We start from the raw sequence: 107,102 nt of genomic DNA, 5'->3' as shown, positions 1-107,102 counted from the left end.
CGCACCGGGGTGGCCTCTCCGGCATCCCACAGCGCCCAGCACGCTGTCCTCAGGGCTCCCCGTGCCCGGCCGGCCCAGGTGAGCGGGGCAGAGGGGGGCAAGCAGCTCGGGCTGGGGTCCTTGGATAGAGACGGAGGGGATGGGGCAGCTCGGGGGGGACTGGCAGCGCTGGAGGGGCAGCAGGCTGCTCTGTGCCTGGCTCTCCCAGCGAGGGGCGGCTGGGGAGCCCACATGGGGTCGCTCCCATTTCGGGGAGGACATGCCTGGTTGCTTTTCTGAGTAGCTTTGTCTTGCTCCTTCGGTTCAGTTCAGTCTTTTTCTTCAGTTCAGAGGAGCCTCAGCTTCTTTTTAGTATTTCGGAAGACAGCGCTGGTGAAGGCTGGCTGTAAGAGCACCCATCTGTTAACTCGGCAGGGAAAGGGCTCCGTCAGTGGGAGCAGTTTGTGTGGGGCAGGACCTCCTGGGTAGGACATTTTGGCAGGTTCTGGATCCAGGGCAATGCCTGGAAGCCCCTCACCTTCAGTCCCCTCCTGTCCTCCGTCCTGGGGCTTCCCGTGCCTGCAGCAAATTGGAGCCTCTCCTTGGGGCTGTGGTGGCCAGGGACTGTGGGTTGTGCTCCCACTCCCCAAATCTGCGTGGGGAGGCAGCAGCTCAGGTGCTGGAAGGCTTAGCCAAGCTGAGGGCTCACTGGCAGCTCTGAGTCTGTGGGGAATCCATTGCCCTGGGTTCCCGGGGCTGGAGAGCTTCAGAGTAAGGAGCTGGCAAGGTCCCTGACCCTGCTTTTGAACACAAAAGAGATGAGGAGTCGTGACAGAGCAAGTGCCAAAAGGTGTTTCTGTAACAAAGATGCATCAAAAAGCGAGGCTGCAGGACGAGCTCTCTTGTGCCCATGGCACGTGGAAAGACTTACGAGTGGATGAAAAATATGAATACATACATTTGCTGTGTGCCTTTGCTGAAGGCAGCTGGTAGACCAAGGAGCAGCACACAGTGATCCTGAGAGCTGCCAGCACCCCAGCCTCGTGCAGAGCAAGCAGTCAGACCGCTAGGAAAATGAAATCCTAATGGCTGGGAGGGAGCGGAGACAACACGGGAGAGCAACAAACTTTGTCAGATAACCCAGAAAATGCTTGGTTTGTCAAGACTGGAGCTGGCTGAAGGGACACGGACGAGCCCTGTGGCAGAGAGGCTTAAAGACCTCTTGAGCCAAAGGCTGGTGGTGAGCATTGGCAGGGGTGGGTGCCCTCGGTGCTGGGCGTTGCTGGGAGGGTGCAGCGGCGCTGAGCTCAAAGCTGGCTGCAGGGCTCGGGGCAGCGGGATTTAAGTCAACAGTTCCCTCTGCGCAGAGAGCTGCCTCTCCAAAGGATGGAGCAGCAGCAGGGAGAATTCAGAGGGGAGTGACAGAGGAGGTGAGCCGTGTGTCTGCGTGGTACTGAGATGACAGGACGGTGTGATTTACAGGGGAGGCAAGCCTGAGGACCCACACTGGGGTGATGAGTCGTGATGTGCAGTTTACAAAAGGTAGAGCTACTCTCCCAAACACCGGCCTGGACTAAAGGGCCGTTCAAAGAAAGGCAACCTGCTATAAAACAGTGAGTAGAAACATTTTCTACACTGCTCGGTAGCCTGGGGGACTTGCTGTAGAGAGAACAGTCATGGGACAGGAGATTAATGGGATTGAAAATGATCAGACATTTCTGGGCATAGGAAAAAGAATCTCTGGCACTTTAAAGATGCTTGGAAAAGACATAAACCATCCTACCTCAGGTATGGAAAGCTACTGCTAATTAACGTGGTTGATGAGGAAACATCCCACAGGGATTTTTACTCCGTAATGGCCCAGGATGTGAGCTTTCGCTCCTCCTTTTGCAAAGCTGTCAGAACAAGCGAGTGGAGGAGGTGGCTGCCCGTCTGCACTCAACATGACAATTTTAAGCCTGGGGCTGCTGGCTCAGGAGTTTCCTTCTTCCCCGGTAATCCCCATCCTCACCCCTTTTATTCTGTGTTTTAACAAGCCCTTGGCAGCACCGTGCCGTGGTAGCCTCACCATCCCAGCGGTCACACCGCGCTGTCCCTGTCCCCAGCCCCTTGCCGCGCCCCTTCCCACCAGCCCAGCCCCGTGGGAGGCAGATGCTGCCCATCTCCGCGCCCTTGGGGCTCTGGGAGCTATGTTCCATGAATGCCTCCACCGGGGCTGCTGTCCCTGTGCCCGGGCACCCTGCCAGTGCCCGGGAGCACCTGAAACCACCTTTGCCCAGGCGCACCTGGAGGAGGGCTCTGTCTGGTGCTCACTGCCCTCGTACCGGAGTCCACCAGCCCAAAGGGGAGTTTGCCAGCGGTGAGCTCCCTTTCTGCTTATCTGCCTGAGCCCGTGCCTTGCACGTACTCCCGAGGCTCCCGTTTCCTTGGGGACAAGGGAGATGTTTTGTATTTAAAGCCATTGCAGTGTTGATGGAGAAGCTGAAGTCTAGGCACGGTGAGACAGATCCCCAACCCCTCCCAGGGACATGGCTGTGGTGCAGGAAATCCTTGCTGTCGGGCACATCCAGGGCCAAAATGTTTGAAGTGGGCTTCAGGCACCGTAAATGCTTGCTGTCAGCAGCCAGCAGCCTGCTCATGTGTTTTACAGCACCTGGAGATTTTTGCATGTCTCATTCCCCTGGGTTTTGCAGGGGATTTGGGATGCACTGGGAATCTGGGAGGAAAATCTCTGTCCACGTGCATGGAGGGCGGCTGTGTCCAGTCCTGCCGAGTGATGTTTCTTGCTCTTTCTTCAGCTCTGCGCCTCTAGCTGGCCGAAACCTCGAACGCCTGGGACGCCTGCCAGCCCGTCACTGGAAATGATCCCTTACCAGCTGCAGGGCAGCCCTCCGGTGTCCAGGCGGAAAGATGACCCAACGGATGGCAGGAGGGCCCCTGAGCAGGGCAGAGACCCTGCTGCCTCAGGGCACGGCCAGGGGCTGAAAACAGAGCCCTGTTTCCAGAGGGACTCTCTGTTGTCTTCCCCTGGCGTGTCCCTTGTGTCACAGCTCCTCAGCCACACGGTGGTTAGCAGGAGCCTGGACCCGTGCACCCTTTTCCCTTCCTCGCAGCCAGTGGGGCTGCCCCAGGGCTACGAGCTCGGTGCACCTCCTGGAGAAGGAGCACAAGCCCTGGCTCTCACCAGGACCCGTGCCCTGGCTCCTGTGCCCTGTGCTGGTGACAGGGAGCCGCTCGCAGACGAGCACCTCCGAGCCAAGCGGGCCAGGGTGGAGAGCATCATCCAAGGCATGAGCCTCCCTACAACCCCACAAGCCCCCGATACCGGCATGGAGGGAGGTGTGGGGCAGGACAGGGAGAAGGGCGGCGAGGTGTCCTGGGAGGGCAAGAGGAAGCCGAGGGTGCCCCAGCAGCAGCGGGGTGCGGGGGTGGCTGGGCAAGGGGCACCCAGAGGGGGCAGCCCCCATGCTGCGGGGTGCCAGCAGCTGAAGGAGCAGCTCTGCTTTCTGGAGCAGCAGCTGAGGTGGCTTCAGGAGAGGTTCTCCCAGGTGTGTGACCCAGGGGACGCTGCCCAGACCCAGGGAGGTGCTGAGAAGGCACAGCCGCTGGCTGGGAAGGCTGGGGACAGACCGGACAGGGACGGTGCTGCTGCTGCCCGCCATCCGCACAAAGCTGCTCCCTGGGGGAGCACCCCAGAGGAGGATGGGCCTGACGGGACGCAGGAGGGTGAGGGGAGAGGCGATGCAGGCGGCCTGCCCTCGGCAGCCAGGGTCCTCTCACAGGCGCTGAAGCGCGAGCTGGCCGGGGTGACGTCCCGCGTGGTGGACTCTGTCCTCACCAGCGTGTGGCCGAAGGCAGCCGGCCACCTCCTGCAGCAGCACCCGGGGCCAGGGGCGGGTGCCAGGGGAGAGCATTTTCCTGCTGGGAAATGCAGAAAACCCCTGACTAAGTCATCCCCCATGGGCACGCTGGGCTCACCCCCACCTGAGGCACCACCACTACCCTCAGGGAAGAGCCTGGGCCCTCACGCCAGCTCCTTCAGCCCCAAGGCAGCCAGAAACCCCCACCAGGCACCCAGTGTGGGTTACACGCTGGGCTCAGCCATCCCGTCAGCACAGGAGAGCCGGCTGCTGGGCCAGCTGCTGGGCTACGGCCACTGGGGGAGCCCCCCTGCCCCACAGAGGCATCTCCCCGAGGCCCCGGACCCTCACTGGGGTGCCACCAGGCTGCGGCCATCGGCGGTGAGGCAGCAGCGGTGCCCCCTGCCCCTGGGCCCCAGCGAGGCGGAGGGGGACGGGATGCCCTTCGCCCCCACCCACGTATCCTTTGGGGCCTGCCCATGGCCTCCCTCGTCCCTGCACGCTGGGGTGGGCTGGCTGGGGGCTGCTGGAGGGCAAACACTGGGACAGGCTGCCTAGTGAGGTGGTTGACGCCCCACTCCTGTCAGTATTCAAGGGAATGCCCTCAGTAATCTGCTTTAACTTCTGGTCAGCCCTGAAGCGGTCAGGCAGCTGGAGGAGATGATTCTGGAGGTCCTTTCCAACTGGACTGCCCTGTTCTGTGCTAAATGCCAGCAGCACTTTGTTACGGTGCGGGCGAGGAGCCCTGGCACAGGCTGCCCAGAGGCTGTGGGGTCTCCTCCTTGGAGACCTTCAAGAGCCGCCTGGAGGTGGGCCTGGGCGCCCTGCTCTGGGTGGCCCTGCTGGAGCGGGGGGTCGGACCTGGTGACCTCCAGAGGTCCCTGCCAGCCTCAGCCATCCCGTGATGCCAGGCGTGGGGATGGGTTTTGGCAGGCGAGCCCGGGGCTGCTGCATGTTGGCTTTCCTTGACCCCAAGACACATCCAGGAGGCGCTGACCCCTGGCCACCTGAAGAAGGCCAAGCTGATGTTCTTCTTCACCCGCTACCCCAGCTCCGCTCTGCTGAGGTCCTACTTCCTCGATGTGCAGGTAGATCTGCTGCGGGACGCGGGGTGCCGGGAGGGACCCGTGGCGGGTGGGATTTTGGTGCTGGTTTTGCTGAGACGCCGGTTTTCCCACTCTGCCCCCGGCAGTTCAGCCGCTGCATCACCTCCCAGCTCATCAAATGGTTCAGCAACTTCCGCGAGTTTTACTACATCCAGGTGGAGAAGTTCGCCCGGCAGGCCCTGCTGGAGGGCGTCACGGACGCCGGAGCCCTGCGGGTCTCGTGGGACTCGGAGCTCTTCCGCGCCCTCAACACGCACTACAACAAGGGGAACGACTTCCAGGTGAGGGGTGCGGGCTGGGACACGGGGCCGTAGGAGCCCACCCGCCCCGGTACCCCCCTGCCCGTCTCTCCACAGGTGCCCGGGCGCTTCCTGGAGGTGGCCAGCCTGACGCTGCAGGAGTTCTTCAGCGCCGTCAGGGCGGGCAAGGACGCTGACCCCTCCTGGAAGAAACCCATTTACAAAATCATCTCCAAACTGGACAGCCACATCCCTGACGTGTTTAAAGCCGTGGGGTGCTCCCAGGAGCTGCTCCGCAGTTGATCCACCATGCAAGGGGACTGAGAAGTTTTTGGGTAACCGCTGGTGGGGTGGGGGAGAGGCTGGCTGTGCTGGACATCTCCCGGGCACAGCTTCTGGCATCCATTATTCCATTTTCTCTCCGTCCTAAAAGACAGTCTCCTAGGGCGAGGTCTGCTGCTCACCCCAGGCACCAGGATTTTATGCTGTGTGTTTTATTTGGCTGCTCAAGCCTGGTGCCAGAGAGCCACGGAGGGGACAGAGGGAGAGGAAGCCAATAGCTTGGAGCCTGGGAAATGGCTGGTCTCCAGGCCCAGCTCCAGCTTCCCCTGGGACCTGGGACAAGCCACCTTCCTCCTCATTTCCAGAGGGCTGCAAATCAGGGCCGACAGCCTGTTTTTGTTTATAAAGCAGGCTGAGGTCCCAACAGTGGGCAAAGTTTTCTTGGCACGGCAGCCCAGCACGCTGTGCCCGCCCCGGCAGCACTCCTCGGGCCCGGTCCAGATACAACACAACAGCGTCCAAAGAAAACATCTGGTGAATTCCAGCGTTTCAAGCAGCCCATGAGAATGGCTGGCCGTGCCTTGGGGATGTAAAACTGTGTGTCATAGCTGGCACAAACAGCCCCCTCCCCTGCCACCCCTGCGGAGGAGCTGAAGCTGGGCAGCGTGACTTCTGGTGGAACTGCCCAGGAGCGATCACCCACCACTACCACGTAAGCTCTTCCTGATGGGCTGGCAGGTTGCAGTCCTGTTCCTGCAGAAGTGTAAGCCAAAGGACATCGCTGTTCGCTGTGGCTGGGACCAAGTGGCTGCTTTTCCACCAGGCGAGGTGTTTTGCTCTCCCGTCCTAGCAGAGGAAGCGGTGGGGGAAGGCAACACACCTGGTGGAAAGGCTGTGAAGAGGAGCAGGAGGAAGGCTCTGAGAGGGGAGCAACCGTGCAACTGTATATGAGCAACAACATCCCTGAGCAAAAGGCTTGGGGAGAACAGGACTGAGAAGGGGTCAGGACAGTGCTGGACGTGCTGCAGGGTGCGAGGAAAATCCGGGTGGCAGCATCAGAGGAGTGCACAGGGAGACCTGCAGGCAGGGTGCCTGTGGCTGTAAGGAAGCCACAGCAGGGCGGGATGGGTTCTCCTAAACAGGGGCAGTTTTACTGTGGCCTTTCGCCATCAGAAGTGGGACTAGCCACATTTCCTGACTGTGTTTGTATGTTAATTGCTTGAGGTTTGTATGTTTTACCACCTCAACTCTAAATATACTCAATCCACTTTTAAATAAATGCATAGTTGAGACTTTACATCCCCAGAGACCTATCTGATAACTTTTCATCTAATATTTTACCTTGGGAATTTCATACATTTTGTTGGGGAAAAAAATAACACCACGACAGAAGGGCTTACTCCTGCTGCCAGCATTCCTGTGGGGCCGAGCCACCCTGGCTAACAACTGTGCTCATGTAAACCCACAACCTCACCCCAGAGCCTCAGGTCAATCTGCTGCAAACTCAGCAGCCAGCGGGAGGATGAGAAACCATGGGCTGGAAGCAGAGAAACTCATCCCAAAGCTGACAGGTGCCGGATTCAAATGTCCATCACCTGAGAAGTGCTGCTGGTGACTCCACGAATGACCTGGCCGTGACATTCCTGCAGGCAGCGAGCACTGCAGAGCTGCAGTAGTGCATCAGGTAGGCAAAACGGGCACTGCTGGAACATGAAATGACGGCCTGGCTCAGGGAAGGCACTAATGCATTTTTTTGGCTGTAGCTAAACCATTAGGGGATGTAAGATAGAGATTTAGTGGAGACATGCTATTGGAACAGATTGCTTTGGCACGTACTCCCTGGAGGAAGCAGGTTCTTGCCCAGACGAGTTGCTTCCCTGCTAATACGTGAGTTCGTGGGTGCCAGTGAAGCTGCAGAGGTACTGCTGCAAACCACAGAGTGGCTGAGGTTGGCAGGGACTCCTGGAGGCCATCTGGTCCAACCCCTGCTCAAGCAGGGCCGCCCAGGACCATGTCCAGGTGGCTTCTGAAGATGTTCAAGAAGAGGAGACACCACAGCCTCTCTGGGCTACCTGTGCCAGTGCTCCATCACCTGCATAGTAAAGAAGTGTCCTGCATCAGTTGCCCTTTGGCTGCGATGAGTATCTTGTACCCATGTGTTGAGTTTTACCCAGGCAGAAAAGGGAAAAAAAAAACAAAACCAACAGGCTAGACTGACTCTGTGAAGAAATGTGGGTTTCGGCGGCTGCTCCGTTGATGATACGGTATGTATCTTCATACAGTCCAGTGTGCCCAAAACATAGCAGGCAGTTTTTAAATGAAGACAAATAGGTGCCTGCCACATGGAGATTTCTATTAGCAAAGTGTGCGTACTTACAAGGCTAGGGAGAAAAGGAAGAGAGGTTGCCCACCGTGATGATCGTAGTGACCCCTGCGCTTGGGGGGGCTGTGCAAGCTCCACAATTATCCACTGAAACAATGGGGGTAGCGCACTCACCTCCTGCTGACTCAGTTTCAACTTTTTAAAAAGAAGAGTCCGTTCTTTCCACCTATCCAAATGCCCATGGTATACGCAAAAAAATCCCCACCCAGAGCCACCAGTAACTGTCTGCTCTGGGAACAGGTCCTCAAGGCTGTCCTACATTTCTAATTGCATTCGTAATCCATCCACAGCAACGTGCCCAGCCCAAACAGCTAACAATAGCAGCGACCACCGAGAGCTAAACGTTGCTATTGCTTTGCCTCTGGGCTCCTGAGTGTCCTGTAGCAGCTGAAAGAGGGAGATGTGACCACATTCACATCTCGAGAGCCCTTAGTACTCGTGTATGTTATTACTTATCACAAAAGCTTTCATTACGCACGTACAACTAATTAGAGCTTGAGGAAGTCCCTGCTGAACATTCAGCCCATGTGCCATAATAGCTTGGGGAGGAAAATCTGACAAGCAATGAAACACCTCAGGTTTTTCTTTACTGCTGCTAGTGGCTTGGACCTGTTTGCTGTGACTGAACCAGCCCTAGAGGTTCCCAGCTCAAGCGGAGGTTCTTGAAAAGGCCCTGCCCTCAAATACCCATCGTGGACGGTGCAGCTTGTTCCAGGTGAACATCCCCCGGTAAGCCAGCAGCTCAGGCTCGTGAAACCTCAGCCACAGTTGCTGTCCTGCGATGCGCACTGGAAGGACAGATGAATCCAGCCGGTGGAGCAGCACCCAAGGCTTGGTACAAGCAGAGGCCCACCTCGCGATCAACTTCTCTATCATTTTTGTAACTTACGAACATTACACTGATCTAAGGAACGAGCGTTGTTTTCTCCCTTTGAGACCCCTGTCATCATATTCACAGTCAGCAATCACACCTACCGGCGGTCTCTGCAGTATTTCCATACGCTTCCCAAATTTAGCCATTTGTTTTTTAGCACTCCTGAGCAGCGGTTCAGAGGGTGATTTTCACTTTGTACGTTAGCATAAAACACCATTCCTGGGTTTGCTATTCCAATAAAATCTGCACCACAAATGCTTTCTGGGGCTACTTCTCGTTATGTACTAAGCAACTGCAACCACACAGCAGTAAGCCTAATTGGCATGAGCCAAACCCGGCAGCCTCCCCGCTGGTGTTTATTGCCCAGGCTCTTATAGCTGTCTTTGTAGTTGTTCTGCTAGATTAAGAAGGATCAGTCTTAAAAGTGTCAGCCTGTAACGAACAGGTTCAATCTTTTTGTCTTACCACAACTGTAGAAAATAAGAACCTAAAAGCAAGCGGTGAAGTTAAAAGTTTGAAGTAAAGCACGAAAAACACAAGATCAAGAAAAAAAATGAAACGTGAAGAAAAGTTTTTACTGTATTTCCCAAAACACGTCATGTATCGTCCACAGCTTCACACAAAGTACAGAAATTATAAAAAAATACTTTGTATTACTTTAATAAACTAGTTAAGGCAAATATCTGAAAACATATATGCATATATACATATATATACTCCTCTCTCTCTTTAAAAAGTCCTCTCTGGGGTCTCAGAACATAATACTCTACAGCCTAAGTAATCATTATCCCTTTCCAGTTGCCAAGCCTGTAAGTAACAGGAAAAAATACGGACAACCTTTTGCAGACAAGGTGAACTGATGGCCAAGGGAGAAGTGTGCCAGCCCTACGCATCTGTGCATCTACTGAGCCTCCAACCTATGCTCAAACAGAAACAATTACAAAGGCTCTTTTTCAATAAAACACCTTAGGAATAGTAGCTACAGTTACAAAAAGATAATGCCTTACAAACCGTATATTTAAAAGCCACAGCACTCTCCTACCCTGAGCAACCCTTATAAAGCAGAATTTAATCTGTCCATTTTCGGAAGTGTTGCAGGCTGTGATCTTGAGGCCAAACAGCAGCAAAACCAGATCTTCTCAGCTTTGACAATCCATGGCCCAACTGAGGCTTCTCAATTTGTTGCATTTCTTCTGTGGAAGGCCACGTCCCAAGCACAGCATGGCGAAGCTGGCACTGAACTCCGTGTGCCTGTTACTTGTGCTCTTCACACACCCCTTGGGCAAGGTGCAAGTGCCCCAGAAGAACCATCAGAAAATGCATTTTGTACTCAGGGCTGGCCAGCGCAATCGAGCCACGTGAATCTGCCACAAACAGCTGCCGGAACTGAGAACAGACGTTTCTGGTGAGAACAGGACCTAGCAGAGCAGCACGTGGGAGCTGGAAACACCACCACGGTGAGCACAGTCCGTTCGCTGAGCGGCCTCTAGTCACAACATGGGGTCCTGGCTTCCCAAGTCAAAGCAGGAGTGTTTGATTGGTGACAAAAGTTCTGTTTTGGGAACTTCACGGAGCTTTGATTAGTAATTGATAGTAAAGGAGTGACAACACGGTACTCACCCATATGTCAGCACTTAGCTGGAGACACGATTTGCTTGTGTAAGCATCTTCTGTCCCACAATGTGATTAGGATGCTGGCAGCAGTGCTCTCTGTATTTGAACTGGCGTGCAAATCAGGGAAACAAAATCCTTGCAGATGGTGGGTCCACTCATAAAGATGCCTGCATTTCATTTTTAGAAGGGTTGCGTTTACTCTGGAAGGAATTGTCCCTGAACATTGTTCTTGAGCAGCTACTATGGGGAAGACTGTGGCAGCACAGCACGTGTTTGGTGCTGAAGAAATTGGTGCCACGTGAACTCTCCAGTAACCGAGACAAAAAATGCAGGATCCTCTTTCTCCCGAGCTGGTGTCAGCTTGTTTCCATATAACCATGCTGAGTAATTCAAACAAGACGACAGCAATTTCTTCCCTTACACGCTCAAACACCAGTAACCATCCTCCTGCCTTCTAACAGCCTACAGTCTGTCTGCATCACTGCTCAACATACAGCAACCTACTAACGGTACTGAGTTACTGAGATCACCACAATTTCATGGCCATTTGTTCCAGTTTTACTGGTTAAGCAAAAACAAGTTTTGCTTTCAACTGCGTCATGAATCACAGGCCAGCACTGATGTAGGTATATCCCAACCGCAATGCTCAAGACCTGTTTCTTAACAGATGTTGACTATTAAGGCCTCAGTCAGTCGGTAGGCTGGCTGTTACCATCAGGTCTTACTGCCCTTAGTGCTTCTGTACGGCCTGCTACAGAACCCACAGCCAGCCACCAGCCTCAGAGCCCCCCAAGCTGCTCTCCCCGCAGAAGATGCTCTCTGGAAAGCAGCGGCAGCAGCAGTCTTTGCAGAGCAGCTCCTCTCTTTGCAAATAATGCTGGAGCCAGTGGGAAAAGTGTTCCTCGGGAGCATGGCACTGACACCACCTGAAAGCAGTCTGTAATGTCCCAGAAGTCTTTTTTTTGAGTATTTACAGGCGCTTGCGCAGTCCCTACAACATGCTCCAGCGATCCAAGGGTTTTGATAGTTGGAGAGTTTGCACAACTCTGTTCACCACCTCCCAGACCTTTTCCTATGAGCATTTTGGTGCCAGTTCAATTGTCTTTAGTCAGTACACTACTGAACGCTCACGTCTTTGCAAGCAGTAAGTGGTTTCTTCCACTGGAAAAAGACCATAGAGTTAAGAGCCCCACACCCAAAGCACAACAACGCACACTGGAAGCTAAAGGTGAGAAAGGATCCTCAGACATACAGAATAACAACAGCTAAGAGAGCTGGGGGAGAGGAAGGTGGAGAGGATGGATAAACACAAATACTGTAGATGTAACTCATATCTTGCAGGCGTAAATCAGAAATCAGCAGAAGTAATGGAGTTATGACAAGGTAAACATGGTGTTAAAAAAAAATCAAGCCCTACATACAGAAGACCTACAAACACAAGTCCTAAATTCAAATAAGAATAAAAGAGCACTGAGATTAATAGGGAGGAAGGTTTTACACAGAAACCTCTTTTTTTTTTAAAACCAAACTCAAACTTACTTTTAAAGCCTATTTTCACCAAACCCAGTGACATAAAAAACAAACAAACAAAAAAACCACAACCAAGCAACAAAAAAAATCTCAGCTGGCAACAGTACAAGTGAAAAAATGGAGGCCAACTACTACTAAACATATTTCTTTCCAAGATCACCAAAAGCAGCATTTTAAATGCTATGCTCTTTTCAAAGCCTTTGTCTTTCATCAGAGAAAGTCAGCAAAAAAAGTAATCTGAATTTCAGTTCTTACTTTTTCACAGCATACTTCTACACTTCCGTAATTTCCAGAATTCCCTAGAATACCGTTCAGTCTTGATTGTGTTAACTGATATAATCTTTGCCAGGGAAGATGATTGTTTGTAGAGTATGTTAATAATTTTAACTACTTTAAACTCAATTGCAATTAAAGCACCAGAGACCTTCCTTTTCCACAACTGGTGTATCAAAAATAGGGAACAATGAAACCAGCAATAATTATAAAGAAGAAAGCAATCGATACATTGCAGAAAGTTAACAATTTTTCTATGATACGTGGACTCCATCTGTCCATTCAGATATACTGAACTCTATACTGTTTCAGGTCTATAGGACTTGACACAAATGGGGTGGGGAGTGGATAAATCATACAGACTGAAACTTGAAAAGTGACAGAAGGGAAGGTGCTGGAGGCCAATCCCAGCTGGACTGGGCTTATCCAGCTGGAGAACTGAACATAAAGACAACTGATTTCAGCATCACACATTTATTTAAGTTTGATACGACATACACAAGGTGGATCATACATTTGTTCATGACTGGTAGAAAAATGCAGAAAGCACAGAAAATAGATAATTAACCTAACTGGACATCAGGAGAGAGGTACATCATTTCTATCTCCTGTACATCTACACTTACAAGTAGCTCCTGCTGTTGAAAAGAAACTTTCCTCATCTTGATGTATGTAGACAAGGACAGATTAAGATAAAAGAAATGTCAAAATAGTCCAGAGAAGGAAAATTAGTGACTACTGTAAGAGAGAAACCACACATCTTTATCTCAGAAAAAATAAAACTCCTTAACTGGAGGAATTAATACACCAAAGTCCCCACCTAAATGATTCATCTAAACAAGAGGCTGATTCAGAACAGCTGCACAAATCATATTTTCCAAAGGAATGGCATTTGGAATCAAGCCCTCTGTGAATAAAAACACCCAGATGAAGCACATCCATAAACTGCACTCCTGCACAAGTGCAGTCACCTCGTCACCAACCCTGGACTAAATGTCAATTGTGCAGATTTATAAATAACGTGTATTTCTGAAGCTCTGTTTCATTAGGCATGGTAAACAACCATCCATGACAAGAACACAGCACGCCTATTTGCTGTTTACAGAACTTATCACCAAGAAGGTCAGATATGGAGAAGAAATGTCTGAATAGAGAGAAATTTTGCACTATTCCTTGAGAAAAGGCAATCTCTAGGAGACTGCTCAGCTGTAGCAGACCCTGCTGAGGAACGTCTCTGCACCTGGATGCTACTGCATTGGGGTATGCAGTGCGTGGAGGGCAGCCTTTGAGAAAGAAATTCTCAGTGGCTTTTAAAATTAAATACGAGACTAGGATTTAGATGCAGAATCCAATAAACCATCAAAGCAGAACACAAAACAACAATACGAAGTGGTCAGTGTTTTCAGGTTTAGTAAAAACGTTAATCACGCCAATTTTACTGGTTTTCTTCTGGTTTTACTGAGGCAAATCTAGCACTTTAGTCAGACTTTTATTTTGCGCCGGGTTAATCTTCAAGTAGGAGATAGTCGTGGACTACTAGCGTACCATCACCAGCGCAGCATACTCACCGGGCTAAGTGTCTTGCCCCAACAGATCTGCAGACGCACTGATTAAAGGTACCTGAATATTCTTCTTGAGCTGCATTTGAGCCACATACACTGCAGTGAGGCGACAGCAGACAGACTTCTAAGTAAGACTGAGGAATTTTATACCCAAGTTTCCTTAGGGCCATCCCTTCAGCCTCGCAGCAGATTCTCGCTGCCTGTTGGGAGAAGGGAAGGGAGATACAAACCTTTATATTCCCAGCAGAGGAATATGCAGATTGTAAACTCCTCAGAAAAGGGTATTGACATTCCTCAACTGCAAAGTACCTGCTCCAAAACGTACACTAATCATATCATACAATGTTCATTTGAACCAAAGTTGTTCAAATTGTTTGTGTTAGTGTTTCAAGGATTCCTTGGGACAGATCTTGGTAGTATATCCGATCATGTTGAAGTTCTGTGGTTTCTTAGCTACACTGGAGCGAGCAGGGCTCTTCTTCACGTACCCCACAGAAACAGCTTGCTCTTGTCCACAGCTGAGCTTCCTGTGTTGATGATTTTAAAAATTAATATCCTGATATGCGACTGTTACAGGTGATATAACGCTCTTCTATCCTCCACAGAATCTGCAGTTGCTAATCCACGTGCTTCTGTGTGGAGTAACTACAGGTGAATTCAGGTGAGTTTGGTCGTCCAGCTCTCATAAAGAAAGTAAGGTGTTGTCTCAAGCATAAAATAACAACATAAAATTTCATTCATTATGGTTACTTAGTATTTTATCTTGAAATTAGATCAGAAGTAATGTTAGAGCTTTGGTTTGAACATTCATCCTTATTTTTTCTTCATTCCAAGGGAAAAAATGTGAAAGATTCACTAAGAAACCTTGGAAGATTTCAAAAGAAATCATTTCTTGCTACAATATACTTAGATTCTAAAATCCTAGAATCCTAAAGCAGCTACCAGCAAGTTAAATCCTGTTATCCATTAGATGTCAGCAGTTGTCAAGCACTTTAGCAAGACATAAAGAAACCATTTAAATTCGATACGTCTCCTTAAGGCAGAATGAAGATCTCACTCCATATTTATGCAGCATGTAGGTTCAATGAAATGTAAAATCTTGACAGCAGACTGCAAGTGATACTCTACACAACAGTGCAACGTTAACCCACTGATTTTTTTTTTTTTCCATGGAAAAATGGTGGCTTTTTCATGAAGTAGAAGTTAATGGCTTAGAAGTGCACTGGGCAATAGGAAACCACAAAAATGTAATGATAGTGGAAACAATTTCAAACTGTTGGTTTTTCTCCAATTTAATCCTGACATGAAAACAGAGCTTTAGTGCCATCTGGTTGTCATTACCTGAAAATCTTGATTTCTGTGTGACTCAGTCTGAGGAGTATATGATGAGGTTTTCCAGACAAGTTAATCTGTCCACGTCTTCTTCAAAGAAAATAATTTGGCAACTTCAGTTCAAAGGGAATAGAAAAACAAACACCTCAAAGAACACCAGTAAAGACTGATCACTTGCACAAGAGTTCTCAGCATCCACAGATGAATAATAAATTGAGACACCGTAGGTGTTTGTCAGTACAGCTGTTTTCTGTGCTCCAAACAGTAATACAGTATTTTTTAGAAAAAAGCAGCTACGTGTACGAAAGCTTACACCTGGATCAGCAACAGCAGTCAAACTCCATTTTTACAATGTCACACTTACCAAAACAGAATAAAAAGATAATTTTTAAATGCTGCTTAAGATACCTTACCTTGCCTTCCACAGAGCACGTAGTGACAAATTAAAGTCAATGCCTGTATTACCTACCTGTCAAAACAGATACCTCGAGTTTTGTGCTTTACTCATAAGGTAAGGTCATTTGCGTTCTGAGGCAGGGCAGAACTGCAGCACTGCTCGCCTTTTGTGTGTTACACCCTAGAGGAGGAAAGTAACATCCTACAAGACTTCAGCAGAAGGAATCTTAAGTTTTTGGAAAACGTTTCTATTTTTCGTACAATGTTTCAGTTTACACACTATCTGTTAATGGCTTGTGGTTCTAAAGAGAATTAAAAAGTACTTTCAAACCACCCTTGATAGGCTTTTTCAATACAAATTCCTTTCAAAATCAGCTTGCTCAACTATACTTTGACCTGTAAACAAAAAATTGTATGTATTATTTTAGATTTTCCTCCAGAATTATATATCTACTCAGTTACTATGGCAGATGCCTCAGATGGTAGAGTTGCTAGCACGTTCTAGCCACATTAGACAGATTGCAGCTCAGATAATTAGAGTACAACTGACAAAATTCCCATTTTTTTCCCCTTGCCTCCTCCACTTAGATGCATTTTTTTTGCTTCTCCAAGGAACAATGCAGTTACAATTTCCCTCCAAATGCAGCAACGTTTCAAGATCTAGTAAGCAAGGGTCTTCACATATTCCCTTGAGATTACTGTGTGTTCAAACACAGCGACATCATGTATGAATACAGGGCTTACAGCAGACAGTCCAGATGCCATTCAAAGTTTGCCAAAAATTCCTGTGTAAAACTGAACATCCATTCATATGCTCTTGTGCATAAATACAAGGGAAGAAATAAGAAGAAATATTTGAATGATTCACATTCTAGAACACAAGCACTAGAGATAGGTCTAGATATTCCACACGAGATTCCGAAAGTTAGAAAAATACAAGGAAAAAAAAAAAGAAACTGTGCCATTTCCATCCAGGCAGCTTTAAAGTTTTTCATATTAAGTTTCAAATGCTAAAATTCAAAGAGATCAGAGACTCCTGACTAGAAACCCAAAACAAAATGGAAAACACCAACTACTTCAAAAACACTTGCAGTTGTCTACTTCCAGTAACTTGCTGTATTTTTCGTTTGCTAACAATACTTGAGCTTACCTGGTTTAACCGAAAGCGTGAACAGAAGAGTACATTCTTCTTCCAAACAGTATTAATCAACTACAAAGTGATAATCCATCTCAAATACTGTCATTACCAATTTTCCACCCTACATGCATCAGGGAGATTTAAGGCTCCAGGCTGCAGATCCGGTACTATGGAAATTTGGAAGTGGTAGAAAGAGACATCATAATCGCTGGAAGACTCCACTGGTAAGAACGAAACAACAGAATTTCAGCATGAAAGGGATTAATCTTGAGCACAAATCAGAAAATTTACTCTGTGTTCCTTTAGTCAGTGGAAGCATTCTGACTCTCACCTGTAGGAATGGATGAGTAGAAGAGAAAACTACTTTGGGTCAAGCTTTATGAGACGGTAATGAAGATTGCCTTAGGAAACTCAAAATTGTATCACTCATTTTAAATTCTAGGAAATTTCTCTCTTCTCATTTCTACAATAAGAAAACTAAGTATAATCAGTCTTGCACGAGGCTGTAAGAACTGGAATTTCCTTTTACCCACTTACAATTCACGCTGCAAATGCACAGATCTCAACTGAGATGGCCGTCTCTGTTCCTCAAGTACTTTATGTCATGGTACATAGGTTGCATTGGCGCAGTTTGATCTCAGATTGTCTGTGGATCTCCAGTGCAGTATTGCAACCTTGCTTCCCAGGAGTAGTGTGGGAAACAATAAATAACGAAGAGGAGCATAATAAAAAGGAACAACATACCCATCAGCATTTGACTTCCAGAGGCCGCAGACCACGTGAACATTCCCCACACCAAAACTCTCAGCACTGCTTCCCCTGTCCAGGCCATGTACACCGAATTACAGTAATCCAAGAGAGTTCCTGGGGTGCAGGTGAGTTAACTCCCAATTAGGTAGCTGGCAGGCTCATTAGGAACTTCAGAAGAAAAAGTTCAATTTGTTTCCATCCCAGATCAACCATGTTTTCTTCAAGTCCTGAGGTTTGTCCAGTGTTTTGTGTTTCCATAATTCCACGGCAGTAACATTAATAATAAAATTGTGCAATTTGCTATAGGAAATTGTGTCCAAAGGGCATGAAACACCTCAACTTAAATAAGTGGATTTATATCAGGCAAAGACCTTTCTTCTTCTGTTAACGACAAAGTAGTTTAGGTGGTAACAAGCTGACCCACAGGTCAAATTACTTAATTCGTTTGAAAAGAAATCTCAGAGTGTTCCAGTAATGTTGAAATCTCAATTTGGGAAAAACAGACTTGGGCTCAAGAGGTCTTGTTCTAATTTAAAAGCACGTTAATGAATGAGTCTGCTTCTGCAGGAAGCATACTTTCCAGTGTGACTTACAGATCACGATCCGTCATAACAATTTTAACTATTCAAAGCAACTGGACCAGATGTGGGATTTTCGGGGGGTAGGCTAATCAATTTGTTTCAGTGTAATAATACAACTATTGTTTTCAATTCAATCCTTTCATAAAAAAACATTATTGGAATGGTACTCAGTATCTAAATGGTCATTCAGCAATTAAAGTGCTTCAGAAAATAGTTAAGGCCGTGCCTTAAAAGCAGATAATAACAGCAACGTAATGTTTACAAGCAGACAGGCAAGGAACATAGTTAATGGACAAGGATCATAGAGATGACTGGATCAAGTCCAAAAAATACCAAATCCAAACTGACAGGTGAAAAGTGAAAAATCTAACTTGTACCAACTGCCAACTTTTCTCTTGTAAAGATGGGAAACTAATAATGCAAGGTAAGTTGTTCATCTATGTTGATGTGAACGTTTAAGAAAAAGCAAACCATGACATTTCCAGGTGATGTAATACTATATGCTGGATTTTTAATCTTGCATACCATAGTCAGGCCATAAAGCTTAATGAGCAATTCTAGAGTAAAACACACAAGACAACTGATGGCGACACCTAAGCTCTATTCACGTATCCATACATTGCCTTAGGTTACGTTTCCTTGCAAAAAGCATGTGTATTTCTTACATGAGGTAGGTAGTTTCAGTATTCTTAACAAAGCAGACCGTCTTAAGCAACTGAAGTGCCATTAAAAATTGTAATTCAGAGAAAATAGTCTTAACAGTCAACTTTGCTCAAGAGGTAGCAGCAGCTCCATTCTGCAGCAGCTGATGATTTTTTTTTCTAGGTTGTATTTTTAAATGTGATGCACTACACAAAAACAGTCCAATCTAGAGTTAACGTAATTGCATGCATAGAAAAAGATGGATCTTAAAGTGCTGGATGCATAATTTCCTATTTTTCCTATTACAAAATGGACATTTTTTCTGTTCATTGCTGTAAGAGATTCTAGAGCCAATATCGGTGAGCAGACGGGTTAAGAACTAAATCAGGATCAAGCCTTACTGGGTTCTATAGCAAAAGATTCTCCAGACAAAACAGAAATCACTCATCACCAAACTCTGACTGTAAGCCAAGTATTGGACTACCCAGCCATTCTCAGTTCTGTGCCAGCAGCAATGATGAATTTCTCATTTTTGCTTGATTTCTTCACTCAATGAAGGACTAGAGTATGAGGAATCTGTTACATGCTGTAGCTCTGGCAAAATGTTATTTTCTTTGAGAGCCACTTCCCATCAGGCAGATGAAAACTAACCTGCAAAGCTTTCAAACCAACTGAAACAGACAGCAATACCATAGAAATGGAAAAGGTGGAATTTTAGGGAGCCAGAAAAAGAGAACAACCACTGCTAGCACCCCCAACGTGTTTTCATAACAGAAGTTTTGCCCTAAATTTGAAAACTGATACATTTTCTCTCTCTTATTAGAATTGAGTATAACTATGTGTATTCTCTGTCCATCTCTTTAACTCTGTGTTAACCACACAATGAATTTGATGTAACCTGAGTGTTACCTGCTGAAAAAGTTTTCAAAACTGTTAAAAGTAGTAAACAATACAATCAGTTCTGTCACATGCTATCCCTTTGCATGCTCCAGAAATATTATTTAGCCTGGAAAGGAAATGTTAGAAAAGGTCCTGGTTTAGGTTTATCACCAAAAATACAGACAAAACAATTAACAAGTCAAGAAGCTTCTTAAAAGTCAAGCAACAGCATCAAATCGTAACAGTGGCATGCGTGTCACAAGAACTCCAGTTCTGTTAGGGACAACTTATGGTAGACTGAAAGCCATTTTACACACACCTGAGAGAGCAGCTTCTCTGAAGTGAAGCTTGCCTGATTTCCACAACAATATACAAGGGCTATTATTTCTTAACTATTATTTTCCCTTTGTGAACAACTCTCTGCCAGAGAGTTCAGAGAATTCAAAGAACACTTGGCAACATTTAAAAAAGAAAGTATATGTGCTATATAATAGCATGCATACACAGAAAATGCATATTCATTACCTTCCATTTTAAGAACATTGCATTCAGGGACCTTGGTTTTCTTGTATTAAACACATTCAGGGCATAACACAAGTTCATATATTCATATATTTTCCAGAGAGCTTTCAATCATGCACCACAGACAAAGCTGAGAAACATCCAAAAAAACCAAGCCATTAGAATGGCAAACAAAACCATCCATTAGCACCATTAGCTCTCCTCAACAACATAAACCATAACCACATCAGAACCAGCTCATTTCCCAACCTAAAAGAAAACCACAACGTAATCACTCAGCAGAGCAACGAAGAGTAGCAGAGAAGGAAATTCAGAACTTCATTCGCTTCCCTCAGGAAGATCAGGAGAAAAATTTCAGTTCACCACTAAAACAATTATTTTAGGATTTAAATACCTTGCCTGGTCACAACATTGTTAACACAAGGTATTTGCTTCAAAACCTGAGAGGACAAAAGAAAGTTTTCACCAGCAAACCTGTGATACTGTGCAGAAATGGTATGTCAGCGTCTATGAAGAATTTGCACCACTTTTTATAGTGTGGACTATTATTTTTCAGCAAGTTAAACGTATTTATTAAAGGAATAGAAGGGTATAACTACTGGTGTTTGTTGCTTCTTTTTATGATGTTTCTCTACAAGACAGTAGACTTACAAATGGAATGAAATGTCCTGATAGGGACCAGTGTTGTCTAAAAGACATAGTAAGACCCAAATGAATTTTCTATGCTGCCCTCCAGAGAATGCTGTAGTGGAATGCCATAGCTTTCAAGTTCAGCATTAAAGAAACATTTTTCTTACATTACTACCCTGAGTATTTCAGAGGCATCCAAAAGAATTTATACTCACGTAGTAATGGAAATTTGACATAACTGAGAAACTAGGATCCAGAAAATGATCATTTTTGCTCTCCCAGAAGAAAGAGAATGATAATGGCTCCTAAAGGCCAGCAAAACCTGGGGCCTTAATGGAGCTGTCTCTGAGCGGAAGAGCAGGTGATAAACCTAGAAGACAGGACACATTCCAGAGTATGAGCACCTCTTCCAGGTAAGGATGGCTCTGAGCACTGTCAACATGTGAACACACAGACCACAATTAAAATGTGAAACAAAAACCATGCTATATGGTCCACCAAGAATACAGAGTTTATAGTGAAATTTATTGTTCTGCTTCCTAATACAATAAGCTACAAGGTACATACAGTATAAAACGAGAACGGCCACAAAGCAAAGGTGATAAACATTCTGTGACAGTACAGTGGAGGTAACATCTGTCTAATCCTTCCACTTCATCCCACAAACAGCAGCTAAAACTACTGGCCCTCCCCTTCCCCCCCCCCCCCCCCCTCCAAAAATATTAAAAAGTAAACTGTCTCTCTCACTTAGGAGCAGCGGGATTTTTTTTTCTTTTTTTGAGGGCACTGGTTATTTGCCAATATCTCAAAAAAATTGCTGAAACTAAAATAACAAAAGAAAAACTGTGAAGGTGGGAGTGACATGACCCATGCAAGATGCTCATGACACCTTGGTTCACATCTCCTCAGAGCGAATGGCCTGTAAAGAAAGGAAAAGTTTGTTACATCAAGTAAAACAGCAGTTAAAATGGTCAGAGTTAAGATACGTATAGTAAGCAAAACCTGAACTAGACAGGACCAAGCATACAGCTAAGCTATTCTTATAACGAAAACACTTTTCCTTTTAGCAGGGTTTGGAGACTTTGATAGCTGACAATTTTTCTTCTTTAATTTTTAGATGCTGTACAGGGGAACGCGCACTGAAAAGTGCACAGCTGACACCTACTATACAGGGTTCCAAATCATATAATCTTGTCTGGGAGAACTCTAACTGCAATCTCAACACTAAAAAACCCAACACCCAACCCTAAAAAAAACCAACAAACTAAACAAACAAATAAAACAATACCGAGGCCAGAAACATGCAAAACCACCGTATACTTACCTTAAAGGCACAAAATTCCCATTAACCACTTTTTCATATATACTTGGTACGGTTGAGGGCTCTCTCAGCAAGATGACCACTTTCATCTGTTATCTTCTCCCAATCTGTTTGTCCAACAACAAAACCAATGGCCCTTTTCCTGTCTGCATCTTTTTTTTCTTCTAGATCTGCCCACCGCACCTATGGAGAACATACTATCAGTAGGACAATCCCTTATGAACTTCTGAGACACATCTAAGCTTCCCACTGCAGATGAGAGTATAAGAATTCTAATTTGTACTCATTTTAATTCCAACAGGTAATCACTAATTTGTTCTCTGATGAGTAAAGATGGAAATTGCAGCGGTTACATTATTTTTAATTGAATGTCCCGAATGTTCAATGAAGTAGAAAAAAAGGTATGTATGATTAGCATTTTCCATTTCAATGCTATAGTTCTGAGAGATGAAGAATCACTACAGTTACTTTCCTATGCAAAGCAATGCTTCCTGCAGGAAGAATTATCAAAGATTCATTTAGCGTCTTCATTTCTGTAGAACCTGTCTTTCAATTGCACAATGGAATCACCTAGGAGAAGACTATGAAATACAGGAAGAGCGTGTAAAGAGCAACTCAGCAGTGAATGACTGAATGAGGGTCAGTTTTCTTTATCTTCTGTGACAGATTTTTATTTAAAGCTTTTTACTGATTCTTTCCACTAAATAACGTCTGTGCACTGGTTGCCTCCCATCTTTACAGCTGAATCCGTTTCCTCTATGGCTCTTCACTGTCATGCAGATCACTTGCACCCATCCTGTTCAAACACACACAGTCACTTCCTCACCCACAAACCCAGACACGATGTGGGGGCATGGGGAGGGGAGTGTAACTGCGGGGAGGGAGGAAGGTGGTGATGAATGGCCACTGTCCAGGAACTCAACAGCAACACACAACTGCAGGACAAGAAAAACAGTAAGTGAAGGAGCTCTTCCCTGACATCCTGCTGACTCCCATTCAAACTGATCCGTTACTTTTGGACATACCCATACCACCTTTCTTCCAGCACCCCCCTAATTCCACATCCTAGCTGACCTTCCTCAGATATTCATACTGATATGCAATGCCTGCTTTCTTCCACCATCACTTCCTCTGAAAACGCCTCAGTAACTCCTTTTCTCTCACACACTGTTCAGTACTACCCATGTTTTCTACTTCACTTTACAAAGCAAACCAACAAACCCAAACACAGACAGTCAACTCAAACTACTTTTAGCGGCAAAGTTGAATGAATTGCATTGCTGATCAACTCGTTCATTAAAAAATAAGTATGAAAAATAACTTAGCTGCAAAATCAGCTGTAGTCTGTACAAGACCCACAGCTCCTTATCAGCTTTAATACAGAGCTAGCTGTAACAGGTATTTCTAGGAGATTTGTATACATATACACACATCATTCTCTCCTCCCTCCCTGGTTCCTTACATTTTCCTTGAAGCTAACACACTTTTAACCTCATGTTTTGTTTTAAACTGATTACTACTACATATATTCACAGTGGATAGAGATGGAAATCCAGACAGTTGAGTATCTGCTTGGGTACAAAGCTTATGGCAGAAGCGATGAATTAGAAAGCATGTCCAAGTATCTTTATCTGGTAGTAAATATGCTTCTTCACATACTGTATTGTTTGCACAGATGCAAATGATGTTCCTTTTTTGTTTGTTGTTCTTTCATCTTTATGTAAAGGTTCATGGGACATATAGAAAAGCAAACTACAAAAAATTAGTCTATAGTTATTAATGTTGGCTACGCTCTGAATGTAAGCTTGTATATTCTTTTCCACCACATAGTGGTATTTGTGATAATCGTAACATTTAAGAATACAGAAGAATACCAATGTGCTATCCATGTCAAATGGTAAATTTTAGCATGTTGTACCAGTCAGATTTGAAGATGTAATTCTGAAAGCAAAAGCTTGTCTTTCTGTTTTGGAAAAAATAAGCATCCTACCTATTACCTCTTTCATCTTCCTCCATGATTTTTGTTTTTTTCAGTGGTATTTGAAAATGTACCAGTTTATGCTCAGAACAGAAGTACATATAGAGTGGTTGAAGCCACCTTCTTAAACACCCTCTCCCAAGCTATACGAAAGGTATATGCAGGAGGTAACTTCAAGGTTTTACTCATAATGGACCTACATAGTTGATGCTTTCCTCAGCTGAATCTTTTTTAAAGTTAAGAACAGTGAATTGTTTCTCTGCCTACTTATTACAAAACCTAACACAAAAAATTAGTTTAATAAAGTCATCATCATCTTGTCTTAGAATATACACTGTGTATCACACCATTTCATCACACAATGTAAAGCCTAAAAAAAGGACTCTACGCGCATCTTCTTCCTCAGCACGAACTGGGATATGACTCCATTCTCAATCTCAAAAGCCATGCTATGCATAGTTATCTTTCATTATCTACAACTCCTCACTTCATTATACTTAATCTGTTTACCTCTGGAAGACTATTCTCCAAAATATTCTCCTACAGAATCTAATGGAAAATAAAAAGCAAGTCAAGGAAATTCCCGTATTCATGTACACTGACTGACTTGATACAAACTCTTTATCACAGAAACCTTTCAACGGTCATTTACAGAAAGTCATTTGAAAGTTTATTACCCTTTTCTTTCCAGGTTCAGAAGCACGAGTATCATAGTCATCTGGAAGCTGTAGATAATCTTCCATTCTGCTGGCAATGGCTTCCCAGTCACGTTTCCTTTTAGTGCCAGTCCGCAAACCATCCAGCTTGTCTGAGAACAAACACAGAGCCTCAGAGTTAAAGGAGATTTTTTTCCTATTATTCACACAAACAAGATGTGAGAGGAAATATTTTCAAAAGAATGATCAGCAGAACTTGTACATCCAGCTTATCTTGATAGACAGTATGATGAGAGTTGAAATAAACTAGAAGACTCAGCACCATTTTCAAGTTTTATTGATCTTTCACATTAACTGCGTGGCAACAACACTCAGTTTTGTTATTTGTATGAGAAAAGCTTGCTTTTCTGGATGCTCATACCATATAGAGTCTGTACTTACAAGTACAATACAGCCACCCATAGCTCTTTAAGGAACTACAGATCCACCTGTTCTATATTAGAACACAAGACCAAAGCTGTAGCATCTCTCCCAGATTTGGGGTTTAATACCGTGTCAACCATTACACACATGCAATATCAGGGAATAAGTGACGATCGTATAATTTTACGCATCGAAAACAAGTTTTTGAGGTTCTGTTTCTGCTGAACAAAACCGTCCCCTGAAACCCTGACCTCCCATTTTTCTTCTCCCTGCAAGGAAGAACCACCCCAAAAAATCCTCCAGGACTGGAAAAAAAAATCTCGGATTTTTTTGTTTCATGGTGCAAGAAGTCAGTCACAAATATTTGAGAAGTATGCTTGTCCAACAGCCATCATTTTCTTCTTTTTCTTATTGAACAAATAAATGCATGAAGAGAAACAGTTCCATTCCTAGGTTCTAAAATTTTGTTCCTCTTTAGACACTTATTTTCAGTGAAAAAATAACACCTTCTTGAAATTATGTGGTCAATTGCTTTTGGAAAGGAGATGAAAGAATTACTCATTTTAAGATTATGAACAATAAGACATGAAAATGAAAACAGGCTTCACAAGTCAAAGTAAATCCTAGTACTAATTCTGTTGCTGTATGCTACCATTTCATAAGCCAAAAACTAGGCGTATGCAGAAGGAACACTAAGCTTGGTAGTTACGTTCTGTAAGCCGTTTCCAGTGATGTCAGTAACAGTGCTTCAAAACTCACCGCTGTAATTAAATTTACCCACCAAAGGTCTCTGAAATAAACCAAGTACAAAACAACATATTTTCTGGCGAGCAGAAGAGGATGTTCAAGAGTATGTATTTAAAGAAGATCAGTTCAGAGATGAGTTTTTTTTTACTTAATATTGGAGAGAGAAGAGCAACAACAGAGAGGATGTGAGGCAATGGTGATGTAGACATGATACTAAAGTTTCAGTACCATAACCTGGTGAAGTAATTTCTCTCTCACAGAACTCTAAAGTTTTTAAGAATCCACTTCTGCCCCATTTCTCTAGAACAGATACAGAACTTCTTCCAAGAAAACATTTTAATCCCTCTCTGAAAACAAATCAGAAAAGCAGAAAAACAAAACCCAAACCAAACAAATCAAAGAACACTTAATAAAACTGTGTGCAGAATATTTGTATCTGTTACATGATATCTTGTGACATGATTCACTTAAGGTTCTTCTTTGCTCTAAGTTAAATCTGCCAAGTTTGAAGCTCAATCTCCACAGAAAGCTGGTACTCCCTCTAGAAGACAAAATTAATTTACAAAATATTCCTCCATTACTCCAGCACACGACATACTCACACTATTCCTCAGTATTACTCTCAGATCAATCAGTGTAAAACATTCACAGAACAAGGGTTACAAGAAAAAGAAAAGGTATTTAAAGGGATAGCAACAAACAGATCGAGGAGCATTTAGGAACATAAAGAAGTGGAAGTTCAGGAGCTCTGCTGACAGTAATGTATAACACAGACGTATTCCTGTTGGAAGGCAATCTGCTATGATGCAAGCATATCTTATTTCCAGCGTCCCACTCCCTGCTGCACACAGACCAACTGAACACAGTCCCCAGAAATGTGTAACTCGTAACCAGGGGAGTTCAGGAGGCATTCAGCCCATCAGTTTCCCTCCGTCCCTTTTTGTTAGTGCTATACAGAATTTATTTTACAATGTTATCTCCTTCCATTTTTGAAGTTGGAATGCCTTCCTTTCCAGAGAGACCTGCTTCCACGCATACTATCATGGTTCACATGCAGCAGACACACTCTAAGGAAATGTCAAAAGCCTACCACAAAATGTTTTTTTTTTTTTTTCCTGAAAACAAGACAAGGTGTCATTTTGTAACAACGGTGCTTGTGAATATTTATGGCAGATGATTACTAAGCGTTAAACTATCAAACGAATCACTTCACCATTTCAATTTTAAAAACAACGAAACAGCAGCGTTTTTGAAAACCTGTAGAATGAAAAACTCACCTTTAGAATTTTAATAATAGCTTCTGAAAGTAAATTACTTACTTTGCTCAAAGTAAATCAATCAATTGGCTACTTTTTTGCCTTTCTTGTACAAAAGCTACAAAGTTTTAAGTGAAATGTTATTTGCATTCCAGAGCAAATTTTACAACGGTATCAGAACCTCACCTATGGTAGAAGTCATTTCTCCTTTTGCAGAAGTTTGTCCAACTCACGACTAAGCCGCATTTTGAAACAGAGTACAGTACTAAACACTTAACATAGTCAAATTTTAAAAACATTAGTCCATTTCTGTAAGTTTAAGAGCCTGAGTGTATGATGCACTGAGACAGACTGAAACAGTAGTGACTAGATTTTAAAATAAAAACGTGGTTTGCAGTCACAACACATAAGGAAACGCTATACCAGCATACATAGTCAGAGGAATGCATCAACCCTGCCAAAGTAAATTTGAACTAAAGCAAGTGCTCTGGGGCAAACAGCATGGTGACTGGCACAAGTCAGCACTGCAGCTAGAAGAGCTCACGCTTTTCAGACCTTTTCGAAGGCTTTCTGTGATTAGTAAGATCTTCTGTCCTCCTGTAACAATATCTATTCAGAAAGAAATCCAAAAGGCAGAAGAGGACTTACAGAATTGTTTTCGGATTCTGCACTTCGACAACCTCTGCAAATGCTTGCCCTCTGGGACTAATGCAATGAACCTAATGGGCAGGCCAGGTCCCAGGAAATAACCCAACTTGGGAATGACAAATGCATACCACAGTCTACATGCCTTTCAGGAAATAATTTTGATATGTCATCTACTGAAATGGGCCTGTGAATAACCAAAAAAATCTTACTGCGAATTAAATATAATTATTACTCACAGACTGCAAGTGCTTATAAAGCACACCCTCGGCTAAAAGCTGTCTGCCCTCACAAAGTAGTTTTTCAAAAATAAACAAATAAAACAGCATTTGTTACGTAGGAATGCCAGGCTTTTTATAACGTACGTTCTGTCAGAATTTACTTTTAATCTGTAGTTCTATATAGTTATAAATATGAATCTAGAGGGTAGTTATGAAAGTAAAATTGTGAATACAGATTTAATAGAAAGACCTTCTCAGCACCTGTGACTTACAGTCTGCTAAGATCCAGTCTGTTACCTGATTGTTATTATTCCCACAGTCCTGTAAGTAATTTATTTTAGAGTAAAATCGCCTCTGCTGCTCTCTCCCAGTTTTACGTTTATGTTAACTGGAGACCATATAAAAATCCTCTTGCGTTTTCTATTACGGATTTTCCACATAGAAAGAAAGTCAGCACAATTCTGTTGTTAGCAGTATTTGATCATGAATGAGGTAGACTTTGACAGCTATCTGTAACTTTCTGATGCAACCACAGTCCCCACATTACTACAAACTACCACCCATAAAAACTTTTACAACATACTCTGGACTCCTGCCATATTTATAAAAGGCATGGGATGACTTAAAAGTTCTCTCTGTGCAGTGCAACACATCTGTTCCTACTTAGTACATGGAGTCTATATTATTTAGAATAACACACAACACATCAGAGCCTTGCATTCTTCAACAATGCAGAGTTGGAAAAAATCATTACAAATTTAAGAAATAATCATTAGATACGAAAAGCAATTAACTTGTATACCAAGAATGCAGAAAAATCTTTGTCTTGAACTGCCTTGCTGTTCGACATGCTGCAAGCATTGAGTATGAATCTCCTTCAGTTTTACTGCAGGTGCCACAAAGCCAATATATTCCACAAATATTTAAATGACTTAAAAGAGAGCACAGCAGCAGAAGACATGGTGCAGCTAAGCAGTTAGCAGCAAGAGATGAAAATCTGCTTTATGTAAGCCACAACTTCTGATGCTATTTCTGTTGTACAAATGTGATTTTGGTTATTGGAAAGTAATCATACACAGGGCTGTACCACATGCAGAAGACCTCAAAAAATGCTAAGACATACTGTATCCCACTCAGGTGTTTGTTACTTCTCAGAGATGTGATAGAAAATCATAGTTTTATGCACCTCCCACTCATAAGATCTTGGCTTAGTACCACTACTGTTCACTGGGGAAAAAAAATAAAACAAAAAATCCCACAAAAAAATAATGCCTAAAAACTTATTTCCACACGTCCATATTGCATCATATCCATGGTGCCTGCATTTCAACCTGAAGGTCTCTTTTGACTTTGATAGAATTGTAATATTAGCACTTATATACAATGCAGCCAGCAGCACTAATCAGAACAGGAGTGCAGCAAACATCATGCCCTTGTAAGTCCTGGAAAGTCCATTCTGCATCCTACTAAGAAAAATTCTAGTACCCCCCTGGAATTTGAAATGCTTAACAAACTTTAACTTATTAATACATAACTTGTTGAAAAGACGACGCCGATTCATTCAGAACCAATTTCAACATATGGTACTTCTCTGTCCTCACACATGCCAGTTTTGGAAAGTAAGATGCATCATCAATACAATTTTACCTACTATGCAAGTCTCCAAGAAAGTGAGTAGTTACTGACGACATTTATGCTTGAGAAACACATATGCAGTATGAACAAGAATGCAGTGCAATGTAAGTTGACTCTTCACTTTTTATAATACGGAGGAGATGAATAAAGAATAGGAATACCGCTTTAAATATATTTTTGCAACACAATACCTTCCTTGAACAGATGGAAGAACAATTAATGAGTATATAAAACAGCAATGGTTAGAAAGTCATAATTCCAATGCCTCTGGTGGCAGAGAGAAATTCCTTTTCTGTATTGAAGCTTTTGCAGTTTCAGATGTGTATGAGACCAGTACATTTATTTGTCTTTGGTAGGGAGGCACAGTGAAAATGGAAATTAAAGTTTTGCAAATATCATCAGATACCAACTATAAGAAACAGGAAAAAATAAATACCCACCTAGCTTTGCCTCAGAAGTGTCCATCTCCCATTTGCTTTTCGGAATGTAACCCTAAATCATACACAGAGAGAAGCTCGGAGGATTAGAGAGAGCAACACATGCATATCACTTTTGAACTGGAAACAGCATTATAATGGGAGCTTAAGGTATTTCTTTTTGTAAGGCACAATTCTTGTTATCAGATGAAGGAAACAAGTTACTCAGTATTTCAGAACTTCTGCATCCACTTACTTCCCTTTCAGTAAGTGATTTCAGCAGCCCTTGCACATCATTACAAGAACGCTGCTCTGCCAACACAGAACTCCAGAATGAGTCTAACAGATAGCAATGGTGCTGTGTGCAGTTACTAGATTATAATATCCCAAGAGGCAAAGTTATAGCGACACAATTTATCAGGCATTAAGAATATACAAGGCTTTACAAATGCAAAAGTTACCTTAGTCAAATGCAAAATATACCTTAGTCAAATGTTTTTAATATATTTCCAGATTTACTACACACAAGCTTCACTTAATAATCCTTTCAGATGAACATACTAAATTCTTGTATGAGTAGTCGGTTCACACTTTTTTTCTAGTTTAAATGAGGTAGTATCTGCTAAAACTGAGATTTAATTATTTTTTCATTTAAAAATAACCCTCATCATGGTTCAAAGATTATTTCCAAACACTTTTTCCCTACACGTCATCATATATTTTACATATAATAAACCTTAGCCAGTTCATTCCTTGCAAATGAAAATACTATTAAATTTGGCAAAAAGGTATTTATTTTAGGTATTTTCTTGTAGTCTTTTCATTTTATACTCTTACACAAATAAATCCTTGCTAAGCAATTCTTTATAACTCATATAAGTAGTTTTATTCCTAATCTGAACAGCTGAAATTTTCTCTGCAATCACATAAAAAGCTCACTGTGGTGAAATGGAACCCTTGTGAGAGTTTCATTGTTTTAATGATATTTAATATGGAGGGAAAAGAACTACTCTAAAAGATTTCAACAAGAAACCAAAAAATCCAGACCAGTTTTAATATACTAATTCCTTTCCTGCTCTATTTATAGGTCGCCTCCACTGTGAACACCTGTGTATTTGTTAATGCTGAGTTATTAAATCAGTGTACCATGACAGAGAGCTACACTGCTTTTGTTTACGTTCAGCATTGCTCTTCCAAAGTCTTTTACAGACCTTTTTTTTCCTTTTCCTCAAGCATGTATCAGTGATTTGAGATTATCAGATTTATCTATTTTAATATTTTTAATCAAGTCTGTAGTTAATACAAACTAAAACAGTTTGCACTGCAATATTTCATTGTGATAAATAAATAAATTTCAGGTATATATATATATTTATACTTTTCAAACGTTGCACATTAAAATATGCTCAGAAAAGTTACACCACAGCTAGGAGCATGTATTAAACAAAGCAATGTGTGATACATTGGTGAGAACACTAAGTTAAATGCATCAATAATTCATACCATCAAGCACAGAAAAGCAAGAATTGTCTGAACGCTTCAAACAACCCTGTGAGAGTTGACAATAGCAACAGAAGAGTGACTTTGATGGTGTGAAATGCCCTAATGTGTGCTGAATCTGTATAATATCCCAGTCTTCGGATAGGGTAAGAAAAGATTCAGACTTCATCCTTTGGTACAAGACAGTTGGATATTTCAAGGACATTTGCCAGATGGAGCTTGAGACCTCTCTTTTTCCCCAGGATTAAGAGAAGTACAGGAGAATGAAATGAAGAACCTTTACCAACTGTTCTCAAGAAGGCGACAGATACCAAATACTTTTCTGTCTGACATACCTCTCTGAAATCAGCCATGTGACTGAATGGCAAAGATTACATACGGCAGATTATTCTTTGCTGCTTTTCACCTCTTGTGAATTGGAATAGAAAACATTCTTTTATGTAGTTTACTTTTAGATACTAATAATTTGCATAGTTTCCACCACCATGCTTTCTCCTTGTCTTATAAAGAAAAGGCCTGTTCTTATGATGTGCTGTGCAACAGGACACTCCCCAGAGCCCATAAACACACACACACAGAGTTATGCACAGATTTCTCTCAAATGCTAAAAGACAACTTTCTATTCTAGATATAACTCATTTTCAAGAAATGAGAAGCTAGCAGCCATATTCTTGTAAACATGGATGCATCTTTAAAGAGTTCTAATCCCACTTTATGCAGTCTCATACTCTGTGCCAGAGAATAATTTAGTAGAGAATGAGTCATATTGCTAAAAAAAACCTGAAGACCAACCAAAAAAACAAACCAAAAAAACCAACAAGCAAACCCCAAAACCAGATGTTTATTAAAATCCATTCTTCTTAAATTTCATTTTTGTTATTCTGTATTTCATCCGGTTTCTATACTGCCACTCATGAGGAAGAGTAATTTTCCATCAAGAGAACAGACCTTGCTCATCCCAGACGTTTTTGGTTACTTCCTGTTTATAGGAATTTAACTGCTTGGTTGTGGGAACCAGGGTTTGACACATTCAACTCTTCAAGCACTGATCAGTTGTAGCTCCAACACATACCAAGAAGTTACATTCAGAGGCCTTCTGCAGCCTTTTAAATACATACCCAAAAAAGCCAGCCCATAGAACTAATCTCTAACCTTCATTCATCCAAGAGATCTAATCCCTCAACTTGGAAATACCTACTGACAAAGTCAGAAAGCCTCGGCAGAGAAAATATTCTTCGTAACTGTTGTCATATACTATGACTGTTGAGACGAGTTCTTTAGACGTGTGAAAGAAAATAAGCTAAATGAAACTTTGCCCATTCTTCCCATCCCTCCACTTGGTATGATACTTAGACAATCTGGAAGAGAGAGCTATAGTGTACCGTAACTTATAAATAAATGTCTGCAAGAGGCATGTTGCCATGATACTCTGATAATGCTGTTTGTGTCATACACTCACAGATTATTTAAGAAAATCAGATAGAAATAACACGATTTGACATTAAAGTTCTCTTAGAAATGTTTAAGGAACAAATGACTATAGACGTGTGTATTAAAATCGCACTGCTAAGAATGGCAATGGGTTGGCATTTACAAGATCGAGACTCTCCCTCAGACATATTAAAAAGCATTTTGTTAGAGATGGCTGATGTGTCTCCTACCAGTTCACTTTCTTCTTCCTCTGCTGCATCCTTCTTGGCTTCTTCTTTCTGGTCTTCAATATTTGCATCAAAATCCTCCATCTCCACCTGTTACAAAGCACAAGCACAGACTTGCAATGCACTGCTTGACTTCTAAGTCCCATTTTTTTAGTAGGTTAAGCAGAAGATTCCAAGCTCAAATAGAAGAGGAAAGATGGAATTAATTTTGGCAAGCACTATGTTGCAGTTTCTATGAATACTGGATCTACTTCTGCTTCCTTCAAAGCAGGTTCCCTTCTTCCTGGAGCAAGAAACTGTGTGGGGAAAGTAGCAATAGTTTGTGATCCTCCTTCACATGAATTCTTCATGCTAACGTATTTGTAACAGTTAAATACCTCCCTTGCTTCATACACAATCATGTTTCAAAACTTGAAATTTCGTAAGAAGATCTTAAACTTCTCACTTACGAATCACTTGAATGGCACTCTCTGTATAGAATGTATCTTTATCAAGCCTCTATCTTAAGTATTTAATTATCACAGTGGAGATTATTAATCACAGAGATTAACGTAATGAACAAAAATGGATGCTTTAAAACACATCTAACCCTGCCAATCTAATGGAATACTTTCTGGGGCCCATACCTCTAATGGAAATTCATGTGTATACTCTGAAATGCCAGATACTCTCATACACATGCAGTTATGAAAACCATTAGTAAAACCTTGATAAACGTATCAGAGTAAACCCCTAATATGTCCTTCTCTGGGTCTACTTGAGAGCTGAAACTTTTGCTCTCCTCTTGAAAATGACTATTTTACAATAAAAAGTATCTGTAGAGTAGAAAATAACCTGCTGAGATCATGACAAGCTGCAAAGAGTAAACACCCTTCCTGTTTCAGCAGGTCAACAGTTTCTATGGCCACAGCAAGAGCTGTTCCGACAGCAACAGCTCTGGTACATTCAATACAACCATTAACACAGTAGTTTATTTCCAGAGTTCCTGAAATATATGTCAAAGAAGAATGCAACAATACAGAAGGATAACGTATCCAAGATGCGTGTCATGGTAGAATGTAAATGGAATAAAAGGTAACATTCCTCTATATTAAGTGTAATCTTCTGCTAAACGTGTTTTATTTACTACTACTCTGTACAGGTCTCGATTTCACAAAGCAGGGATCCAGAGGAGTTAATGTTTATTTACTTATTTTATCGACTATTTCTCAAATTATGAACAACTAAGCTGAAAAGGTGCCAAGGTTTGTCTGAGAGAGCAAAAATACTCTTTAATTGGTACTAAACAGTTGCTAAAGAACAAAGTAGCTTCAATTCTTCCTCAAAGATGCGTAAGTCAGGGCTCCAAACAAAAATGCCTTAAAAAGTAGCATGTGCCTTTGTATTTAGGTAGTCGATAAGAATAATGGAATACTTATCTGACAGCAATTCCATCTTTCTATAGTGTCAAGTATACGGCAGTCCTGTTTGCCATCATATCTTCACCTGCTTTATATTTTCAGTATAGACATATTTCCATAACTTGTCATTTTAACAGGCAGAGATACTCTTACCTCTTCGATAGCAGCATCTTGCAATAGAGAACGAATGTCCAGGCGCATCATGTGACGTGGCGCTGCCTCCCAGTGATCAGACATCTAAAAAAAAATACACCAAAAAAACCCAAAACATAAAAATGAAGCACCTCCAAAACCATAAGAGATTGAACAGAAAATTGGGCTTCTTATCACAAGAAAAGATCTATCTGCACTTAAGTCATTTCAGTCGATCCTGTGAAATAACCACCAGCTCCTCTTCGAAGAAAAGCGTAGGCATTATGTAGACTAAAACAAGCCAAGTTTTCCAACAACAGCAGGAGTGAAAACACAAGGAAACTTGCAATTAATCCTATGACTCCATACGTATACAGTTACCCTGCTGATTTCTTTTAGCTTGCGTCCATGTATATTCCTCTTGGAACACGTCTGGTTATCTGCGCTCATTTCTGCTAAGTACACCTAGAAAGAGAAAGACAATATTAAATGTTTTAAATTAGTTTTTAGAGTTTTTCTATCTGGTCATACACTCCACAGTTGTACATTCCAAGAAAGGTAAACTTACAGATCTAGACCATAGCACTCTTCCTTAACATGGGAATGACTTTGCATTCAAAAGTTTAGAAATACTGGTATACAGGTGCTAGGAAATTCAAATGCCTTCTAGGTATTCACCTCAAAACCCTTGGTTTTTGCTGCACTCCAAAACTGCTCAAAATGTCGCACTCTATCATTGATAGCATCAAGGATAATGAAGGGGAAGAAGCCATCATCCAATGTCTTTTTGAAAGTTTTAAACATGCTGGTGCGATAGGTCTCTTCCATATCAGCTTCATATTCATATTCCATCACCTGGGTCAATGACAAAAGCATTTAAGCAAGAGGACACCTATTAAGCTGTTAACATTCAACTGCTGAATGTCCTGATCACAAAGTACATTAGCATGAGAAAGCCATCTTCCAAAATCAACTTTCAATCATTTGCCCATTCTGCCCCTATGTTAGATTGACTTGTCTTGAAAAACAATCCCCCACGCCGCTGCATTCTTCCAAAGCAACAGACTGAAATTCTGATTGTCACTATGTTGTTTCACAGTATCTTGTTTCTTTGTCAAAATAAGCAACTGAATTAGAAGTACCTTCTTTTTTACTTTTTTTCCTGTATCTGGGTCTCTCTCTTCCTTTTCTACTTCAGTGATGAAATAGTCATCCAGGCTGAGCACTCTTGGTGCAGGTCCTCCACACTCTACTTCCTTATCCTGGGAAGAAAGCAAAACAGAAATACTTTTGGGTACCTGTAAAAATTCCATTCTGTTACAGAAGACCCTCAGAATGGTTTTGGCAAATGGCAATTCCCTGCTCTATATTCAAAGCAGGAAGAAAGCGGTATTCCTCATGGTTACTAAGAGTGGACAGGATTCACATGCCACATGAGGACATGGAACATTAAGTAACAACAGACTGAAATTCCAGGTCTTGATCTCATCTCTTCCAGGTCTTCCTACTTCTTCCAGTAAGTCTGACTTAATTTTTTGTCTTAGTATACTGTACAAACAGAAAGAAAACAGCAGAGGAAGTACACAAAAGAGATGAGCAGCACTACACAGTGAGCAGTCCTTTACGTACCCTGATGAGTTTTGCTACATGTGTCTTTCCACTGCCAGGCAATCCTCTCATTATGATTACAATCTGAAACAAAGATAATGTAAAATAAGGTAGGAGACTGTACTAAATTTAACAGATCTCTTATACAAAGAAATTCTAGAAAATTACATGCCCTGGGCTCACAACTTTGTCTATCATGAAGCAAAGCCAGTACCATGCCTCACTCCCAGGTTTTACAAACCATGTTGTAATGCATGGCGGTAGTTCCACGGGACTAATAATAAGATTATGTGATGTTAATCATCTCAGCAGCTCACACTGCACAAGATATTATGAAACTGTTTACAATAAAGTTAATTGAATGAGTCTTGTCTAAACGTTTTATTGCCTAGATCTTATTCTTTCTGACTTTTACATGGCATACTGCCAACTCTCTGACGGGATAAAGCCAAGTCTTTCCTCCGATACATCAAAAACACAAGTAAAGATCTCAGAAGAATCTAAAACACATTAATATTACCAACTAGTAGGAATTTCATATTAGCTTTCCTAAGAGGTTTACATCTCCTGTGGACTCCTCAGGCCTAGGCTACAACATTCTGAGTATTAGCAACGGAACCAACAGAATTTAAAGCGCTTCCCTGAATGTAAGCTTCTTCCCCAACGTGTTACACTCATGAGCATTTTATCTGAATACAGACTTCATAGAAACTGATTGTTGCTGTTGCAATGCATACTCACCCTCTCTGGCCTGCTATCCCGTCCTGGTGGCTTCAAAATATCATCTACATTTTTAGATTCTGGCTTTCTTTCCACTCGTGGAGCAGGTGGTGGCTGACGAGGCATCGATGGAGCAGAAATAGGAATCCTTTCCTCAGGGTAATTTCTACGATCACCTTCAAATTCCAATGATTGGACAGAAGAATTTTCTTAGTTTGGTGAAATTATAAATTTTAACAGACACTCATTACTTTAGGATAAATTCATGGATGTCTCCCCAAAACAATTCAAAGTTCTAATCTTGAAACTACTACAATCAAAGACATTTTTTAGCAGAATATGTAACTGTCTTTTCCTGATCTCATCACTACTGAGAAACCAAACTATAACATTATCCAAATAAATTTTCCTGAATTCTATATTCTTAACAAAGAAATAATTTTTCATAATATTTTAGCAGGTATTCAGGACTGAGAAACCATACCTCCAAACATAGAAGGCCCATGATCATATGCTGGACGATCTGTCTTTCGTTCATACGGTGGTCTTTCAAAACCACCCCGCCTGGAGGAGGGATGCTCTTTTTTGTCACGGTAAGACTGAGTCCTTGAAGGTGCAGTAGGAATAACCCTGCCAAAATAGTATTCTGTGTATTCGTAGAATTTTTTACTATGGATTCCAATGAGAAATTACTATGTACCTCAGTCAAAACAGACAGCCTGATACACAATCTAGCTTGAATCAAATTGATTTCAAAAATGTTCCAAAACTACATACCTATCATCTCGGGGATGACGCTCTTTTTCAAATCTCTCTCGTTCATAGTCCACAGAACCACGGTCTCTGTGCAATTCCCGCTCTCTCTTGAAATCCCGGTGATCTGTATTTGAATTACCTTGACGCTCAAAATACGGTTCACGATCTCTTTCTCTGTTGTAACGACCAGGGTGCTCTGAAAGGAGAAACCCATGGAAATCCAAACTATTAAAACATATCCTGAATTTATTATTTTTGAAGGATAAACAACAAAAGTACAAGAAAAATATATAGAAATTCATGATGTGAGGGCTAAAACAAACTCAGCCACTGAATCTCTTTCCCAAACTGTAAGAGACAACCATAACATGCAATCCTAGTTAAAGCTACTGAATTGAGTCTTTAACATGGCTTGGTCAATGACCGTATTACTCCTCTTGACAATATAAACTCTTATTTTTATGGGCCCTGGAAGGCAAGAAAGTGGTTCTTATTTAAATCAGGAGTTATTTAGTTTAAAACACACTTGTAGTGCCTTACAACTTTTCTTATGGGCTAACTAATGGCCTGTGAGCTAACCAAGGGCTCCCTACCTTTTTGAAATGTTTGTCTCTCCGGCAAAGGTTCTGGACGCAGAGTTACCCTCTCCCCATATGGAATCTGTTCCACTTTACTGGTGGTTATATCTGGTTAAAAATAATCAAAAAACTAAGTAATGTCTTAACATACCCCTCTTCCATTTCCTTCCCAATGTCGTGAAAAGCACTCAGTCAACGACATTAGAAGTGACTGAAATAACTTACCAAAATATACATAAATACAGAACACCAGGGTTTTTAAAGTCTTAAGTATATTTGTGCGTGCATAAATATGCATACCACTTTACCTTAACAATGGGACTTTATTTCTTGGGCTGAGTTCAGGAAGCTTGCACAGTTACATTATATACACTGATGCTATGAAAGTTTCAGTAACTCATCGAACTACTATAACATTGAGAATATTAACTGAAATGCTCTCTTAAGACTCTCAACAGTCAGTTTTTCTAACTGCTTTTAGAGAAACATCCGCTTAATGGAATTGATATGGCTTCAGTTATAGAGAAAAACCTCTCTTTAATGGCAACGCACAATTTATGTACAACTTTACAACACAATTCCACTTTTGCAAAAAAGAAAACATGAGAGAAGTCTATTCAATTAAAAGAATAGCATTGAATTTTAGCTTTGATAAACTCAGTGCTAAAAATCAGAGGCTCTCACTGCTTAGGTGTTAAATGCCTGTTTAGCATGCCAGCTACTCAGAACCAGGACACTGGTTCTAGAGGGCTCTAGGCACTGTCTAGTATGTACCTCATACCTATTAGTATAGCAGTATATAAATATTATATACTATTATACTATTAGCAGTATATAAATAATGCAAACATTACCCACATTCTGCTTTAAGTCACTTCTCAGAACTGTAACAAACCAAAGTACTTTCTAACACAGTTACACTCCCCATACTCAGTTATAAAGGGATTAAGGGAAAGTCTCACTATCAATCTAAATATAACGTTGATGTGACCGTATCAGTTGGTGTTTATTAGAAGCAGATGTGGATATATACCATTCAATTCACGTGACATAGCTTTTCAGCATTAGAGAAAACATCAAACTCAAGACTGAAGATTACTGACTCCTTAAAATTGCACTGTTAAGTATTAGATCACAATGTACACAGCCTAAACATCAGCTGCAAAATATATGTGGCATATTTTGTGTGCCACACTCCTTTAGAATGGAGCTAACTATCCCTCCATTACAGAACGGACAAATACATTCACTGTAATACCCACCTCGCCCATGGCCATAATCCACAGTTTGCTGAATTATAGGTGCCTTAGGAACGGGTGGAATAACTGGAGGAAGTGACACTGGTACAGCTGACGGAACAGAGGTGTGAACAGCAGGTACTTTCACTGGCGAGGATACTGGTGGAGGCATCATTGACTCCTGTTTACATAATTCGTACTCCATATTTGCTCCTTTATCCTCATTTGTGTCCCAGAGTCCGTGGAAAGAATCCTCATCCCAGCGTTCCTGTTCCACAGCAGAAGGTGATGGTTTTAAAGACTGACCATGACTTGGGGCTGTAGTTGGAGTAGGAACTGGAGCATGTGGCCTTGTCATAGGTGTAGCAGGCCTTGCCAGTGGGGCAGTTGGTCTTGTCACAGGGGTGGGCTGTCTGAACAACACGGGAGGCTTTATAATAACAGCAGGAGAAGGTTTAATAGCTTGGGCTTCTACTGGTGCCTCTGAAGATAGCTGAGAAGAGACCTAGATGCAGAAAGCACTTTAAATAGAGATCTGTAATCTAACCTTCTCTCATCCTCTGCAAGTCAGTAAGCACAACGGCAATCTGTAATTAAATTATAAGCATTTTCTAGTACCTCCATCAAGGTGCTACAGGTAGGAGGACAAAATTTCAAGAGCTGGTGGCCCGAATTAATTTGGCGTTTGCTCACTATGCAAAGGCTTGGATATTATCTATTTTCTCCTTCAAAATAATATTAATTTAAGCTCCAGTGGGCCTATCTCATATCAAAGGTGTCTACTGTTTCATTCCCAAAGATTCTTTTGTTGTCTGTGAGGAGGCTGAAATAGTGTGGAAGTAGGGCAGCTAGCTGAGGCACAAAAGGATTGATAAGGCCAGCTTCTTTCTGGAAGTCACTGGAAAAATTCCCAGAGAACAGTATCACCCAGAAAACCCTTAACGGAATCAACATCAGATCGATATCAGAAATGGGGAGGTGTTGCCCAGTGAAAAAATCCAGTCTCGAACCAAACATCCCCATGTACTGTGTCAAAAGGGTCTTTTCAGAATCCCAGCAGATGCCAAGTTAGAGGCAGCCTTACTAGCAGCATGCAAACGAACTCAGAGAATGGCTGTAGATACAGGCTGAGATTTGTAGTAAGTTCAAAGACATGGCAGAAATCCAAAGAAAGATAAGTTGTTTGAATACCTCTGGGCAGATGGATGAAGTAGGAAATACCAAAGTTAGGAAGTAAAGTCACTTCCTAAAGATGCCAACACATCTGCAGCTCTTGGTAGCAAATCTGTTCCATTACTTTACTTTATAGACACTGTAAACAATGAAGAGGTCAGCTAGGCAAAAAGAAAACTTGCAGTGTATCATTCACAGCACAATGCTTCTCTGGAGGGAGGGACAAAGAAAACTTGGTCTGGCTAAACATCAGGCTCGCAGGTCAGTACGGCCAAATTTATTGGTACCGGTAACTTTTAGGTTATGATCTAATGAAGAATGAAGTCTGTGCATCAACTCAGCATCGACTTCAACATACATTTAACAACACTGTTGTATTCATTCTAGGAAGGATTTATAAACCTGAGTAAACATGACTGGAGAAGTTAAGCTGTCTTCTGACCTGGTATGAACTTGAACTATCAAAAAAAAAATTAAAGAATCTGAGAAGAGTTCCCAGAACCAACCAGGAGACTGGACAGCAGAGGAGTAAACTGTATCACAACAGGAGATGAAGGCACAGAGATACACAAATGTGTGCTTCCACACGCTTCACGATATTCCAGTAATGAGTATTCCTAACAAAGACAGCCAACAGAAAGCTAATATCCACTTTATCTGAGTTTCTGATGGAACTATCCTCAAATTTCTTTTTTAACCTCTTCAAAGAGGAAGGAACACTTAAAGCAGGAAAAGCAAAACAATCTGGGATTCAAAGATAATATCAGAACCTAGTTAGGTGGTGAAAAGGAGGGTCTTCTCATGAGCCTTACAATCTTTTTTCATAAGAGCTGAACTCTTCTTGCACGTTGTCTTATAGCAGTCTAGGCTGTTAAACCTCATGAGCTACTGTCCCCAGCGGGTTATGTTCAGAAGACACAGTGGACTGAACGAATAAGACAGACTTTGAAAAATCTAAAGAAACCACAGTTTCTTTGCCTCAACAAAAGACTGAAGAAGTTGTAAGGATTGCTGGGGAGGCATTCCACAGAGAAGTATGACCATCAGAGCGCAGAAAAGATCTGAAAAACACAGAATTACTACCCACGTTACTACGTGGGCTTGAGATGAATTTACCTGAAAGGCACCTCCTGGCCTCGTGCTGGTGTTCTGTGATCTTGGAGAGTCCTGTGCGGAAATGTCGGATTTAAACTCTTTCAACTTTTGCATCTGTTCTTTTTGCTCTCTGCACATGAATCACAAGAAAATGTTATTAGTCTGTAGCTCAAATGAAAACTTGAGAAATTAAAGACGTATTACACTACCATTAGCAGCCAAGTCCAAAGTAGAAAAGGACATAAACAGGCTTTATGTGGTCAACACTGATTCAGAAATCCCTGTTTGGCATCCACCTAACCATGGAGGTATATAATATATTATCTGCCTCCTTTTTTGACCACAGATTTCCTCTGTGGCATACAGTTATGCTTTAGTACTTGGCCAGAACCACTCTGCTTTGATAGTAAAGAGCAGAGCTAGACTTCTAGGTTCTGCAAAGACCTGCAAACGTGAAGCCCAGGGGAGATGCGTGCTTAAATGCTTTCAGTGACTCGCTCTGGGATGCACACTAACAAGACTGAGGCCAACTCAAAGCACAACAAAGGTTCCAACATTTAAACACAAAGTGGTGATGTTAGCTTTCCTTGCTTTATATATCTAAATGCTATTTAAGACACAACCCATACACAGTCTGCAACAGAAACCAGGACCAGCAGTGAAAGCTATGACCACCAGGCTACAAAATTCTATTCAATGTGATTTTGTTTCCTTTCAGTTTTTATTAACATCTTTTTATCTTTTTTTTCTTTAATTGTAGTAACTCTTTGTTGATATTTAATTGCATGTATTATTAAAGTAGCGCCCAAAAAACAACTAAGGAATCCCCTCTGTACTACTAGACACAACATAAGCCATCCTGATTAGCAATGCATCTGTTCAGCATCCAGGGCAAGGGGAACATGGCACACAGAAAGGGATCCCAAGTGCTGCATTAGTGCAAAGAGCATGAGCAATTGCCAGCACTTATAAGGTCTTCTTTATGCCTGGCTTAGGAAAAATAAACCACACGGTAAATATAGAACAGCATGCAGCTCTGAGTATGCTGTAACGTACATGATAAAAGCAAAGCCAGATGAAGGCTTTATCTTTGGAGATGAAAGTGATTATACTACTGGTGTGACTCCTGGTTAAAAAAATAAATAAAAAAAATCATAAGCAGTCTCCTTAAAGTTGTTTTTACCATTCAGACTGGGGTCACCTGCTCAGAAACACCTGATGTGAAGTACCAGTGTAATTAATTTTAATAATATCCTCAAATGAAATTTAAAAACAACAGTATCACATTTATATTTCCCCTTTTTAGTGAATTAGAAAGTTGTATAAATCTACTTCCTTACATAAAAGGTTTTAGTTTCTATGCTCAAGCATCTCAGCTCTAATAAATTATTCACTTAGGCACTGATTCCCAAACTATGGTCCTTAAATTAAGTCCACTGGCTTGTAGCCATTCACATTAAACAGCTCAACTGGCCTCCTGAGGCTATAAGAAAGCCAGGAAGCTGAAAACAAGCTGTTGCTCCAAAACTTTTGGCAAATGTTGCTTTGTAACACAGATTTCACAGTTACTAACACCTGTTGAATTAATCTAATTGCAGTGAAATATTAATTTATTCATAATAACAGTTCTCCCTTCCCTTTTTGAAATGGCTTTTCTTGCAATTTCTGCATGTAACTAAGACCTTCCCTCCATATGGGACAGATGCTTAGCGATCAGACAGATGCTCAGCAATCTTACGAGTTTGGAAACAATACAACTTCAAGAAAAGTGCAAAAATGTCTCTATCTTTCAACATGGTTTAACGATAATGTAACAGTAATAACTGATTTTCATTTTAACTATTCATTATTTTAGCAAAATACCTTCCTTGTGAAGTTAAGTCCTTGTCTTTGCTACGTACCAATCATAAGCTATCTCACAACAACTCATGAATAAGATGAACCATGTGAACCTCTAGTAAATTTCTTCTTTACAATCTCCCCCAAAAGATCTCACTCCTCACTTACTGGACATAGTAAAAGAAATTTATCTTTCCAGTTTTCTCATGAATGCATGTAATGAACCAAAACTCAGGCATCAAATCACAAAGAAAACATTTGGATAGAGGGTATGCACTCTCTTCTTATATTACTAAATTTACTGAGCCCTATCCTACTAGATATTTCTGATGTTTAAGAGGTTATTATTCTGTCACTTCTTTTAAAACCTTAAGGAGTCATGTCCTCCTAATTTGACAACACTGTTGTGTTGATCCTCAGAATTAAGATCAACTAAGCTTAACCAAATTACTCATCGAGGATGCTAGAGTTCAAATGAGAGAATATTGTAAAAAGGAAAAAAGCACCTACGCTTTAATTAAGAAGCAGTATCCAAAATTTTAATAGGTCCCACTATGTGAATTAGGAACCACCTTAATGCAGATCTTGACATGTATTTAAAAGTAATTATCAACAAAGTCATCTGAGGACAACAGAAAGATTAAGAAGCAATTATCAACAAGCTCCTTTGAGGATAACAAAAATGTTGGTCAGGTGATGTGGACAGATCTATTCTTGGAAAGTAACAAATGGAGATGCCCTACTCATGGGGAAATGGGTGACCATTTATTTAAGGAAAAAAGCCCATCCACAAAAGCTGGGATGGAGATAGTCCAAATAACTAGTTCCACACAAGCTTCCATTATCACGCTGTAGAGAAAGGAAATGAAGTCATTACTGTGCAAATGGAGGAAGAAATCAGGAAAGGGGTACCATCTCCACAGAAAAACCAAACTATTCTCATAGCTTGGCTTTAAATGCTTTGTTGGACAGCTGTAGAGAGAAAAATAACATCCTTAAGGAGCATCAATATAAGAAACACCATGCAACAGGTTCTCACGGCACCTGTTCTCATGGCGGGGGAAGTTTAGGCTGGACATCAGGAAGAGGTTCTTCACCGAGAGGGTGGTCGCACACTGGAACAGGCTCCCCAGGGAAGTAGTCACTGCACCGAGCCTGTCTGAATTTAAAAAGCGATTGGACTGTGCACTTAGTCACATGGTCTAAACTTTGGGCAGACCTGTGCGGTGCCAGGAGTTGGACTTGATGATCCTTATGGGTCCCTTCCAACTCGGGATATTCTATGATTCTATCTTGCAACTCCATTAGCAAATAAGCGTCCAAAAAAGAGGTTCCAAAAGTTTGCCAAGGTCATGAATTTTACAAAATTACATCAGAACAATGTTTTCTTCCAGTAAAACAGTGAACATTATTGTTAGGCTTGGAAAAGTATCTGAGTAATTGAGACAACTCCTGGAACTGGAAACAGAGTAAGAAGGCTTGTCTGACACCAGTCATTCACTCTACAAATACATAAAGTGCACTCCCCTATACAGAGACCCAGTCTTAAAATTAGTACTTCTCTTGTGTGAAGTAAAATGAGAGAATACTTTTAAACGTATATTTTGTTCTGAGAAAGACACGAAGAGAGGAGGGAGTCAGTAAGTTTTGTTTTGTTCTATAAAAAGCTCTGAATCTCAGAGGCAGCCCATTAGTGTTTAAGATTTTGAAAATTTCATCCACATCCAAACTGCCCATATGGCTGGTTAGAGCTACAATAGGACTGACTTGTCTATTTATCAGCCGAAACTGGAGGAGGATTCACAAGTAAAGCTTGGGACATCAAAATCTGGCTGCTTCTAGTCAAACCCAGAGTATTTGATTTGCATTGGAAAGAGCGAGGAAGATAGGTCAGAAATACAAGAGTCAGGTCATCACAACATACTAATGCAGGACAACTAACATTTAGCACGAAGATGTCCAAAAGGAAATTAACATCCTTCACACAACACCATACAACTGGAGTGTAACAGCTCAGAAGTTCAAAAATCTAGAAAACACGCAATAATATCACAATGTGTAAGAAAATCTAATAAGCCTACTTAGTCATTTCTCTTTCCGCAAAAGTGACAGAATCAAGCAACTCACCGAAGCATTTTGAGCTCCTGGGCAGCTTTCAGAATTATCTCGTGCTGTCTTTGGCTAAGGACCATCACTCCCCCCAAGGACTGTTCCGAGTCCAGGTTTGAATCTGCTCCCAGCATATCAGAGGAATGTGAAGGTGGAAGAAGGGATGAATCTAGCTGATCACCCATAGGTCGCAGTCTGTCTCCATCATCTGGATACCACCTATCCGTCAAGCGTTCCCTCTCCCAGTCAGTCCTTTCAGGAAGGTAGTCCTGCTTCTCCCGCCACGTGTCGTATCTCTCTGGATACTCTCGAATCCTCAGCTCCCCCCTGTCTCGGAGGTCTCTGTCATAGTGATCTCTGTTCCTATCGTCCCTCCACCTATCTTCACGGTATCTGTCCAGAGGTGGGAGAGGTGGTAATGGTGGGAGAGGGGGGATATCTAGGTCACGATTCCCCATTTCTCTATCATCCATAGGCCTCATGTCCCAGTCTCTATTATCCCATTCTCTGTCCACATCTTGATCATAAATATCTGTGGATCTTCCTGTCCTATCTAGATCTCTGTCTAGTTCCCTCTCCCTTGGCCTTTTCCAGTCATCCCACCATGAATCTCGTCTGTCGTGATCAGATGATAAAGGAGGTAGTGGTGGTAGGGGAGATAACGGAGGCAATGAATGGTGAGATTGCAACCTGTCATCTCTATCATATGGATCTACAGAATCATCCTGATAATCAGAGTTGTGATCTCCCCAGTATCGTTCTCTTTCCCAGTCATCCAACCGCTCATGCTCCAGAGGAAGGTCATCCCTACTATCTAAAGGAAACTCCTCCTGCATTCCCTCGTCTTCATGACTCCAAGAACCCCTGAGTGCATCATCTCGATGGTACGGAGGCAATTTGTCAGGATCGTCTCCTAGGTGAATTGGTTTATCTATACTGCCCGCGTCAGACCTCCCTGCTTCCCTCTCCCGGCTATCCGGCCTCCTGACATGTCCCCTCTCGTGGCTACCTGCCCTCCGGACAGGACCCCTCTCCCGGCTACCTGCCCTCCTGACAGGGACCCTCTCCCTGCTGCCCGCCCGCCTCACAGGGACCCTCTCCCTGCTCCCTGCCCGCCGCATGGGGTCCCTCTCCCTGCTGCCCGCCCGCCTCATGGGCTCCCTTTCCCTACTGCCCGCCCGCCTGACGGGTCCCCTCTCCCTGCTGCCCGCCCGCTGTGCCCTGTCCCGGCTGCCTGTCCGCCCGGCGAGCTCCCTGTCTCGGCTAGACATCACCCTCTCCCTGCTGTCTGACCGGCCACCCAGCGTCCTCTCCCGGCTACCAGACCGCCCGTCGGGCATCCTCTCCCTGCTGCCCGACCGCCTGTCTGCCATCCTCTCCCTGCTGCCCGCTCTCCTGAACATCCCCCTGCCACGGACAGATGCCTGCCTAGCCTGCCCCCTGCCCCTGTACACGTATCCTCTGCCACGGCCCTCGTCCATCCTGCCCATTCCCCGGCCGTGGCCATCATCCATCCTGCCCATTCCCCAGCCACCGTCCATCCTGCCCATTCCCCGGCCACCGTCCATCCTGCCCATTCCTCGCCCGTCCATCCTGCCCATGCCCCTGCCACGGCCCATTCCCCAGCCACGGCCATCCCCCTGCCCCCTGCCCCGGCCATCATCCATCCTGCCCTGCCCCCTTCCTCTGTTTCCTGGTCCCTTGCCTCTGTCTTCATGCATAAATGGCCCTTTCCCTCTGCCTTCCGGCCCAGGCAGGCCCTGCGTACTGTCCGAACCAAGCAGCTGGCTCTCTGAGGAATTCAAATCCTGGTTTCCTGTTACAGGGGTCACCGCACCTCCCGGCCTTGCAACACCTGACTGCAAAGCTCCAGAGTTACTAGAAAGGGATGTCGAAGTCTGGTTCTGGATAGGTGGAGTAGTTGCTTTGGAGTCTTCTACTTGCTGGTTGGGATCGTGTGAACTCCACGTCCACTTCTTAGGAGGATCTGAAATAGTTTCTTTGACTTCACCTTTGGATGGTTCCTGTTGAGTGCTTGTGAGGTCCTCACTCGGCTCAACGGAGCCCGTACTTGTCACGTCAGTAGACTGCGTTCTACTTCCAGCCTGCTGATTGCCACCCATGTCTGTAAAAGGCTCTTTGTTTTCTGATCGTGAGTCTGTTTGTGACTGCTGCTGTCCTAGAGGAGGCCTGGGCCCCCTCCACCGTGGACCACTCGGTCGGGAACCATGTGCATGTGATGTATTTTGGGAAGTATAAAATTGTGCTGCTGGTCCACGTGGGATAGTTCCCCATCGACTCGTGTGCTGTCCATCAGTGTTCTGTCGGTCAAAACGCGACCTGTGTCCTTCTGAGCGCTGAGAGTCAAAACGGGGCCCTCTTGGTCTCGAGCCTTCAAATTTGTCGTATCCTCTTCCTCGAGGTCCATCAAACCTGCGCATGAAATAACAGCAGTTTTATTCAAATGAACACGTCAAATAAAACTTGTCTAAAAACCAGTTTCACACTCCCTCTGTTTAACTGATGCGTCCTAGTGTGCCTTAGGATCAGATCCGTTTGAACCAGTGCAGAAGCACAGAGACCTCCTTCTCCACCACAACACTGCCCAGTGAAGACCAGTCTAAGCCACCTGCAAACAACGTAACCCTAAAAAGGAAACTTGGCTTAAGTATCTCAGGATTGAAACTCACCTTGAAAAAAACTTGCAAACTCAATGGAGAAAAGCTTTGACCTTTTGTTTAAAGACAGTTTTGTTGAAAACAACAACTGCTGTTGAACTTTTGTTTTAAAACTTCGCAACAAGCTTACCTAACTGTGATGACAAAGGCCTTATAGACATATCTATAAATATATATCCTCACAGAAAGTGCAGCGAGCTGTGATATTGTCCAGTTCTACGCAAGACAATATGCCTAAAACACACACATTTTTATTGCATCACTTTTATCCTTTTCTACTCTTGCTTGAAGACAAGGAAATAGGTCTGGCAAACCAGCATAAAGAATAATTTATGCAATCGTATTTAGCAAGGCTGATCTAGTCAAAAAAACAACCTTTAGGCACATGCTCAAATATTGATTTACATAACAGACTACAACACATCAAATTCATTTTACACAAAATGTAGAACTTGTTCCTGAACCAGTGCAGAAGCACTGTTCCTGAAGTTAAATGGCTTGGGTATCTGGGATTCACAGTTGTCTCTCACTGGATATTAATTCATTATTGCCTAGTTACCAGCAGCAGTTGACTTTTTGCAGAATTTAATGTTTCAGTGAGCAATATACCAAATGAGCTCATTTACACAACCTCAAAGAATTTTAATAATCCTATTAAGATAACACTTCAGTAGAAAAAGTAGAAAGTACGTTTTCTGTTGGAACAAAACTGCCTTTTGTTTGGGGTGTGTGTGGTCGAGATGAACAGAATGAAAAAAATATAAAATGCAGTAGCAAGATATCTTAGATTTGAAGGACCAACTTCTACATATAAGATATAGCAAGAAGAAAAGGTTGGATACTGTAAGACATACTTCATCCCCAAGATTCTGAAAATTAGTTTAAGGGAATTCTTCAGAGTTTCTTGATAAATGTTAATTGCTAAAAAGTGGTGGGTGGGAGTGTGTCTTTTTGTATGTCTAATCGTTACCTGGGACTTTGGAATAGCACCAGGTAACACACAATATTTTAAATTTATCACAGTTTCAATTAAAAATTTATTACAGCTCTGTTTTCTATTGCCTATATTGAGAACAAACAGTAAACAGATTTTTGGAAAAGCTTTGATAAAACCATAGAATAGTCACGCAATTACAATATAGGAATGCACAAAGGTTACAGTGTTATTTTAAAAAATCCTTTTTTAAAAATTTTAAAATATTTTAATGTAAGTGGGCTCAAAAATAAAGCCATTGTACATACTTTCTAGAAATTTCTCATTATCCATAGTCTATGGTCACACAGCACTGAGCTCTAAACTAACGCACATATAAAAGACACGCGCTAGCAAATCACTGAAAACAGTCTGCAGAACTGCACATCCAAAAAACCCCCAGGACCAGAAATGACGCTTTTTTTAAACCCATGGGGAGACAGAAAATTATTCAAAGTTATAAAAATTCAAGTATGATGCTTGTACTTCATGAATTACTATTCACGAATGATCACTTCGGAATCAAAAAGAAGGGAAATGAACACGAAGATATGACTGTAAAAATCTAGTGAGTATGCGAGGATAGAAACAATTCAACGGAATAACGCTGCTTTTTGGTTCACTAGGCATCACAGCAATCAGTCTCGAACTAATGACCAGACAGAACAGATGTTTTTGCAACCTGATATCATGTCAACCATGGAAAAACAAACAATAAAAAAAAAGTCCAAAAGGAACATCAAACCATATCGCAGATATAAAACCACATAAAAGACATAGAACACTGGTTTTTAAAGTAACTTTACATTGAGACAGTAGGTCATCCATCCGACAAAACGCAGACTTAAATTTGAATAAAAGTACACCTCACAAGAAGATAAAGACCAAGACCATCAGATGTTAGGCAAAACAACAAGAATCCTACCATTAGACTAAGGCGCTAAATCTTCACCTCTCCTTCTTTTTCTTGTTTATAATTGTTTGAATGCTAAGTAACGCTGCACATGTAGAAAAACACTGATTTGGATGCAAGACAAACAACACCTCTCTCTCATCAGAAAGCCATTTTGAAATGTGCAGCAAATAGGGCAATCGTCTAGTTACAGAACTCTCCCACGCTAGAAATTAAAGTACTGGTGAAGAGCTCTGAATCTTTAATTTCTTTCTGCTGTAAATGGATTTGGGTTGCAAACAAAGAATAAATTTTGTTGTTTAAAAAAAAAAAATCTAAATTTCTGGTAATTCGATTATCATAGCATGTTCAACTGAATATGTATTTGAACACTATCCTGAATTCCTTTCAGAAGGTCCACACCGAAGTGCTATTGCATATAGCAGTGACTTAAAAACATTCCCTCAACACTTTTGCTTTGTATATTCCTAAACTGCATTCCAAGTACCACAAATCAAACACTGGGAATTTATACGGCTTCTCATGAAAGGTCATTCTTTCAAATGTGATTTATCGTTAACCTAAAGACAGTAAAGATTTCTCAAATATTTACAGCATCTTTCCTGTTTTCAAAAAATGGATATTACATTTCTGAAAAAGAAAAGGGAGCAGTGTGCCTAAGCATTTCACTAGAGAAAAGTATTTGACTCTAGGTAACGCTCAGGTGAACAGCATTTACCTGTTTTTGCTTTAATCAGATAAATACAGAACATGGTGTACACCCATTAAGAGCAAAACTCCATCAAACGCACAATTTACACAACCTCAGGAAAATTTGAGAATAAGGCATAATGCTTCATTTCTTGATATACCGCTAAAAGGGTGCTAGCCTTGAATGTGTATAAATCGATAAAAATATCCTTACCTAGGACCTCTGGGGCCTTCAAAACGTGCTGATCTGGGAGGATCTGGAAGCAATCCACCTGATCTCACTGGTTTATCCTGCATGGTAGGGGTATGCGTTGAAGACAGTGCAGAAGGGCCTTTCAGTTCCCCACATCCTTGCTCAGATGAAATAGAGACATTTTGTTTATTATGGTGAACTTGAGACTTTCCGTGGTCTGAAGAGCTGAAGGATGAACTTACTTGAGAATGGTAAGTTGAATATACAGGTGAGCTAGCTATTTTTGATGCATAGGTACCAGGGGTGGGAAGCAGAGCTGGCCTTGGTGTTTCAGTGGACTGATTGCTTTGCGAACTAGATCCTGAAGGGACAGAGGAGTTAGATAACTGAGATACAGAAGACAGAGGTGGAGGGACCAGTGGGGGTGTAGCTGAAGGTAAAGTTGGAGGCATAACAGGAATGCCACCTGGAGCCGTTTGAGAATACGGAACAAATGGAGGCGGAAGTGAAACATTTGCAGGGTACTGGTTCTTCAAATTTTGGAGTGAGCTCACTTTCTCCTGCAGATGGGACTGAGTGACCTTCATCTGTTCATCCCATGCTTTCCACTGTTTCTCATACTCTTGCAGCTGGTCTTTGTGAGGATAGGTTTGAAGCTGATGCTGCCACTGTTGGTTCATTGACCGCTCCCAGTCTTTATGAAGCTGCTGGAACTGTTTTTGCTGTGTCTCATAATGTCGCAGCTGCATCTCCACTGACATAGTCTGCAAGGAGAATATGAGAATAACTTCAAAAGAGCATCTTAGTTATCTTCAAGGCCACGTATTTTAGTATCACTTGTAACATCACAACTTCTGACTTGTGCAGAAACCTGAGGAAGAACTACAGCGAAACAAAAGCAAACACTGAGATGTCTGAAGTCAATTTACACATTGCATGACTGGAGGGCAAACATTTAGTATAAAAGACTATTTTTTTTTAAAGGAGAAAGCTAAAGAAAAATATAACCAAAGGCCTCCACGCTCTATTATTACTGCATGCTTACGACAGCTATGAAAGCCCAAATCAATCTTCACACTTTCAATACACGCAGCATGTGACTATTTCTCAAGGTTTCAGTTTCTAACTCTATTAATCTACACAGAGTTGCTTCAGCTGTCAGCAATGATTTTTCTCTAACCTTTTACTAGATCATAATTTACACAGTGCAGCTTCTATCAGCAGTTAGTGTTTCCTTATGTGTACACACAGGTCCTACTATCCATGGGCTTGATCTGTTCTGAGATTTTTGGGTTTACACTTCAAGATTTTTTTTAAACAAACCCGACAGCCCAAACCACTTAAGGAATGCTTAAACCATAAAAAGCTGACTCAACTAATAAAGCAATCAGCTTCTACTTTAAAGGCTGCAACAGTGATATAATTATCTGAATCTGTTATTAAGACACCATCACCGTACACATTTTTGTACTGTGATATTGTAAAAAAAAAAAGGGGGGGGGGGAAACACAGCTACCAAATTACCTCACACCATCATCTGTGTAACTGACCTTTCTCCTGAAGAATTTCTCCAGCAGTAAAATGTTCAAAACTGAGTAAATTCAACATTGTGTTCAGCTTTGCTCCTGTATCATTCAGGTATGTCTGAAAATCGTTTGACAAGCATACAGTCTTATATTTCTCATCCTACTAAAGCTTCATCACCACCTCTCAATTTTTTTTTCATTCTGAAGTTGAGTGACAGTAGGAAAAGGGGATATAGACTTCTGCACATGCAGAAAGAGAAGCTAGACAAATGGACCAACCACAGCAAAGTATCCAACTACTTATTTTGCAGCAAACCACGAATGTTAGGTCACTCACAAAGTATATCAAATACCATCTCCTTAGTGTTTCACCTGTAAATGTGGAGGCTGTTGCATGATCTGTTGATACTGCTGTACTATCTGCTGCAGCTGGGCATGCTTCTGCATTATCCTCTGGTACTGAAATCCAACTCGGTGATGGGGATGCTGCTGCCATTGAGCTGCTGCTGCTTGCAACTGTTGCAATCTCAAATCTTCCTCTGGGTCATCAGGAGGATCAATATTGAGCTAGGGAAATAGGCAAATATTATAAATAAAGGGAGACTTCTGTCAGAAGAGAACATTGGGTCGCTACCCAGTTTACAGGAACTTTCCCAGCACTCCTTATTTTACCACCCTGTATTTCAGTGTTCTGGCCACCCCTAACTGCTGGAAGATATTTCCTTTATTCTTGTACAATCTGATCTAAAGTTTAGGCTGAGGGGGATTAGGGTGTTCATACATACAGAAACTTACCTGTAGGTAAGAGATTAAAGCAGATCTGTTCTGTGCTGCTCACAGCAAATGCAATGAGACAGCAATGCTTTTTCATGATGAGGTAAAGGAATTCCAAATGCATCATTTTGCCACTTTGTAGGAACCTGCACACCATAAATTTAAAGCAAAGCATATCCTGCAGGGTAATCTACCACCTTACAGTAACCTGTTCAAACATCAAAGCCGTGACCTCCATCCATTATGGAGCAACTATCATTACACACTCCGACTAAATATTCTGCACAAAGCTCTTGGCTTTCAGACAAACTATAATACACAGGGAGAAGGGGAGACAGAACCGAAACTGACAGAGAAGAATAAAATATCGTGTCTAAAAGCATCTACCAAGTACTTGATTTTGCACTTAGGTATCACAATGTGATTCTCATAGACAAAGATGACAACGTTGGGGAAAGCATGAGTGAGCCAAGCTTGGTGCATGTGTGGGTGACTATGTAAATCTGCACGAGAGGTTTGTTTTTTTTTAACTGGTGCAGCCTTAACAAATGTTCTTTTAATGTTGTTTTACCATATTTAGTTATTGTTACACAGTATGCATGAGAATTTAATGGCAATATTTTCCTGTTTTGTCCCATGTAGCACAGCACAACACAGCAGCACCTCTCTGCAAAGCCTACCTGAGTTTCAGTGGAGGTAAGAGAAGACTCGTCTTCTTTGGAAGCTGGAGGCAGGGATTCATTCAGCGGAGGAGGTTCAGACTGCTGCGTTGAAGCACTCATTTTCCCTTCTTCAGACTTTGCTCTCTGTTCAGATGTATCCTTCCCTACTCCCGGACCTTTCATTTGCTGCTGCCCCTGAGCATGGGCTTTTGCCCTTTGCTGCAGGCTAAGCAGGTGTTGCTGGTACCAGTATTGCTGCTGTTCCTACAACAGATAGAAATTTTCTAAGAAAAACAGCTTTCACTGGAAAAAAAACATGAAATTCATGATAGTTGCTAGAATCATGAAGAAGAAACATACACTAGAAAGATGTTTAAATCTGTTTTGAGGGAAAACTCACTTCATTATCAACAGCACTGCAGTGCAGGTCAAAAGAGTTAATCAAAATTCAGACACCACTGTGGTGTGTAGCATGCCTCACTTAATTTCCTGCTCCAAAGAGCTTACAATTAAAGAAAACAATTAAAAGCAGAAAAATGACAAATAAGTCAAAGTACTACAGGCACGTAATAGGTACCACGCTTACTAAGTTTAGTAACTTTTTATTCCTAACAAATATACGTACTTGTTTTGAGACTAACTTAGGTAAAATGAGGGACAAAAAATGCGAGCAAGGGAGCAGTAAAAAGAAAGAGTTTGAAACATTCAAAAAGGATGACAAGCGTGAACAGAGAACAGAATTAGAGTGAAAATGATGGCAGAGTAACTGGGGTGGAGAGATTTGAATAAAGGTTTGGAAAGGAAAAAGAATAATCAGAGCCAAAGAACAGTGAGGATTATTTATTATCTGAATCCTGATTAACATTCAACAGCTGAAAAGGTAAACAGATACGGCTGCACCCGAAGAACTACCCATCTCAGAAGCAGTTCAGCTTTCAGTTTTAAATACTTCAGGCTAGAATTAGGAGACTCCCAGAGCATGAAAATAGATTCAAACCACCGCGTGCTGCCACCAGCATAAAGAACAAATGACTAATGAGGAGCATCTCAACACTTACAGGACAGCGCATCTTAAAGAAAGCCAAGCAGGAACCAACTAATCTCCCTCTTCTAATACGAGAGGTATCAGGCATCAGATCGGACTAGCAGGACACAGACTAAGAACTGGCAGGAGGCAGCTCTTCACCTGACACGGCCTTGTGCTACGCAAGTCCCTGCCAGAGAATACCGCAAGTGATGAAATCTTACGGATTCAAGACACAGCTCCATAAGCTCATAGAATAAAATTCTCCAGATTTTAAAAATAAAGACACTGGTCACCATTAGGGCAGCTCCTGTACTTTAGGGTAGAATACACTTGATTTTTAAACTCTTCTCTTAGCTTCTGCTTTTAGCCACTGTCAAGGAGAACAGTAAAACACTGTACTTTTAGTCTGACCTAGTGCAACCATTCCTATGTTCTCGTGTCAGCTCTACCACCTTTGAGGATCTGTGACCATCTACTTCTTTTTTCATATTCTTCTGTCCTTCCTTTCCATCCAAGCATGCACTGTTGAGAAAAGAAATCTCTAAAGAGCCCACTCACAAACAGAAAAGAATATTTTAAGATGTCCTTGCCTTTTGGGTAAGTGTGATAACAGCAGTCGTAGGTGTTGTCTGATGTGATTGCTCAAAACTGAACTGTTCGATTTATCTTTAAGCGGGTTTAAAAGAAGCACAAGCTTCCTCCAAAAGCCTGCCTCACACTCAAAACGGGAGTGATGGTGTCTACTGCTAACAGCCTAGCAGACGCAAACACACAGATGTATCTTTTAAAAACACTTCTGTAAAACTGCAACTTGGAGATGAGGTCAGTGAAAGGAGAGGCTTCTTGGACTTCATGGTGATCCTGCAGTGACTTCGGCCAAGGGTCTTTTTAACAAGAACGTGACTCAGAAGAGCTCTCACGGGTGGAAGACGTGCATTCACGCTGCAGCACGGAACCTCTCAGGCATCTTCAACAACAAGCCGTAATGAGGGTAAGTTTCAACAGCAGGGAGGAGCATACGTCCCTCCCCGGTTACACAAAAGATGATTAAATTTATCCCTTTCAAACGGCATTGTAAGGGTAAGGAGATTTAACACGACAGGGCTGGATGCTACGCTTCCAGAGGAATGACGGACAAGCAACTGTTTGACTGCCATGAAGCCCTCTTCATCCGGAGATCCACCTCATTTTCTCCTCATTCTAATGAATCAGATAAGGGCTAAAAGTCCCAATAGGACCAGCGATTCACAGAAAGAGCTTTAAAGGACAATATCCTGCCACATACTTTTCACAGCAAGGTCAGAAACACACGCACTGCAGGCTCTAACTGAAAAGTGAGAGAAAAGTGAAACGCAGGTTTCTATAGCTCAGTCTGAAGAAAACAGAAGTATTCACGTAGAAAAAACGTCGAGTTATTTGAGCACTTATCTCTTCAAGATAACTTCAAGTTCTTCATAATTCTTCAAGTTCAACGACAAGCCCTATATCTAAGGCAGACAGCAGCATTGACATGAGCCTTTTCCCATCTCCGGCTGACCAAGAGCTACCTACGGCATCACACAACCACCGCCGAGACCAGCACTGCCAGCCCCGGCCACCTAAAGCACAACCCCGAGCAACACAAATCTGCTCTGCGGAGGAGTTTCAATGCAGCCAGTTCTCCGCATGTTACAGTGGCTATGAACGCAAGCTTGACAAAGGCTGGGAAATGACAGTAACATGTCGTGTTCGCTGCTACCTCTCCGCTTGGCTCCGTAAGTCCTCACAGTCCCCAGCTGGCGATATCGGCCCAGCCATGCCAGAAGACTAGCTCAAAATAATAGAGGAGGGACTTCAGAGAGCGCAGCAGGCTGCTGAAAGGTGACACGGTGAAGCTGCGGTAGCTTTACCAGAAGTATATAAATACATATTTATGGGTACAGCTGCACCCGCTCAGATTTGCTTCCGACTGTAAATAAACAGCAGCATACGGCGCGCAAACATCAGATGGAGCATTAACGAAATGCCACGAGCATTTGAACAGACCTTGTCAGAAGCCGTATCTAACCGTAGAGAAACACAAGAAGCCAGAAACCTAACCTGACTGTATACTTGGGAAAAGCGACACTGAACTCTCAATGCTGTCCCAGCAAAGAGAATTACCTTATTTCACACATGAAAGGGAAATAGCAGAGTACTCCGTAATGGCAAATTGCATAGCGTTTCCTTTGTTAAGAGAAAAACACCGATCTGTTTTGGCTGCAGCCACTGCTACTGCTGGATGAGAACTGAAAGAATTGCTTTCAATTACCATTAAAAAAAAAAGAGCTTAACAGGATTTTATAAATGATGAGTTACGGTCCCTGCTAAGCTTTTAAAATCGCTAGCAAGAAAGCCTCGCTCTGCTTTGCTTTCGCTATTCCTATTGCGTAAGGATTTGTTGCCCCAAATCCTGTCTTGTATTACAGCCAGCCAGTCAAAATTTTATCAAATGTATGGCCAGCAAAGTACCATATTCCTTTTGAATTAACGCTGAATTGTGAAAGAGACTAAGAACTAGGTAAGATACAAATTGTTTATACAAATACTCATGAAACAGACAACGTAAACTTTGGAGATGCTTTTCAGCAGCATTCTGCTCCATCTACTTGTGCTTAAATAACACATTAATTGTCATTGTTCCGGGAAGGACAGAATTGCTGAGGAAGAATTGAAAAAAATCTTAGCAGTTATGAAATTTCTGGCTTCACAATGGGGGAGGAATTACTTCAGTGCTTGATCTGGAGTTTAATAATTTAAGAACTCAGCAGCAGCCTCAATACCAAATTATCATCCCTTTCAACGTCTGATTTTCCAAACTTTTGGCATTAAAAGAGTCCCATTCCTACCACTGTAAGACATGAACTAATACTGTTCAAAACCCTCATAAAACTAAATCTGTGAATCACTTTGCTAGGCAGGGACCAGCTATATTGTACAAACTTAAAAATGGTACATTCCCAAATGCATCTATGTACAGGTATGAAATTTGAATGGATACAAATTAAAAGGTGTCCCAACGATTGACAAATTTAAAACGTCAGCAACTTCAACATGACGCAACAGGATTTTTGCAGGCTTAGCTCCAAATCAGAATCCTAAAATCCATTTGCCAAAAGTACATGTATTTTGAACTTAAATAAAATCAATCAAATCAGTCAAACTCCTGAGAGCACGTATGTAGGCTTTGTTCTTGCAGCTGGATCTCTACAAGCCGACCCTAAAACCCTGCAAAAGCCTCTGAATCCGAAGGAACTGTATAGCTGAGGACCTCAACTTGCATGCCTCTTTGTCCACACTCGGCCTTCAACAAGTGAACTGTCCCTAACTTAATGTGTAAGGACAGGCACATCACCTGCAGAGGAAGTGCTCCCATCTACGATGTTAAGCACATGTGCACTTTGTGGTCATCTTGGCCCTAGCGTACACATAAAAGTAGGCAGCCTTAGCCATAAAAGTATTTTTTTGCCAAAAAAAGCATTTCAGAACACTTCTCTCTGTTGCGGTTTAAGCCGAAACCAGGACACTCTCACATGCCCTATGCGATCTCATACTGGAGGACCAAACGCACAGCACAAAACTTATTTCCAGAGAGTGAAAGGCAACGAGGTACCACAGCAGAAAAACTTTTGCAGCTTTATCTGTAGCTGGTAAGGGTGAATAGCCACAACTCTGTACCTGTCAGAGCAACCAAACACGGTCCCCAAAGGACAGCCAAGCGCAGAGATTACTGAAAACAAGAGCAGAACAGGGCGCTGCAACACGCCACAAGCAAGCAGCCCGCAGCATCCTACAGAGGACCAGATGAAGTCAGCAAAGGCTCGGTGCGTTTCACCCCCGTGCTGTGCTTTGGGAAACAATTCTCCAGAGACCGCCGGACCCACTGGAGGAATTACATCCAGCGGGGAGCCGGGCTGCTTCCCCGGGGCGGCCGGGCGATGCCTTCCTCACCTGGGGGGTCATGGTGGCCGGGTCGGGCTGCGGGGCGCCGTGCTGCTCGGGGGGGGCACCGCTCTCCTGGCCGCCCCCCTGGGGACCCTCGGGCAGGGCCAGGGCCGCCGGCGGGGGGGTGAAGTGCTGCTGGGCCGCCTTGGGGGCGGGCAGGGAGGGCGCCAGGCCGGGCTGCGCCGCCTGGGAAGGGGACGCCTGCGAGGGGAGCAGGTAGGGCTGGGGGGGCGCCAGGTACGCCGGCCCGGGGGGCAGGTAGGGCTGGGCGGCGCTGGACGGCGGCGGCGGCTCCAGGTAGGAGGGGGGCGGCTCGGAGAAGGAGGGCGGCGGCTGCGAGGCCTGCGGCCGGGGCAGGTAGGGCTGGAGCGGCGGGGACTGCCCGGGGGGCGGCTGCCCGGGGGGCAGGTAGGGCTCCGCCTGCGGAGGCGGCAGGTAGGGCTGCCCGGGGGGCAGGTAGGGCTGGGCGGCGGCGGGCTGCGGGGACTGCGGCGGCGACGACAGCTCCATGTCCATGGGCACCGGCGACGAGGGCAGGGGCTCGCCCCACTCCCCGTGGCCGCCGGGCGGCTCCTGCCCGTCGCGCTTGCGGCTCGGCGGCGGCGGGGCGGCGGCGGCCGTCGGCGGCGGCTCGCGGTGCGCGAACTGCTTCTGGTAGCTGCGCACCGGCGGCACGGCCACGGGCGGCGGCGGCTGCTGCTGCTGCCAGTCCCCGAAGGAGCCCGGCAGCGGCGGCGGCGGCAGCCCCGGGGGGGGCGGCCCCGGGGGCGGCGGCGGCGGCCCGAGCAGCACGGACTGCAGCTGCTTCTGGTGCATCTGCTGCAGCTGCTGCAGCTGCGCCAGGTGCTGCTCCTGCAGGCTCAGGAACCCCGACGTCCCGCCCGGCGGCGGCGGCGGGGCGGCGGCGGAGGCGGCGGCGGGGGGCGCGGGGCCCGGCGGCGGGTAGCTGGGCAGCGGCATCGGCGGCACGGCGGGCGGCGGCACGCTGGGGGGAGGCATGGGCAGCGGCGGCGGCGGGATGGAGGTGGGCGGCGGCGGGTAGTGCCCCGCCGCGCCGTACAAGCCCCAGGCCGGGTACATGGCGGGGCGGCCGGAGCGCGGCGCGGTGCTTCCTTCCCCAGGCCGCGGCGGCGGCGGCGGCGGCGGCGGGGCGGGCGGCCCCAGGGCGCCTGCGCGGGGAGGCGCGCCGTCCTCCCGGGCAGTAGAGAGGGAGCGCCGCGCTAGAGCGGCCGCGGGCGCCGCCTGGCGGGGGGGCGCCGCGCCTGCGGGAGGCGGGCGGCGGGGCACGGTGAGAGGGCGGGAGGCGAGTGCAGAGCGCCGCGCCGCCCGGGGGGGGGGGGGGGAGCGGGGAGCGGAGAGCGGCCTCCATTTTGTGTGCGCGGGGAGGGAGCGGGGGTGGGGGAGACCCGGCCCTGGCGGTTCGGGGGGATGTGCGGAAATAACGAACGGTTTTGTTTCGCTTCAGAGGGACGTGATGGCGATAAGCCTGAGCGGCGATAATGAGGATGGAGCGCCGGACGTGTAAAATCACCTCATACATCACAGCAGCAAATCCGTTGTGTTCCCTTGCTGCCCGCTGTCCTTCCAAAACCCGAGCAGCTGTCCTGATGTTTCAGCTCTAGTTCACGGCTGGAGCACTGAGCATCCCTGCCCGCTCAGAAAACACAGGTGCACCATACAAATGAGAATCTCCCAGGAAAACTTCAGTTTGAACTTGATTATGAGACACAAATCTTTGGGAAAACCACCTCAGTTCAACACACACAACTTTCTCCTTTTGTCTAGAGGTGGCTATTGATCATTTTCTATTTGTGGTGCTCCTTTATATGATTTCTCTTACCGTGAATATGACCTCCTGATAGCATTTGCACTTCTTACCCATGTCTCTTCCAAATCCTACCTGTAACATTTATATCCCCAAGCCCTTTAGCCTAGTTTACTCACTGACTAAGCTTTGAAAGCCTGTCATTTCAAAATAGAAAACTTCTGTGGCAAAGATCCTTTGATTTATCCTCCTGAGTTCTCTCATCATCAGTTTATTCAAGGTTACTTCATGCAGGCAGGTCTCTTCCAATATTCTTGCCATTTGTTGTGGTTACTCAATGCCATGAAGAAATCCGTTACTTCCTCTTACAAAGAAATACACGTACTCAACCACTTGCCGTAGCAAGCATTTTCTGAGCTACATCTGGGAGGCTGAATTTAAGTGTAGCTTCCAAATAGCCTGAGAGATGTTTTTGTCAATACTCAAATCTATTTTAGGCTGCACTAGAATTGGCTCCTCCCAGCCAAGATTATTATTGGCTTTACCCAACACTACCTTGTCCTAAAGCAACCCTGTTTTGTCCATCTTATGCCTTCTTGTTCTTTTACAGTCTGTAACATTATTAATGTATGTCATTCAGCTGCTTTAGTTTTTTGAATGGCTCATGCTCTTCCTAATTGCTGTTCTACCACATTTCAGTTATCCCTCAAATAGACCATGTCACACCTTGGATCAATAGCTTAATTTTCCTCACTTTGGTGGTGATAATGGTGCAGCAATCTTGGGCTTTCTGCTGGTCCCCAGAAAAGAATGGAAATTATTTTCTCCCATTCGTTGCATAACTTCAGACTTTTTTGGTGGATTTTCTGACTGTTTTTTCTGTCTTGAGAAGCTTTGGGAACTGGCTATGGCAAAAGAGAGGATGTTGTGGGGGAAGCTGGAAATTTTTGAGTTACTGAGAAACATTGCCGGCATCTGTTTGTTATCTTGTGTGCAGGTTTAAATCAAGTACCAGAGTTCGGTCAGGCAGGAATTTATCTTCTGGTTTGGACCGGCAGAGTTCTGCATTCATAGGAACATCAAAGCGTTCTCACTTACCAAACTCTTTCCTATTATGCACATAATGATCTTTCCCTCCTCTGACCTACTGCAAGTTGGATCTGAGGCTGGGATGACATGGTGCACATGGAGTACATACTTTCCCCTGAACTAAGTGTCTGATATGCAGGTTCCCTGGGGACTGCTGGGGTTGGACTTGATGACTGAGGTTGTCCTTTCCTGTCCTGAGTTCCTCTTCTCATCAGGCGCTTTGCATTAATACCCAAGATTCTCTGTCTTGCTGATTACACTCAATTTACAAAAAATTTCTGATGGATTTCCCTGCTGCTCATCCTCCAACCCTCAAGAAGTGTACTTCTTGAGCAGTTCCTTATGCCTCCTAGTAACAGGTTCTTCAGGTTACTAGAACAAGCAAGGCAGATTGCTGAGTCTCTTATTTCTTAAAGTTCCTTGTAAATACACATACTTGCTTGGATTCCTACCAACGGTTCATGTGACATACATGTATTTTCATGAAGTCTATCCAGTGAGCATTCTGCTGGCAAACATTTCCCAAATTCATCGTGTTGCTGTGCCTTTGACCTCCCCATCGCGAAAAAGACTTCTATCAAATATTACCATAAGCATCTGTTTCTTTCTCCTCCAGTCTCATTCAATGTAGCTTAACTCAAGCGAAGTTATTTGCATAGGGACAATTCTAGTTAACTCTGTACTCCAATAAGTCTTTTAAAACTAGCGTTGCTCTGAAAACCAAGTAAAACAGATCTAATCCTACAACTGTTCCTCAGTCCTTGCTTGACTAAGCGTGGCCTTCAAATGTTCATGACAATACTTACTTTTAGCTTACAGAAATGTGACTTGGACTGAGAGAAGAAAATTAAGGATATTGTTTTTGACCTGTACAGTTTTACACCGTGTCAAATTTCAGGTTGGTTGGTTGGTTACCCTCTTCCTGGCTGGAGGTGGAGAAGATAAACTTCAATTGTGATAGCCTGGAAGAGGCTGATGTGTTCTGAAAGAGTCAGCATGCCGTTATTTCAGGGATACGTGTAGTAGGTGAGTCTGCAGCAAGCAAAGAGGTAGTATGGGGATAAGTCTGATGTGTTCCCAAAGTTTCCTACAACAGCTGTAAAGGAATGTGCTAACACAAAGGTTATGAGCATGTAGGGACATTTCCCAAGGACAGGAAATGATTAGCAGAGGAGAAGTGTTATTTTCACTATGCTGCCTAGCCTACAGGGATTTGAGTTCAGCCATTCTCTGCAGCCTGCACCAGTGTAAGGCACCACAGGATAAAAGCTCTATTAAAGTTTGGACATTTTCTTAATTATACCAAGCATATCAATTTCAGTCTCCCGCTCACACCCCAACTCCAGTATTTTGGCTAGGAGGCACACTACAGCATGTGGGCCTCCGGTGACTCAATTCCTCTCTCATCGCTCAGGCTTAAAACTATTCACTTCACCACAGAGGAACAGAGATCAGAGGAGCAAAATAAATTACTAAAAATAAAAGAGTAATGGGGAAGATATGAGAATGCAGAGCATGCCTTTGGGAGAACAAAAGCAATATAGCTTTGAAGTACTTTCTCCATTTCTCCATCTGGCTTAACCATCTCTTTTCCCTCACTCCTGACCACTTCCTTCCCATGTTGCTGCAAATCCTGCAGGTCTCTATGAGAGTTGCTTGATCTGCAGCCATTGCTCTGTTTTTTCCCCACCTACTCTGCTCCAAGCCCACATTAACAGCTTTCAATTTGACACTTCCCTGTACACACCGGTATCCTCCTCTTCCGTGACACCTAAGGAAAGGAATGAGACTTTGAAGTGCATAGGTGCCAAGCAATCAAGAGGGAGAGGTACGTCCCAGACCCAACAACCCTCATCATCACTCTGCCTGTAAGCAAAAAAGCTGGGCTGCTAGCTGATCCAGTAAAAATATGCTGCAAGATGATGCCATCATACCTTAAGTACAAACTCCACTGGTAAGAAGAGAGATTAAGAATGCACTAAGTACCTAAGTGAGGGTTAGAAGATGAACAAGGATACATTGAGTTTAGGAAACACGGAGCATGACACAACTTGATTTCATTCACTGTATTGAGATACAGTTGAATAAAAGCCCATCAACCCCAAATTAAAATTTTTCAGACCACTGGTCCAGAGGAGGCAGCCTACTGGTGTAGACTTGACGGCTTTTCTTCAGAATGCAGATTCCAATTTCCTTGTGGGACAGATGTGAAGGAGTTTCTCAGGGAAATACTCATGCTGCTGCAGATGGAGAAATAAGAAACTTCTAATACTTCTGTGGTTCCATTCTCAGTCATAACTGGACCATCACCAATATTTACTTCAGAATGCTGAAATCACCTTTTTGAATAATCCCAACATGAAAATGAAGAGGGAGTTAGGCATATTCTTGGCCGTAGAGTCCTCTTGTTCCCATATCCTTCTCCCAGCTGTAGGTTATCAGGTGCAGTCAGAACAAGGATGAATAAAAAAAGACTCCTACAAATAGCTTTTTCTTAGAAGGTCGAGGCTATGAAATCAGTCCAGTATCACCCACAATCCTACGAGCAGAGTCCCAGCAAAAAAGAAAGCAGGAGGGTTGGGAACAGAAGGACCCTTATCCTGGCTCAGAGTCCTGGCATTCATGGCTTGGCTGGAGAGCTTAGAATCGAGGAGCTCCATAATCATCTGGCATCCTCTCAATATTGTATCTGCAAAAGAAAGAGGGAAAACCTATGCAGACAACCTGCTCCATACTGTTCCCCGCCCTGTGCAGCAAAATGCTTACAGGGAGACTGAACAGCAAACAGCTTAGTTCCATTTCTATCTGCAGCTCAGATTGTCAGAGGGAAAAAACATTACTTCTGAGAAAAATGTGAAGACTTCATAAGATCACCCCCAGACTTAACCTCAAACCCTTTAGAGCTCAGGCATCTCAAGAAGTCACCATCCCCAGAAAAGGAAAAAAAAGGTGTTTTTGGTAAGATCTGCGTTAGGCTTTAGGAATAGACCCACTGTGGAGAACGAAACTTTGTCCATTCGACTTGAGATTCATGGGCAAAATGAGTAGGGGCAAAGATGTTTTGAGGGAAAATCTCCTAAGTCACATTCTAGTTTCGGATCGGTTTAAACTCCACCTATTTATAGCAATTTGCCTCCTCATTTCTGACATACTGCTCTCTGTCTGAGTATTACCAGACTCTCCACTGTTAGCACACCTGCCTCGCAGTGTCTCTCCCATCTCTAAAGACTTTGTTTTCTCTCCACATCCCATTTTTTCTCCCTACCATGCTACCAAACATATCTACCCTACTTTGAAACAATTTGGCATAGGTTCTATGCAAGATAAAACTTCTGTGCTGTAATTATGTACAAGAGATATTAAAACACTGTATATGACGAATGTGAGTAAACTCCTCTTACTCTAGGCTTTACAAACACTTTGGAAGGAACAGCAAACAAACTTAAGCAAATGCTGTTACAGTAGATCACTGCTTCTATTGTATATATATATTTAAAGAAATATTAAAGCAAGCCAATACTTGCACATATGGGAAAAATCTGTTGCTTTGAAATTGCTGCACTAGTGTCTTTCCAAGTTGGTTTGATTTTTAGCTAAAAAGCAAATTCAGTTTTTTAGTGGAGGGTACACAAAGTTTCCAGATAGAACACGGAACAGGAATGTTTCCTCAAAAATCTGTAGAATGCACTTGCCTGATAGCCTTGCTGCTGCTGCTGCTAAGCAGAACTGGACTATGGAAACACTGGCCTCAAGGAAACTAATTTTCCAGATAAAAGCAAGTGAACATGGAGGCTGCAATAAAAGTGGGTCTGCAACTAGTCTCTTCCCAGATGCAGCTATACATCTACTTTTGTGTGAACACTAGGCCCTTTAGTACAACCTGTGCTATAGACAGTGCAGGAGAGAAATACATGGCAACAGAGTCCTTGTCAGACAATGATTGTGCCCGGCATCGACATCAGAGGTCCCTTACCTGTGCCTGGAAATATACATTATAGGCACTCCTGGGATTTTTCGTATTCTCCTCTTGAGCTCTTTATCCACTGTGGCCACTATGTAGCACTTGTGCTGAAAAGAAGAAGCAAGTCAGATTCGTTACTAGTGAAATGGCAAACATAGACAAAGCCAAGCAAAAGCTCAGTTCAGTTAGCTCAGTAAACACAAGAGGGCTGCTAGTGCCTAGTGAGGCATTTCTAGGACTTGGTTATTCCGTAGGCATAACATCCTTCTGCTCACCAAAACAGATTCCGAGAAACATTTAAAGGCTGTCCAGCCTTTCCAGCAGACAACTTTCCCATCCTGGATGCTTCTTGATGTTGTTCTATACAAGAATGTTTAGGGAAGACTAGATACTCCTCCAAAGAAAGTTGTGCTAAGGACTGAAACTGCCCCTTTACAAGACTTTACAGTTACTCTGCATAAAAGTTAAGTCATCAGTAACACGGTTCAAGATTTTTGGTGTGTTAATACAGTATAGGAATTTTCAGAAACATTAGTACCTGAGTGACTCTTTGTACCAAGCAGTCATCAGCATAGGTTCCTTTGTGCGTACACGGCAAGCGTTCAAACCGAGGGTCCTTGGCAATTCTGTGGGGATACGTACATTCAGCATCACGGCAATCAGACCAGTAGAAGTGTACAGTAATACCATATAGAGGAACACAAATACTTCTTTCTGTGATATGCAGCATGTTATACTCAAAACAAGGGCTTAAGGTATGGAGCAAATGGTACAGTTCAGCCAACTGAAATGAGGAGCAAAAACAGCAGGCGATTTGTCTGGCTAAGTATTTCTTAGTACTTGTTAGTTGGGTTCCAAGATCCCCACAATGTTAAGCTCTTGCTGAACCTGTAATACTGATCTCATAAACCCAGAGAAACAAAACCCAGTTCAAGACCTAAAATCCCTCTAGTACAATAGCACCATCATGGCAAGCCCTTTTCATTTCTTTATATCAGAATACTAAGTTCTAGAAACAGACAGGAACACCCTGCACGTACCTTAATGCCACGCGATACCTCTGTCCTAACTTCTCAATTTCAGCCATTACGCAATCTGTGATACATGGAATACCTAAATGCAAAAAAAAAAGGCAGCATTAAAAGTCTGTATTAGAACAAAACAAGTTTTCTTTACAGACCTCTACGGTATTGAGCACGTGCCCCGGAACAGTTATCTGGCATGGAACTCTGTAACATATTTACAGTTTTGAACTGCTAAGAGCTGGCAAGCGAAGTGATGAAATGTAAAACCACTGAGGAGTAGTCTCACAATGCCACAGATATTTTTTAACCTACTAATGCTTTACTTTTGTTGAGATCAGCGTTAAAGACCACTGTCTGATTGAAACCAAGGCCGGTTCTGGGGTTACCACAGGCCGGTTCCAGAGTTACCACAGGCCACTGAGAATGAGCTCCGTGAGCTCATTACAGCACGTGGCTTTTCAAGACTTCTTTGTCCTCAGCCAGGGGTGCGAGGCCTGAATGCACTGCAGCGCTACGGGGTCCAGAAGCGCCGCGTGCGGCAGCCACTCACACTTGGCGTAGAGGCAGTCCATCATGGACTGCACCAGGTCCAGCTTGGCTTTGATGGAGAAGTTGATGAAGTTCGTGTCAACCAGGATGTGGTACGGAGGCCCGAGCTGCGTGTTGTACTGGAAGAACAGACAGGACGGATGCTGGGGGCTGCGGGGAAGACGAGGCATTCGCATCAGTCAGCTGTGACCGAGGAGAATGAGAAATCTTACACAAGTGGGCGAAGGAAGGCACTTACACCTCCCGCTCCTTGATGGCGCTCGGGTCCTCCTTCTTCTTCTTGGCGGCGGCTTTCGCCCGCTCCTTCTCGTTGCTGCAAAGAAGCAGGGGCACCGCTGGGGGACGGCGGCACCGGAGGGGCCCGAGCGGGGTCCCGGCGGCACCGGGACCGTCCCCGCCGCCGTCCCCGTCCCCGTCCCCGTCCCGGCACTCACATGCGCTGGTCCCGCAGGCTGATCATGCGCTTCATCACCGCGTACTTCCGCGCCTTCTTCTGCTTCCCCTGCAACGAGACGCGGCCGCCGTGAGCGGGGCGCGGCTCCCCGGTGCCCCCGGTCCCCCCCACCCCCCCCTCCCGGTCCCCCCCACCTCCCCCTCCCGGTCCCCGCTCACCATGCCGCCACCCCCGCCGCCACCGCCGGTAGTTCCGGCGCCTCCGCCGAGCGTCACCGCGTCCCGCCCCGCCGGGCAGGGCCGGCCCCGCCGTCACTTCCCGGGGAGGCCGCCGGGAGCCGCCGGAGCGGAGCCGGAGCCCTCGGTAACGGCGCTGCCCGGGGGTGGCGGGGCCTCAGCGGGGCGGGGGCTGCGGCACCGGGGGGTGCTCCCCGGCGGGGTGCTGCGCTGGGGGAACCAGCTGGTGGGTGCCAGCCCGGGGTGCGGCGGGAGGGAGGGAGCCCCACACCGGGTGCCCCCCGTGCTCCCCCGCTCGGCCCGGGGTTACGGAGGGCTCCTGCCGCCCTCCTGGGCTGGTGCGGTGCGGTGAGGCGCGGCGTGGCCTGGGCTTGCCGTCCGCCGGCCGAGAGCTCCTCCAGGGAAAGCGGCGAGCTGCTGGCACCGTGCTGCTTCGGTTTGAGCTGGCACCCCAAACAAGGAGCCTGGGTGCAGCAGCAGAGCTTTAACCTGACCCTTAACATCTCCTCTGCAGGTGTCGGGGAACGCTCTCAGAGCCCTTGGGCTGGTCTTTGGTGCCTGGGTTGTAGGGCCCCGTGCGGGGAAGGGTGAGGTGGGCCTCGCTGCTCTTACCTCCCTCGTGCGCGTTCCTGGGTCAGCCGGGACCCGTAGCTGCCGGTGTCGGACAGACACAGCCCGTTCTGGTGCGCGGGTCAGAAAAAGTGCCTCTGCGGCCCACGAGCAAGCTTCTTCCTGAAGAGCTTCCTCGGTGGAAACGTGCTTGAGGCTCCAGCAGTGAGGCTGCAGGGAGTTCATTGAGGAAACCACGCTCTTGCCATCTGGGTAATGGACCAGACCTAACTGCTGGGTGAAGAAGTGAGGTTGGTGGGGCTCTGCCGGCACTGCTGGGTGACCTGGGGGGCTCAGGGGGAGGGCATGGTGCAGGAGGAAGGGGGACATCCAGCTGGCTTGCTCTGCTTGGGGAGGAACGCGCAACCCCAGCGACTGCTCAGCTGGGCTGAAAAGCCCTCGGGCAGCTGGCAGAAGCTTCCCATATTTATTTATTTTTCTGTTGCCAGTGTTTCATTGGGATTGTGTGTAAATGCGTGTGTGATAAGTGCCAGCCCTGAAGAGAGAAGGGCAGGTTTGTCTTGTATGGACCTCTGTCATTGCACCTTTTGTCCTTGATGGCTGATACTGGAGTCTGCTCCGTGCCTTTTGAGCTGACTCCTCAGTCTGCTGAGCGTGTGTTTTAAAGGGAAGTTCCCATCAGCGTTTCTGTTTGTTCTTTTGTGCACACTTTCATTAACTTGAGAAAATACCAAGTCTTTTCACTTGAAGGAGAATTGCCTTGTGTGTGGCATGAGATGTGGTGGTGGATATTGCACGTGTGGATGGAGAGGATGTCCCGCTCAGACGCAAACAGTGCTTTCAGCTTGAATTCTCTGAGGTAGTATCAAACCACTGAAAGGTTTTTAAACCATTTTTCTTCTTAATGTTGGAGCCTCTCAAGGGAGAGAAGAAAAAGAGTTAAATTTATCAGTGCACCAGGAAAACTCCAAGAGGCATAGAAGATTTTTTAGGAGCTTAGTAAATCTGTCCTTTATAGCGTGCCCCCAACTGGCCCTGTAGCTGTAGCCCCATAAATGTGCCATCACTGTGTTATAGCTCCCTTCTCTGTACAAACACACTGGTGCTTCTTCCAGGAGATTTGCCTTGTGTTCCTTTGGCTTTGCAGAAATAGTAAAGCAAACAAAATTTATTCCTGTTACTGGCCTTGTTTTCCTTGCTGCCTCGAGAGAAGCAATGGCACTAGTATTGTTTATCTTGTGGTTCCATGCTGTCTCTCCTAATTGTGCAAGTGTTTCTCCTTGAGACAAACCAAAACGAAGCTTTACGAATCCCCATTTTCCCTGCAGATGGCAGGACACCATTGCTTGCCGTGTCCTTGGATCACGATCTGTAAGGTCAATTCAGCAGTTTTTCAGCCCAGCTAGGATGGCACCTTATGTTGCAGCGTTTCTGAGTTAGTTCCCCAGATTGTGGCGGTTCTTAGCGCAGGTTCTATTTTAATTTGGATCTGCATTCTGCTAAGCGAGCGGCAGCCTATCTTGAACACCAGCTACTAGGGGCTAGGATCTTTACCCAATGTTTCCCAGCTGCAAGAGCATCCTTAAAGCTGCTGCCAGCGTGTATGCTTGAGGGAACTTGGTTGTGCCACAGCCTCTTCCTCTCTGCTGGCCTCCTGACTTGGCACCTTGCCTATCGCTTCACGTCGAGATGATTAAAAGGAGAAGCTGCTGGGCTGATTGAAGGAGACAGCTTGCTGGATGCAGGGGGTTATTCTGAAATTCTGCAGCCCCGACCAAGAGGCTTTAGCTGACTTCAGAAACCCTTGTAGTTGAAATTGCAGGTCCTTCCCTCCTCTCTTGAGAGAGGCTGTCGCTTGTAGCATGCTTTTTCAGAGGGGAAAGAGTTACGGGTTGAGGTAGAAATAGTTTGAGTAGGTGAACCCACAGTGTCAGTTCTGTGTTGATGCTTTTTTGGTGACCTGAAGAGACCGGTGCTGTAAAATGCAGGGACATCTCACAGAGTGCAAAGCCGTGGTAAGTTTCTGTGAAATTCCTCAGCTGTGCCGGGAGGAGGTGCGCACCTTTTACCGCCAAGCCAGGCAGGAGCAGAGGTTCAGCCAGGCACTTGTAGCACAGACAAGTGAGCATTAAAGACTGTATGTTTCTGTGACACTTCGGATATATATACTGTGAAAGAACTGAAATATCAAAGAAATCGCTAATCTGTCATTCTAAGTATACAGAGATAAGAGTTTATAAACCTAGAGCTTCCTCTAAGAGGATAAATAAGAACTTGTGCCCCTGGGGACTGCAACGTGTTCGTTCAACCAGAGGAAGGGAGAAAATAGCTGAGTGGGTGGGACTTTCCCTGAGGTGAGGGGGAGGAAAAGACAGCGAGAGTCTGACTTCTTCTGCAGCACCATCGAAAACTTGACGGCTTTCCTATGAGTTAGAAAGCTTAGAGCCCGAGTGGAAGCGTGCAAATGCAGGTGGCTCTGTTTGATTGCTGGGATGGAGAGCAATGAGACATCGGAGGAGGAAGGTAGGTGAGCGGGGAGCAAGGAGGCAGCGGCAGCTGATGCCGTGGTGCAGCAGGCAGGAGGAGCACGTCGCTAGCATCCCTGCGGGAGGTGGCACTCTTCAGGGAGCTGCCGTGGTGAGCCTGGGTCTGCTTCATTCTCACTCCTTTACATAATCTGTGTTCTGAATGAGTGGATACCAACTGTGTAGGCTCTGTGGCTTCTCTTCTGGCATACGTCCTGTTTTTTCTGTGGGCTGCACCAATTCTTGCTGTTAGATTTTATTTAAATCTCAGTACTGACAGTAAACTGTAGTTCCGTGGGTTGTGCTGCTGAAATTGAAATGCCTTATGAGCTAAACAGTTTTCTGAAGGCTTAAAACACTGGTGGCAAAAATCTATCTTATCTGCTCAAAGGTCCAAGAGCTTTCAGAGTTTTTTTTTTTGTTTGTTTTCCTCTTTCTGCTTGCCTGTAAGTAGTGCTCTAGACCTAGGAAAAAATAGGTTGTGATAACATGGGGCATTTTGTGTCATTTGCAGCATTTTTTTGGCCTTCAAGTGCTACCTGGTCCTTAGTGCTGTTCTTGAATAGCACACAGCTTCCTGGCTGCTCCGGGAAACCCAGGAGCTCAATGAAGCCTATGGGGGCATGTTATGGTGGTGTTTTTTGTTTGTTTGTTTGTTTGTTTGTTTTTCCAGTATTGAGCTTGCCAGTTTCAGGGTTTCATATGAATTGAGATAGTTACATGGAGGCTGGAGGAATGTTGAAGCCTAGCACCTAATTGACCTTGATATCTTCACAGTACTGTTTCTTTGGATTTGACATCTGGTTATACTTTTGCAGTGCACCTCTCATGTGTTTCTAGTTGCTAGATTTGTCCTCAGCAGCGGAGAGATCTATTTAACTTACATCTCTTTCTTCCTTTTCCAGGGAAGCTAGCAAACTACAGGCTACCAGGAGCAGCATTGCAGAACAACCTTTTTTTTGCAAAGAGGAAGAGATTGCTGTGCTCAGGTCCTCACCTTTCACCAGTGATTCTGTGATGCAAATTCCAGGAGTTTCATTTTCTGTGATAATCTTCTCTATGGCCTCTTCTTGCTGACGCTTGCCCCAGTGTTGGGCACAAAGAAAAAGGATGCTGAAGAATGGGTACCCTCCTTTTGGTTTTTAGAACATGGGCAGTTGTATAAAGGTACGTGATTGCTCTGACTAAAGAGGGATGGAGTGTACGTGGAGGGCAGCAAAGGGGATTTGTTGGGCTGGAAAGCGATGGCCATTGTGGCAGGATGTGTGTGTGTGCCTCATTTAAGCTGTCTGCATGCTAGCATCCATTGCTGCTGCTGTTGAGATGACCGATGAATAACTCCCCTTTTGTGTTCGTTTAAAAAAAAAAAAAAAGGCAGTTTGAATGCACAATGTAGCTTCTCACTAACTGACTGGTGACATGGTGAGCTATATTGTATGCATCAGTGTATGCCAAATCGTTTGTCTGATTGTCACACACGTTCATTGCTGCTGCTGCTGCTTGTTCCATCTGCCAGCTATGTCCTATCAACCAAAGAGCATGTTGTTGTTCTGGGCGTAGTCTTTTTACTACATGTTTGTTTAGCAGCCCCCCGGTGAGAACTCGATTCTAGATTGGGGTCTCTAAAAATTGCTGTCATCTTAACAGTGTGCAAAACCAAGGTTTTAGCTTGCGTATTGATCAGTGAGAGTTTCAGCTGAGAGGTTCACTTTGCAGAAGGGAGTAGAAAAATACAGGTGGACTGTTTTTTTCAGTTGCATTCGTACTTTCTGTACTAGAGGTGTAGGGTGCAAAAAAAAAAAATCAGCCCTACCCTAGGAAGACTTTGTTCTGAACAAATAGGGTTAGTCTTGTCCACAACCCTTTTATTCCATCCCTTTTTTCTAAGGTTGCTGATTGAGGGTCAATTTCTGTCCTTTTTGGTGGTGGCTCTGTTACGCGCTTTCGTGGTAGTGTAGAAACTTGTGACTTGCTTCCTATAGGTGTGAGAGTTTGGATGAGTGGCTTTCAGATGTTGTTGAAATTGGTGATCCTGCAAAAAGTAGCCCCTTATTGCAGAACCCAGAGCACACTGTCACTGGTTTCTGAGGATAGTATGTTGTCCTTTTAGATCCCTGAATTTGTAATGGTGACAGAACTGTTCCTTGTAGCATGCTGTGCTGTTTGTGTATTTCAGTCTTTCGGAATAATGCCTTAGGGATGTCGTTGGAGAGGAAAATAGATTATAGGTATTTGTCTGAGGAATCATAGATTAAATTTAGGCCAGTGTGTGTGAGGAAGAGTCATTGGACTGGACTTGGCCTATTTTGTGTTCTAGATGCAGCTGTGATCCTCGGCTGTGTGTCTCACCGAAGGGACCTGATGTTTTACATTATTGGTAAGTGAAGGAAAGGCTGCCACTGTATTTGCTGACCTCTCCATAGGCCTTAGAGGAATTTCTTGAAAGCCCCGGCTTTCACGTTAGCTTAGAGTCTACCTAACAAACATGAAGTTATTGTCACCCTGCATTGTGCCTTCCACCTGGCAGACTTGCCCCTTCTCCATTCTTCTTGTTCCCAAAGTCCTTCCATCAACCTCACTTGTAAGCCATTCCCTTACTCTTTCTCTTGAGAGCCAGTGCAGGGTTGTTGCCTCCATGATGCTTCTTAATCCAGTCTTAATGTGATGTGCAGGGGTTGTGTGGTTATCTGACTGTTTCCCGTAAAGGAATCTTTGTAGTTTTAATTTGCAACTCAGAGGGAATTTCATGCTTCTGTTGGGGCATCTGCTGGCCATAGCTGAGACTCGGTACCACCTTTACACACTTCTCCTCTAGTTGCAGTCATTTGCAGTGTTTCAGGGGACTTGTTGTTCTCTAACCTAACTTCTAGCATAACACAAGCCATAAATGTTTGCACAATAGCTTCTGCCTTAAACATCTAATTCGCAGTTGACTAGAATGTCATTAATAAAAGACATCGTCTTGGGCTGATGAAGATGGGACCTCAGTGCCAGACTCAGACGTGCTAGTGCAACCACCCTCTGTTCTCTCCTTGCTGCAGGTGGGATCACAGTATTTGTGGTAGCCTTCTTCTTCACCATTAAGTTCCTCTTTGAGCTTGCCGCACGTATAGTCAGCTTCCTTCAGCATGAGGACCGGGAACGCCGAGGGGAGCGAACTATTTATGACTACGTGCGAGGCAACTACTTGGATCCCCGGTCCTGCAAAATCTCCTGGGATTGGAAGGACCCCCACGAGGTGGGCCATAGCATGGCCTTCCGAGTGCACGTAAGGGAATATTTCTGTTTCCACGTACCTTTGGGGGCAGGGACAGAGGTCTGAGTTAGGGGTGGGCACTTCAGTTTATTTTTGAGGGTGGGGGACAGGGGAGAAACAAGCTGGATGTAACTTAAGAGTAGGAAAGCTATCTGTTCATGTCTTCTGCTCCCCTCAGTCCCAAAAGGCCAAATTTGGGGGAATGGAACAAGTATACAAATGAGATTGGTGAGGGGCCTGAACACTGAGGGTTTGGAGCTCTGTGGAGAAAGTTTGAGCAGGCTTTGTTGGGCTCCTGTGCTTTCTGCCCCACCTTCCCCACTCAGAAGGGTGTCAAAGTAAGAAGAAAGGTTCAGCTAGGTTGCCGCACCCATCCCTCTTGGGGAGGTGAGAAAACCCTTCTGCTTCTGGTGTTTGAGGAGCAGTTCTAACGCCTGGACAGGCAGTGAAAAAGAGCTGAAAGGAAAGGGACTTGTTCTGTTCCCGCTATTTAAATTTACCCCCTTCACCTCACTGACTCTCATTCATGGCAGCTCCAGCAATCTGCCGGTGCACATCATTCTCATCTCCTATTTGCTTAGTCCCTAATTCATCAGCAGTAGCTGTTGCACACACTGGTTCCTCTCCCTGTCAGTCAATACACGTACTCCTTCAGGCTCTGTATCCCCCCACTGTTTCATAGCAGGGAACAATGGTATCTTTCTGCTGATGGCAGGAAGGATTTACCCCGCAGGCCGCAAACTCTTGTTTTCAAGAGCTGCGCACTTAGGATTTCAAGATGTAATTCTTTTAATGCAAGAAAGTAGTGGTTAAGGTGTGCCAAAACTGTCAGCTGGATAACTTGTGATTGAGCTGACCGATTGTGTCTAACAACTTTTTTTTCATGCTGATGCTTCTTATCAGCATGGTAAGAAGCTCCTTAAGGTCAGCATCTTCAATATGTTGTTTTCTGTAATAACTCAGTGAGAGCTTCTACAGAGCTTAGCTGGGCACAAATGGACAAGACAGACTTGTTTCTCTGAAAGGACATGGCTTTGTTTTTTTTTTTTTCTTTGGGCAGTGTGTTCTCTTGTTTTTTCTTCTGATACACACTAACAGTGCAGAGAAGAAATGCCTGGAGGCATTTTCTTTTTGAGTCACTCATTTGAACCCTGGTAAAAAAAGAGAGAATGAGGTTGTTGAATGCCCCTTTGTGTCCTGTTGGTTCCGGAGAACATGGCCTGTGTGACAGAGCTGGCTGTTTCTATTCCTGTGCTGAGCTAGGGATCTTGCCCTTGTTGTCCCTTTGTTGCAAGGTGACTTGCTTTCTGTGCACTGTGTATTTTTGCTGACTTGGATTTCTCCATTTCCCATGCAGTTATTCTATAAAAACGGGCAGCCTTTCCCAGCTCACCGGCCTCTGGGGCTGCGAGTTCACATCTGCCATGTGGAGCTAGCAATTGATATTCCTGTAACCCAGGAAGTTCTTCAGGAGCCTAATTCCAACGTGGTGAAAGTGGCCTTCACTGTGCGCAGGGCTGGGAGATACGAGATCTCCATAAAACTCGGTGGCTTGAATGTGGCCTACAGCCCCTACTACAAGGTGTTTCAGCCAGGTAAGGTCTAGGTGGCCCTGTAATGATTCAAAAAGTTGATATGGAAATATTGGAGGCAGTTAGGTGTACATATTTCCAAATAAAATAGATAAGTGACAGGGAAAGGGTTACCCTTCACCGTTATCTTCTTGCCATGTGTAAATCTCAGCAATAACCTGTGATTAAAGCATACTTGTGACAACCAGTACGTGACAAAACAGAAGCTGCCTTACAGAATAAGTCATTAGTGCTTCTTAAACTCCCTAACTATTTGTGGCATGTTCTCAGTTTTGTAATAATTTCTTCGTGATCCATCTAGTACTCAGAGAATGCCTTTTGTGAAAGTAACCTGAACTGGAAATGCTGTCTTGATTTGATTCCTTTCCTTGCTTGAATACCCCACTCTATTCCTTTAAGCTTCTGGAACAGTTGCTACCTTTGAGTATACGCTTCTTTAAAAAGATTTCCTTTTAATCCTTTTTAATTTTTTTCCTTCTACTTTTGCTTTTTGACCCCCATCAGCATCTTTTATGTTTCGGACACATTTTCACTGAAGGTACCTCCATTAAATTGCATTGTGAATAGATACAAAGCTTGCTAGGATACCCCTTCAGAAAGGGGGAGCTCAGATTTAATTCGGGTATTCTTCAGGCTAAAGTTTGTTTGATAAACTGAATTTGCAGGTTTTCTTGGATGTCAGCTGGCTTGTCCTTTGTGTTTGCAGTGAAAGCAAGTTCTAGAGCTGAAGGTTAGAATGGAGGACAGGATTTACTTTAGAGGGCTGGTAATTGGGCTTGCTTTATCAGTATTGAGATTCTGACCCAAGGTGACCCCGGTACACCATGCTGTGCATTTTAGTGCTCAGATATGTTGATTTTTTGAATGTCAAGGCATAGAATATGTGGAGGTTTTTTTTATCCATTTTCAAGGGGATTGTGCCCCCAGTTGCTTTTCTTTTGTTCTTTGTAGCTGCACTTGGGACTCTGTCTCTAAACTGTTGTTGTCTACTTCAGGGATGGTGGTTCCCTCCAAAACCAAAATCGTTTGCCATTTCTCCACTCTGGTGCTGACCTGTGGACAGCAGCACACCCTACAGATAGTTCCCAGAGATGAATATGACAATCCCACCAGCAATTCTGTGTCCCTGATAGATGAGCACAATTACAGCCTCTCCATCCGTGAGGTGAGTGCAGCCCCATCCCTGGCTGATTGCTTCTGGGTGAGCTGAGAGAATTGCCCTCTTTATTGTGTGTTTTCTGTTTAGCTGGGTCCTCAAGAAGAAGAGAACTCTGACGTTGTGTTTGAGAAGTCTGTGGTGTCCAACCGGCAGACTTGCCAAGTGTTCTTCCGACTCACGTTGCACTGTAGGGGATGTTTCCATGCCTGCATCTCCTACCAGAACCAGCCCATAAGCAATGGTGATTTTGACATCATTGTTCTAAGTGGTGAGTCAAGAGCTGCTCAGTATTCGTTCTCTGAGTGTTCTCTTGCAGGATGCTACACACGTTGGTGTAGCAGAGCTGAATGTAGCATCTCTGCAGGCCAACCATGCTTAATCGCTCAAGGAATGCCTATTCATTTTTAAAATGCTAAATTAATTTGTTGCTGACAAGGGAGATCTCTGAAGGCTGATGTTCTACTCCCTCATCAGATAAAACCACGCATGCCTTGATACCTATCTCGGGGGGGGTTTACCTCTGAAATTAGGCAGTTTGTGCTGCTTGCTAGTCCTTGGCATCTGAGCCATACAGAAAGTGAGCTAGCAGTGTATTGTATATTGACCTGTATGGATGAAGATCACCATATGAAACCTATGTGCTTTTTTGTTGTTTTTTTTTTTTTTAAACTAGTCGTCTGAAGCCAAGACAGACAAACTGCTACCTTGTAATCTTTGCATACCACTCCTGTGTTCTCTTTATCAGAGTTTCTCTTCACCAGGTTTTCCCCTGGATGTGTAGCCTTCTGTTTTTTTAAATCATAATTTACTAGTTTGTTGTGTTCTGTGGATTCTTTACTTCTTGGTTCTGGGCTGCATTAAGATTTGCACAACTCTTATCCATTTCCTTCAGAGAATGAAAAGAATATTGTAGAACGCAACGTGTCCACCTCAGGTGTCAGCATTTACTTTGAAGCCTACCTTTATGAAGCTTCTAGTTACGCCAACACCCAGTGGCACCTTCCACCAACACACCTGAGCTCCTCCCAGCGCCGTCCTTCTACCGCAACCGAGGATGAAGATGAAGATTCTCCCTCTGACAGCCAAACTCCCGAGAAAGTGAAGAAACCTAAAAAAGTGTATTGCTATGTGTCTCCTAAGGTAAGACCACAGAAGTACCAATCCTGAGTGCATGTTCAAGGAACACAACGACTGAAGAGCTTATGAAGACCCTATGCATTGGCTCCAGATTTACATGCCTCAAATTTGGCTAAAAAAGTTTTGCCTGTGGTTAGACAGCAAACTGAGATTAATATTAAAATGCTCCTTGCAGCTTTAGGAAACAGTGTTTTTCTAGGTCTCATTCAAGCCTATTGGGAATCTTGTCACTGATTATTCAATAGACTTCCTTTTTGCCTTTCCTTTGCTCTGGTCAGGTCAGACTAGCAATTCCCTTTCTCAGTTTTTGATACCTCCAGACCTGAACTTAGAGGAAGACACTTATTGGATTTTATGGATTTGTCTTTCCTCCTTCTTGAATGTTGCAGGGAAAATAAAAGAAAAAAGTGGTCAGAGTATGAAGGCTAGATATATAAGTAGAAGGAACATGATTCAAGCAAGTCGAGGGAAGCTGAAGATTCTGTTGTAATAAGAATTTTAGCAGAAACAATTACCCCTTCTTATTGTCTCTGAATATTCAGAGAAACTAGAAAGAAAATTCCACTAAATCCTACTAATAAATTCACTTCGTTGATCTATTAATCTGAACGCATTCTGGAAAATGTGATAAAAGGCTAATCCAGAAATTCTTTTCCTGACAAAGAGAGAGGATTATGAAACAGTTGTAGGATGGAGGATGTTGCTAGAGATTTCTAGATCTCTGCAGCATTCAACACTGAGAACTGACTTTGAGTTGCTGGGTCCTGATGAGGTCAGCATCCTTTCATCCTTGTGGGGTCATTCTGGAATTTTGTAGTCTTTTCTGTTGCATTACTTGGTAAAGAAGATCCCCACAAGTGGGTACTATTGCAGGTTCCCTTTAGATGACAAAGTTATCGATGTGTTTCTGATGTTTGCATAATTGTTTCCCTGGATTTCTCTCTATATACCTAGAGCATCTGTCCTGTGCAATAGCTAACTGTTACTATGCTGTCATTTAAGGTGTTTCTGCTCATAATTGCTGAGTGAAGAAATGCCACTCAACATTTTTTCCAGTCACTGCAGCTAGAACAGACTTGTGCAGAAAATTAGTCTTGTGTTTTCTCTAAAGATGCTAAAATTTCATCTTAGCTTGCTCTCCAGAAGGCAACGGTTCCACAATTAGTAGCCATTTGTTCTGGCAAAAATACACTCTAAAAGAAACTTCTCCGGATCTCCTGGATTTAGCAATTACAAGTGCTTTTTGAAAATTGTTTGAATTGGTTGTGAAAATTAAGGGATTAAGGAAGTAATAGCAAGAGTTCTGGTAGAGAGAATCTGACTTTTTCCAGAATGTTTTTGTCAGTGCATTAGAATCTTGTCCTGAATTCAGCCTCTCAAGTGTACTTAATTTTTACCCTCCAATTAGACTGGTGATGTTCTACTGAGCACAGTGGCTTGCTGCTGTATAACCTGTATCTTGCTAGTATTCCACATGCATCATAAGTGTGCGTGGTACAGTCTTACTAACAAGTTGCTTAGTTCTGCATGCTGTTGCTAACTTTAAGGGTTTTTTATATATTATACCAGAGGAAGATGTCACCAGACTTTTCCAAAACCTGTCCCTGGGGTTAGAGGGAAGTCTTAACTTCCATGTTTGTCCTGTGCCTCAAGTGTTTCAGGGAATACCCTTAATGGATGTGTGACCGTTAACATTTTCTTCTTCTTGTGGTTACTCAGCAATTCTCAGTGAAAGAATTCTACCTGAAGATCATTCCATGGCGCCTTTTCACCTTTAGAGTATGTCCTGGCACAAAGGTGAGTCTCTTTCCACAAGAGGTGGTCCCCGTAACTGAGAGTCTGTCCGTTTTTGTTTTCCCTTTGAAGAGAAGGGCTTCCACCCACAGAGCACATTTTGTTGCATAAAATTCAGATTCTGGAATGCTGTAACAGTGCCTAAATTCAGCTAATATTTATGAGGAGGAGCCAGTTGTCTTACTCCTTTCTGCTTTTTGTTCCAGTTCTGGGCAAAAATCTTGATTCCTTTTGCATTTCTGTTGTTTGTTTTCTTCATAACCATGCTAAAATGCTGTGACTGTGTCCAGTGAAGCCTGTAGGCTAGGGAATGAGGTTTGAAGCAGCCTCCCAACTGGAGTCCAGATGCTTCGAAGTAGTGTTCCTGTTAACTGCGTCTGCATGGGTGAGCAGAGAGAGTCTGAGAGCGCAGGTGGTCTTGCTCTGTCTGCTGTACGCGTTGTGCCTTTTACGTGATGTATTAAACCCTTTCTTGCATCTTTTTGCTGCTAGTTTTCATACCTTGGTCCTGACCCTGTGCACAAACTACTGACGCTGGTGGTGGATGATGGGATCCAACCCCCTGTGGAGCTCAGCTGCAAGGAAAGGAACATCTTGGCAGCCACTTTTATTCGCTCTCTGCATAAAAATATAGGTAAAGGGCTGGGGGGTGGGTAAAATAGTTGAGGAGTTAGCGCTTGTCTGCTAGTTTTGTTTGGGAATGAAGACTGTGAGCACTGAACAACCTGTGATGGGAACTCCTGATTCTTGGAGTCTCACCTTCTGTTACTGGTGGTGCTTCCAGGGAATGTATTTCATCATGTTCAGCTGTTGATGTTTGGCTTTTCTGTCATGCTCTTTAAAAGTACGCCTGTAAGTATTTGAGTGTCATCGAGAATAACTGCAAACTGCCTTTAGAGTTCTGTCCCAGGTGTTGCTGTAACAAATTCAGCCTTGGACTGTAAAGCTGACCTGTACGGTTAGGTTTAGAAATGCCTTCTATAGATGTTTGAAGTGTTGGCAGTTCAGGCCTGACACAAACTGTTATTCTTCACAGGAGGCTCAGAGACCTTCCAGGACAAAGTGAACTTCTTTCAGCGAGAGCTGCGTCAGGTGCATATGAAAAGACCTCATTCAAAGGTCACGCTGAAGGTCAGCCGTCACTGTCTGCTGGAGTCGGTGAGTGTATAGGTCACTTCACTAACACCCAGTGCTTTCTCCATCCTTGTCTTCATCTCAGTGCCTAAAGAAACCCAAACTGATATGTGCCAGGGCAACCAGGTTAAAAATGATTAGTCCTTCTGTTTCAAGGCGGATGCCATTAGGCAGCTGGACACTGGAAAAAGAAGAAAGTCTTAAGGTAGCTCGTTTGTGTTCAGGTTTGGTAACAAGTGGGATGCTATGTTCCTCCTCAATGCCCAGTAAGATGAGGTCAATTTCATAAGTAATGGGGAAACTTCAGCTCTGATAATTTATTTTTTTTAAGGAACTTGTCAGAGTAAAGCAGGCCCTGAGAGATGTCTAGAGTAAATGCTTGCATAGCCTGTAAATGTAGGAATTCTGCTGGTCCTATTCTGTCCTCATTTTACACTGGGACCTGAGGCTCTGAGAGAGGCAGTTTATCTGGACTAGAATTGAGGACAGAAGCTGGAGTTCCTGAGTCCTTGCCTACTGTTTTTCTGCTACAGAGCTATTCAGTGAGGTGAGCTCTCATGTCAGGTATTAGTTAGCTGCACACATGGAACTATTGCATTGATAGCAGTGGTTCAGTGTGACAATAAAATACTGTGTAGAGTCCTTGTGTCGAGTCTTCACTGAACCTGACCTGAACTGATACATTCATATAATACAGTGCTTAACTGACATTCTAAGTACTGCGTACACAGAGCAGGCAGTTATCCTGAATTATTGTTTCCACATGTGTCTCCTAACAGAAATGTTATAAAGATGGAAAAACATTTCTGGGGAAAGCAGGACTGGCTGGGATTTCCCTTGATTTACACTCAGTAAATCTGTGTTTTGGAATATTTTCTGCACGTACAAGCTTGCAGTGTTTACAAGATTAAGTTTCAGTTAATAGCTTGATAGAAAATGACTTCATTTCTAACAGTATTTCCATGACTATTTTTCTTGCTATTTTGGAAATTCCTGCACTGTCATTAGCAGTGGTGTTACAGCCTAGTAAGACGAAACAAATTCAGTGCCATAATAATAAATGTAAGCTTTAATGTACAAGGTTGACAGGCACAAAAAACGTGACCAGTGTGTTTAGCCCAAAGCAGTGACTAGCATGATGCTCTAATCTATTTGAAGATGAACTAAGCCAAAGCTAACAGTATGATTGAGGACAGCTGTGTAGCGTTTTTTTTTTCTTTAATTGGAATCCAGAATCGGGACAAAGGAAGTTCTCGACACTTGGAAGACTGTTACTTTTTTGCTTCGTGACTTGCTTTAAGTATGAACTCAGTGAACCCTTCAAGCTATTTTTCTAATGCTCTCTGAAAGGTTCCTTTTTTAAATCTGACTCGTGGGCTGAAAGTGCTTTACAGAAATTGCTCCTACCCACAGGCATTTTAATGCTTCAAACAATACTGCAGCCTTGAGAGGGATATATCTGGGTTGTGCTACGACTATTGTTAAACCTCATACTGGTTCTGAGATGAGTTGTATTTATGTGCATAATGCTTCTCTGCTTCTCTTAATAGAAAACGAGGAATTGGCTTCTATGGCTTTCAACAATTAAGAATTAGACCTTAGCAGTTCCTAATTCTCAGTTTTATACTTTAGAGTACTAGATTGTGTTTCCTGTGTACTGTGTTGCTTAAATTGCCCATCCACATGAGCAGGATTTCGTATTGGTTGCAGGATGCCAAGCAGTAACAGCTGTTGCTATTTTACTTTTTTCTTCTTTTCAGTCTTTTAAAGCAACGCGAAATTTTTCTGTTTCTGACTGGAGCAAAAACTTCGAAGTGATTTTTCAAGATGAAGAAGGTGAGTTATCGTGTGAACTTATTTGAGGAGGAAGTGAAGGGAATGACAGTGGAGTTCTTAGTCTGAAATTCTGTTTTCTTGTAGCATGTCTGTCCTTTATGGCTTTCCAGCTCTCACTTTCTCACAGATGTTAGTGAATTATCCTTCTGGTGCCGTCTATCCCTACCCTACATAGGGACCTGAAGCTCCCTAAAAAAGTAAAAATGTGTCTATCAGGACTCTGTTTGGGAGCAGAACATAGTGTTCTGGCGTCCCTGTCTACTGCTTTCTTTTTGCTACAGAGCTGTTCATTGAGATGAGCTCTCATCTCAGGTAACACTGAGCTGCATGCACGAAACTCTTGAATTGATGACCCCTGAATGACTAACTTGTTTTATCTTGTAGCTTTGGACTGGGGAGGTCCACGCAGAGAGTGGTTTGAGCTCATCTGTAAGGCATTATTTGATACCTCCAGTCAACTCTTCACCCGCTTTAGTGATAACAACCAGGCCTTGGTGAGTCTGCAGTTTCCTATGTTGAATAGTCAAATCAAAACTCTGTACATTGGCTTGCTGCTGGCTAAATAATACTGCTGCTAAGTTGAGAAGTGTGCAACCTGATGCATTTATAGGAGGCCTGCCCAGTCACTTTCATTGCCTTTCTCAAAGCTTTGCTGAATGATCTTAACCCATTGAAATGCAAAAGAACTGGTTGGAGGAACAGCAGAGGGTTGCCAGTGCCAGTGAACATAGGGACTCCAAGTGTGTAATAATTCAAGTACATTTTTAAGACAGGTCAGACAGAAGCTTTAACTACTATGGTCATAGTGAGAGAACATTTGGACAGCTAACAAGGCCAAGTACTCACCCCTGCGAGGGATGGAAGAAGGAATCGAGCAGTGAATCAGTGACAATATGGAGAGATGGCTCCTGGTAGAGCTTGTAGGAGTGGCACATCCAGTATTGTCTTAGCTCAGAAGTGGGTGGTTGAAAATGATCAGAGGCTGCTAGCTTTAGTCAAAAGGAATGTTCTTTTAGTTAGGATGAACTTCTTAGCCAGACCTCTCAAGTCTTAAGTATCAATAGTTTTACCACCATACCAGTCAGCAGGGAAGGCTGGATTTCTGGAGAAGAGGAGGTGGCATCAGAGTGTCTAGAGGTTTTGTTGGGTCTGAATGTTTCAGAATCCATTTCTGCTCTCACACAGCCTCTGACCTGTGGATGTGAACCACTTTGTATTCTTCATAGGCAGGCTCAGGCATTTCATTCTATTGCTTGGCTCTGAGGATATTACCCTGAAGTTCTTTGGACACCTGAGAAATGCAACTTGGAGTGGTCCCATACCTACTGTTTGTGCTAGCCTTGTCTGGTACTCAAGTATTTCGTTTTGTTTTCTCTTTACAGGTGCATCCAAATCCAGTGCGTCCCACGTGCGTACGACTCAAACTGTATGAATTCGCAGGCCGCCTGGTAGGAAAGTGTCTTTATGAGTCATCCCTGGGAGGTGCTTACAAACAGCTGGTGCGAGCTCGCTTCACGAGATCCTTCCTGGCTCAGATCATAGGGCTCCGTATGCATTACAAGGTAAAGCTTCCCAGCATTGTATGAAGACTTGGTCTGGGGAAAGGATGAATATCAGTGTGGTTGAAAAATATTCAAAGTCCTCACTAGCAACGTATGTAATTTTTCCCCTGCCTCTTCTTTCTCACATTCCTTCCTTCTTTTTTTTTCCCCACTCAGTATTTTGAAACAGATGACCCAGAATTCTATAAATCAAAAGTTTGTTTCATACTGAACAATGATGTGAGTGAGATGGATCTGGTCTTCGCTGAAGAGAAGTATAGTAAAACGGGACAGCTGGAGAAGGTGAGGAGGCAGTTCCTAAAGATGGGACAATTTAACCCCTTCTACCTGTACCAGAGGGGGCTGAGAATTGTGTACTCCAGAAAACTGGGCTTACTGTAGGTGGTAGCAAGGAAGATTTATTTTTTGTGGGAGTTCAGGTTTGAGGAATGCTGCTGGTCACACTCATGTCAAATGTTCTCCTGTTTTCAGGTGGTTGAACTGGTGACAGGAGGAGCTCAAGTACCAGTAACCAATGAAAATAAAATTTTTTACCTGAATCTGCTTGCACAGTACAGGCTGGCCAATCAGGTTAGGGAGGAGGTAGATCACTTCCTGAAAGGTAACATGCTCTCTGCTTCCCTCTCTTTTTTGCCTTTATGTCCTAGGGGCTAGCACTTGATTGCTCTTCTCTCTTTTTTTCTTCTAGGTCTTAATGAATTAGTTCCTGAGAATCTACTGGCTATTTTTGATGAAAATGAACTTGAGGTAATTGGTGGCTTCCTAAGCATCTCTACCCTTATTTCCCCTCCTCTCTGACAAATGAAGAGCTTTTGGATCTGGAATAAAGCCAAAATGTTTCTTTTTTAAGCATTTTAAGCATTTATAATTTGGACAGTAGCTTTGTTTTCGTTTTCTGGTCTTCTGTCCATCTGACTGCAGTCTCTCGTCTTTCAGTTGCTTATGTGTGGTACTGGAGATATCAGTGTCTGTGACTTCAAGGCACATGCTGTAGTGGTAGGAGGATCTTGGCACTTCCGTGAGAAGGTAGGTGAAAAGCTTTCTCCCTCCTGTTTGCTGTCAGCAATTAGCCCAACTACAGAAGCAGGCAGCTTAAACTGGGAACAGCTTTCTTGGTTGGAAATCAGGCTTACGGAAGGACAAACTGGGAGATCTGGGAGTCAAGAGCATGACTACAAGCATTATGAAATAACGTTCCCCCAGAGTGTTAACCTTCAGCCTTGCTGAGTAGAGATTCTTAATCAGTTGGAAGCAGGAAAAATCCAGCAGCCACGTTCTTTTTAAGAAGAGCCAACAAAGCCCTAATTAAATGCAGTACAGCAGGACATCAAGAAGAAATGGTGGGAATTATTGCTAGTGAAGACTTTCATGATAGTGTACTTATCTCTAAGGGATGCTTTAAGATCATGATTGCAGCCCACATGGAGCGTTTGGAGTTCAGTGCTGTGGTAAAGACTACTGATGTAGTAGCCTAAATTTGTGCCTTGTAATTGTTCCCATCCCTCCCTGCCTTTCCCGGTGGGAGGAGTATGGGAATGGAAGCAGCTTCATTTAGAAAAAAAAAGGAAACTGCCAAAACACCCAGGCTGAAGAGAGACTGGGAGTACAACGTTCTAGCTGTAAACACTGGGATGGCTCCACCTTCCTGCAAAAGTATCAGAGGATGTGGAAAAGCAAAAGGTTAGCATAGTGCAAGAAGCAAATGAGCTTTCCATTGTAAACCTACCTGGTTGTCTATACAGGTATTTCTAAAAATAAATAAAATCTCTGGGGAGAGCAGAAGTATTTCAAGGGAAAGGACTTGGTGGGGAAGTAGTGATGTGAGACATCTTTTAAGAAGAAACTATCTAATCCTTGTTTCTGTCACACCTGGTAAAACAGCAAATTGTGACTGTAAGTAAAGCGTTAGCTTGCAAGATCAATTGACTCATCTTCTTGTGACCTGCTCGTATTTTATGTATTTTATATATATTTATGTTATGTATGTTGAATTGCTGACCTTACTTTTACTGTTGCCTAACAGGTCATGAGGTGGTTTTGGACTGTGGTCTCCAGTTTCACACAGGAGGAGCTGGCCAGGCTGTTGCAGTTCACAACTGGTTCATCCCAACTGCCCCCGGGAGGGTTTGCTGCACTCTCTCCATCTTTTCAGATCATTGCGGCTCCAACTCACAGTACTTTGCCAACAGCCCACACTTGGTAAGTGTCCTGGAGGAGTAAGATTTTCTGCATTTGGGAATGCTGTGGGCATGACACTGGCTCTCTGCGGTGGGCAAGCAGCGTGTAGCATGCAATGTGTGGGATATGCGTGTTAACCCGTCACAAATCAGCTGATGGGGATGGTCCCCTTTCAGATCTAGCCTGAATGGGATTTTTCTTTTGTCTTACAGTTTTAACCAGCTGTGCCTCCCTACTTATGACTCCTACGAAGAAGTGCACAAGATGCTGCAGCTAGCTATCAGCGAGGGTTGTGAAGGCTTTGGCATGCTGTGATTTTTTTTCCCCTTTCCAGGAGACCGTTCAGCCTCCTGGCTCTTTGTGGCAAGACCCAGGTTCACTCCATTACTTGTTCTTCCCTTCACATGGGTAATGAAGGCAGGGCAAAGACTCTGTGTAAAGGAATTTGTCATCCAGAAGATGTCATGTGGCCTTTCCGTATCTCAAATATGTCATCAAGACCTCATCTTTTTCCTTTCCTTCATTCTCCCTTTGGTTCAGTGTGAAACAGCAGCAGGAGTGTGGTGCGCTCATCAAGGAAATACTGCACAGGATTTCCCTGCACCCTGTACGCCCATCCGTCTGTGAGAAGAAAAGTACATGAGCAGAAGTTGCAGGGAGGTGCAAGCAACGTGCTGAGCTGCCTTGATTGTAGCTCTCAGGGAAGAAGGGGGAAGACCAGTGTGGAGCTCTGCTGGAAACCTGGTTCACGGGAAGCCCTAGTAACTTCCCATGTCTTGGCTCAACTCCCCCAGTGATGCTCCCCAACAGCTCATCCAACTCCATCACTCACGAAGGGTGCAGGGTTGTCCCTCCTTCCAGCACCTGTCCCAGACGGGTTTCTGGTTCTCCTTCTCCATCTTGCTCCGGATGCTGCTATCCGTCACCTGTGCTGCCGAGAAAAACAGGCAGTACCCCTCACTGGAGGGAGCAACCCAAAGGGGAGATCAGTCTCATCAGAGCACAAGTGCTGGCCCTGACAGTGATTCTGTACTACCTCCACCAGGGTCCAGCAGCTGAAGCGTCCTTCTCCAGCAGCAGCTGGTAATGAGCCTTTGCAAATGAACTGGAAGAGGAGTTTCTCCTCCACTGAATGTTTCTGATTAATGATGTTGCACAGGAAGCTGTCCCATGCCCTTGCCTTCTTTTTCCTTCCTCAGGAGAGAGGGTATGGGCATGACTGTGATCCCTCAATGCTGAACACCAATGCCTATCCCACGTTCACCTTCAGGGTATGTATGTGATGTAGGAGCAGTGACAGGTCAGTAAGCAGCTACAATGTGCGCTGGTCTTGTGTTTGTCGTTGGGGTGATGGTACTGGGCAGAGCATGGTACCTCCTCCCAAGCACACCACGGGGTTTTGGCTTCTACCTCTGTCATGCAGCAGCCTGAGGCTTCTCTTTCTTTACTGCATTTCAGGCAGAGTTTGCAGAGGGTTGTTGGTGCCTGGAGAGCAGCTGGCTTTCTGTCCTACCTACCTTCTTTCTTGAGCTCTCCTTTTTCTGCTGCCCCGTTCAGGGCTGCTGGCTTTCCAGCACAAAACGTTAATTAGAACTTCACTCGGACGATCACTCAACAGCCTGCACGGATAGTATGTCACACCCACCACTGGCTGGCTTGTGGGGAGAGGAGTGGGCAGACCAGCAGGATTAGGGTGTGCCAAGCTGGCAGTCCGTCCAGCCCTTCCCAAGGAAATAAAGGGAACGGGAGTCTGGGGATCTTGATAGGTTCTTCAGTGAAGCAGAATTCATGAAGATCTTTAAGTTCTCAGCAGTTTCTTAGTTCAGGTCAGGAGTCATAGGCATGCTGGCAAGTGTGAGAAACCTGCATTGCTGCTGCTTGCAATGTAAGCTTTCACAGGATTGTGGAATGGCTGGATTTCTTCCAGAAAAGAGTCTCAAGCTGGCACCCCTGAGCTAACTTTAGAACACCACATTAGATAAAAATTCACTTCATCCTTCGCAGCCCCCTTCTGTCCTCAAGCTGATCCAGGCAGACTTCTGCACAGTAAGAATTTTTTAAGATAACTATATTCTTTTCCCAGTGTAGCTTAGTTGAATTGACTGGGAATTTGGGGGAAACATTCTACATTTAGAAAATGTTTCTGTTAAGGCAGCATCTTAGCAATTCTTGGTCTGAGTGTGCTACTTCTGTACAGAAAGATATAAGCCATTTTGGTGCCAAAAAGCAGCCAGCTGAGCATTGAGACTACTCAGGGGGATTTCTTTGCCCCGTGAATTCATTCCATCACTGGCACTGAGATGCTGGGAGACCGCCAGCTTGAGAGGTGCCACCACTGCGCTCTGACAGGTCACTTCAGTAGTGTCTGTGCTCACCTTTCTAGTGCAGTCTCTGTTTTGTAGGGTCCTAACCTTTGGGTGGAGAGCACAGTGCTGTTTTTTACACTGTGGATGGCTTCCATGGTCAGTACAGGTGTGGCTGCTGTGTTCTCTGCACCACCACTTGACTGTTTTCTCCAGAGACTGAGAAAAAGGTGGCGGTGCTTGGCTTGACTCCTGTTTGTTGGGAGGTGTAGCCTGGTGCCCTTCCCACGTTGCAGCCCTGTCTTGCGGTCTCACCTGGTGAGAACATCTCCAGACTCGTAGTTATGGGCCAACTTTGCCAATGACATCTTCCTCAGGAATCCTCCCTTCTATTGCGCTGGACTTCTTTACTCTGAGGATGAAGTAGCTGGACATTGGGCAGTCTTCCTCTGCTGGAAAGAGCTCCTTAAAGTTTCTTATTGTATTACAGCCAGCACCCCACACTTCTCAGTAGCTGTACAGAGCCAAGGAACTTCTCAACACAAGCGCAGTCAGAACTGTGATGAGTGCAGGTGCTTTAGTCAGTTAAACCCATCTCCATTGTTTCCACAGGCTCCTAGGTGATCCCGTGTTCCTGGGATCCATCACAATGTTTCTAAACTTGTCTCTAGCTTTATACCCTTAAAAGTGTGTTCACTTTTTATGCTGCCCTTACCACTGGCAGCGGGGATGCGCTCTGGTCATATGTTTCGTCTGACACAGGCTTGTTACTTTTCTTTTTATCCCTATTTATTCCCACTTGATAGAGGCACTTCCCTAGAAGGCTTTAGGATCCTGGTACCGTGTCAAGCAGGTTCCACGTTTCCCGAAGCTGTTTTTAGGTGCAGAGGGTCTGACTTCAGCCTGCACCTGCAGACCATGTTGCATGTTTTTAGAAACCAGGAGCTGTGGATGATACAGGTCAGATTCTAGTTCCCTCTGTTGAATTGCTGGCAGAGTTCAGCCAAAATTTGGAAGCCTGTGGTTGTAGTAGCTGATTTTGTAAATAGTTTGTATAATAAATAAAATATTTTAAAAATGCTGCCTCGTTGCTCAGTGTTCTTTCTGGGCTGTGCAGAGGGCATCAAGCTGGCTCATGGTGTCCATGGGTGAGGGGCTGCTTCAGGTCTCCGGGCCTCTTGCTGAGGCTCCCTGCAGAGGGGAAAGGGTGAGCTCTGCCTGTGGCCTTGCAGGGTGCCCAACTGAACCCAGGTCCTGTGAGACCCAGGGAAGAGGCAGCGTTCTGCACCAGGGCCCGCAGACTGCTGTGAGGCTTCTGGAAAATGGGCACAAGCAACTGGTAAAGCCAGAGGGTATTTTAAGGAATCCTATATGTACATTAAGAACACAGTTGGTGCAGTTAGGTTTTAATCTCCCTGTGTACTACCTGACTCTGAGCTGCAGGTGTTGATGCTGCTTGTGTTTCCCCTTACTGCCAGGAGGGCTGGATGAAAAGAGAAAGAGGAGATGTCTGAGACCTTTGTGTCTTCTTAAGTTTTACAAGAGGCTTTCAGATTGCAGGGTGGAAACAATGTGTGTGCAAGTGCCTGCTAACAAACAAGTTAGTAAGCTTTCAGCTGGTAACCTTCAGAGGCTGTACTGAATTGCTGTGATTCTCTGAGCTTGAGCCACTCCCAGCTCAGATGAAAAATGCTGCATTTACCACTAGTTTTCCTTGGACATTTTTTTTTTTAAGATTAAGAATTAAAATCTTAATTTTTAAGCTTGAGTAAATTCTGCAAAGTATTTGTGTCTGTTAGCATTGCTGCCTATGAAGCTATGAAAACAGCATTTCCTGAGCTGTACAGATATTTAGCCCATCTTCGGACCGCATAGCATCGGCTCTCTACATGTAGTCCAACATGTAACTTGGCAGATGCTATTAGAGATTGTGAAACTAGCATCTAGCCTTGATTCTGGCTGTCAGGCCCTGAGTGCTGGCTAAAGAAGAAAGTGAGCAGTATATGTGAGGTTTGGGGATTGCCTCTGGTGTTGTACTGGGTGGTGGCATTATTTCGAAGCTCCCTGCAGGAACAGGTTATCTTATTGACTCAGAGAGGGCTGATAAAGCAGTGGTGTCATGAAGAATCCAGAGATTGAAGTTAGAGACGTGTTTTAGTGGGTGACATTGGTAGTAGGGTGATGGTTAGACCAGATGACCTTGAAGGTCTTTTCCAACCTTAATGATTCTATGATTCTGAGTTCTAGCATCCCCTGGAAATCTGTGGTTGTGAGTCTAGAGCTGGGGTCAGAGCACTAAAAGGTGAACGAATTGTCTGCAGTCTGGCATGACCAAAATGATGCACAGCAAACCACGTGGACGTGTCTTTATGTGCCACGACCGGTATTTCTCGTGGGAATAGGGCCAAGCTGAGGCTGGCATTTTCAGAAACACGATCCCTTTGGGTGTGAAGGAGAGCTTGGTGTACTGGATGACTTCAGCGTGAAGTAGGTTCTAAGGTTTCTGCCCCTGATGGCAGGAGGTGTGATACCATCTGGCTGCCCGCGCTGGCTGCCCTGGTCACTAGTTTATTGTGATGTTTTGGAGAGGGAGCGGTGACAGTGACCTGCTGCTGAATCCACAGCCTCCGTTTGTCCTGGCATGGGCTTGGGGTGGGGAGAGAAATCATGCCTATGCACTTCATGCTGGAATCCTACATGCCCCAGCACGTCTTCAGTAATAGCAACTACTTGCCTGATGTCTCAGGATCCTTGGTTCTACACTCGGCCACTTGACAAGGTAGTTGTGCTGCTTGGGAAACTGGGGTTTGTCCGTTCAGTTCCTCTGCCAAGCTTTGTTTGCCTTAATTGTAGAACTACTGAGAAGGAATTTCTTCCGATACCTGAACGAGTGAAGCACATGCTTTATTTGGATAGATTTTATTTTTTTTTTTTTGCTCTTTCAACTGACCAACTCAGCTATAACGTTATGAACCAAGCAGTAATTCCTTGTTCCCATAGTGAATATGTATGCTTTACATGTTTTTGGCTGTTCTGCTACCATCTTGTGTCTGACTGGCACATGAGAAAAAAGTTCAAACATGATTATGGGAACTATAAAAGAAAAACACTTACGGGAAACATTGCAGTCCACCAGAACCTCAGTATGTCTTGGCATAAGCCTTCCGGTGCACAATCTGCAATTTTAGAATCTTCCTGTTAAACTCTCTTCTTATTTGTGCTTTGTGGTTTTCTTTGCTTTTCTCTTCTCTATTTTTTTTTTCATTGAATGCGTGAGAAACCCTAATCTCTGCTCTCAAGAGCATGGAACTTGATTGTAGGAGGGAGGTGTTGCTGCATGAATGTGTTCATTTTTAGACATAATTTGCTATAACTTTTTTTTGCAGTAAAACAAAACAGCTGTAGCTGAAGTTCACCCAAAATTCCTGATCGGTCTTTTCCAGCTACCCTTCTGCTGGGATGGCGTGCTATGAAGTATGCTGGGGCGTGGGCAGTTGCACACTGGGTTGGAAATGGGGAGCGAGGCTGAGAGCCAAGCTGTTCTTGGGACAAGCTGCAGTGAATACAGACAAAGGAAGCAGGGCTCTTGCACCAGATGAGGGATGGAGAAACTAGAATTGGCCTAAGGCTGCTCCAGGGTTTTCTGTGAGGCATGTGAAGGCCAGAGTGAATTTGGGTGTTTTTTTGGGGGGGAGTGACTCTGCAGTGGCCAAAACCACATTCTTCTCTCCCTCTTGAGGCAACTCTCTGATAAGCTGTGAGAAGTGTGTTGGCCCGTACCCATCCCTTAATTTAGGGATTTATGCTAGCATAATGCTGAAACCCTGTAAACTGATGCAATTGTCTAAGTAATCTTAGAAATCCAATCTCTTACCAGCATGAACAGCTGCCTGGGGCTCTCTTGTGCTTCGGTAGCTGAAGCGTGAGGTTGCCGTGCGATGGAGTAGTGCCACTCGCTGCAGTGGCTGAAGAGACACAGGGAAAGCGATCTCTCTCCGGTCCTCTCGGAGGATGAAGAAAGCAGGGCCGGGAGGCTCAGATGTGTCCAGAGAAGCAGTTTGCTGTTTAGAGGCTAGATCAGAGTTGTGGAAACCTTTGTTGCTGGTGGAGAACAGCCTCGGACATTCACGTAGGGAACACTGGCAGCCACCTTATCACTAGCTTGTGATTAGGGCAGTTGGCAGCGGTACGTAGCCTTCCCCCTCATAGGCCCTAATACTTGGGAACAGCATGCGCTATGCTGGTAGCAACTGCTGAAACTAAAAATTACAGTATGAAAATATCACCCTGGTGTCTTCTAGTAAGACACAGTCTTTGTGCTGTGTGTCCTGCCCATTGGCGAGCACCCTGGACCACTCTCTCGGATGCTAACCAGTGCTGTCTTGTCTCCTCGCCCCCGTCTTCCCGTCCGTCTCTGCCCTTTGTCTCCGACTCGCCCCCACCCCAAGGAGCTGACAGTCTCCCGTGCAGCTCCTGGCACGACGGGGCCATGTTTCGGGACGGGGGCTCCAAGGGAGAGAAGGGGAAGGACTGGGCAGATGCCGGCTGGTCTGGCAACGAGCCCGTTCCCTGAGCTGCGGGGACCGGCAGCCAGGAGGCAGCGGGTGGCAGCCCGGCGCTGCCGGTGACTGCAGCTGCTTGGCCACCAGAGGGGGACCGATAGTCGCCTTGAGCTCTTGAAACCCCGCGGGTTGGGTTCCCGGTGCCTTTTTTATTTATTCACTTATTTTCAGCCCGCCTCTTGGTCTAGCAGAGGGGTTGGCCGGCAGATTTTCTTGCTCTAACCCTCAGCTTGGAGTGTATGGGAAGCCAGCAGCCAGGAAGCATCCCCTCGTCCAGCACCACAACCTGCTGCACCTCTCCTCCTTGCCCTTTTGTTTTCCGACAGGCAACACATGAAAATGCATGGGAGGAAGCTGGATTTACGCGTGTGTGATTAACCTGCAGCAGGCTCTCTCTCAGGAGGCTCAGGACAAATAGCTCAGCAAGAATAATGTGCTTGATACGAACAAACACCAGCAGTAACACTAACCAGATTAGATGCGTTCCCTCAGGCTTTTGGACGCACATTAGTCATCTGCGTGAGGGGGGAGAGGGAGCTTTAACACATGGACAAAGGAAGTGTAATTGAGTTTATACACAGAGAGCTGATGTTCTCCTTTTAGGGCTCATTATAATTAAATGGACTTCTCTATTAGCTGCAGGCACCGCTAGCCTTTCCGGAGAGCCTGTGGGAATGGAAGCAGACCTAACTCCGGTGGTGCTGACCGATCTGCATGCGCGCACCGCAAGGAGCAGAGGGAAAGGCACCAGGCCTGACAGCAGCGGGGAGGAAGGGGGTAGGATGGTGATGTTGCACCTGAGGCATCTTCAGACTCCAGAAACGCTTATCAATCGGAAAGCTTCTGTCGGTCTGCGTTTCTCAGCCGCACGCCCATCTCTGCTCCTCAGGTGCTGGGTTCAGCGTTGGAGGCCTGGGGTTGCGTGAAGGACAAGATAGAGGTTTGGATGCTGCTACAAGGCTGTGGTGTTGAAGCAGAAGCCTATAAAAGGATAAGAGGGTGCAGAGGAAACGCACAGCTCCTGCCGATCCCTTTGTCTTGTCGAACAAGGTCAAAGCGGCTGCCAGCAGGGATTGAAAGGCAAGGAGCACGTGGCTGAACAGAGCTGTCTGCTCCACAGATGGACTGAGGAAAGTGAGAGCTTTCCTCTCTGTCCTCCTAAGGGAGGATAAAAGGGTGCAACATGGATGTGGATAATGAAAACACCCAGGGTTAAATAAGATTTAAAGCAAACAAACCTTCCTGCTTCAGGGCCAAACCTTACCTCTGATTGACAGGAGTTAAAAGCAATTTTCTCTCTGCTTCCTCTTGCCTCCCTTGAAGCAAGCCCAGGATGCTAACCTGGAGGAGTGTTTGGCAGCTGGTGGCTCCAGGCAGGAAGAGGACAGCAGAATCTGCTTTAATCCTGTCATAGTTCTCAAGATAATTAGGATCAAGCTAATTTAATACTTGAATAAGGAACAGGCAGATCCTTCACGGAACTGGGTGTTAACAGCTTTCCAGAAACCCTCTTTCCTCTAGGGAAGGGCCACCCGCAGCATCCTGCTGGGCCTGTAAGAGGGGGCTCTCCCTCGTGCCCTGTGGTCCTGGGGGGTGCTGGCATCTGTGTGTCACTCTGCAGCTCAGGAGTCTTTGGCACGTTTGCAGAGCGTCTGGGTGTCTGCTGCCTTAGCTGAATTTCATCAGTGTTGTTCTGTCACCCGGACAAGTTCCTGTGTAGTCCTCTCCGGGCTGCTGCGTGGATGAGAGGCGCTGACACAGCCAGGGCCTGGGAGGGAGCTGTGTGGCGGTGCCGTGTCAGCAAGCCCCACACCTGTGTTTTTGCACGCCCAGGGCTGGCAGGCTTACAGCAGGGAGAGCGTGTGCTGCTCCACACAGACCATGCCCGCTCCGTGCCCTCCTCGAACCACCAACCCTGCTTGCAGGCACAAGAGCACGCTTTTTCCTCCGTGGCCTCGGCCTAGCACAGGCTCAGGGAGTCAAGGAGGGCTGTATGCTGAAAACCGTCCTCAGCAAGCCCCATGGCTATGGATGCAGTTGTCGTTTCTTCTCTGCCTCCTCACCTTCATTGCTCCCCCTGCGTCTCATCCCCTGTCCTGTTCTCCACTGCTCCTTCTCTGCTCTGTTTGCCACTGTGGCCCTGGGGAAGATGAAGTGCCCTGGTGCAGTCTGGCTTGGCCTTCCTTCCCCAGAAACCTGCGCGGGGGGGGTGCCCTCCCCAGTTTTCTCTGGCTGCCTTTTGCCTTCCCAATCAGTCATGGTAATTTACCCTGGCACTGTTTGGCAGGGGCTGTACCTTGGCATAATGAGCAACCAGGGTCAGCTGTCAGCCTCTGAGCCATGAGCCTAATGCAACAGAACAGATGTAGGTATTTTTTCCAAGTTTTCTCTGGGCAGCAGGATTAAAGTCTCTGTTCTCAGCTGGGGTTCCCAGTGTAGTCACTTCCCTCTGCGTTACACAACACCCTATTAAGACAAACAGCACAAACATGTTCATTGGGATCCCTTCCCCCAACCCCAGAAGGCCAAGGAACAAAGACGAGGAGGTTTCCAAAGGCTGAGGAGCTGCCTCTTTGGTCCAGGAGCCCTGAGATAATCCTGCTCGGACATCCCCCTGCAAAAGCACACTGCAGCTCCTGCTCATCTCCATCCTTGTGGTGCCAGGGGTGAGGGGTAAAAGAGCAGTGGGATCATGTTCTGCTTAATCCATCAGGCTGCGTGCAAACCTGGGCGGGTATAAATGGGGGAGAAACTGGTGTAGCAGCATCCCCACCGTGCCTGGTGTCCGTGCCTGCCCTGCCTGCTGAGGTGGAGGCTTCTGACTGCGTATGTGTGTGCATGAGTGCAACAAAAGACAGTAATGAGAAGGGTTTTCTCAGTGCTAGCAAGGCAGACAGAGTTACGGTGTGGTCCAGACACACTTTCTGGCTTGACTTCAAAGGTGCCGTGCCACGTAGAGGCTCTGGTGCTTTTCTGCTGGACACAAAGCTACCTTAGGGACATGGTGAGCGCTCTGTAGCCGACTGAAGTGGCTGGTCACAGAGGGGGACCGCGGGCACCCTTGGTGAGACAGAGAGGGCTTCCCCAGCAGCCCAAGGGGAGCATTCAAGTCCTTGTGAGCACACACACAACAAGGATCTGCTGCCGCTGTACACCAATTACTCGCTTTATTGACAGAAGACCATAAATGAACAAGGGAATTAATTAGGTCCGCAGCAGGCCAAGTTGGATGCCTGCAGGGCTGAGAAGGCTGGAGCTGGTTCAAAGGCGCAGGGGGAGCAGAAGGCCCTGGAGATCTGTGTAGCAAACAAAGGTGCTGCCGGTTCTCCCTCTTGGGGAGCGCTGTGAAAAAACGTCTCTGACCAGAAGGACAGTCCGCAGGAGGGGGAGAGACCAGTTCCTGGCAGCATCTGTTTGTTCAGGCCTCGGATGAAGGACTTACTTAAGCAGCTTGTTAATTCGCTCCTTGCCCAGCTGCAGGCTTAGCCACTGCGAGCGGGCCTCCAGGGCAGCCCGTGCGGTTGTGAGCCAGCTCCTACAGCCCTGGTACTTTCTGTGTGCTGGACGAGCCAGTGAGCCAGCGGTGGAGCCGGGGGGCGTGTTGCAGCTGTCTGGCCCAGCTCTAGTAAAGCGCTCGCAGCAGGTCCTTTCCATCTGCCTTGGCCCAAGAGTGACCCTTGCAAACCTCCTCTCCCCTGCGGTCGCCTCAGCAGATGGTGGGAAGGCAGACGGGGAGGAGGAGCTCTCTGAAGCTGGAGTGATGGAGGCCTGGCCCAGTGGCACCTCTCGCCCTCGCACCCACGGGTACTGGGTTCTCACGGTGCCACCTAACCCCTGAGCCACGGCCTCCGTGTGCCTTCTCCCAGCCCTCCAAGCACCTCACGCTCCAGTCTCTGGATCTCGGCGGAGGCTCTGGATGGCGTCCAGCTGGAAGGAGCCTGCCCCAGCTCCACAAGCAGAGTAGGAAGGGGCACCCGCATGGTGAGGGGAGCTCAGCACAGCGAGAGCTGAGGAACACTTATGCTCTAGATGACGTGTTGGTGGGGTCTTGGAGCCTATGAGTCCGGGAGGGGTGTGCTCAGCTGCTGTGAATCGCTGCAAGCCATTTTGGGCAGCTGATTTCTTGACACCCTGTCTTGCCCCACGTGTTAGATCCTGGATGCAGAAAAATCTGCTTTGGGAGCTGTGCAGGGAGTCATTTCCTCACCTAAAATTTTACTAGCCTGCAGGAGCTCAAGGAGGTGGAGCAACACGCTTGGCCCACTGTGGAGGAAGCTTCAGCTCAGCAAAGGGTGTTTGGGACAGCTGAGCTGTGGATCACCCGCCAGGCTGCACCAGCTGCTCTGGAGTCAAAATTCAAACCACAACCAGACTTGGTCCTGATTCCAGACTTTTCCTTCACCTCATTAGTTAGCGGCTTCAGATGCAAATTCTGTGGCCGGTCCATGAAGGCCTGGCTAGCGTGCAGGGCTCCTGTCCAGCTGCCCTCGTTCGATCCTCCTCCCCGACGGGCCTGGCTGGACGCAAGAACTGCAAAGGTCTCGGAGGGAATTTGAGGGGTATCCAGGTCATAGCGTTCAGCGTTGTCGCGCTTTCTCTCCAGGTGGCAGCAGTGGTTGACTTGGACAGAGGGCAGTCCTTTCCCAAACACAAGTCAGACAGGCGTGTCCCAGTGCAACGCAGAGGTGCAAGGTTTGCTTTGCAGAGGCAGTTTGCCCCCCTTTGCGTTATGTACGATGCAGACAGCTTGTGAGAGATGACCCTGCCTCCTGCAAAACAGCTTGTGCAAGCAGCGTGGACAAGGAGCAAGAAACAGCCTGAAAAGGAATAGCAGGATGGTGGAGAGAAGCTTGGAAAGGTTGTCGGGCCCTTACAAATGCAAAGATGACTAGGGGCCATGTAGAGGGGCTCCACTGTAATGTTTGGTACCATGCCCAGCCTGAACCTCTAGCACCATTTAGTAGGCTGGACCAGCCTTGGACTCTGTCTTGTTTGGCTAGATGGAAGTAATTGTCATTGTGTCCTGATTACAGTACTGCTGTCACTCTTTAATTCCTCCAATGAGGTGCTGCAAGCAGATATACATATGCTGTAGCTGTGCTTTAGATTTGGATTCGCCTCTGGGGACAAGCAGTGATAAGTGTTAAGAGCTGTTTAGATCCCAAACTGTTGTTTCTGAATCAGCTTCCAGCAAGAGCAGAAGACATGAGGGCGAGGAAGCAGCCGCTTCCCCTGCCAGGAGCATCCTGCTGGGACGAGAGGCACCCTGAGCTCTCCATGCCCTCTCAGCAGCTTGGGTTAATGGCCAGGCTGATGCTGGTGGTAGCATTTCCCCACAGCTGTTAGCTGGGTTTGCCCTTGTTCAGTGCCTGCCCCCGGGATTTTGCCTGTCAGCTGCAGGGGCAGGTTTGGGTCTGTCGAGGCAGTTCCCCCGTGGAAAGAGGCTGCTGTGATTAATGACCAGTGATGAATGAGAGGGAAAGGGGTAGGAGGAGAGAACTGCCAAGGCTTTAACTCCACTGGGTGCAAAGGTTCAGCCTGCTTTGGATCTGCCGGCAGGAGGGGAAGGCGCGTCCAGGTCCTCAGCCAGCCGGGGTGTTAACAAGCGAGAGGTGAGCCTGGGTGATTAGGATGTCCACGGCTGCGTTGCATAAATCAGACTTGGAGTGCCAGAAAAAGTCTCCAGGGTGATGAAATGTCTAAGTGTCATCAGCTCTGCAGAGATAATTAGAACCAGAAAAGCACCGGGAGGTAAAATGGCACAGATCAGTGAAAACAGGCTTGTGGGCTCGGGATCCTCGTGGATCTGCACTGACTGCAGGCTGGTGGGGGGGAGATGGCCGTGGGGGAGTCTGGGTGTTTATGGAGGAGTTGCAGGGGTTAATCCTCCTCAATCTTGGAGACAACCAGCTCTGAAAGAGGAAAGTCTTCCTGCCAAATGCGATTCCCTGCTTATTCAGATGCCTTGAACAGAAAGCGAGGAATGGAGGGAAACGGCAGGGATCCACTCTTGCTCTGCTTGTGCAGTCGGTGCGAGGGAGGGGGACCGCCCTGCCTCGCTCTGGGCTTAGCCTCTGTGAACTGTAAATCCCAGCCCCGTAACGTGGGGGTCGGTGTCATACTGGAGGAGCCCTGCTGGGTGCCAGGAGGCTGTGCGGGACCTTAGGCTGAGCAGAGGCACAGTGTGGGTACAATGTCCCCAGGAGCCACCAGCATCTCCTGAGTGGTGACCACACTCGCTGAAGCCAAAAAGCTGACAGCCTCCTGGGTGAGAGGTTAGAGGAGGGTGAACAGTGCAGGAGCAGGTTGTCCAGAGGAGTTAAGGAGGCCCAGTCCTAGGAGATGTTCAAATCCCATCCAGACACAGCCCTCAGCACCCTGCTCTGGCTGACCCTGCTCTGAGGACAGGTCTGACCGGACCATCCCCAGAGGTCCTGTCCCACCTTCAGTCAGTCGGGGACCGTGGGAGGGAGTGCTGCCAGCTGCAGCTCCTCCGCTGCCAGTGCCACCTGCTTGTCCGGCTGCGGCACGGAGGCTCGTGGCTGGCCAAGGTGAGGACCGGAGCTGCTATTTCCAGTGGCTTGGTGGTGGTCGTGAGGAAGACACTGCATGTCCTTACGGAGCCATCACAAAGCCAGTCCCTCTCAGGAGAGGCTCATGCAGGGCCATGGCTGGTGCTGGCTGAGCCCCGTGGAGCAGGATTGCTCCCAGGCAAGTCACCGTGCTGCTGGAAGCCACCTGAGCTGTGCAGACAGGCTCAGAGCTGAGCTGCTGCAACACGTCCGCCTCCAGGCGCTGTGGTGGTGAAGCTGTTCTGCTTTGAAGCCTCCTTGAAGGAGGCAAGGCTGTGAAGCAATGTGGAAGTTAAACACCAGCAGCCACTTGAGCATCTTTGACGTCAGGTCTGACTGGCTGGTGGCAGCAGCAGGGTTATTTTGCAAAATAGCCATGAAGTATCTGGCAGGGTTTTGTTTTTCTACCTGCCTCCTTGCTGGTGCCCCAAAGATTTGCAGTGGAGGGCAAATGTTTGCTCTCTCCCCTTGTAACTGCCTGTGCCCAAGTGCTTGCTGATGCTGTGTTCCCAGCTCGGGAGGAGCTCTTTGCTGGCTGTGAAATCTCTGCCTGGATTAAGTGTCAAAAGGCAAGTCCTTGGCTTATGGGAAGAGCACACTTGACCTTTGACTCCTTAGAGCTGTGCTCTCCCTTGGGAGGAAGTGTTGGTTCAGCCCCCGAACAAAGCACTGGCTGTCATGAGCGTGACCTGCCCACCCCGGCAGTGACAGACTGGGCTGTGGTCAGATTTATGCTCCGGTGAGGAGGAAGAGACAGAAGACCCCATGACCTTGAAGCTTAGAGGTGACCAGCTCAAATTACTGAGAAATGCAAAGATACGTGGCCTCCTGTGTCGGTCACAATACACCGTCTGGGCAGATGGGCCACTGGCACATCCAGGTGTGAGAAGGGAAGCTGCTTGGTAAGATCCAAATGGTGTTTGGAATCCCCTTCCTCTCCTTATTTTCCAGCCCATTCTCCTCTGTTTTGTTTTGCAGCACCTCTCTCCTTGAATTCCTGCTAACATCTTTGCAGCTTCTCCAGGTCCCACAGAAGATGTCTGCAGTAGCAAACTTGGCCCTAGCATGGACTTAAGACAACATTACACGTGGTCTGTGGTAGGTGCAGCTAAACATACTTGCCTTCACTAAACAATGACATGCATACTGCTCTCACCCGAATCCAGACTTTTTCTCCTGCAGTATGCCCTTTGCTCGATATAACTTGGCTTGCTGTAATGCCAGAGGGCCCAGCAAGGATGTGGGCAAAAACAGTGTGGGTGTGTGGGATGGTTTCTTTTCCATTTCGTCCCTGAGGGCCAAAGCTAGGCGGTTTATCTGAGATCGCAGAGGAAGCCAGCATCAGAGCCAGGGCTGAGCTCAGGTGCCAGTGTCAGCACCCTGGGGCACTGCCCCAGCCCCCTTGCCATGGGCTCGGTGTAGAAGTTGTCAGCTCTCCCTGTGCTGATGCTTTTCCATGCACTCCCCTGAGTCAGGTTGCACTTATATCCAAGCTTATTTGGGACCCCTGCAGCTCTATGTTACTGAGAGCACGTGGGGCTGAGAGGGAAGAGATTTACTCACGTGGGGCTGATAAAAGAATCCAGGTCTGCCCAAGCCTCCAAAACGCTGTAAAATTGTTATAAATATGCTTACAGTCAGCTGGAAGAGAAGTGAGGGTGCTGGTCCATTGTGAAATAACGTCTCCTTTTGTGCCATCTTTGCCAGTTCCCGTAGGTATTTGTGCAGTGCTCAGCCACTGGGGAAGAGGAGTGGTCCAGCAGGAGAGCACGGCAGTCGGCACTGTGGGATAGGGACTTTTCCTTCACCTGCATGGGGACCAGCAAAACAGGAGGTGAGTGCAGACCCTGCCAGCTGCCATCCAGGTTTCTGCAGGGTGTGGATGAGGGGAGGAGCAGTATCTGCACCCTCTGTACCTGGTGTTGCTTTGCTTTACTACCAGGAGAAGGATTGTTCATCAGCTGCTGTGAACCTGGACCTAGGACAGATGAAGATTTTGTGGCAAGCAACAACCTCTACATAACCAAAGCCCTCCCGCACGCTGGGGGCAGAGCTCTCTCCTGCTCTGGCAGCTTATGGGTCTTCTGCGCCTCCTGCCTCCATGTCCATCACACCCCAGAGGATCAGCTGTGCTTCTGTTGGCAGGAGACGGCTGGAAAGAGACCGAAATCAGGGCATTTTGCTGTGCGTTTGCGTGGGAGGTCTGCTGTTAGCATGGGCGTGAGAGCCGCACATCTGAGAAACCAATACAAGGAGAGGGGCCACGCACGTGAAGCAGCTCAGGGCAGCGGGCCACGTTCCTCCTTTAGATCTGCTCGGTGCTGACAAACCCATTAGTGGCAGCTCGATGCCGCTGCGGAGCAGGACTTTGCTGAGATCGAGAGCCCCGCGGGCTGCCGATGGCGTCTGAGCCTGGCACAGGACCGAGCCGCCAGAGCCTGTCCTCCATGGTGCGCAGAGCGGCCTCACGGCAGCGTTTTGGGGAGCTCTTGGCCTAGGCCCGGGATGGGCACTGCTGAGTCAGTTCCCTTCCCCATTCCCCTCCTAGAGCCTTGCTGACATGGCTTCCTGGACTGGTGCTGTCAGGAAGAGGTGGTTTGCTTTTTTGGGGAGGGTGTGTGCATGTGTGCGGCCTGGCCTGGCCCACGAGGGCGTGAGAAGGGCAAGGAACCATCCGTCCAGGCCAGCTGCTTCCTCCACTAGAGCACTGAGACAGAGCGCTGCCATACCCAGACTGTTTGGAAACATGTTGATAAACTTCCAAATGTCTCTTTCACAATCCAGATGTGCTCGCCTTGGCTGTAAACCCTCATCTGAAGAACAGGTGTGCTATAATGTTTCTAACAGTGGCCCCAAAGCCAGCTGGAGGCTTGAGCTGAGTGGGGGCCAAGGGGCTGGTGCCATATAGGATATGGATACCGGGGCAGGGACAGGTGAGGCGGTGAGCTGTAGGTCAGCCGTAGTTCACAGCAGCCTGGAGTCAGACTGAGGGAAGGCAGGGAAGGTGCCAGAACATCCTCCAGCCCCCAGTCTCTGCTCAGCAGCATCAGAGCCATCTTGGGAGAGGCTGCCGCTGTTGTATGGGCAAGCTGGGTGCATCCATGGGGTGCACCAGCCCTTGGTTGGCTCTGTCCTGGTGAGGAAGCACGAGGCTGGAGCTGGCCACCAGCCTTGATGGTATTTTCTGTGGTTTCCCTCCACCTCTCCAGTGGCTGTCTGCTCCCACCAGCTCCCTGCCGGCTCCGCTGGAAACACTGAAATGGGGCAGGTGCTTCCTTGAGCCAACCTTCAAGTGTGCCTTGGATCTGGAAAGCAGACATCCTACCCGGGGCGAGGAAAGGTTCCTTGTTCTCTGCCTGGAGTGGCCCCTGTCCCTGTGGGAGGAGGATGCTACTTCATCCAGAGCTTCTTGCTCTGCTCAGGAGGTGGTGACCTGAGGTGGTGCAGCACGGAAAGCAGCTTTCCTCCTCTCCTCTACACTTGCCCTACGTTTATTTTCTTGTTAAACTCTCATTCCTCATTATTCTTGTTTCCAGTAAAAACCTGGGCCTCGCTGCAGGCTCTACGAGCGTGTGCCACACCTGCGCGTGGAGTGGGTGACAGCAGAGGCAGCGTGGCAGCTGGTGAGGGGGCTCCTGGAGCTGTGATGCCACTGGAGAGCTGGATTCCCAGCCTGTGAAGTCATAGCTGGGAAATTGGGTACTCAGCCTAATCCCAATAATTACCCAATGGGACTGTAAAGTGTAAATGAACTAGCCTATTGCCTGATGACTGACTACTTGAGCTGTAACACACGCCACCTAATAATTGGAGCTTTCTGCAGTTCTCTAAGATTCACTTATTAATAAGCTATTTAACATGCACTTGAAATAACTGCATTGTAACAAACTGAGATCATTTCTCACACAGTCCTTCCAGCTCCCAAAGTGGTAGGAAAGCATCTAAAATTGTGTGATGGGGAGTGGGCCTGCCATTTCGGGATGGCAGAATAGCCAAGCAAAAATACAGATTCAACGCCAGCCACACAGGTCACTTCCATTTCAGGATGTGCCATCACCAGGTTTCCTCTGAAGTGCAAAGCTGATGGGCTGAAGGACTTCCAGCCTGAGTTCCCTACGCCCTCAGCAGCAGAGTGTCATAAGGAAGGGCCAGAAACTTGAAGGAAATGGAAGCTGTTGATTTTTAGGATGGCTGCTTTGGAATCAGAAGCAGGAATTAAATGACTTTAATCCCAAACACTCAGTAGAACTCAAAGCTTTATAATGCTATTAAGAAAAGCTCATGATGGTAGGAATTTCTCAGAAAAAGCTCCTTCAGCACAGTCTGGCATTACCTTGTTTCTCCCATCCCCGCTATTGGGTTGTCTTGTTTGGATCTCTGTTTTCTCCTCCAGGCTGTGGACTCACTGGGAAGCGCTGCCTGTGAGGTGGCATCAGGAGGTGGCCATCAGGAAAGGAGATCTTCTGCCCTGTGGTCCCTGCATCTCCTCAGCTGTTCTTCCCATTTCCCTGTTTCCTGCCAGTCTGTAACAAGCTGGTGTTCATCGGCCACCTCAGGAATAGCCTCCTGGAGGTAAGAACCTCGAGAAAAGGGAAGAGAAGGCTACAGAAATTCATACTGCCAGGGTCCTTTCCTCAGTCCTCTCAACAGTGCCCCAATCACATGGGGACCGTTCCCTGTTCGTGGGTCAGAGCCCTTAAAAACAGCTAGATGCTCCACTTCCTCCTGCTCCTTCTTCCCTTTCCCCCCCTCCTGAAAGCCACTGGCCGCATGTTCCTCTTGAAGCCCCGTCAGGCGGATGCCCTGAGCAGGTTGCTCTGGAGGAGGCCGCGGTGGAAGGAAGGGGCTTCCATGCGGGGCAGCCTCCCTGCACGGCGGGGCTCCGCGGGGATGGCCAGACCCGCCTGGCTTCCAGGCCCCTCTCCCCACCACGGGTATGGAAGAGGCAGAAAGGCCAGGCCCAGCCTCCTGGGGAGATGGAGGTTGCAGTCGGATCACTGCAAACAGGACTTCATTAATTATAAACGGACAGGTTCCCCTGAGCTGCTGTAGCTCTGCATGAGTCACATTCTAGCTGAGTTTTTTCTTTCTCTCTCTCTCTCTCTCTTTTTTTTCTTCTGGACGAGTTGCTGAAGGGGCTTGAAATAACGTGATGGATAAATAAGGAGCCAGCTGTGCTCTGCAGCCAGCCCCACCAGAGCCTTTCCGCAGCAGTAGCCCACAGCGATCTCCTCTCTGCCTCACTCCTCACTCCCATCCCTTGGGTTCTGCCATCTGTTCCTGCTCTCCAGGTTTCTTCTCCTTCACAGCAGCATGTTTTCCTCTCATGTTGTAACCTCCTTTCCAGCGTGTGGTCTCAGCCCCCGGTAACGTACGGACATATGTTTAGACAACAGCACGACCGAAGAGTCTGGCCGTGGGACACCCACTTGGCTGGGCTGTGCCTCCCGCCTCCGACTCGGAGATGGTCCTGGCTAAACGAAAGCAGAAGGAGCAGTAAACCCAGCTAGGAGGTGCTGGACAATTTTTGTTCTGTTTTCTGACAAGATGCCGTCACTTACATGGTTCTCGGCTGCTTGCTGGCCTCCTCGTCACGGGGGGAGGCCGGGATGTACCCTGAGGCTCTGAGGGACACACCGAGAGTGGGTGGAGGTGGCTGGAGGGCCGGCATGTGTGTTTGCTTGGGTCTGTTCCCAATGGTCCAGTGGGAACATCTCCTTCCCTGGGTGTCCCGTCAGCACACATGCTGAGCTGTGTGTGTATTGTGGCACAGCCAGGGTGTCGGATGGTGTCTGCGGAGGATTTGCTGGCTGTGTTCTCACGTTTAGAAACCTCTTTTCTTGCCTCTCCTTTTCTTGCCTCTCCAATGTCCTTGGTGTTAGAGGTCCTCTGCAGAGATGTCTGAATTGCTGGAAGCTGTTTCTCCATCCAGCTCCCCGTGCACTCCCTCCTTGTCTCTTGACTCTTTTCAGAGGGGCTGTGACTTGTGCCTCTGGAAGGTGGCTCTGCACTCTGCTTTTTAAGCCGTGGGGCTGGCCAACCTTCACCTGCCCTTCAGCCCGAGCCGGGGGAGGGCTCCTTTTCCTCTGTTGGAGCTACAGGCAGCTCCTGAATCCGTGGAATGTGTCCCATCTGCAGCGCGTTAGGGGTCTGCTCACAGACGAGGAAGAAGCACATGTGGGTTGTGAACCCTTCAGAAGAGGAAGAGAAGGGGCTAATTAATCTAAGGGATGCGGTGCCAGGAGCCGCATCTGGGGGCCAACTGGCCCTGGACGCGTGGTTCCCAGGTGCTACCCCTCCGAGGGGGTATTGCCGAGGCGGTGTGGACAGGGAGGGTGGGGGAGTGAGGGTGCACAGAGGGGCCCCCATCCCGAAGAGCCCTGTGGGCACTGTGAGGTTGGTCCTCAGCTGCCCAAGCACCCCTCCATCTCTGCCGCAGCGGTGGCAGGAAGGACGGGCCACGCTGTCAGCAAGGTGCACGCTTGCTCCTCTCCTCTTCAGGCTCCAACAAGCCCCTTCCTTTCCATGCTGGCCCCAAGGGCTGCCTCATTCCCCTGGCCACGGAAAACATGGGCTTGGGGAGACACTGCATCTCTATCTGACCTCGGCTTCTCCTTCGGTGCTGTCCCAGCCACCAAAGCCGGTGCATGGACTTACAGGGAGGGGAACGCCGTGGCTCTGCTTTGCCCTGAGCACTTTGCTCACCCGCAGCTCACCCGCCCGGGCCAGCGCTGTGCTCCCCGCCATCAGATCGCGCTCGCCATCCTCTCTCTGCTGCTAATCTCTCTTCCCAGGCGTGGGTTTGATCTCGGCGGCGAGCAGCCCGAC

The 107,102-nt window shown here is 45.6% G+C and overlaps 4 protein-coding genes and 1 long non-coding RNA gene across 14 annotated transcripts; 3 read left to right on the top strand and 2 right to left on the bottom strand.

The window, feature by feature from the left end:
• Positions 1-2,763: 2,763 nt before the first annotated feature.
• PROX2 (prospero homeobox 2) lies at positions 2,764-5,487 on the top strand. Its single transcript, XM_066998112.1, is given in 4 exon segments — positions 2,764-4,298; positions 4,826-4,954; positions 4,957-5,226; positions 5,302-5,487. Coding segments are annotated over 4 exon segments (2,043 nt in total). The 5' UTR covers positions 2,764-2,840.
• A 15,591-nt stretch (positions 5,488-21,078) lies between these two features.
• On the bottom strand, positions 21,079-60,225 carry YLPM1 (YLP motif containing 1). 7 transcript variants are annotated; one of them, XM_066998102.1, is made up of 21 exons: positions 59,082-60,224; positions 54,104-54,349; positions 53,022-53,216; positions 51,145-51,887; positions 45,695-48,109; positions 41,750-41,858; positions 39,485-39,965; positions 38,238-38,330; positions 37,666-37,840; positions 37,373-37,518; positions 36,910-37,064; positions 36,190-36,252; positions 35,703-35,822; positions 35,239-35,415; positions 34,942-35,025; positions 34,582-34,665; positions 33,032-33,118; positions 29,895-29,946; positions 24,549-24,679; positions 21,897-22,076; positions 21,079-21,491 (listed from the first exon to the last, which is right to left on the bottom strand). In XM_066998102.1, the coding sequence occupies exons 1-20, from the start codon at positions 60,153-60,155 to the stop codon at positions 21,930-21,932; spliced, it is 6,777 nt and encodes a 2,258-aa protein (XP_066854203.1). In that variant the 5' UTR covers positions 60,156-60,224; the 3' UTR covers positions 21,079-21,491; positions 21,897-21,929. The 7 variants fall into 7 exon arrangements, with proteins under 7 accessions (XP_066854203.1, XP_047915648.2, XP_066854208.1 ...); XM_048059691.2 differs by having other exon boundaries at positions 37,373-37,494; XM_066998107.1 differs by having other exon boundaries at positions 39,485-39,728; positions 59,082-60,223.
• A 3,755-nt stretch (positions 60,226-63,980) lies between these two features.
• FCF1 (FCF1 rRNA-processing protein) lies at positions 63,981-68,214 on the bottom strand. The gene is made up of 8 exons (XM_048059726.2): positions 68,077-68,214; positions 67,899-67,966; positions 67,703-67,777; positions 67,466-67,614; positions 66,931-67,003; positions 66,429-66,516; positions 65,903-65,997; positions 63,981-64,618 (listed from the first exon to the last, which is right to left on the bottom strand). The coding sequence occupies exons 1-8, from the start codon at positions 68,077-68,079 to the stop codon at positions 64,570-64,572; spliced, it is 600 nt and encodes a 199-aa protein (XP_047915683.1). The 5' UTR covers positions 68,080-68,214; the 3' UTR covers positions 63,981-64,569.
• Positions 68,094-90,222, top strand: AREL1 (apoptosis resistant E3 ubiquitin protein ligase 1). 4 transcript variants are annotated; one of them, XR_010831873.1, is made up of 21 exons: positions 68,094-68,221; positions 72,095-72,356; positions 73,507-73,566; positions 74,231-74,457; positions 75,803-76,040; positions 77,033-77,202; positions 77,284-77,464; positions 78,089-78,336; positions 80,053-80,130; positions 80,620-80,761; positions 81,164-81,285; positions 83,022-83,097; positions 83,482-83,591; positions 84,480-84,659; positions 84,816-84,941; positions 85,131-85,260; positions 85,348-85,406; positions 85,596-85,685; positions 86,683-86,858; positions 87,050-87,920; positions 88,037-90,222. XR_010831873.1 is itself a non-coding variant. In XM_048059723.2 (20 exons), the coding sequence occupies exons 3-20, from the start codon at positions 73,551-73,553 to the stop codon at positions 87,150-87,152; spliced, it is 2,472 nt and encodes an 823-aa protein (XP_047915680.1). In that variant the 5' UTR covers positions 68,094-68,221; positions 72,095-72,356; positions 73,507-73,550; the 3' UTR covers positions 87,153-90,222. The 4 variants fall into 4 exon arrangements, 3 of the variants coding, with proteins under 3 accessions (XP_047915680.1, XP_047915682.1, XP_047915681.1); XM_048059723.2 differs by having other exon boundaries at positions 87,050-90,222; XM_048059724.2 differs by lacking the exon at positions 68,094-68,221 and adding an exon at positions 68,397-68,916 and having other exon boundaries at positions 87,050-90,222.
• Positions 90,223-101,231: 11,009 nt separating this feature from the next.
• LOC136790943 (uncharacterized) lies at positions 101,232-102,334 on the top strand. Its single transcript, XR_010831874.1, has 3 exons — positions 101,232-101,372; positions 101,982-102,108; positions 102,217-102,334. It is a non-coding gene; the product is annotated as an uncharacterized lncRNA (long non-coding RNA).
• Positions 102,335-107,102: the final 4,768 nt, after the last annotated feature.

This window comes from Anser cygnoides, chromosome 5 (genome assembly GCF_040182565.1).
Source record: "Anser cygnoides isolate HZ-2024a breed goose chromosome 5, Taihu_goose_T2T_genome, whole genome shotgun sequence".
In the NCBI taxonomy this organism is placed as follows: Eukaryota; Metazoa; Chordata; class Aves; order Anseriformes; family Anatidae; genus Anser; species Anser cygnoides.
The sequence above is the reverse complement of the archived record's forward strand: the minus strand, read 5'-3'. Positions and strand labels throughout refer to the sequence as shown.

What these genes read in the sequence shown, in the direction of transcription:
- AREL1 (XM_048059723.2), top strand. An exon ending in ACAGCCTCTCCATCCGTGAG is followed by an intron (nt 77,203 to 77,283) that starts GTGAGTGCAGCC and finishes TTTTCTGTTTAG; the next exon opens with CTGGGTCCTCAAGAAGAAGA. An exon ending in TTGCCAACAGCCCACACTTG is followed by an intron (nt 86,859 to 87,049) that starts GTAAGTGTCCTG and finishes TTTGTCTTACAG; the next exon opens with TTTTAACCAGCTGTGCCTCC.
- YLPM1 (XM_066998102.1), bottom strand. Translation starts at nt 60,155, where the DNA reads ATGTACCCGGCCTGGGGCTTGTACGGCGCGGCGGGGCACTACCCGCCG. An exon ending in CGGCCACCATGACCCCCCAG is followed by an intron (nt 54,350 to 59,081) that starts GTGAGGAAGGCA and finishes TATCTGTTGTAG; the next exon opens with GAACAGCAGCAATACTGGTA. An exon ending in TGGGCCTTCTATGTTTGGAG is followed by an intron (nt 37,065 to 37,372) that starts GTATGGTTTCTC and finishes TGGAATTTGAAG; the next exon opens with GTGATCGTAGAAATTACCCT.
- FCF1 (XM_048059726.2), bottom strand. An exon ending in AGCCTGCGGGACCAGCGCAT is followed by an intron (nt 67,778 to 67,898) that starts GTGAGTGCCGGG and finishes GCTTCTTTGCAG; the next exon opens with CAACGAGAAGGAGCGGGCGA. An exon ending in GGACTGCCTCTACGCCAAGT is followed by an intron (nt 67,004 to 67,465) that starts GTGAGTGGCTGC and finishes TTTTGCATTTAG; the next exon opens with GTATTCCATGTATCACAGAT.